Here is a 141,566-nt window from a genome sequence, read left to right on the forward strand (position 1 = left end):
TTTACCAAATTTTACAAAAAGGGTGGAGTGAATAAATGATTAACTTTAGCTGAAATGAATTAATGACGTAGATGATAACCTTCACATTTGACCTACTGACCTTAAAAACAAAAGACGTCGTCTATTTCACCATGGCTCTTACTTTTAAGAGTTGAATGAGCACACATAAAGTATATGAACTTAATAAATGAAAGGGAAAACTGTTTAAGGCCCAGGAAAATGAAATGTCAAAGGTCACAAATCAGCAATGGATGGGTCCGGACTTCTACCCTACCGGTGCACCTGGTCATTGCTCTCAGTTTTTAGTGGAGTCCGAGTTGCTCATTTACTTTTGTTACTTTGTATGTATGATTTTAGTTACTTTATGTTCTTTGTTGTGTATGTCTGTTTTCCATGTCTGGTCTTTGTCCCTGGATTACATTCTTTTGATTACCGCTATAACCTTGGTTCCCTTGATTACTCTTTCACACCACTATATGAACCAATAATTTCTTAAGTTCCGTCATAAGTCACCACTTTTTTTCCGCTTTTTCTTTTTTTCATATACATTGTATCATATTATATTAAAAGCATATTTTTTCAACAAAAAAGCTTGTGAGCGTGCCAAATTACTACTTAAATTTAATGCTAGTACGTCCTTGCTTTAAGGAGACGGACTTTGTATATACATGTAATTGTTGTAATTGTATTATTACTGAATAAAATATGTTTGTACTATCTCACCACATCAAACTATATTAAATGTGAATTATATCGCCAATATTTCTTCTCCAAAAGAAGGGGGCAAAATAAGGACTAGTTTGCCAATACCTGTCATCCATGTGTAATTCCATAAACCGAGCCACGTGCTACCCTTTTCGTAGCACACGATTTCCGGTGCTTCGCTACCTAGCTTGTCGAAATGGTACAGCGCTGATACTCCACACGGACCTGCTCCTATAATACAAACCCTTTTCGTCATCTTCGATTATTTATTTCAATCTACAAAGAGAAATATAATAATGATAACAATAAAAAAAAAACATTTTGCAGTATTACTATGGAAGAATCTGCAAAGTTTACAGATAAGGTAATAATTTGGAAGTTTGTTACAAATGCCACGGGTGTTATATCGTAGTTTTCCTAATACATTGCTACATGCAGATACATACAATTTACATTATAAATTTGATTAACAATATTTAGATAAAGTATCGGCAAAAATACGGAAGCATCAACACAAAAGGACAAACCAGAGACATCGTTTGAGAATCGGAAGTCATTGTCGGCCATAACGTGAAATCAAAAAACAAAGAAAATCATCATACACAATATAGACACCAGAATAATATACAATTTTATATAAAAACTGAAGATCAGAAAAAAAATCAGCACACAAAAAACTAAAGCACTTGCAATATGAACTCCCACAAGAAACCGGAAGTCACACCTTACGCCTGATTTTACAAATGGATCATAGACTGAGTCTGTTATCATAATATAATCGTAAAGTGAGTTACCACATATTCTGACTGAGGTATACAATCCTTACATATGTTTATGCATAAGAATCAAATTACTGAGGGATGTAACTCTAACCTCTGATTTTGCTATAGGAACAAATTGTGAGGGCCGTAATTCTTACTAGGTACGCAATTCTACCCTGTAATTTTGCAATAGGAACATTGTAATGTACGCAATTCTAACTTGGTTTTGCAATAGGAACACATTATGAGGTATGCAATTTTAACCTTAGATTTTGCAACAGTTACAAATTATTAGGTACGTAATTCTAACATCTGAATTTGCAATAGGACCATATATTGATAGACGTAATTCTTACCTCTGATTTTGCAATAGGAACCCATTGTGATGTACACAATTTTAACCTCTGATTTGAAGTAGAGCAAATTATGAGGTACGTAAAATAGTTAGAATTACTACTTCTAATCTTTAATTTTGCAGTAGTAACTCTTTATAATGTACGCAATTCTAACCTTTGATTTTGCAAAAGGAACACATTGTGAGGTACGCAATTTTAACTTCTGATTTTGCAAAAGAGCAAATTATGAGGTACGTAAAATAGAAAACGTCTGGACACAGACTGTTATTGCCCGAGGGGCAAGTATGGACGCAGACTGGCATTGCCGGAAGAGCAAATTTTATTGAACATACTTACGTTTTGTCTTGAATGTGTTTACACTGTCTGGAAAACTCCTCCATTTATTGATATCAATAATCAAATTATGCGTATGTTGATAAATATCCATTAACATATGTTACTAAACATCTAAATGGGGAACAAATTCCACAATGGCTTGCAATAACCATAAGACAAGTCATATACATATGACTGCTTCTTCCTTGAAGGTGTACTTGCATAGATGTGTTGAACTTGACATGTCATGTTAAGGATTGACCATTTCACTTTATGTACGTTAGCTTGGTAAAATTCTGGACTCTCATTTTTTTTAGATTAACAGGAACCAACAGTGTGGTATTTGCCAGTTACATGGATGGACCTAATTTGAAAACGGTAGGGGTAATAAACTCAAAATTAAATAGGAGCATTCCTTTAGTAGTTAGTAAAATCATATCAAAATTTCATAACAATTGATCAACCATAACTAAAGTCATCGAACGAAAACCAAGTGAATATGGACGACGACGACACCGACGCCGCCGACGATGACGCCGCTGTCAGCACCATACCAATCTTCGTTTTTACATTAGTCCATTAAACAGTTCTCTATCAAAAGAGTATAAAACTGCAAAACTGTAAAGTTTTCCCACCAACAGTCATGTACTCAACAGAAAACATTCAAAATTCTTATAAATCAAAATTACAATACCGGTATATGAAGGCCTTTAGTGCTAAATTCATTGATACTGGCTCACAGTTAATACTTCAAAATCAATATTTCAACTAAATCTGGTATCAATCAATTTCATCAACTTCTAAATAGCCTGAAAAATGTTTCCTATACTGTAGTACTGGTTTCAGAACCAACATAACGTGTAAGTACATTTAGTACTTCACAACACTGTCATTAACTTTAGAATCGCTATTTCATTTAATCCTGTAAATCTTCTTCACAATTTAATAAAACTTAGTTATTTTTTTTTCGTGTGTAGTATTAATGTCTTGTTACTTAATAAAATCCCCACCCTTTTAACAAATATTTTAGTCAAATATTACGAAAGTATGAATGTGACTAAAATTGTATTTTATGTACATGTACAAACTTTACTTTATTGGCATGAAGTCAAACAAAAAATTGTTTAATTAAATATCATATTAAGAGTTGTCAGTACATGCAGTCTGACATATTCATATATAGCAAAACTAAAAATAGTTGGAGCTCCCCGGGAATGTACTTATATGCATACTGTACTTTTACGTGTACATAATGTCTATATGTATAATGTAGAGTCCACGAAACTTCATGTTACAGTAATGGGCAGCTAATTGGACTATCCCAACTCAAAAGATTCCTCAATGCCATGTGTTTTGCAACAAAACAACCCCTGGCACAGATGGAGTAATAAACAGACCATCCTATTAGGCCTAAAAATATGTTATGTTTCCGGTCACCCTACCGACCCTTCTTTAGACCCCCTATCCAAAAGTTTTTATTTGTTTTTTTGAGAAAAAAAAATAATTATAAAGTCAGCCAATTGTCCTTCAGAAAAAAAGTAAAAAATAAAGCCATAGATGTTTTTCTTTCTATCCTAGATGGAAAAACAAAGAGAAAAGTTGGTTGTTTATATTTAGATTCGGTGGTAAATACACATGACGTGAGTGTGCTCTTGGTCGTGGATAGTCCCTTTCGGAATTCGGCACTTGAAAACAAATATTTGTTGTTTTGATCACCATCGTCAACACAAAAAATATCTCAAGCGGCGAATCCCAAAATGGACTAGGCTGCGGACTAAGTCTATTTTTTTTCTTACTTGGTTCATTGTGTTATAAGTTTGGTGTCACTATAACTTTTTCATTTTAAATTTTGAATAAAAATAAATTCCTACCTACCGACCCGACAAAATTTTAGAATGGTGATCGGAAACATAAAATTATTTTTTCGGCCATGGTGATTTCTCATCAATTGACTGGCGTGCACCATTAAGTTGACATATCTTTCTGTCTCACATGCACTTGGAAGTGTTGATTTTATCCCAAAAAGTATTTTGCTGGGTCAAAGATTCAGCAAATGATGTAGGCTGTACAATATATAGTGTACAGATTACAAATTGGATCACTAGGTCACGGATCGACATTAAATCACGTGATAATGCATTTAATCCATGAACGTGGTCACATAATTTCCCCAATAGTACACCATGACCCACATTCACAGGTATGACTGCCTGGGAACTGTGTAAACGCTTCAATGCTTTACACCGTGTGTGAGAGACTCCAAATGACAGCCAAGGGCGTTAAGAAACCCCTCTAAGAAAGTCCGTCATGTATTACAAATACCACATAAGAGTGAAAACCGGGTCTAACAGTACTAAGTATATATGTCAGCACGAAAACGAAAATTAATCCAAGTATACATGTAGGAAATGATTGGCTAAAACTGTGTTACGAAAGAATTACTTTTGGAACGGAAGGGTAGCGGGCACGTAATTTTTCAGCGGAATTTTGAAATATTCTGTTAGATTCCGGTTTTAAAAATCGTTTCTGCTCCGTTCCGTTCCAAAGGTAACAAGCTCCGCCCACTCTCTGTTACGGTTCAAAATATCAACAAAACAGGATCTCTCGTGGAAAATTATCGAAACTTCAATAATAAATGTAATTTTTGTAGCAAATTTGGTTTCAGCATACAGGAAAATGATTCCAGAATCGAACTAGGTAGGTTTGTTTGTTTGTTGGGGTTAAACGTCCGAGCAGCAATATTTCATCTATATTCAGACGATGAACATGAAATTGATGACAAAATGAACATGAAATGATGAAATGAAAAAGGGATGGGACACAAGGACAATTGGGTCGACAAATTTTGATTGCTACTGAAAATAGGGAGAGGTGGGTAGGGTCGGGCAATTTAGCCTCCTGTGGCGGAGCCCTATGGTTCTTACTCCGGGAGAATACCACAGTAGGGTTCGTTAACGTGCGAGGAACGTGGCGTCTTTCCCAACACGGTGCACCACTATGGTTTGCGGTCAGGTTTTCCGTATTATAGCCTGACAACACCAGCATGTAACACGCCAGGGGTACCCCATTCCACCACCTGGGGCACACATCTCAGTTGCTCTGTGGGCAGAGCGCCCTAGCCCCTGGCTTGGGTTCTGAGCACTATTTAGTCGCCTTTTACGACAAGCTTAGCGCTGCTGCAGGCCTATTCTTTAAACACCCGGACCTGCACAGACTAGTTAGTGTGACGTGCACAATTTCAACTTGAAAGTCGTTACAAGCGCTTGAAGGGCGATACTCCGCGGTACCGCTAAATCTCCAACTTTTTGTATAGCACATCGTTCTGACCCCAACCGGACATATCAATATCCAAATAAAAAGAGGAGGGTTGCAGGGTCAGAGGAAATTCGGACTAGAAATATGTATGCTGTCTATAGAAAAAAAATGCTAGATTTGCTTGAAATACTTTCATATATCTAAATTGCTTACCCGTGTTTTACACACGTCTGTCCACTGTTGTGTTTCACGGAGATGTACAGCAACTCCTTTTTATGCTTAACTTAAATGGGCTTTGAACGACGTGTGCAAAATCACATTTTAAGGTTAAAAACCAAAAAACGCAAGTTAATTAGAGCATGCTAGTCAATAAAATATCATATGAAAATCAAACCAAATAACAATCCATGGTGTGTGACTTCTATAACGAATAATATCTTAAGGTTACATACGGTTGCCTACCCTAGTTCTTGCTGCCTACCGTAGCATTTGTATTGACATTATGGCAGAAGCATCGTTAAACATTTGATTATTTCCCCATTAACTGACTGAGGTAAAAACAGTGGCGGATCCAGGGTTGCAAGGGTGCACCCCTCCTTTGTATTGGAAAATTTGTCATTTTTATGTGTAAAATTGCCAAAAAAAATGGTAAATAATGCCCTAGCAACCCATTTTCCTGAGGAACACCGGCTAGCACTCCTACTTTTCAAAATGACTCGACCCAACCCCGTAAAAATATTGTGAAAAATACCTACCAGCACTTATTTTTAAGGTATGAAACTTTAAACATCTTTTTCCTTTTGTCCTAATTGATAGAACCATGCATCCTGAAAATTTGTAGGCAATATACATCCCACATTAGATTCATTCGAAGAGTGCAAAACTTGACATGGTTAATAGTTTTCATGTTTGTACGTGTACCAAACCTTTAAGACCTGTTCACACGATCTAAGTTTGTTAAACAGTTAAAGTTCGATGGAGTTTTATTCAAAGTTTGTCAAAGTCCATCAAAGATTACGAGTAAAAAAAATAATGGAAATATAATTTCGCAGAAATTCTAATATGATTTTTACGTGATTTTCTGTTCACCGAGTGAAAGTTCGATATGTACTGGGGGCTGGGACCGGTACATTTCACATTTCTAGACATCTAAAAACAAACCATTGTCCTGCCTTCTAAAATTACAAATAGAGTCCATGTCCTATGACAGCTTGCATGTCCTATCTAGTATATTGAAAATTAGTGTGTTAGTCCTAAACAATATGCTTTTCAGGTATTTTCACAACATATGAAAAACGTATATTGCAATCTCTCTTCATAAAGGTAATCTAAACAATTTAACCTTTGAACCACCGACAGGAAGTGATCTGCTTGGTTGCATTAAATATTATCGAGCGAGTATATGAATATAGAGGGAATCAAAATGGTGCATTTTCTTTTTCCTCTTTACAAACTAGTGTTTAAGCAATATTAACTGTGACTTATAAGAACGAGCAAACAACTCAACATGACACGAAAAACTTTTGTAAGAAAATTTAACATTATAACATAAAATGTTCTTCTGAAATGGTAGGTTTGGTGAGTGCAAAATGTAAGTGTAGGTGGAAAAATGTTTTTATTTAAACTCTTGAAAATCCTAAAAATCATATGTGGTGTTCTAGAGAAAGCCAATCCAATACAATCAGTTCTGCTTCACGAAAAAAAAAACCTTGAATGCAGAAAGGAGAATTTCTCTTGAAAAATGCCGGATTTGTAGTGATTCGCAAACCAAAGTAGATTCACACACCACGTGACACTAAAATGTTCAAAGGAGATGAGGAAAGAAATACGAAGACTTTAAGTAATGGAAAAATTCAATCAGTTCAGTTATTAAAAATAATATAATCGGATCGGAAAATTTCCGGACAGATTCTTCTGTCTAGTACATACCACGTTTTATAAAAAAAATTCTTCTGTGTCGAGAAAGGCTGAGTAGTTCCGTTCGCAATCCACCACTGAAACGTACTAATCGGCACTCACTAGATTCTAAGTATACCTGTTGGCGAAAATAACAGAGTATAGTGTACATGTTGCGCAAATGAATATAATAATTGCCACAAAACGATAGAGTATAGTAGTTATTGATAAGGTCTAAGTCTGACTGTCATTCTACTGGTTACATGAAATATAACGAGAATTCTACTGGTTACATAAAATATAACGAGAATCATACTGTTTACATAAAATATGACGAGAATCATACTGTTTACATAAAATATGACGAGAATCATACTGGTCACATAAAATATAACAAGAATATCTCAAAGAAGCAACAATTCCACCGGGTTACATGTTACTAAAATTAAAAAAAAATATCAGGTCAAGGCCACCCATGGGTCTTCACTGAATAACAAGGAAGCCCTCCTACAATAAGGCAAAGTGCAGCTAGCCCCAAAATAACATTAGAAATAGTCACCCCTACCCGGTGTATAAACAGATCAGTTCTTTCTGAAATTTTACTACATCGTTCCTAGGGACATGACGGAAGGCCGTGTAGTATTTAGAAGACTTTAAGTAAAAAGATTTTTGCCCCACCCCGCTTGAAAATGAGGAACTTCAAGGGGAAATTGTGTTGTCATTAAAATTGGCAGAAAAAAATTATTATTTATTCGATTTTTATGAATCAGAGATCAAATAGAACCGTTCAAAGAGTAAATGGTAAGAAACTGGACCAAACCAAAAAATCTACTTCTTTTATTTTTTATTGGATTGATAAGATTTCTGACTGCAATATTCAGTTAGATTTCAGATACCTCCAACGGTTTTAGAGTTATATGGGGTCAAATGGGCCACATCCTAAAAATCAGTGTCTATATTTTGGTACGATTTTGATTTTTTTTACTGGATTCCTCATGAAAATTACTGCCCACTTTTTTCTATCAGATTAACAGCTCAAGAATTTTTTATTTACTAAATTAAATGCAAATGTGTTTGATTAGTACACATAAAGCAGAAACTAAAGGGTGCAAATCAAATTCATCTTGAATTGAATTTCGAATTTTGTGCTATATTGTGTCCAACCCAGTTGTTTGTCAATAATGAACCTTATTGACTAAAGTTCGAATATTACCCTAAATATGAACAAAACTGCTAATACATTTACAAAATATAAAAGTGCGCCAGTACGGGATTTATCCGTCCAATACGTCATATTTGCCTTGTTAAATTTCATATTCTAATTTGAAGTATCGTACTAGTTAGTCAATAAAGGTATTCCCAATGCTTAAGTGTGTCAAAAAGTAATATTAGAAGAATATCGGGCTATCGATTTTTTTTAGAATTTAATGCACCGGAATATATGGCTATATCATATATCGATGGAAAGCATATTTCAAGCTCTATCGAAATAGTGATGTCTTACATATCTATTGTGGTCACGTCTCTAACAAAATGGGGTCAAAGATCAATCATGATTTTTAAGAAAAAAATTTTGCATCATTTTTGTAAGTCTTACTTCCCTTTGCTGGTGAGAAAAATTCCAAACTTTTTACATCAGATCAGCTCAAATTTCATCCCATACACGAATCAATAGCTATATTTAGGAAAAACAATCAAACGTAGCAGTAGTTTAAACGTGCCAAAAACTTTCAAATTTTAGCAGTCCGAAATGAAAGGCCGACCTTGACCCTTGATGTATCGAAATGTAAAAACTAGAAAGTAAATATTTAAAAAACACATTCTGAAATTATTTTTAATGTCAAACATTTGCAGTAAAATATCGATATTTTTTTTATTCCAAAAGCAGTTTTGAAAGAGCCATTTCTCCATTAGTTCAAAAACAAGTTCTCATGTAGTCTAGTGTGTGAGTTTTTCGTATATTTGCAAAGATAATTATATAATATTGAAGAAAACTGTTTAGTAGGCTTAAGTTTTATGTAACCATCTCAGTTCTTGGCAAAATTTGAGATAAACTTGGAATTTTTCATTAACTCGAAAGAACAATACTTAACATGTCTAAAATTTCTTGTTGTCCTGGCTACAACGAACACCAGTTTGTTTAGAAACGGTAATCATGTATTAATTTAAAAAAAAAAAGATAATACCAATAATGCAATAAATGCAGTTCAAAGATAATAGCAGAAACAAAACTTCGTTAGTGGCCAGAGTTGATTTTATCGCACATAACGAAACAGTGCATTATTATATCCGAATTGATTTGGTCTTAGTTTGTTTTTGACTCCATATCGCCGATATTCATCATAAACATGTCAGTGCAAGCCAAGAAAGAAACAAAAAGACTTTCATTGCATTGCATTGTATAGCAGTACCAGGTTGTTGGAAGATCATGAAATGCGACAAAAACTGCACCTCCAAGACACTTTTTCTGACCAGTTTGATTATTTGTGTCAGCAACAAGTTTTTTTCGGCTTGAAAAGCTTATCAGCAATTGACTTTAAAACCTTTCTTTAATAGTGCCCATATATCGAAAGTACAAGTTCTTAACAGCGTTACATGTAAGCTGTCGTGAATTAAAAGCAGATCAATATCTTGCATCTATGAAGGCAATCAAAATTTTATTTCAAAAGTTTTCAATCTCAGTTCAATAAAGCAGTTTGAAATGCATCAGAATTACGTGCATTAACACAATTGTGTCAAAAATTTTGATACGAAATTATCCAATGATACATAAATAATATGAATTAAAATGAGTAAGTCCGTTGTGGGTTTGTTATGTTCTATGGTTTTTAGATGTTGAAGTTTTCCTACGCTTTCTTCTTGTTCGCTAGCTTGAGCTCGTTAATTTTAAGCATGTTGTACTAAGCCATATTTTTTCACTTTATGTTGTTGTCGGTACCCAGTTTGTGTAACCTGTAACCCAAGAAAAATATTCAATTTGTGAAACTGCAGAGTGATCATAAAACCTGTGGAGAAAATTAGGCATTTTTTCATTTTATTTTGATTTGGTAAATGTTTGTTTTGATTTGTTCGTGTGTTTTCTGTTCGTTTTGTTTTCTTTTGATTTTTTTTGGGGGGAGAAGTATAATAATCTAGTAAAATTGTACCATAAGCAACGACTGTGGATGCAAAATACCAGTAACAAGAGGATGTTAGATTAATTGCTTGGTTACCCTACCAGTGCACCTGGTCCATACTCCCAGTTTTTAGTGGAGTCCGATTTGCTCATTTGCTTTTGTTACTTTGTATGTATGATTTTAGTTACTTTATGTTCTTTGTTGTGTATGTCTGTTTTCCATGTCTGGTCTTTGTCCCAGGATTACATTCTTTTGATTACTGCTATAACCTTGGTTCTCTTGATTACGGTACTGTTGCATATGGAATGGAATCAAGGATAGAAATGAAACACAAATTCAGATGGTATGGTTTTAGTGAACATAAGTAAATTCAGATTTACCACTAATAAAATCAAATAATTGTGTAATGGTTATTTTTTTGATGAAACAAATGGCACAGCACTGATTGTTGACACATTGAAATGTGTAAACACAAAAGAAAATTGACACACTGGCACAACCAAACAAAACCATAACTTTGTTTACACAGGTAAAAACTACAAAAATATAATTTAAACAAAATTGCAAGACATTTTGTTTCACCTGAAAAAAAAATCCAAAGATTAGCATTGTAAAGACATATTGGTAGCTTTTTGGGTAAATGACAGTAAAAATACCTAATATAGATTAAACTTAGGAAACTTACATGACATCTCGTTTTTTAGCAAATTGAATGCAAGCATAATGTAGTGGTTTCAGTATCCTTTCAATTTTCAGAATGATAGTAAAGATACATTCTTTCTGCATTTTTAAGTATAAAAAATTCCAATCTTTGGTGAATTATAAAGTATGTATCTGACTGTTATTAGAAAAAAAGAACTATTGAAAAGAAGTAGATATTTAGTTTACTTTTCAAATTAATACGGACAGTAGGAAAATTCCTTGCTGTACAATTTCTATCTATTTACATCAAAAATAAAATCAAGAACAAATGCAATATTAACTATACCCTCACTCGTAGAGGAAGTTGATGTTGGACAGCAACCAAAATCACTTACAACGTATTGCCATCTAAAAAGCCTCATACCAAATTTGAAATTAATCCAATCAGTAGGAGTCACATTTCTCTATCATTGTACACAGTGAAAATGGCAAAGTCCTATGAAAAAGGAAGGTGATATCAAACAGTACCCAAAATCACATACAATGTATGCCCCATCTATATAAAGCCACACACCTAATTTGAAATCAATCTATCAACAGGGAGCCGAAATAATTGTGACAAAATTGGAAAGAACCAACAGACAGACAAGGTGATTCCAATATACCACCCACTAATTGAGAGAGGGTATAAAAATCATGTCAAGAGCACCAGTTAAAAGAATATTTCTAAATATCTTACATAACTCTAAAAAATAACTCTACAAAAATTACAAAAAAATAACTACGAGTATTCTAAGATGAAAAAGTACATTTATACGGAAATTTTATACAACTATTTTAAAAAAAAAAAATTCCCAGGATCAAAAATAGATACTATCGTTTGCAAAAACTATTTGAAAATTTTATCAAGAATTTCTTTTTCAAGGATATTGTCAGAAGCATTTAAATGTTGAGAGACACCAAATTCATAAAATTTCATAAAAATATTTCATATATGATCTTTTCTTACAAGTAAATTGGTTTTGTTGTTGTATTTCATGTATAGAAATTATATTTTAATACATATTATAACATGGTTTGGAAGACCAAAAAAACCTGGCAAGAAAAAAAGCTCATTTATCACACTATCAACAAATGACGAAATAAATATAGTGCACATTTTACATTGAATAATTATTTTCTTTAAATTATTACTTGTTCAATAAAGTGCACACCAGGTAGAACTTTTAAAGCAACATTAGAACAGTAACAAATGCTTTAGTACAAATTATCTCTTTTCCTCTTCATTTTTGATGATTCTCAAGAACGTCTGCTAAATAGATAGCAGACGGAAAATTACCACAAAATGACAGTGAGTGGTTTAAACCATTCATTAGTAAAATAACCAAATTTTGTATCAGACAAATGTAAATAAAAAACATAATGCATGATAAATAACAATCCTGAAAAGAATATTTTTCTTTTAAATTGTAAAAAGGATTGCAACATAGCACATATATGTCATGAGATGCACACCAGTTTTTCGTGACTTCTTGTAAAGCAATGATATTGTTGTAGGACTGGCATACAAGTTATAGGATAAGCAATTATGCCAGTCCTACAATGATTTATAATAACAATTTCAATGCCTTACCAATGGTCATGTCCAGCAGATGAGCATCTTATAACTTATTGTGTTTACAGAACTACCTTATAGAAATCATTTTATGAAAGTTCTGCATCAGGGCCTCAGTTATTCAAAAGATTTATCCACTGGGCAAAAGTTATCTACTGGATAAGTCTAGTATAACTCATACAAATTTTCCAGTGGACAACTGTTACCCAAGGGATACAGTTTGAACAACTAGGCCCTGAAGACCAGTATCAGTTCACATGGCATTAAGGTGCTTATACCACAGAAATATTTTCCTTATACTTATGCATTATGCTCTTATACTCTACAACATATCCATTTTTTTTTGTCATATGGATTCTCACAAACTAAATCTACTACATATATGTTAATTAATCTTCTAACTAAGATATACTGAAAAGAAAAAAAATAATATAACTGTCAACAACTACTATACTACAAAGGGTATCTGCATTTGTCTCATTTTCAAAAGAGATAAACCAATGATTGCATATCATATAATGATAATCTGTAAAATATTAAAACAGAAAAAAAAACTCAAATGAAACTTCAAAATATTGCATGTATTACTATTGCAAAATGGCGATAATATTTTTGTGACATCAGTAAAAATTATGTTCCAGTAATGTTAAAAAAAAGCCATGATGGATGTTTTAGCTCATATGACCTCAGCCAAGTCACATTTGTTACAATCACAAAAAATAACAAACAAAAACACCAAAACATTGCAATACTTCACAACTTTTCAGTATCATCCTTCCACATGTTAACAAAAAAACAAAAAAAAACAAAAATAATAATAACCCACTGAATTTACATTTTAAGCTATAGGTAATGGGGTAGGCTATGTCTTGACACATGTGTATCAATATACTGCACATTCAATCAAAGCCATAGCTATGCCTTGACACATGTGTATCAATAAACTGCACATTCAGTCAAAGCCATAGCTATGCCTTGACACATGTGTATCAATATACTGCACATTCAGTCAAAGCCATAGCTATGCCTCAACACATGTGCATCAATATAATGCACATTCAATCGGTCATAGCTATGCCTTGACAAATGTACATCAATATAAAGCATGTTGAATTGAACCCATAGCTAAGCCTTGATACATGTGCATCAATAAAATGCACATTCAATTGACCCAAAGCTAAACCAAATCCACCAACATTTTTACATAGGCCGAAAAAAAAAAAAATAATGTTGAGTTTTCAATCACCCCTATAAAATTCAGTAGGGTCGGTAGGTAAGGATTGTTTTAATTTTTACTTTAATTATTATTAAATTTTGAAATGAAATAAGTGTGACACCAAACTCAGTATACAATAAAAAAAAAAAACAAATCTGCAAAGATTAAATATGTAATAGACATAGTCCATGGCCAAGAGCAAACTCACATTCCATTTGAATTCACATTATACCAGTATCATCATGTGGGTATCATACAATTGTGAATGTTGCTTCATCTAAATAAAAATATATATTGGGTAGATTAAGTCCTTAGTTTCTTGTGACTGTGAATTGGACTTCTTTTATTTTGCAACACTAATTTTTTACTTATATTTGAATACTCATTCAATACAGGCTGTTAATCCTAGAGATGTCACGAAAGCACATCCATCTCATGCACATAGGATAATGGGAATTGAATGTGCATTACATATGTGAACAAGGCACTAAACTGAACTCCCAAAACCAGTCACAATCATATTTTATAAGTTCACTTAAACTGTGACTTAAGTTGTCCTAATGGTACATAAAGAAAAACAAAACAATAAATGAAATAAAGTCTGATGTTGAACTTCTCTTTGGTAACATGAAATGGGACTCAAAAATAACAAAAAAATGGATAAATACAATGTTTAAGGGTATACAACTATATGAGGGTGTAAAGGGAAACAACCTTTGATTAGAAATATTGCACTAAATAAAGAGCCTCATTATTCATTGTAGAATTCTCTATAAGAAAAAAGTAATATAACACAGTAGATTAATATGAACTTGATTATACACAAGTAGATAATAGGAAAATGGGCAATTTTCATATGCAAAAAAAATATATACTAGTGGATAATAAAAATTAGTTATGGATCATTAAAGTTCTAGAGCAAAACAGTCTGTACTGTTCAACTGTAAACATTATACCAACTTAAAATTCTTCAAAGGAGCCAACAAATATCAGCCATATATCAAGTAACATACTAACCTTAATCTACTACTAAGTCTCATACAAAATTATAATTACAATACCAAAGATGAATAAAATGGCCAAATATGGCATTTTATTGAAAAAATTGTGATTTTCCTATGACACATTCAATCGGTTGCCATGGAAACGCAGAATTGATATTCAGACATTTAAATATTTTTATGTATTTATTCCATCAATACCTATCCATCTGTAAAGCTTTTGTCAAAAATTGAGCTTGGGCCAAATTTGGTACTTAGTGAACCAATCCCTTTAGATACAGAAACTGGCATTATGGCTTTATGGATTGTACAAATATTCTTTAAACTTGACTGTTTACACAAATTCAAAGTTTGATAATCAGGCTTTAAGTAGCACTCCAGGTAAGAATCGTGCAAAATGTGACACATGTTTGGAAAGCCTACATATTTTTATTATTGATATTTTGTTTAAAATATTATGTTAAACAAAAAGAAACGTGTGGTTTCTTCCTTAGGAGATGAAAACTTATATAGAATGCACTGTAGAATTCAAAATGAAGGGAGTTTATTCTTAAAAAATACAATAGAAACTTGGATTTTCAATGTGAATTATCTCCTTAGAGCAGACAGATTGTAGTGAATAATTATACATTTCATCATTTATTCCCAAAATGCAACTAAGTTCTAAAAATAAAATTAAGTACCCTTTTTTGGGGTGTATCACATATTACAGAATTTGCATGATTCTTAGAAGGACTGCTACTTAAAAAAAAAGTTTTATACACACACACACATATATATATATATTCTGTGTTTACAATGCAACATGGTGCATTATTTTAATTCTTTGTCCTACAAAAGTTTCAAGAACACTGCTGTGGTAAAAGACATGATAAACCATGACAAACATTATTGCCAATAGGCAGTCAAAATAACAACATTATAGATTGGTTTTTTACAAGGATTTTTATAAAACATCACAGAGAAGTTTTGCTTTGTATTTATGGCTGTGACAAGGAGTAAATAGCTTGTAATTTTTTTAAAAGAATTAAAGCTTAACATGTATATGGAAAAATGCACACATGGACTATTTAAGTAGTACTCCAGCTAAGAATCGTGCAAAATGTGATATATGGCTGGAAAGTCTACATCTTCATCATGTAAACCCATAAAACAACTTAATAACAAAAATAAAAATGTGTAGCCTTTTTTGGGTGTTTCACACAATAGAAAATTTACCTGATTTTTACAAAGACTGCTACTTAATATTACAGAAGCGATTATTATGTCTTAACCAACAAAGAAAAATAACCTTTTCAAAAAGACAATTCTACAATGATGAGAGCTACCAAATCAATAAGGTATGTAAGTTTTGTCATGTGACCCCATGATTTCACGAGAATGGGTCCTAGTCTACCATTCAAAAGCATGGAGACTTGTCATTTAGAGAGCGTTGAGTTCAGTGTTGAGGGCAAAACATCTCTTTGTGTAAAAAATACCGATAAAAAATAACAAATATCTATTTCTACATAAAATAGAAGATTTTGCATTGTTAAACTGGGTTTCAAGTACCCGGAAGTAAACAATAAAATGCAGATCAATCTTCAGTCTTCAATACATTCTACGTTGTAAATTCCGGTACAGAAAATGAAACTAGAACGAGACTTACATACCCTATTATAATCACATATAAATGTAGATATGAATATGAGGTTAGAGTAATGAGTAAGAGAGGTATAAGTATATTATAACTTAAAAATGTTTATAAATATATATATATATATCAACATGCATAGCTACAGAAGCAGGCATTGACTAAAAGAGATGGGAAGTTTTTATCAATGCAATGTCAGTTTAGAAAATAAATCTATAAATGAGAGGTCATATTTTTGAATAATTCAAAACAATAAATGTACCCACATTTTCATTTATACACAAGTAAAATAATATTTTGAAGAAAAAAAATGATTTCAATTATGCTGAAAATCACTGTCCTTTGGGCACAAGTTTTTTTTTTATTAATAGACTAAAATTTTGTGTCAAAATATTACATGTACCATCCTTAAATAGATTTTTAACAGATCAATAAATGGGAATATTTTCAAAGATTTTTTTTTTTGCATTTTTCAAATAGAATTCAGTATAATTCAAAGGCACATGTATAAGGATATTTGTCAAGAAGATTTAAGTACCAGTCCACATAAAATTCAGACACTGACAATTGTAAAATGATTCATGGTATAGAAAAAACAACTAAACAAACAATACTCTTTCAGTCTACATATGCTATATTTTTACACAAAGATAATTATTTTTGTATTCAGATCTGCACTTTTGAGAAAATCATACATTTATCTCCCACTAAAATCAACCAAATCAAACATAAATCAAGAATGATAACTCTTGCAAAGTGCTAATTTCAGGTACAATCTATATAATTTTTATCTCAAAAGAGTAACAACCAAATGCAAAACTAAGACTGGTTATGTGATCAGTAACTGTTTCTGAACCAGAAATATCATTGAATTCAATGGGTTTTTGATATGCATGAATCACCTCCTGTCTGATTTTTATTTTATTCAAAATTATAAAGACTGATACTTAACAGAAATGAAAGTAAATAGCACCTACCCACCACTCAAATATAAATGGAAGAATGTCAAATAAGATTTCTTCGAATAATTTGATAGAAACAAATTTTAGCCGAGTTTTGTTCAATGCTATATGTGACCAACACTCATAAAATGGAAATTTTGAAATAAGTCTTAAAAACAACCTTAATAATTTCTTTTTGAGAAATTCAATTTAACACAAGTATTAAGTATGGACAACCTAAAATAATTCCATATGTTTATTTACTTGACAATTCAGTCAAATTTAAGGTTCTATCTACATGCAACATCAAGCTGATTAGAGAAACACTTTTTACCGAAAAAAAAACTTAAAACAGCAAAACAAACCAAAAACTGCATCTATCCTACCACAACCAAAAACAAAACTTTTAACAAAAAAACTTAAAAAATAAAGTATTCTAATGCCAAACAAAAAATAACTGGAATGTATTTTGTGTATTGGATATACTTAGTAAGCTTTCTAGCATAAAAAGGATACATTTTTTTACATTTTTTGGAATAAATACTTTTAATATGAAAATAAATGAGAACCAGTAATATACCAATATGCATGCTTAACAAATAAAAAAAAATCAATTAACAGAATACAAGGAAATACACACAAAAAAAGAAACAGCCAAGATATTTATATAAATGCTAAAATTTGTAAATTTACACAATTTTTTAATCCTGCAAACAGTAATGTTGCAAGATATTATTTGTGTACAGATGTAGAATCCGTCACATGGTTTAATTTCCTTATTTGTTCAATATAATATATCTCAAATTACAATGGGAGATAACTCTATTATCACATATACCTAAGGCTATTAAAAATTTATTTCTTGGTTCTTTGGCATTTGTCTTGAATATCAATGAATTAAGAAAACTTTTTCTATATTTTTTGCCCCATTCCCCATATCAGTGAAAAGGGTACTCAACTTCATTCGTACAAGAAATATATGGCATTAATGGATAATTAAGTGATATCCTGCCATGTAATGGTAAAAAATTGGATGGCAAAATGTTGGAAATTGCCTAACACCAAAACTACATTTGAACTTTAGGATGATCCATGTTTTATGGTACAAATGTACTTAACAATTGTGCAAAGTTCAAAAAAAAAAATCACTGATCTGTTCTCAAGTTATCTTCTGAAAACTGTCTGCAGGAGGACAGATGGACATGCAACATTTTGAAGGGTATCACAAAATACCTCTCAACTTTATGTGACAAGGTATGAAAAATGATGAAATCAGTTTTTTTTATGGAAATCACAATGGGTAATGAGGCACAATTAAAACACATAAGAGAAGGCCAAAGAACCAAAAAATAAAATAACCTGGCCAACTAAGCACCTATTTCTACAGTAAAATAACAGAACAAAAAAATACCAGTAAACTGTTATCACTTACATTTTCAACAATAACGATATCAATATTCAGAAATATTTTTTAACAAATCTTAACAAAAGCAAATTGTGATATACTTCGAGCATTTAATTAACTTTGAGTATTTAACTTTGTAATGTTGTAATTAATGTATTCATCTATTTTCTATATATTTTTCCATCAGAAATGAGTCTTTTTGAAAAATGTGGTGTTTAAAGAAATATTTCCAAGAATCGGAAAGGTTTACATATATTCAAAGCATTTACTATAATATACATGCAGCTTATGATTTTTTTTTTTTCGTTCTCTTAACTGTATATTCTAATTTTAAGAAAATGACAAATTATTTTGGCAAAATTAACATCTTATAGATTCCTAAAATCATGTAAATTGAATGATCATAAATATGTTCAAATTTTGGATTTAGGAAAAAATCACATGACTGATTTTTTGGTTATAATAATTGTCTAATTTTTAACCACTGTTCAATATCAGAAAAAAAAACATAAATAGCACCCCAGCAAAAAATGCACATTAATTAAATCATGACTCCACTATTAATGCAGATGAATTTGCAATGAACAACTCATCTGAATCACACCTTTTCTCTCTATCTACAATGATCATACACTTTTAGGAGTATTAAATCCACTCCTGTTGGGCACATTCATGTAAACGCTGCTTTCATCACAAGAATTGTAGTCTCGGACTGGTTTACTGTTGTCTTTTTGACTAGACTCACTATTAGAATTACTGGCAATAGGGTTCCTGCACACTATTAGTTCCAGAATATTCCCAGCTTCTGTTATTAGAGGAATGGCTAAGCAACAGTCAAAGTCTCTTGTCCTCACACCATTTACCTGTTAAAAAAATACAAGCTGATTACAAATCAACTTAGCCAAGTTACATGTACATGTATTACAGCTTAAGTCACCTGTATTCATCTACAAACTTTCTGAACTAAATTTCAAATTTTTTTTTTTTTTTCGATTTTGAACAATAAATAAAGAAATCTAATCACTTCAGGGGACAATAAACAGTAAAAAGAAATGTCTCCTTCCCTCACTAGTTTTTTCATGCCATAAGAAACATAAAATTATCTTTGAATTGCCTTACATGTTTCAACCACAGTAATCCTTAATTGTAAGGTAAACATTAACATGAAATTTACAACAATTGCACATTTTATTTTTCATTTTAATTCTTCCCTTTAAATTGAGATGGTTTAAATTTTCATATATTTTAAATGTATAAAATTTTGTGGCATACTAATTTTTTCAAAATTATCGCTGTGGACAGAAAACCAAAAAAAAAAAAATAGTACCTGTGAAATTAAATTTTAAAGCTACCTGGGACATGAAAATAATACTAATCATATTTTGAAACCACATGAATTGATACACATAAATATGTTCATTTACATTACATTGTTCATACCATAGCCATTCACTGTAAATGTGTGTGTGCAAATAAAATTGTCTATTGTCTACTGTCTTATCAGTATCAGCAGAAATAAGCAACAGAGAAAATTGATATGTTCATGATGTTTACAGTATAGTACTAATACTATAATTGCACTTATTTATTTATTCAAATTCTGTGATAAGTAATTATTCACAATATTAAGTACTTCTCTGTCTAAGAATCAGGCAAATGTGTATATGATGAGGCACATGAAGAAAAAAAAGAAATTTCATTGCATTATTCAACTATTTATACCTCATAACCTCCAGAAATTACTATCAAAGTGTTTGTAAAGTTTGCCTTTTTCAGATATTGATAGGTCAAATTTAGTTGAAATGCACGATGGAAAATGGCGGGAAAATTTTCCCACACATTTTCCTTATATAAATGTTTAAACAGTAAGTCGCAGATGCTAAATTTAAATAGCTTTCAGATGTTTTCTAGATGTATTAAATAAGTTTGCGACAAAAAAGACCAAATTGAGAAAAATGATGTGCCACTCATTGCCTGATTCTTTCACAGAATGGTACTTAAGTATTATGGAATATGCATATAAAGCCTAAATTATATGATATCTTTTAACATAATGCAAATTTAATTATCAAACTTCTGAAAATGTTTGAAAACCATCAATTGCGTAAACAAATACACATGATAAGAATTACAATTAAAGAAATATGAAATTTCTATTATAATACAATCAGAAACTTTTTTCAGTACTTTAAACATTACCTGTAGGATCCTATCAAACTGTACAAGACCAGCTCTGTCAGCAAGAGAATCCTTCCTCACGCCACTTATATAAACACCTTTCTCATACATCCCATCAGAGAGACCAAACCCAAAATCATCAGACCCTGGATCCTTCACCATCTTAATTTTATGTAACTGTACAGGTGTTGGGGCAAAAATTGTCTTCACATGCTCCTTATAAGCATTTGGTCCCAGTTTATGACCTGGTTTTGTTGAAATTTTCTTCTGTGTACCAGTGCTACTAAGTTCATCGGCACTGTGAAAGTCTTTGGCAGTACTATGGGAGAAATTTTTCGTCAGTAAAGGTTTTCCAGTGGTAGATTTTGGCCGATCAAGACTTGCTGAAGACCGTTGTTTAAGACTAGCACTAATTTGTTTCAGCATATCTGATCCATTTTCATACTCTGCAAATGATCCCGTCCAATCATCGCCATTAGCATGTTCACTATGGCTACTGTTGCTATGATTTTCCCACTCTAAATCTGAATGATTGAAGTCTGCCAGTCTATCTCTGCTCATTTCGGTCCCAGCTACTGAAGCATTTGAAGTGTTTGGCTTCAATCCTGTAATGGTTTATGTAATTTTTTATCAATGATACAAAACTTTTAATGTTGACCAAAAAACAGTTCATTTTTTATACAGTAATATCAAAAGGGTCATAAACAATCTTAACATTCTCAATGAGATAACTTCAGATTCACTTAAATAAAACAGCAAAAACCAGAATGACCCTTATATCCTTTCCCTACCAGTACACCTAGTCCATGCTCCAAGTTTTTAGTAGTGCCAGGATTGCTCATTTACTTTCATTTGGATGTACATATTAATTTGGTTATTTCATTTACGTGTTGTGTGTGTGTACTTTCTTTGCTAATCATTATCCCTAGATTATGTTCTTTTTTTATTACCATTCAAATCCTGGTTTCCTTGATTTCCTTTTAGCATAATAATATAAACTTTGTGATGGAAAGTGTCAATTGTAGTAATTTTTTTTCTCGTCAGTGACAAACCATATCCCATCTTAAGGTTTGAAGCAAAACAGCATGAAAAGACATAAAAATTTGATAGTTTGGTCTGGGTTTCATGACTTAAGTTTTTCATGAGATCTTAAATTTTAAGCAACATGATGGTGTCAAAATTTAAGTTGAAGAGGCTTATTAGGAGAAGGTTTAGAAACTGGGAAATTTGAAGTGTTTGTGTCCAATATTGTATTACATGTATTTCTCAACCAGACATGTTGATCCTAAGCTAAAAAGGACATGTATGTTAATAGGATTCTAGAGTCCATACAAGAAACAATAATGAAACTGCCAATTCTTCATATTGATATAGCAGTCATACTCACCATTAACAGATCTGTTGGCAGGTTTAGGCAATACTTGTGGTTTGCCATTGGGCAATAATGACATGACATTGTGGTAAATGTGTCCGGTTTCTGGGGCAGAACTATCCCATGATTCCATAGCACTATCTACACTTGCTACTGGTGTTGTTGATCTGTCATTCTGTGAAAAACAGATACTAAACTTGTTTTTAAGTTCTTAAAGCAAATCTCTATTATCATTGAGTCATTAATTAATTTGTATAATGATCTGAATTCAAATTTAGAGAAAAAAAAATAGGAAGATGAGTTCTCTCTTTCCTAAAGTTTTTTTTAAGTAAAATGATGTTATCAGTTTTCATAAATCTAATTCTTTACAAAGATGGGGGGCATTTTTTAATAAATGAATTTCAAACAGTTTTGAATGGTTCTGTCAAATGTAAACATTGTAACACTGTTTCTAAATGGATAAACAACTACACTAGCATCAAAAGAAAAAGAAGTAGATCAGAAACCTATAAGAACAGCTCCAGAATACTTGAACAATTACTTAAGTCTGCGAATATTCTTAACTGTTTGTGACTTTATCAATTTCAAAGACTTTGGTTAAAGTAACCACAGAAGTAAAAAATATTAAAGTTTTTTCTAACTTTTGTGGTGCCAGGCCCAGATTTCTGGATGTAAATCCATTATCACTAATTTGAAATTATAAGCAAGACGCTGATTGAAATTTCTCAACAGCTTTCAAAATGAGTCTTACATCTGTATGTTCCAGGTTCAGTGAACAAAACTCGTTTTAGCAGATACTTTTTTATTTGACTATATTTAGCAATATAAGAATTATTAATCACTTTCATGAGTGAGATAAACATGTGATGTTTATGATGTCAAAAAAATCAATTATGAGGCCTTATAATTATTAAAAATTTAGTATCTAATAGAACATTAAATGATACCCTGCCATGTTGACAAAATACTTTTGTCCAAAAACTTTTTTGTAAATAATCTGATTAACTGAATTCAAACTAGTTCTGTATTTAATGATGCTCAGTAAATATGCAAAGTTTGGAAAAAAAATCCTTCAATATCTTCAAAGGTTTTCATATGGAAATAATCGGGGTTTGGATAGATAGCTTTTCAAAGGGTATCACATAATAATGCACAACTTGTGAGGCTGCGTATGAAATACAAGAGGCCAGGTGAGCTAATAAGTGTCAAGCAGGACCTTATGAATTAAGTCACTTATCACAATAACACATTTATAATAGTGAGAAAAAAGTTTCGAATACTGCCAGAAAATGCAAGACTAGGAAAGTACAGACAAGTAAAAGACTTGAAATATAACCCTGTACTCTAAGTTGGAATATTAAACAAGTATGTGATGCCATATGGTGATTATAAGGTAAATATATGAATTAACAGTAGGAACATTGATATTACCCTAAATAAACTATTCTTGCAAACACTTTTTCAGTTCTCAAGTAAATGATTGATAGTGTTTAAAGGTTTAATTTTGAATACAAAATGAACAATACATATTGATAGTTTCTCTAAACTTAGCTTTCCATTTCTTTCTGATTTGTTCAATGTGTCATAGTTTTCCTTTACTCTTTCTTCTACCCCATACTTGACTTTTTTTTAAGAGCAACTCAGCAGATGTTTCTATAAAAGCAGATTACCCTTACCCTACCAGTGCACCTGGTCCATGCTCCCAGTTTTTAGTGGAGTCCGAGTTGCTTATTTACTTATATTACTTAGTATGTATCATTTTAGTAATTTTATATTCTTTGTTGTGTTTGTCTGTTTTCCATGTCTGATCTTGTCCTTAGATTACATTCTTTTAATTTCCACTAGAATCTTGGTTCCCTCAATTACTCTTTCATTGATATTGTACAAACTAGAGTCAATCCATCATACCTGCTAGAAAAATATATCAAACCGTACCAAGAAAATTCTTATATTATCATCATTCTTATCATCAATATAGTCAAAATATGCAACATTTTTTACATAATTTTCTAACATACCATTCGCTTCCCTTTTGTTTCTGAAAAAGAAAAGAAAACTTTTACAAACAAAAGCATATGCTAGTGCCTTTTTTATAAAAGTGCTAAAGCATTTGTACTATCATTATAACCATACTGTCTGCAGCTGAGGGAGGTATCCTAGATTACCACAGGAAGGAAGAATATCGCCTGAGACAAAGTCGAGGGTGATGTTTTTTTCTGAGTGTGGTGATTTAGTATACCACCCTCAACTACAGGCAGTTTGTGTTATTTTATACCAAATATCATTCAGCTCATGTTAAAATAAATTCTTGAAACGATCTGATGCATCATTTATTAATAGAAACTGATGGAACAATCCCACTCCTCTTTGTATAAGTCGTTGTATCTCCTATATGAATTACTGATATTTTCTTCATTTCCATTTGCAAAATTTATTTTTTAATAAATAAGTGTCTGTTGTTGTGTTTTTGAGGAAGTATAAAAAGTAGAAAATTGAATGACAGGATAAGAACAATTTCCAGTTGGAGGAGATGGTATTCTTGATGGAAGGGTGGTATTTAATGAAGAAAGGGTGGTATAACAGAATACTTAATCTTTGTTAAAAAAAATGAAAAATATAGAATTTTATGTTAAGAATAATATATTATTATACATCTGTTAAATGACTAATATATTCAATACCTTCATACAACTTTATTTTCTGTAACAGTGTTTATCAAAATTATTGAAAAATAGACTATTTTTATCCATGATAATATTCAATACAAATTTGAGTGACAGTAAGTTTCATAATATGACAGGCTAACTCACTGGATGTTTCAGCAGGTCTTGCTATCTTTAAAGTCACCAAGTCACCAGCATGTGTCAACATATTTGTTGCCTCTGTAAGAGTTTTTCCCCTTGTCGTGCTACCATTGATTCCTAAGAGTCTGTCACCCACATGTATTGCACCAGTTCTGGGTATACAAAAGACACAGTAAATAAGAACTGATGGTAACTGTACACTCTTATTGCCTCACCTTGCGTAAAATTTTCTTACCTAAAACCAGGGACTCACAAAAGGATGAATCATACTTCAACTAACTTTGAAAGTAAGGTCTCACTTTCCACTTTTAACCTTTCATAACCTTCATAACATTACATGTTAAAACATAATTTTCAAAATTCCACTGTTTACTAAAGGTGTTTTATATTGCAAAGCTTTAAAAATAAGGCTTTCAAAATCATTATATGCGATGTAAGTAAAAATTTCTCAAATAATTGACTTGAATAGATAATTCTGACAATACACATTTTTGCCTATCTGCTAACTGACAACATGGAGGCAAATTACTGTCATGTGTAAACAATATTCATACACTTTTGTACTAAATCACAAAATGATTTTAAAGTACACATTCTCAGCTTCATTTTGACTACTGTTTACCAACATACACACATATTATGCACTTACAATGCATATAATAAGGTTCAGTGTGTTTTTTTGGTACTACATCAAAAAGTGGCCATTAGACCCAGAAGTGATAAGTGAGACCTAAACCTTTCAGTTGGATTATTTCCCCTTTTCAAGCAACTGAGTCATTCTTATATACATCTACATGTGATAATGAATCGTCCATTGTACAGTTTAGGAGGGGTTGTACTTACTTGATAAACGAACAGACAGAGCCCTCCCCTAGGTAAACGATCTTGAAAACCTACTTTTTAGCTAATCCTCCTTCCACCTCATCCCAAATAATGATAGGTTCCCTACGGGTACCTGTCCCTGAAATTGTTATCCCTACTAGACCTCTTCTAACTATCTCTGGTATAGTAATATTACCACTAATATTCCCCAAACAATATTCAATACCTACTTAATAGCTAACCCTCCTTCCACCAGATCTGAGATGATGATAGGTTCCCCAGGGGTATCTGTCCCCGATATCGTTATTCCTAACGGCCCTCCTCTTCTCTGCATTTCAACAGTGTACATAACACACTCCTCTCCACTATCATCTGTAAAATATGGAATTTTTATTGTGAATCCAATATGCAAGTACATGTAATGCCAGTGAACTGAAAAAGATTGGATGATTGATTGTTATTGAATGTCATATGAAAGGTGTTCATGCATTTCAGGAAGAGAATGTCTGACCAATCAAACAGGCCCCTTCTATTTACTAGTCAAGACACACTAAGCTGATCTTAATTGTGCAAGTTAACAGAAGCAACAGCCCATAGGTACACATGTCAGCCCAGTCAGACTCATTATTCTGACTCTAAGCCAACCCAGATGTCACTGTATCCCCAAAATACTGCATGCTTGGCAGGGATGCAGTGACTACCAATTCAAGTCTATGGTGTAACATGCCCAGGAATCAAACCCATGACCTCCGACCTCGTGCCAAATATATGTCTAAGATGGTTGTCAATAGCATTGCTTGAAATGGACTTTTTATTAAATGTCTGAAAATGTCCTAAATTTTAAACATATTTTGTATAAAATGGGTCAAAGACAGAAGTGGCAGTGCTGTTGTAGAGTACTTTTTTGTACTGAAATTGTCCCGAAAAATGGGACCCCATATTGAAGTTACGTACCATCGTTGCTGTGATTAGTAGTTGCTGAGGAAAGTGTTATGAAAAATTTTGCATTTGATCAGAAATTTTGAAAAATACACTAAATCAGTAAACAGGAAGTAGAAGAACCTGAAATCGCATCCCACACTATGGTACCCCATGCTGAAGTTGAGTACCAAATATCTAGTGGTTGTAATTTAAAGTTGCTGAGAAAAATGTTAAATAAATATTTTCCCCTCCCACCTGCCCACATCACAATCACATTCTATAAGTCCATTTGAATGAGTGCAACCTGGATCAAAAAGGAAGTGTATACAAATATGTTTTAAAAAAAAAAAAGATTTTTTTATTTTAAGTCACTAAACACAGCCTCTTTTGCTTAGTATCTTTTGAAATTTGTTGTTTAAATTCAAACAAAGTTAAAAAAAAATAAATAAATCCACAAAATCAAGGCAAATTAAAAGAAATTTTAAAAAGATACCTTACTTTTCTACATTTTCAGTGAACTGATTTCATTGAAATATTTACCATACAATAATGCCCTTAGTTAAATTATAATAGACTGCACCACAGTCTGGCTATGTACTTGGATTTTAATGTCCCTTATAATCATTTGTTTATGATGCCTAAATATATTTTTGCTGATGTTTGCAATTCATGTACTTGAGTATAAAAGAAAGTTTGGATCATCATTTATTGCCTTATATCATATAACTGTTAGCACAGTTTAGCTCAATCAGTGTAAGTATTTGTAAGAATCAGGCAAAATGGGAAAAATCAGGAAACGTGCATGTCAAAATCCCACTGATTTGACAATAAAATATCACACAAGGATACCTTCTCTATTTGAAAAGACCATTATTTGATCTCTAAATCACTGGTTTTGTGCATACATTTTTCAATAGAATCTTAGAAAAATGAGGTTTTTGACAGAGTTATCTGCCTTTGAAATGTTCATTTTCAGTACATATCAATGAAATCTTATCTCAATGGTCCAGCATGATATGGACACTCTTGTCAATTTTCTTGATTCTGATGGTGCAAATAGTTAAATTACACTATCAAACAGGTGGTTTTTTCCATACCATGTTCCACCGACTGCATGATTCTTACAGGGACTGACACTTAAATATGACACTACTCATTTCATATAAGAAAGTCAATTGAACTGACTAATAAACAACCTGAGAAAGGATCATCTCTCTTTAACTTCAATTTGATGATTTCATCATTTGACTGCAAGAGATGAAGAGCATCTTCAACCATCATATTCTCAGTTCGGACTTCATTAATGGCTAACAACTTGTCTCCTGGCTGTATTGAACCACATCTACAATAAAACAATGATAATATTTGTGTAATTCTGTTTGGAGAACTACTACATGTATTCTAAAATTTTATACATGCAAGATGATTAAAAACTATGATGTCAATGTTATTTTGATTGTCTGCTCCGACTTCTAGTTATCTGTATGAACCATAAAATGTCATTACCTTACAATGTATTTTAAATTTTATTCTAGATCTATTTGCATTGGTGGACTCATTTTTTTTTTTTTTTAAATGCTTAAATGTAAACTGAGGTGAAATTTTCATGATACCCAAATACTAAACAAGACTGAAAAGTAGACTGAGAGTCTATATACATGTACCCCTAATGTTCAATGGCTGGACATAAAAATACAGTAGTAATACCAAACTCAACTTAGGTGATGATGGTATAATGTGTTTTTTTTTTGGACTTACTTGTATGTAAAAATCAAAGAATTCTGCTTGGTGATTGATAGCCAATTTTAAGAGTAAAGTACAATGGGGCCAAGAAAGAAAAGGAAAAGGACAAAATCAGAGAACATTAAACAAAAAATTATTTAGTAATTTTGTTTTGAAGCGGAAGAAAATCATGCCTGTTAAATTAAATCAAAATTTATAAGAATCTGGCAAATGGGAACAAATCTTGAATATGCTAGTCAAAAAACCCATTGATCTGACAATATAATTTCACTCAAAGAATCTTTTCTATTTAAAATGATTACTAGTGATCTCTATATCACTAGATATGTTTGGAAATTGTTCATTAGAATGTTTTAAAAATTTAGACAGAGTACTCTGCCCTTGAAGTTTTAATTTGCAATGCATTTCAATTAAATCATAACTCATATTACCAAAATGATATGGAAATTCTAGTCTCTATTCCTTAATTTTGGTGCTACAATTAGCCAAATTACACAGACAATATGGAAGGTTATGTCATGATATGTTTTCTCTACTGCCTGATTCTTACATAGAATGACACTTTAAAAATTACTTAGACATACCTGTGAGCAGCACTGCCCTTCTTCACATCTGTTATTATCAAATGGTCATTGGATTTACCACTACTTCCTGTAAAATATCAGGATTTTGGTTAAAAACTTGAAGGCTTGCTATTCATTGTCCATTAAATGCAGAGGGAAATGATTTCAAAAAAATCATTCAACATTAAATACATGAAATAAGTATTTTAATTCCTCAAACTAAAGGATATGACACTGTAGACATTAAATATGTCATAAATATTTCATAATTGTTTCATTTCTACAATTGTATTAAATGAATGTTACCAGCAAATATTCTCAGAAATAAGACTAAAAAAATTAAAATAAAAATTCAAGTTACTTTAACAAATAAATACTCCTTGAATTTTGTTATATTATAGCCCTCACCATACAAAGCTTTCTGTTTGTGGTATGGTACTTTGTGGTACAATTTCATAAAGATCTATACATTTATACTCTAATGTCTATGGACAACAATTCATACCTGACAAACAGATGCCTAATCCACCTTTGACCATAGGAAGCTTGACAACAAAAGTTCCAGAGGTTAAAATCACAGATTCTGTAATAAAATAATGATAATTTTCATATAAAGTTGTATCTTTTGTAGATATAAGCCTTATTTTTTATCATTTGGAACACAAAACATTCATTTAATTTTTTTTTATGTACATTGGGGGGAAATAGAATATTACAGAAAATCAACCTTTAAATAATAGAAATCAAGAAAACAAAATAAAAACCATTATGATATTTCATCACTCATGGAAACAAAGTTTCTAAAATTTGTCAAATTGGGACAAGGAGTATAGAGAAATTCATCCAAACAAGAACTTTTTGTGCCATCTGTTTTTTGTAGTCTCCACATTTTATCTACTTATGCATATGTTTATGTTCACAATCCTTCCTTAAATTGTATTGTAATGATCTTTGAAGAATATATTCACAACAGTTTTATTTTCATGTGTAGGTCTTACTGCAAAACTTGCAAATACCAAATGCTGCAAAAAATAAGGATTGTAATAAAGAAAATCAATTATAAGAAGAATTGAATGTTTCAGTGTAAAAGCATCAACTGGTCATATATTTTGGACAAAAAGCTAAAGAGAATGTACTACAGTCAATGCTTTACATGCCGATGAAATATAAATTATGAAACAAACAATTCTAAAGTGTCAGCTTCTATAAGAATCAGGCAAAAAGGGAAAAATCAGAAATGCATGTCAAAACCCCAACGATCTGACAACACAATTTCACTCTATTTGAAAAGACAATTGTTAAATCTTAGATCACAGTATTTGCTCAAAAAATTTTCAATAGGATGTAATAAAATTGAGGTTTTTGACAGAGTTATCTGCCCATGAAATGTTCATTTGTAGTGCATTTCAATGAAATAATAACTCAACTTACCAAAATGATATGGAAAAGCTCAAATCTTGTTTCCTTGATTCTGATGGTGCAAAAAAGTCTAACTGAAACTTTCATAATGAAGGGTTTTCACCCACTGCCTGATTCTTACAGAGACTGACATCTAAATAACACATGAAACATACCAGTGACATCAAACTCAACTTCCAGATCACATCTATGTCTACACTCCCTCAGTAAAAGATTGACTTCATCTATAGTCTTATCAGTCAGGTTCTGTCCGTTGACAGAGAGTATTCTGTCCCCTTCTTGAATCAATGCACACCTTTAAAGTATGTAAAGATTTAAAACTCGGTTAAAAATCAAATAATCTTGACAACACTATGATTATCTCATAACTGACAAACGCTATCTGAAATGCTTATGAAGAAACTATATGGTTTTTATTACATGCATGTATAATGCCAAATTCATGAATGGTTAAACTTGTTCTGGTATGATCAGCCTTTGGTATCACTTGTCACATACATGTACATGTCTATTTCTATCAAGGACATCATCTTTTATACAACTTAACCTTTTGCAAATGCAAAATTAAGAAAAAATCTTTAGTACAAAAACATACAATTAATTAGACATATGAAAATAAGAATTGAATGATGTAAAACTTCATGCTTAACCTTAAGAATTGGGGAAAATTTTTTTTCATTCAATTTCCACACTTTACACCTACTTATCAGCGGTACTGCCAGTCTGTACATAGGACACCACAGGGGCCTCTCCTAGGACTGAAGAATCATTCAAACATCCCTCAACTGTCAATCCCAGACCTCGGTAGTCAGCATACAGTCTTAACTCCATGGTCTCTGCTCTGCCTATCTGGTTACCTAACATAACAGAGGTTCCCATGGAGGAAATTGACACTGTAAAAAATTGAATCACACCTGTACAGTTGTACATAGAAATAGTATGTACAATTTTGGATGCTTGTTATGACCACAAATGTATATGCTATATCATGTCCTCCAGTCTGATATGGACTTTTTGAGTGCCTGATATGGATTTACTTTTGAAAAAAAAACCCAGGACATTAGCATCATGCCCTAGCAAGCAATTTCCCTCCCCACATCGGACCTCAGTTATAAAAGCACTTATGGTCATCTCCAACCAAAAATATGGCTGAAGCAGTGGATGTCTGGCGCTTCAGAGAAATCAATATATGACACTTATCTATTTGTTGAAGACATGAAAAACCCTAAAACCACAAGTGACTGCAAGATCATCCATGATTGATGCAAAAAAAAAGATCTTCTAGAATAAGAACAATTTCAACATTGTTGTCAATGGAACAAAAACTCAATTCATTATGTCATTTATCTAAATATGTGATAAATAGATCATTACGTGGCATATTCATATTGGCCCTGGTATCATCCCTCAACTATATCAGACCTCAGGCATGAAGTCTTCAGTCTGATACAGGAGTTTTGGGATGATATCATGGCCGATGAGGATAATGCATGTAATAATCTTAAATTATTTTCACTAATTTTGTGAGCAAGAAAATTAAATGCAACAGTAAATCCCCTTGAATAAACCTCTTTAAAGCACACTAAATAGTACATCTTTGAGAGAGTATTAGAGGCAAAAAAGAAATCAGTGAGCAATGACTCACTAGTGATAGCCCCGCTTTCAATCATGATATAACAAAAGTAAACTGTCCTCGGTAAACAGAAAGCTGAGATGTAATTTTTCTAAAAATAAATCCCACCATATCATTCCTACAGGAAGAATGTATTAAAATTTCAAGCCGATGTGATAAGTATCTGCTGAGAAAACTGTGACGGAAAAATTTTTTTCAGATGGAAACATGGATGCTTCAACAAGGATAAAAAAGTATACCTACCTCCAACGAGGCATAGGTATAATAATGCAACAATAAAATAAGTCACCTTATAATATACCAAATATTACATCTCTGAGAGAGAGTGTAAGAGGCAAAATCAACACTATCACTCACTTCAATAATCTGATGATAAATAGACCTTTAACTTGATTTCCTACATAAATATTGCTTTTAGTATAAAAGTTATTCTGCATAATTACAAAAAGTAATCGTAGATAAAATGAGGGTAAGTTTTATAGAAATCATTCATTTCTGTTTACATGGGATGTGCATTCAAAGGAAAAATTCATGCAACAGTTAGGAAGACTGAATCTGTAAAACGCTATTGTTAAGGACAGTAATTCTTTTCAAAGTTCAGAAAAAGTGCAGAGGGATGACTTACTAAGGTGTAAAAAATGCTTTATTTTTGGTAATTATAACAAAGCATGAAAAAACAGTATTTTATACTTTTATATTTATCTCATTTTGAAATAAACGTAAATGGTAACAAAACATATCTCATACCTACACAAGACATAAAAAAAAATAATATTTTCAAATGCATGTAACATCTTTTTTTTTAAATCACAAATTTTACAACTGCCAAAATAATATACAAAATGAAAATTAAAATATAAAAATTTGCAAATTTTCAATATTATGGCTGTCTGTTTAGGAAAATAATTCAAAACTAGAAAAACTGTGAGTAAGGCTCACTTGGTGATACTCCCCCCTCTCCCTCCACAGAAACCATATAGGAAACCCCATAATTGAATTACGCATTCAGATGGGGGGGGGAAAACAACAAAAAAGGAGGTGCACAATGGCATTAAGTTACAAAGAATCTGTGAAAGTTTCATCAAATTCCATTCAGGGGTATCAGAGGAGTTGTGGAGAAGAAGAAGGTCCCCTTGGTCAACAAATGCTGAAGTCAATATTTTGCAGCAGGAAACCCAAAAAAAATCATTCAGATGAAAAAAAAACAAATTAGGAGATGCACAATGGCATCGTGTAATAAAAAATCTGTGAAAGTTTCATCAAATTCAATTCAGCTGTTTCAGAGGAGTTGCAGAATAGAAGTGGGTTCCCGCTAGGTCCACAAATGATAAAGCCCATATTTCGCAGCAGGCACTCTAAAAATTATTCAGACAGAAAAGCAAAAACAAAGGTGCATGATGGCCTCATGTAATAAAGATTCCGTGAAAGAATCACCAAATTATATTTGCCAGTTTCAGTGGAGTAGCAGATTGAACAGGTGACTAACTGATAAATGGACAGACACCATAATCACTATATACCTCCTGCTTTTCAATTTGGGAATATAACTAAACTCCGGTCTGACAGCCTCTAAAAAAATTCTTTGATGGTTTTATTGTTAATTTACATGTACCTGAAGCAATAAACCATAATGGAAGCAGGAGGTTTAGTGCCCTTTGATACCCACCATTTGTATCAGAAATGCATGTACCAAGTCAACACTATTTCGGTGGTTTCTAACTTTCCAGTATTTGCCTTGACACTATTATTTGTTAACTGGACTTTCCTTTTCTTGACTATTACCTAAAGTTTGCCACTCAGTTGGGCAATTTTGTTATTACCCTTTATTGCCTTACCATTAGATGCTTTCGATCTCATAAGTTTCTTCCTTCCTGACAGTCGTAGCGTACTGGAGCCTGACATCATTATGTTGTTGGCGGAACCTGTAGAGTTATATATACTGAAGCTACTTGGAGTAGATAAGGAGGCAGGAATGGCAGGTACAGAAGCAGCTGTAGACATGCAACCAGTATTGGAACGTACTAAAGTGAAAGTAGATATAAATAGCTTTAAAAGGGAAAGTAGAGGATTTAATGATACATGGGAAAATATGAAAAAGTATTATATAAAGGATTATAAAACATGCATAATGTAAATTGAAAAAACACTTTGTAAAAATGTAAAAATAAGTCCTAAAATATATATTATAAATTCAGAAATTATATTTTTAATTATTGCAAAAAATGCTATCGTTAATATAAACTTGCATCATTGACTTTTCAACTTTACACATTTAGGCTTGTTTTAAAAATTGCAAAAATTAAATTCACATTTTCAACTACCATAAAATGACAAAATTGTGGTAATTAACTCATCCAATAATCTCTGAATCTACAGTACCAGCTAGCCTAGTATTTTATAAATTGTAAATATATTGGAATGATCAATAGAGTTTGTAAGTCTTGTTCTAGTTTCAGTTTTCCTTCCAGAATTTTAGATGTAGAACGTATTGAAATCCGAAGGCCGGTCTGCATTTTATAGTTCACTTCCGGGAAATGAAAATGCTGTATCACTATGCAAAATTTTCTATTTCTATGCTTTTCTTAACATTTTTATTCAGTAGAACTAGATATTTGTCATTTTTTATCAGTATTTTTTCACAAAAATATATTTTGCTTTTAACATTGAACTCAATGCTATGTTAATGATGAATCTCTATGCATTGGAATGGGTTTGTTTTTTTGTTTGTTGGGGTTTAACGTCTGAGCAGCAATATTTCAGCTATATTCAGACAAGCATTGGAATGGGAGATGAGGACTCATTCTCATGAAATCACAGAGTCATGTGACGAGACTTACATACTCTATTATGTATTAAATAAAATGTCATTGTGACAATATGCATTTGAAATTCCAGTGCACTGACATTGTTATATCAAAATTTTACATAATTGGTTTGGTATTTTAAGTACCCTACAATTAAGTAAATGCCTAAGAAACGCAACAAAAATCAGAACCAGAAATAAAAAATTGTTAGAAAAGCTCACTGAGGAGTACCCCATTCCACACCCCAGAAATTGTATGTTTGAAATATGGACAAAAAGTCATCAAACAGGCAGTTAATGTCACTCAAGTTTCTAATAAAATCCTTCTATATGGCATATCTATATAAGTTTCTGTAACAAGTAGTTGTGATAAATAGTTGTAAGAAAATTGTAAAAAAAAATATAGACAAGACAAACAAAACAGACAGACATCATGACCACTATATACCTCCTGCTTTCAAAGTCAAGAGTTGAAAAACTTAAATACACTTGCAGCAACCATAATATTACATGTACCACTAAAGCACATGTACTTTAATTTTGAAATGTTTCTGAATTGTTACTCTATTTTTGAGGCAATTGTGCTTATGGTGATTTTTATTTAAGGAATGACAGTTATTTTTTTATCTATGAGGAAATAACCTCAATCATGTGGTGCTTACTTAATAACCTGTATAGAAGCTTATTTTCAAGTGTGCACCACAGGCACTGAAATTATTTCAAATAAGACAGGAAAAATATAGCAGTCATTCCTTCTAATTTAATTTTAGTATCAAAATTTACGGAATAAATCAGCAAAAAAGGTTGATGATGTCATAGTCACATTATCAAACTTGGTTTATGAGATGATGTACATTTTTTTACTCCATCAGAAAAGTTATTACATCTGCAACTAAATTATTAGAATACAAACCAATGCTGTTTTTAATTCCTTTCCTAGAAATCATGTCTCTAGATGTTTGTTGTTCTACAATCCTAGCTGGTAATATCTCTAACTTGACCATCTCATCCAGACTACATTTAAGTAACTGTGTGGCCTCAGCTATAGACATGTGTTCTACACTTGTCCCCTCTATAGATCTAATTAAATCACCAACATGTAAAGCTCCACATCTGAAATATGCATTTTTTACATAATTTTAATCATAAATTACAAGGATAATTGATAGTAAGTGTACATCTAATAGAATACATGAATTCACACTTGTCATTTTGCTCCGAATCAGCTTTTGATGTCAATGAAACAATGTGATTTTAAATTGTGACATCATTAATCTTTAAGTTGAAGGAGAATTCAGTACAAAAACAATGGGAAATATATCATTTTCACCCATGGCATCCACAAGTGTAAATATGTCTATCACTACACATTTGAAAAAAACATTTTTTTTAAATCTTTTCCAAATTATCAATTTTAGGAATTACCTAGTACTAAAAATACATTTGTAGACTTAAAGGGCTTACTTAGACAACCTTACTTCATGTGTAATAAATTACTTGAATAAAAAAGGCAAATTTATTATACGCTAAAATAATTTCAACACGGTTTTTTTTTACTATTGTGGGTGAAAAAAATTTAAAATATAAGATTCATCAGGAGTTTCTCCGTAAAGTTCATGAACTGCTTAAAATCAGGAAAATAAAAAGTTGCTTTATACTTCGCTGTACACTTCGCAAAATTAAAACCCCCATATAATTGTCAAAAAGTGATTTTGACAGAAAAATATAAGTTTCTCAAAGAACCTCCATATATAATAGCCCTAATGATTCTGCAAAATTTGACTGCTTATAGTTTAATTCTACCATTTAACACTTGAGACCATTTAACAAAAATGTTTGAAAATTGTTTTCTAAGTTTTTGACTGGTTTGTGTTGTAGACACATTCAGACTTTAATAGCACTTGTCAAAAATGGCAAAACAAACTTCTGGGTAGGCACCAAAAAAAAATAGGGTTGATGGAGTTAGCAGAACATAGGTGTTTTTTTTTCAAACCTCATGGAGACTCCATTTTATTATCATTTCATCAAGTGACAGCACAGGGTAAAATAATAACATAAACGGTCAGCGAGGTGGTGAAACAAAATGATAAAATGGAAACTCCATGAATTATTTTGATTCTATTAGGACCTGTTTCCTCATGTTTTTGAAACAACACAGCCATTATATTGCAAGAAATCACGACCATTGTGGAGAAATGTCTACTGTGATGTTGATAACATTGGGTTTAACTTATCAATGAAGTTAGAAAAACTTCAATCATATGTCTATGATTTTAGTGATATTTTTATCATCACTTTACTAAGGCTGTAGTCTAAAGATCTTTGAGGCATGTCATATTAAAAAGCAAAACTGACAGCAGTATTGAAACCTTGCAAATCATAATCCTGTAAAATCCATTACCTATCAGCCAGACTCATTGGGTCCATGCTGTCTATTGATAGACACCATTTTCCCTGATGAGAAGTCTGTGACAGTCCAAGTCCTAAAGATGTCCCTGGAACTCTACCTATCTCTACCAGTAAAGGACCTGTAGCATTCTTTACAGTGTCTGAAAATCATACATTTTCAAATACACGCAGTACACAAAAATACCAATCAGACAAATAAAAACCACGATATTCCTCTCATGTCCCATGACAGTAAATACATGATTTTTAAAACATTTTCACCCTTTTCATCAAAATACATTGGCAAGGCAAAATATAAGACAGAAATTTAAGATGATGACTTCTCTTGAACACTGTTTATTCATGTGGTGTCAGCTTATGTGTTCTAAAAAATGTTTTTGCCTGTGGATTTTCCATCTTTGATTCCCCCTTCTATTGGAACTTTGGTGTTTTCGCTATTTGCACTTAACATGCATAGTTTTTTTTTTTATTTTCTTCTGTATTTACTAAAAAACTCTTGATATTTTGTATCATGTTTTTTTCCAGCTTGCTTTCCACAAACAATTGTTTACAATCTATTATTTTTTTGCAGTGGCTTTGGTGTTCTCTTTTTTGTCAACGTTAAATTGTCTAAATTTACAAGAAATAAGCTTAATTACACTTTTCTTCAAAGAAACTTTACTTACCCATAACAGAAACATCATATTCTACAGTAAAGTTTGCTTCATGTCCACACTGTTGAAGAAACATTGAGGCCTCAGACAGGGTAAAATGTGCCACATTATATTCATTGACTGCTATTATTCTGTCTCCAACTTGAATACACCCATCCCTACAATAAATGATATCTACAATCACGATATTAAATCTATTTATCATTTTTCCAGAGGGGAAGGCTGGACTTGCCAGACAAGAACGACCAGGGATACGAGGATAATAGGGTCAACAAATTTTTATTGCCACTGGAAATAGGGGAAGAGGGTAAGGTCGGGCAATTTAGCTTCCTGGACTGAGAATAGGAAGATAAAGTATTTCTTGGGGAGGGAATAAAACATTCTCAAACAGCCACAAGTCATTTCTTGCAATCACAGCCTACTAAAAGTTATTAGGACTATTTTTTTGGGGGGAAATTGAGATACATAAATACAAGTACACTGTTTCATGATTGAACACTGCTTTGAGGGTCTATATTGTTATATATAAAATACAGAAATTCTGGAATTTTTGCATACATTTTTCATTGTGATTTTTGTCTTTTTGTACAAATGAGCAATTTTCATTTAATAGACCCTGCATTTAAAATGTTTTAAAAAAAAATCAACAATGCAAACAAAATAGCTTCAATTACAGCAATCAATTTTCTTTCTAATTAAGAAATCCTTGTATTATTTTTCTCTCTTTCAGCAACAGGAATTTTGTTCTGTGTTCATAAAGTTTTCTTAATTCAAAATTTCTACATCTTGAAAAGTTTTCAGATGTTTTATTTTACCTATCAGCTGCACCACCAGGCCTTATCTGAGTCACTGTAAGGGGTCTGGATTTCTGTGGCTTGTTGTCATACCCCCCTCGTAATGTGAATCCAAACCCGCCACTGTCTCTCTCTAATGAAATGATATGCTGCTTACAGCACACAGAAAATGAATTGAATGCTGAAAAGATATTATAGAAAACCAAGTTAATGATCATGCAATCTGAGAATAAATACTCTTAATCAACTAATGTGTCTTACATGTATTTATGAAAACAGCAGTCTTACTTTATCACCCTGATGTGGGGGTTTAAAAATGCTTTGTTGCTTAACATGTCAGTTCCTATAAATATCTGTAATAAAACCACCAACGGAATAAGATCAGTTTCCCAGCTGACTCAATAACAAATATCCATGACTTATTTTTCTACATAATTTTTTTTCTAACTGTTTAAGAAGCAGCTTTTATAAACATCAGACAAGAGGTGATACATACATTTCAAAATCTAAAAAAAAATAACTTTTATTTCTGATTCAGTAACAATTACCAACCATATAACAGGAATTCGGCTATTGTATTTTTGAAATAAAAATCCTATAAATTGTACATGAAATTTGCCAGAGTTATGGTTCTTTAGTTGATTTATGAGGGAGATGGATGTATGGTGTTTTCTCTTAAATACAGATCTGTATAGAGAAAAGAATATGGATTATGTAAAAATATTGCATATGTAGTCCATAAAGTATCATTTGTTTTGGGGGTTTTCTGTACCATGTATAGCCTCCAGCATTGGCAGTGCCTGCATTTTATATGGAGTGGTACATAAAAGAACCCTACTTACAATTATCAGGCAGCTGATATTCCACTTCCAGTATAACCTGCTCTCCTGTATTCTTCAGTAAGTTTATGATTTCATCGTGTTTCATACCAGCTGTCTTGATACCATTTACTGATAGTATTACATCATCAACTTCTAATGCATCAGACCTGTTGGTTAAAATACATACATGTATAGCAAAAATAATATACATGTAAAAGTACAATTTGTGTAAGTAAAGCAAGGACATTTTAATATGTCAGTATGACTATCAAGTGTCAATTTAATTCTGTTATTCATGTTTAATTTTTGCAACAACACTGTATTTACATGTAATTCAATTTGTATTTAAAAATGGTGTATGGAACCAAGAAAAAAAAAAGCCTTAAAATATAACTTCATAGTTACTTTTAACCCAAAATCAATGTAGTGTCTACATTAAAATGTAGATCATGATGTTAAAGGTGTCCCTTCAGCAGGTAAAGAAAAGACAAACAGACACAACTCTTACAAATCATTGGAACGTTTGAATTCAACATTTAACATCAATCTCATGTAAGCATTAAAGTAACTTAGATTATTTTCATTCTGTTTCAAATGATAGGCTTTTGTGAAATTGAATATGACACAAACGTATCACTGATTTCAAGAGCTATTTCCTTTAACCTAGGTCTACCTCCTTAAAATGAAGGATGTGTATGGGCAAAGTAGGTGTTTAGTTTACCCTTGGTTCAAAAACATTTAAACAAACATGGAGGGTTATTAGAAGTTGTTAAGATATTTTTTCTTTTGATTCAGAGTTCAGTAGAGACAGGTTTCACAATACTGACATGTGTTATTCAAGCTACTTCTACAAACCTATGGGCAGTTCCTCCAGGTCTAATACTGGATACTGTTGGCCTGAACCCTTTGTCCTCACCGCCTACAATACAAAAACATATCTTAAAATAACACAAATATCACTCATGGTCAATACATACAAATACTGTTATCTTTTTAAACAACATCTTCCACTACAATTTGCTCACCTTTTAAATTTTTATCAACCGTGTTATTATTAAAAATTTACAATACCATAATATTTTTACACTTAACTAATATATAGTGATCAAGTGGGCCATGTCTCCACAACTAACTTTCCAGTTCATGGGCCAAAATACATTTTTCAGAAATTTTCATAGTTATTGTTGGCCTGTAGCAGTAAATTTTACAGACCCACCTCCATTTTGACAAGCCTTTGACCTCAGACTGCTGCTTAATCATGAAGACTGCAGTGGCCACCCTTAAACATTTAGATTCATGTACATGAAGTAGTTTTTAGATAAAACACAGTAACGAATATATAGCTACATGTACATAGTTCTTGTTAGCTTGATTAATTTATCTTTTATCCACAACAAACACTAAAAATGAATGCGTTTTTGTTCTCCTTTCACCCTCCATAATACAGGGCAAAGACATACCTATCTTATAAATACTTATCTGTGTTGTAGCATTTCTGAAAAAGGTGGAACACCCCATTTTATTTCTTAAAGAAGAATTCTATTGTGTAAAACCCTCTATAATATTTTTACACACATATACATGCTCATATACAAAAGATAAAAATTCTGGTACTCCAATGCATTTCAGTAAATTCTGCATGGTTCAAACCATACTTACCAGAAACAATGAACCCAAGTCCACTGCCATCCTGTTTGTACAGTTCTATTACTGCAACTGCCTTCTTGTCATCTGGAAAAGTAACATATATTACATCTAGTTACATTTGGTTAATATGAACTTTGCTTTTTTTATAAATTGGAGGGAATACAGGAATTATTCTAAGTAAATTTTTGGGACTGAAGTTTCCATTCAGTTATATTCATATCCAAAAATATATTAAGTAGACTGCAGACATGAATCTTAAGGAGATTGTTACAGATATACATAAGCACAGCCATGTAAAAATCTGGCAGATCCTATGATTTAGGGGGCACAGGGTAAATTTTATTCCACTAATTATTTTGTTCCAATGTCATGAATGTATGTCAAATATTATAAACATGGTTTTAAATTGACAAAACACTGCTTGGGAAAATGGTTTTTAAGTTCCCTAACAAAGCAACAAAATTTGCTCAAATTAAGAGTTATCTCTCTTTTTTAAATGAATTTCAATGCTTTCTATGTAATTTATTTCTCTTTAACCGTTGCAGTTAATCAAAAACTTGCATTCAACTTAGAGAAAGGATGCATTTGTGATATGAAAAAGGTGAAAAAAATTCTTGAAAACAAAATTTGTCATGTGCCACCCACTGCCTGGTTTTTGCTTGGACAACCTCTTAAAAACGAGTTTCTAAATTAAGAAGTAGCAATAACTAAGGTACATTCATGGATAAAACAAAGTGGGGAACATCAAAAGGACAATAGATTAAGACCAAATTGTACAACATAATTTAACTACTCAGCACACACAGAAAAATGAACAGCATAAACCCAAAAAACAATGGGAGTGAACTCAGGGCTTTAGAAGGGTTATCATTCCCACTTCTTGCAAAAAAAAAACCCTTACTACTTGTTGAACAAAAGACTGGTTAAAATTAAATATAATTAAACATATGCTAAAAAGCTGTATTGTTCATATTCATTTTTATAACTATTCAAGAGGACCAACTAATACATTTACATGTAACTATACTTCATTATTTTTATAGGACGTATATGTAATAGAGTATTCTAAATTGCATACATGCACTATCACTGCCAACTCACAATGTTGTTTCGGAATATACATCAATGCCTTCAATACAATATATGCCCTTGCATTATTAATTATTAATTGAAAATACAACTGTTGCTGTTCGTTACATATATCAATATTTCTTTGAAGCCCTCTTGTACATGTACATGTATGTGTCTGATCCTCTGAGGATGATGAATTATCTTGTCTGGTTTTGTCTAAAATATGGTTGTTTTAAAAAGTCAGAATGAATAAAGTGCAATTATTCATACCTTCAGAAACATCATCTACTGATGATAATCTGTCATGTCTTCTCTCTTTTAACTTCAAAGGGTCTAAAAAAGGAAAGAAAAATAAAAGTGTTAAACACAGTAAAGAGAAAAACAGCATTCCAGGGAAAAAAAAACATTTGTATACTTGGGCATATAATGGGCTGAAAAGCCTGAAAGTTCTATACCCCTAAGAATATTGCACACGTTACTTAAATTGTTTAAACTAAAAAGAGTTAGAATGCTGATCAAACAGGTTGAGAAATGCACATACAATTTTGAACTATTCTGATATAAGAAAGTAAAACTGGGGCACTTACAGAAATTTCAATAAATGGGGGAGCTAAAATGCCTTAGAGGGGGTCGCTTGAGTGATTTCCATTAGTTTTCTTTATTATCAATCAAACTTTTCTGATAAAAAAAATTATGAAATACTGATGCAATTTTCTGTTTCATTAGTCCATATAATTAGGGCATTTGCTGGGGTATATTTTTTACCTGATTTTTTTGCCTTCACAGGCCATTGAGGGAGGCAACATCAGCCTGACCACTAGTTTTTACATTTGGGGATTCATACATCCCCTGACCTTTCTATTTGGGGTACAAGGGGTTTATCAAGGGTACTTACATGGTATTACCAGACATACTCAGAATAATATTTTACTTATGATATACATGTACCTGGTAATCAAGTATTATTCTCAAATGTCAACATATTTTGATAATGAAAATTCCGTTCCAGAAGACGGAACTAATGGAAGACCAGAAATTCAAAGATTGAATTATAGATAAAATATAGTAAACGTACATAAACCAACATTTTGACTTGTGAATGTATGTACACTTACATGTACATGATTGCTTTTTTTTTGGTACATGAAAAACATACTGCAGTATGTGAATGGGCATGCTGCCACATATTCCAAGATTGCTCTGACGTCCAACGGCTGATTTGTCAGAAAAGCTGGGGTTGTGGGAGGTCACAGCTTGTTCCATATAAAAAACAAGAAAATTTAAATTCGGTAAATTCAAGGAAAGCCAGTCACAATGTACATTGTATGTGTTGTTGCATGTAAATCAGACAAAACTTTCGACATGTTTTTCACTCTGTATGAAATTTCCACACTGCTTAGTTTTACAAAATTTCACAATATTTAACTCTGTGATCTGGAATTTTGTAAAGTTCAAGATCATGATATTTTTCTATTTTTATTTTTGATTTCCATTCTCAAAACACCTACATGTATAACTGCACAAAAGTATGTATAATGTACATAATATTGTCAATAGTATAAACTTTTATTTCATACCTATTTTTAACTTTTCATGAGCCAAGAAGTAGTAAATTTTAGTCTTAAAGAGCTAAATCCCATGTTTTTTATATGGGACCAGCTCTGACGTCCCAGGGCCCCAGCTTGACTGACTAACCAACAGCTGGCAATCTCGGACTAGCTGCTATGTATAATAAATATAAGCTGCCCAAGATGCATAATTATTTGGACTACCATTTATCCAAACAGTGAGGGAATATACAACAGTAGAATAACAAAAACCAAAATAAATAATTGATGTACAAATGTACATGTATATACACAATTTTGATATTTAACTAAGCAATAAGCATTATACAAACAGCTCAGTCAATGCAAAAGGTACATTTTTTCAAATATTTAAACTGGGTGAAATGAACGATGAGTAAATTGCATGACCCTCAGAAGTAAGATGGACTGAGAAATACAACATAACACCCGATTTTTTCGATCATTAAATATGATATGGGATGAAAAAGGAAGTACCTGGCTCATAAACTGAACCCCTCAAACAATCGGGCTTCCAACCGGGCATTTTGTGGTCAGCATTAGATTTAAGTAACAAAAATATCAATCATTTTCAATGTTTTGAAAATTTTCCATTTCTTTTCAGTTCATTCGGACGCCTCGTAGTATTTTAAAAAGAAGAAAGGACCCCAGAATGATCAAAGAAATTTTAAACGGAAACCGTATCCGGTGAAGAAATAAACTTATTTCCGAAAAAGGTGTATTCTCAAATCTCATTGCGAATCAAATACATTGTGTTGGTTGATTTCTCATTTTGGTCCGATTAGGAAAAATAATTAATAGTTATTTTTTTATATAAAAAAAAAAAACATACACACGCACAAACACATGCTGCTCAGCGGCTAGATATATCTAGTTTCACAAGTCTGTTCACCTTTGTAACGAAAAGGTTAAGAACTATATTTTATTAGCAGAAATACTAGAGACTGAAAATGGAGAGAGATAATTTAATATTGTCAGGTGTTTATCTCTTAATTCGGAAATTAGAAAAAAAAATAAACTGATGTGTAATTATTTTAAAATTTCCGCAAGTGTTGAATTTAAGTCATTTAATAATTAAACAAAAAACACATTTGAGTTACAATTTTTTTCAAAACATAAACCGAAGCCTATTCGTTGAGTTCTCTTATGTTGACCAAGACGCCATACGTTTTTTTCAGATGATATGGAACCCATTAAATTTTCAGTATTTGGCATCTTTTCATCCAGAAATTTATTGATTTATTGGAATCATGCGCAATCTTCAGAGTCATTCCCCGATTGTTAGCAATGGAATCAAGTAGAACGACAACTATATCCGATTCTACGAGTATCGATCCATGAAGAACGCACGAACCTCTTATGGCGTTTATAAAACAGCTGTGGTAAGCGAATTATTAAGGTTTTTTTATAAGCATTGAAGGTGATAATGCCTAATATCTTTCAGACTCGTTTTTTTCTGCGCCATATTTCGTAGTTTATTTACAATCTTTGTTTCCTATGCTTGTTTACATCGGTTTGACATGGTTTATTGGTAATTTGTGTTTTGAATTGGTGTGTATCGGAATCACAAGTGATTCCATGGCTTATATGCTTGTCATTGTATATCAATTTTCGAACACAATTATATGGCATTTGACTAATTGTGCCATATATATGTGATTGTAGGCACTGTAAACCATTAAAATATATCGTATAAAATGTTTAAATGAGAATACCGATCCGAATACGGGGGTAAAGAACTTATAATACATTGTGTATGATGATTTTATTTTCTTATAAAAAATTCTTCTGATGCTAGCTCTTATATCAAAATGAGAGGATGATATCTTATGTTGACAGCATATGCTTCTTTTTATACTCGTTATCATCACGTATATTTACTCAATCAAAACACAGACCAATGTTCTAATTTCCAATATACTAGTAGATGGGAGATCTTCTAGCTGTCACTAACCATATCATATGGTGCTTGACAGATGATCGTTTTTTGTTTGTTTTTGTTTTTTTTTACATTGATTGACAATTCAAATTGCACATGCCATCTATATAAGAATAAAATCACATACTAGAATCTTTTTTATTGATTCACTGGAAGATTGACTAGTGTTTTAATGCCATTTGACTATCAGTGCCATATCACGACATGGACTTCTTAAGAACACACCTATTTTTGAAGTCATAGCGTAACAGTAATCTGATCGTGATACCAGTTAAAACATATTTTATTTGCTACGTAGCAATGATAGGACAGCCGTTATGACACCTTACTATACGTGCATGCTAAATTCTTAGATACCAAAATATGGTCAGAAAGATGGCTTTGCGGCATGCGAATAAATTGTTTCACAATTATAAGTTAAAAACAAACGCTTGTCAATTGATCAAATATAATACTACAATTTACACTTAATCTAAAAATATATATAAAAAAGGAGGTCCATGACGAAATTAATATATATATATATATAAATGGGTTCAGCAAGGCTGTTGTTTGCCCAATTTTGTCAATATTGAGTGCAATTTAACAAAATGTGGCCATGGGTTCAAACATCCGAAACTCCCCGGAATCAACATACGGCAAACGTAATCAAAAATCGTATTCAATCAGATTGATTTTTACTTATATCAACAAATCAAATATACCATTGTATAAAACCGATTAAATATTTGTTAATATAAATCAAACAAGACCATTAATGTAAATAAATATTATGTCTAAAACATTTTAATTTTCTCAGAAATGTTAATATAAATATGGATTTTAACAGACATATCAACTCCAGTTATATTCATACAAATTGATTTCTTATAGTTTAGAACAATCTATAAGTTCACGTCTGTTTTGCACTGAAAGATTGTCTTAAGAAAAGAAAAGGTCCAGCGAGATGTTTTTTCTAAAGATAATAACTTTTCAAAACAACATTCTTATGCGAATTACAGAGTTATTTTTCTTTCTCTCTGTGCTAAGAATAAAAATCAAGACGTATTGCTCCGATGCGAAACTTTTACACAGCTCTTGTTTTTTAATCTTTATTTTGAATAAAGGAATACTTCAAATGCCTTCACCGAAAAGCACCACCTATATGTAACTTATTGTTAAGGTTTTTTTTTTGTGGAACTTATTCATGCCATTGAAGATTCATATGTACTGTTCCGTCTAAGAATCATGCAGACGGAGTGATTCATTTGGAGCGCAGAAGCAACGTTTCCATCTTCAAGATGAAACATGTATTGCATAATTCTATTTGTAACATGTTGACGTATTTTCCGTTTTCAATTATTATCTTTCATTTTTACGTTTTAAAATAATTAAGATTTCATAATTTAAGAGAAGGTGGTCATCCTGTAAAAGACACTACCACTATAGTTTTACTTTCCTTTTCTTACTCGATTTTCAAAAGTGGGTATATGGGGAATGAACAGTTAAAATTTATAACAGAGCTATTTTCTCAAAGTTTACTTTAACATTGCAGCTTATTATTTACATAGAAATGGAGCATGGAATTTGTTTTCAAAACAGTAAGATAGGTCTTTTGATTGTATCCATTTTGTTTTTAGTCTGTACTTAAGTACCAGTCCACATAAAATTCACACACTGCCATTGGTTAAGTGATTCATGGTCAAGAAAAAACCAACCAAACAAACAATGCCCCTTTAGTCTACAAATGCTATATTTTCACATAACAACAATCTTTTCTGCATTTCAATCTGCACTCTTTAGAAAATCATACTTTTATCTCCCACTAAAATCAACCAAATGAAGCCAAACCAAGAACGATAACTCTTGGAAAGAGCAAATTTCATGTACAATCTATATGATTTTTATCTCAAAAGCGCAACAACAAAATATAAAACAAAGACTTGTTATGTGATCAGTTACTGTCTCTGAACAAGAAATAAAACTGAATTTGGTGGGTTTATGACATGCATGAATCACCTTCTGTCTGATTTTTAGAAAGACTGCTACTTAAAATATAACGAGAATGGATATGATAAATGATGAAAAAAAGTCAGCTCAAGGCCACCCATAGGTCTTCAATGAACGACGAGGAAGTCCTCACACCACAGGGCAGGTCGCAACTGGCCCACAAAACAGTATTATACACAGGTACCGCGAAATAGTTGCCTTTGTATACTACAGCAACATAAAAAGTAAACTGAAAGTGAAAACAGAACAAAACGTACAGAGGCGAGAAATTCCTGACTTGGGACAGGCGAAAAAAAATGCGGCGGGGTTAAAGAATAGATTCAAAATTACACACATAGAGGTGCCATTTAACTAATCTTAAAGTCTTAACTATCAAATATCTATTTGTTAATTGCAAGTGGGAAAAGGATAAATGGTATTTTTTTTTCAAGTAAGAATAGCTGGAAATCCCTTTTTTAGTCTGAATTATCAGATACAATTTAGGGTGGCTGAAGCGAGTGGTTATATGACCAAACACAAAATTATCTCATTTTTTAGAAAACCAGTTCATTTATAAACATTTGCATATCACTAAAATTAGGTCTTTACAACTATATATATGTTTTATTATATTTAGTTCTTCAATTCAATAAATCTCTTTTCTTGATACAATATCATAACATCAATGAGGCACCGCAGTCATTCATTCCAACCAGTGGTCCTTTTCACAAAAAAAATCGTAAGTGTAAAATTAGTCGTAAGTTATGGCGTCATAGTAAATAAAGGTATTGTGACGTCATAACTTACGACTAATTTTACACTTACGATTTTTTGTGAAAAGGGCCACAGAAATGTAATATAAGCCACGTAAATGCTCCCCAACGACGTAATACCTAATGTTAACCAATATTAAGCCCGGAATAATGACAACAATAATGTTGATGTCTCTTATAGAAAGTACATCGATTTTCTACATAAAATTAGAAAAAAGTGTTTACGAGTCATGACCATATACGCGGAACTTATTTTTGTAGAGATATCTTGATATTATTAAATAATACGAATCTAAACCGGGGGCCCTAAATTTATCCTAAATTTTAAGCAATTTCATATGAACGATATGCATTATATTAACTTGTAATAATAAAACAATGCTGATAAACAAACTCCCGTGAAAATTTATTGAACCATATTGCTTTCTGAGTATGTTTAACCATAAATTTATTACATTTGTTTTATTTTCACTACGGGACTGGTTCTGTCCTTTTAAAATAGAAGAAAATCCTTTAAACACTTTATAAACACTCACATATTTTTCACATATATCTTGATTGATTGACTGATTTAACGTCCGAGCAGCAATATTTCACTATATTCAGACGATGAACATGAAATGGATGATAAAATGAACATGAAATAAAAAATGGGATGGGACATCAGGATAATAGGATCGACAAATTTTGATTGCCAAAAGATGAAAGGGAGGGATGGTTAGGGTCGGGCAATTTAGCCTCCTGTGGCGGAGTGCAAAGGTTCCTACTCCTATCGAATACCACAGCAGGGATCTTTAACGTGCGAAGAACGTAGCATCTTTCCCAACACGGTGCACCACTATGGTTTGCGGTCAGGTTTTCCGTATTATAGCCTGACAACCCCAGCATATAACACGCCAGGGGAACCCCATTTCACCACCTGGGGCACACATCCCAGTTGCTCTGTGGGCAGAGCGCCTAGCCCCCGGCAAGTTTCCTGAGCACTATTTAGTCGCCTTTTACGACAAGCTTAGCGCTGCTGCAGGTCTATTCTTTTGACACCCGGACCTGCATGGGGCACATATATCTTGGGGTTTTTTTTTGGTGGGGTGGGTACGGGCCCCTTTTGTACGATTCACTGTTTTTTTTTTTTTTTTTTTTTGTTAAACGCTTGTTGTCAACTGAATATTGTATGTGAACATACCCTTTATATAAGAGTAATCAAAGGAACTAAGATTCTAGCGGAAATCAAAAGAATGTAATCCAGGGACAAAGACCAGACATGGAAAACAGACAAACAGACAAAGAACATAAAGTAAGTAAAATAATACATACAATTAAAGTAACAAAAGAAGTGAGCAACATGGACTCCACTAAAAACTGGGAGCATGGACTAGGTGCATATGAGAGATAAATTCAATCGTGTTTGCTTGAAAGTATGCTCAGCTAGTGTTTTCACTAAATTTTGAGTCTTTGACTTACAGATATTCATTCATTCAAATGTAATTATTTGTTCCGATCGAAGGGATATATCGCTCCGTGAAGGCATGCATTACTGATTCACTGCCCCTTTTATAACAAATATGCATGTATAAGGACGGGATAATTTTTCGTGTTTTCTACAACACCATGCCAAAAGTAAGTCCCTTTTCTAAAATTCCACTCTATATAAAATTACATATAAAAAAAAACTTTTGTTAATCTGTTTTTTTTTCTCCAATCTTGACGAACATTTCATCGATAGAGAGATAAAGAACATAAGTTTATGTCTATTTGGTCTGAAGATTTTTAATAAATCATAGTTGGAAAAAAATAGATGAGCTCGACAGAAATAAAATGACGTCTGAAATTTACTTATTTAATAGGTTAATTGTGACTCAATCAGTGGTTTTGGAACTTGGCAATAAAATCTTAAAACCTCGATCATGATTCATTCTCCAGATAGATGAAAAACTCTTGGAATTGCTTGTAAAATGGCACCACAATTGTTTTTTTTAATTTGGAGCACTATAGGGGAAACTCACGTCTGGTACGATGTTGTAGTGTATATCGTTCTCAAAAAAGGTACTGTGATCCCTCCTACACATGTAGAACTTTCTATGCTAGATTTGGCTTCCTATTTTGATATTTTTGGTAGTGAGTATTTACTGTACAAACAATTTTTTCGGGTCTCTTTTTTTTTCTAATGCGGCAGATGAGAGGTAACTTCTTGAAACACGTGTACAGCTTATCGAAATTTGCAATTTTAATACAAGATTGGTATTTTTGTAGTAAAGACATTATATTGACTCACAATGATATATTGGCTAATGATGACGTAAAATGATTCCATCAATAAAATACAGTTTCTGCAAGAAATTAGTTCTACCATTAAAGATATTGTATTGATCTTAGGAATAATATTGTCTCCGAATGAACAGAAAATAACACTAGGTACCGAGTTAAGTTTGAAATTGAGGGTAATTGCGATGTGCTGAAATTTACAAGTATGTATAAGTTTTTGTCATTAAGTAGCACTTCACATAAGAATCATGCAAAATGTGATTCATGGTTGGAAAGCCTACATATTTTTATTTTTTTTTAAATTTTGTTTAAAATGTCATAGTAAACAGAAAGTAACATGTGGCATTTCATATAACCCTTGTTCATAGGAGATAAAAATTACATAGAATGTAATGTAGAATTCAAAATTCAGGGAAGTAACTCTGTAAACGACACTAAAATACAAAAAAAAAATATTGAATTTTCCATGGGGATTATCTCCTAAGAGCAGATAGAATGAAATGAATAAATATACATTTCATCATATCGATCTATAAAGCAACTTAACAACAGCAAAAAAATAAAAATGTTTAGCCTTTTTTAGATGTAATACGTTTAACAGAATGTACATGATTCTTACAAAGACTGATACTTAAGTATTGAATGAAATTTACACGTTAAAATTCCGAAGTGTTGACTTTTATTTGTAGTAAAAAATGTATAATTGCTTTTATAGATGCGGGGAGGGTGGGGGAGGGGGACAACCCCTGATGCTCGAAAAGTTTGGTAGATTATATGTAAAAAACATGGAAATCATGTCCACCTCCTTTATACCAGTCAGCGCACAACCCTTTAAATTTCAGAATTTCTAGATCCGCCACTGAATTGATGGATTCATTGTTATTTAACACCCATTAGGAGATATCTCAATGCAATTCAGGTACATGGAACTTAATAAAAACTCGCTGGATCTATAGACAGCAGACAAGGAAGCAGTAACTCTGCCTTATAATGAGAGAGGCCAACGTAGGTATTTGAAATACTACATTTTCTGAACCTACCCATGCAATTTTGATCTTGTATCATGGCATTATCTGTTGTCTTTTGTTTCAATCCATAATTTTATGAAGAATTCCACTAACGCCAAGGCGACTGTCTATTAGAAGATTCATAATGACATGTCAGACGATGAAGCCGCAGCTGTGTGAAATGAAAATTTTTTGTTGGTATCAAATTGTGTACTTACGTCGACAGTTTTTCATTATAAATAGCATACATTTACATAGAGCAACTATTTTCTTTTTAGAAGTAAATAGACTTTTTTTTCAATATATGACATGCGCATCCCTCGTGTATAGTACATTGTTCCCATTTTTAACCAAACTATCTTAGCAATAAATTTTGATATTCAAAGTTACTTTATTGGAAAAGGATTGTAATTTATAAATACTGTAAATTTGCAGGCTACTTACCTACCTAATCCTTTTTGCGTACTGGATATAAGGCCTTCACTGAGAATCACCAGTCTGTTTAATACCGTATTAAAATGTTCTTTCCAACCGGTAAGTTCTTTACGTGACGTTTATCTTAGCTGTTGTTTTGGAGATACGGTATAATGTGTTCATATCTTGCTTGGCGCTGCTTCTTCTGCCTCTGTTGCTAACCTATCGATGCAATTCAGGCGCAGACCCAAGGACTGGTGTACCGGGCGTACGCCCCCCCCCCACTAAATCGGTAAGAAAAAAAAATTCACTTTAATTCAATTAACGCCCCCCACCCTCTTAAACTCAAATCCTGGATCCGCCCCTGTAATTCTTGTCCTTTCTTGCACACTTCTTAACTTCTTTTTTTGTTTAACATAGGTATCCTTTAGCCTCTCCTGTAATGAAGGTGATTTCGTGGCTTCGTTTACTTTAAGTTGTTTTCCTCAATCCGATCTTGTCCAATGTTCCATTCATCTCTCTTTCTTCTTCTCAATTCCAATGTTTTTTCCCTGCTTCCGCCAACATCGTGCTGAAGTCATCGAGGCTTAAGTTATTCTGTTGGACTTGAAATCTGTTTCTAACCTCCAGTTGTAATGCCTTTCTCACCCCCAGAGTCTTTCAGTTTCTTTGTATCTAGAAGTAGTGTTTTCTGTTCATGATTCCTTATTTTCTCAGCTTTAATTTTACTTTTCCCAGAACAAGTTAATGATCACTGCCAACATTTGCACATCTCAAGGCTCTTACAATTTGTAACGATCCTCTCCATTTTTTACTGATAATGATGTGATCGATTTGGTTTTTAGTGTGTCAATAAGGGGATATTCATGTTCATTTATATATGTTTTTTTCATGTTGGAAGATGATACCTCCTATTGTAAGCTGATTTTCCCGGCAAAAGTTTACTAATCTAGTACCGTTGTTGTTGATGGTTCCACATCCTTGTCCTCTATCATTCTTTTATCCGACTTAAGTGTTTAGATATCCTAGTATGACGAATACATCGTGGGCTGGTGTCTAATCTTTAACTTTCTGCAAAAGTAAAAAATTCTTTGTCCTCATTCTCAGCATATTCAGTCGGGGTGAATCAAAACACTATAAAGATCTTGACATGCTTTGAGAGAAATCTTGCCGATAGAATTCTACCACTTATTGGTTTCCATTCAATCAAACATCTGTTTGTTTTGATGTTTGTTATCATATATGCAGACTACTTGGACAGTTAATGAGTTTGAAAGCTTGAGAGTTCTACACCCCTATAAAATCTCATGTATTCAAGAAAATTGTGTATTTCTAACAACTGATAAGAGTTAGTGTACTCATGGAACGGGCTGAGAGATGTACATACAGTTTGGAACTCTTCTGATACTAGTAAACAGTGGCACATCCAGAAATTTCTAAAGAAGTGTATTGAAAATAATTCGTCCGTGTGAATTGACATGCCAATCTATAGTATTTTGCTTCTGTGAGCTACATTTGTATATCACATTAGACAAATAATAGTCTATTGATAAAATGTTCTCGTCCTGAAACATACAAAATATGTGTTATAGGACATATAATTCATTGACTCAGTACTTCATTGCTTTGATTTAGAAACATATTAATTACTGACTCCTTTGAAGTTATTTTTGAATGAGAAGTATAATTATTTTTTATTCCGATATTCGCCCAAGTTACAAAATATAGTCGTTAATTGATATCATATCAAATACATATATTTTTTTTCAACTGGATTTTGATAGAAGAAATCTTTGCTAATTACTGATAGTAATAAATCAAAACATTAAAAAAAAGTTGTTTTCATCGTTTGCCATTTCGTCAATTATTTATAGCGTATAATCCCTTTATGACTATGTTGCTCATTGCAAATACGAGTAGCTTTAAATGGTGACATTTAAAGCATGTTGAAACATCTGCACAAATTATTTTTTATTCCGATATTCGCCCAAGTTACAAAAATGTAGTCGTTAATTGAGATCATATCAAATACATATATATTTTTTTTTTAACTGGATTCTGATTGAAGAAATCTTTGCTGCTTACTGATAGTAATAAATCAAAACATTTAAAAAAATATTGTTTTCATCGTTCGCCATTTCGTCAATTATTGATAGCGTATAATCCCTTTATGACTATGTTGCTCATTGCAAATACGAGTAGCTTTAAATGGTGACATTTAAAGCATGTTGAAACATCTGCACAAATATAGACATTTCATGGTGAAGAAGGTATATTTTGTTACGAAAGTTGGTAACCTCATCCGTTTAGATCAAACACATTTATAAATTGTTTTAAGTTTAATTATGTTACTTTGCCTCATGCGAAGCCTTTACACAGGCAAATGTGCCACACATAAGAATCATATGGTTTGCATCAAATGACGATCATATAAATCGAGCACCATATGATATCATATGTTTCGGTATACATATAATTATCGCATGATTATCATATGACAATCATATGTTTTTCACAAACATATGATTGTCATATATTTTAAGCCAAAATTACCATATGAGAATCATATGATAATCATATGACTATCATATGTTCAATATCATATGATTGTCATATTATTACCATATGATTATCATATGTGGCACATCTGGCTGTGTAGTGAAATCAAAGATTCAAAGATATGATTTTTTTTCTCAAAACGCAACCACTGACCGACTAACTGAGACTAGTTATATGTGGTCTGTAACTGTTTTTGAATAAGACATAAACTGAATTTTGTAGGTATTTGCAATGCATGAATCTCCTCTTGTCTGCTACTGAGAACGTATATTAAAACCAGAAGCTTATAAAGGGTGATTCATGCATTTCCTAACACCAAATATGTTTTATTGCATATCCTTCTGTAGGCTCCCTAGAAACTGTATTAGAAAATTTAAGTGTTAATAAAAGTTGTCCTACTACAGAAAAAGTATGGGAATATAAAGTCCATATCGCATGCACCGAGTTACCACAATTGTATAACATTACCCGTGGCAAATTCTGTATCACATGCCGTATAACCCTCGATTAATATCTGAAGATATGATGCCTGGTTTTAGGCAGAACCATACTTAACAAACATGGGCTCAACGTTTTTTGTATATATTTGTATGAGACAATTATTATGATGTATCACCGATATATCAATATAAAAAAATAAACAAACAATGCCCAAAATACGGGCAGCACTACTGATACTCCATCATATGATAGTTAAATTATTTAAATGTAAACTATATAGAAGATTACATAATAGAACAATATTTAGAACTATTGATAGAGCTTTATACCAAGCATCGAATAAGAGGCTAAACAATTGACTTTCTTCCGAAAGGATTTTTTACATGGTTAATTATAAAATAGATTTTTTTACAAAAAATATTTCGCAATTAGATAGAAGCAACAGCTGTATATCACACATTTTAAATAAAATGCAGAGAATGTCTTCTTGAAAAAATTGAAAACTTTCAAAAACCCATACAGATATTGAATTACAAACAATATTCGTAGTAATTAGATGTAATCATGATTACTTTACTTTTGTAGTCATTAATATAACCACTTAATTACTTTCAAATTGCTGTAATCATTAGTTCCATTTAATAGTACATTTGGTAATTAAAAGTAACTTTAATATAATCTATTACATTGAAGTAATTGGACCCATATATGCTTTTAGTGTTCGATAAAACATGATATCGCAAGCACTGAGTTACCATAATTGTATAACATTACACTTGGTACAATCTGTATCACATGCCGTATAACCCTGGATTAATATCAGCACTCTGACCAGAGATCCTCGTCCTGGTATATACCTTGGGGTGATACAGCCTACAATACAGATGTTGCCATGTATTAGTCTCAACTGAGTTTATGGAAACTATTGCGCAAAAAAAAAAATTACCTTACGTAATCGATGGTGACTGAGATAATACTAAGTATGTACTTTTACATATAGACTGATTTCAGTGCAATGGGTTAAAGCTAAATAATGTTCCTTTCCTAGAAAATAGGAAAGTCGGGGATATTTTTGCACTTTGACTGACATATACAGACTTTCGTGTCTGTATAGGCACATAAAACCATACTTGTTCTGATTTTTATGAAGTCACAGCGTAACATTAGAGCTTTTAATTAAATATTAGTACAATGAAATGTGTTTAAAGCGAACTATTTCTGGGATGAACACATTGCATGTTTTTTAAAAGACGTGATCATAAAATGACGCGTAGCTTCCAACAAGGAGAATTTTGTTAGCAGATGCTCATTATTAAGCAAGTGTATATTGCAGTGGTGAGAAAGGTTTGAACTTTCTGCATGCTAATTTAAATGCTTGTTTCGTTCAGGAAATGACAGTGATTAACATTTAAATATATATACGGAATTCACAGCAGGCCGTAATCCAAATTCTGACATGGGGTAAAATTGTTCAACATGATGAGATGTATATGTGGTCAAATTTTTGTGCAAATATGCATATGTTAGGCCATGTTTGTTATTGCCCTTTTTGGACTTTTTTTGGCTATTTTTAATGTTATTACTTTCAAAACTTTTCTTCTCTGACACTACTATACCAATTAGAACGAAACTTGGTATGAATATTCCTTAGGATATTTTGCCTAGAACTAATGTGGGAATGTTTATCTGTCGACAAACATGGACGACGTAACTAGATATAGAACATAAGGTTTAGATAGTAGTTTTTCGCATTTATCTTCAAAACCGTTAGGTTTAGCCAAATTCGGACATGGGGATCAGCTTCATGATATTATATGTGGTTAAATTTTAATGAAAATCTGTTTACCCATGTCGGAATTATAAAAGCCTTTTTGGAGTTTTTTTTTTATTTTGTTACTTTTTATCCAAGAAAAAGACTGCTTAAAAAAAAGGGAAAAATGGAAAAAATAAGTTGGCTAATGAAGCAAGGTGAGCGATTCAGAGTCTTAAGAGACGTTAGTTTGTCTTATTTAGGCACAATTTAGCATAAATAAATTAAACATGTAACAATCTATAAATGAAAAAAAAACACAGCACATGAAATTTATTTTTAACTTATTTTAGCACAATTTAGCATAAATAAAATATGCATGTAACAACATTTGAGGTTTATTATTTTATAAATTTTACACATAGCACATATAATTCATTTTCATCTCATTTTAACAAAAAACAAAACATACGAAGCAGTATACATCATATGGATATAGTTTTACAAAGTAAACACAATTTAATTAAGGAATGCTTCTATTTTTAACAGGTTATACGAAATAACATGCTTTGTAGAAGGTTACACTTCGCGGTTTATAAAATGTAACCTGGCCCAAATAGGGTTATTGAGTTTAACCTGTTTAAAAATAGAAACATTTCTTATAATTCATTTTCTAATGGATAACAGTCCAAGTATCAATAATTGGTTATTTTGTTCGGGAATAGTTGAATCGCGGAGTGCGGATCAATCGACGTTAATACATTATAGTACCAAGCCAGGTTATACAAAATAACCTGATTTGCTCAAAGGGAACCAACCAATCAGAAAACTTGTTACAAATAAAATTGAATTATTGTAAAATATCACAACAACAATCAAATGATAAAAACGGTTTAATCCTGGTTTGCCCACATTCAATTATACCAATTACCAATTAGTTAAATAAACAAAAAAGACAAAGGGTTTACTGACCATAAAATTTGATAGTCTGTTCTAAACAGAAAGGTGTTATATATGTATGTTTCTTTGTACATGTATATAGAGGATTTTTTGTTTAACTGTATAGTTTATTTTTAATGTATAAATATAAAAAAAAGATGAATAACATATCTTTATATACTTTAATATTTAATTCATTTCAAGTCAATTACAATTAATTTTAACAATTGATTTTGACTGCAACAACATTGAAAGTAATCTTAACTAATATATTGCATATCAGACATATAATAGCACATATAATGCATATTTATATTATGGAAACAAAATTAAAGATACATATGTTAAAAACAAAATATATGAAGCACTACAATATATATAGATCATAATAAAACAAGAATTTACAAACTATGCTCATTATATTTCAGAATTTATTAAAAGCACTGTTAATATATACAAATTACAAGACACACAATATTTACAATGTCAATTATAAATCACAGTCTTTTAATCCAAGTGGAGGAGATGGGATGCTGCGTCGGCGTAGTCCACCACGTTGATGAGTCCTTGTTGGTACCGCTCTTTGAGTTGCTGAAGTATGGTGTCGATGACTCTGTATCTGCATCTCTTTGGTGGGCAAACTCCTCCTGCTGCATACTGGATGATGGTGCATTCTGTAACTGCCTGTGTCTTCTGTAGTAACTCTATAATCTGGTAGATATTTGGGTGGGCATGCTGGACTTTCTTCTTGATCTTGTTGTGCCATCCTTCAAAGTGGTTGGTGGTACGGGGTCCTTCGGTCTGCTAGTGGTTCCATAAGAAGCGTTGTCCTTCAACCCAAAACTCGGTCACACAGTCGGTGAATGATGTTGTGTCGGGTACGTTGTCAGCTTCTCCAATGTCTTCGAGTGCGTTGAGCTATACATCTTCAACTAGGTGCTGTGGAACCAGTGGTAGAACTGCTGCTCGTCGTACAAGTCGGGTGATGTCGTTGGTCTCCTTGTAGTAAGTCTGAAGTCCGCATTTCTGTGTCTTTCGCCAAATGCCCTGAGTAAAGTGAAAGAAGCATCCTCTGACGGTGACCTCGGGGAAGACGGTGCGTGCTGCGTTGTTGGTTGCTGTCTCATAGTCGATGAACACTGTGTCTGGTTGGAGCTGTAGCTGGTGTTGTTGAGCAATGTGTCGGATCTGGCTGAAGAAGCGTTTGTAGATGACCTCGTCTTTTCCTGGAAGTAAGGCGAATACAAGTTGGAACATCGAATCATCTACCATGGCGTGGACTGTGTAGAGCTGGTGGAATAGAGATGGACATACATAGAAGGTACCATCACAGAAGATTGTGTCGGCTGCAGCTAGGTGTCTCAGGTTGTTGGTAGTAGAGAAGATCAGCATGGGTGGGTAGACGTCATCAGGAGAAAGAAGGAACTAGTCTCCAGCAGTAGTAAGGCACCATTTATCTCGTAGGTTGGTGTCGGTAGTTGTCTTGGGCCTGGTATGTTGAGTGATCTTTGGTGGTAGAGTGATGTCTTGCAGGAGTAGTATGTTGGTAGTTGCTCAATGAACTGCCTGGTGTCGTCGTTCCATTTTGGCGTGCCGAGTTTGACGAGTTCTTCCTCGTATAATTAAATACAGTTAACAGCTTTGATAAGCTGACAAGGCCAGCTTCATAACCATAGCTTTGGTGGTTCAGACATGAAACTCCTAGCTTGGATGCAGAATAGTTTCACATTATGTCAACTATTAAGGTTGGATACTGAACAGTTTCAATTTTCAAATTGATTAATGAATTGAATTTATTATATTATTTAATTTTAAAATGAAATGAAATAATATAATTACACAGTTAAACAATAAAGAAAGTGCAAATATCAAAATAATTTCTAAATGGTATCATTAATTTTATTTTTTTTAACAAGTATCATGCATTTAACTGTATTATTTGTCATAATCAGTTTTAAAAATGCATATTTTGTTGAACATATTCAAAAATATTTCATCAAAATCATACTTACTTTAGGATTTTTAAGGTATTTAATCAAAATTGTATAAATTTTACAAATTAAAATTGAGCATATTTCTAAAGAGTCTGCAAAAGATTTATTATTAAAATGTTTATATTTCACTTCATTCAATAGTAAATTATAGGATTTTTTACAAGATTTTACAGGTAAAATACAGGTTAATATATAATACAATTCAGAAACAGACTTTAATTGTTAAAACACCATATCCCGTTATTTTTATTTATACAAGTAATTAAAAGTGGGCAAACCAGGATGACACCGATAAAAACAAGAATAGGCATTAACAATGTCGTCCTGGTTTGCCAACTTTTAATTGAAGGTATGTATAAATAAACATTGGGTAATGATTTAACAATTAAAGTTTGTTTCTGAAATGTGGGCACATTTTTACATATAATTTACCAGTAAATTTTGTGAAGAATAGTATGATTTACTATAGTAATTAAGCTAAGGATAAAATGCATTTTTTTACAAAAAAAATTTCCAAAACTCAAAATGCTTATTATCAAAAACAAAAATAACAAAGTTTATTCCAATGTTTTCATTTGAAATACATGTTTAGAACTGATTCGTCAAAGTAAGTTATATGCAACAAATTTGCGAACGTATAATAAAACTGTTAAAACAATAAGCTTAATGTACAAAACTTCAAAGATAAAATGAAGTTTTGTATAATTTAGAAATTAATGTTTGTTTGTTTGTTGGGGTAACAATTAACAATGCCAATTAGAAATCATTTAGTGCATTTGAAGGAGATGGGATGCTGTGTATATATAAAATGTCAATTTCTAAAGCCCCGTGCAGGTCCGGGTGAAAGAATAGACCTGCAACAGCGCTAAGCTTGTCGTAAAAGGCAACCAAATAGTGTTCAGAACCGTAGCCGTGGGCTAGGGCGCTCTGCCCACAGAGCAACTGGGTTGTTTGCCCCAGATGGTGGAATGGGGTACCCGTGGCGTGTTACATGCTGGGGTTGTCAGGCTATAATACAGAAAACCTGACCGCAAACCATAGTGGTGCACCGTGTTGGAAAAGATGCCACGTACTTCGCGCGTTAAAAAACCATGCTGTGGTATTCGATTGGAGTAGGAATCTTTGCGCTCCGCCACAGGAGGCTAAATTGCCCGACCCTATCCATACCTCCCTTTTTCTAGTGGCAATTACAATTTATCGACCCTATTATCCTTGTGTCCCATCCCATTTTTCATTGCATCCTCATCATTCCATGTGCGTTTTATGGGCGTTAAGCCCCAACAATCAATCATATGTTGTTGATAAAACGTTTTAATGTTTTTGTCAATTTAAATGCCTAAGGAAGTTCATCAGGTAACGGTCATTCAATCAGGGGAAGACCAAATATGTTTCCATGAAGGTAACCGAATTACTCGCTGCAACACGCGAGACCATCTTACTTCAGCTTTATTGACAAATGGATACGATCGATGATAGTATATTAATAAAAATCTTTTTAAAATAATTCATTACATTTTGTAAATGACTCGGATAATGTTTAGATTGCTTCTCTGTTATCATATAAAAGCACTTATATTAAGAAATAAAGACTCAGACGGACCGGTTTAAGGAGAAACATCTGTTTTAAAACATAGTGCTTGCTGTTCGATACCAATAGATATACTTCCGTGTAGATTTATTCATAACCATCGAAAGGAAAGACAAATATTAATCTGAGTGATGCAGTTGAAAAGAAAGTTATATTAGTATGAAGGTATGAACGTTTGTTTCTTACAAAAAATCATAGCTCTTAATTGTGCATTTATAATGCATTCAATGCTTTTTTAAAACATAATCGAAAATTATGTATAAGAAAAAAAATGTTTATACTAAGCTAATTTAATTATGATGTCCTTTATTAGGAAATCTATGACATCGATGCTGTTTATTATTTTTTTTTCAAAGTGACTACATAACGCTTGGCATTCATTGCAAGTCTTTTCTTCTACCTGAATCTGATTTAATTTACAGAGCAGTAGCGGACCGAATCCCAAAACTTGAAAAAGGATGTGGGGATGGCTCTTATTTGTGCAATATACCAACAATTTTCAACGAAATTACAAAAAAAAATAGTATAGAAAATGAGAAGTGTTTCACTCACCCCACCCCAAATCCCCTGTATCGGCCACTACAAAGTGATACGTTGTGAATGAAGAAGTAGTTTTGGGTGTGGATATGATTTTATTTGTGTTTGCTGTGACCGATCTTATACACACTTTTGACATTCAATATTGTTCAGTAGTAAATAATATTACTATACAGGCGAAATTATTTCACATGACATTCGCACGTATTTCACATGACTTTCACCTGAATTGAGCTAATAAACTTCATGACTGAATTCGCGTGAAATTCGGGTGAGTAGAGCCTTCACGTGAGATTTGCGTGAATTGCTTGCATGCAATTCGTGTTAAGTGAATTTCATACGAAAATCAAGTTAATTTCATGTGAAGTTCACGTGAATTTCATTTGAAGCTCGATTAATAAACCTGGGGTGGTGTACTAGAGGCTGTCTTACGATGTAATCTGGTTCCCTGGTAAAATATAGACTCAGGTCACCACCGATGGATATATACAATATATGAGTAAATTGCCGCTTAAGAAATGATAAAAAAACAAAGATGGAATTATATAAATTAACTTAATTATTGTGCATTTGTATCGGAAGACAGGGGCGTAGCTAGGCCTGTTTTAGTTGTACGCAAAATTACGGCGAGGGGTCTTGGGGGGGTCGCTTAAGGCCCCCAGTGAGTCCGTAAGGCAAAACTCCTGAATTTTAACGATTTTGGATCCAGTTTGTCAGAGCCTATACTACGTTCATGGTATGCATATGTGATGAATAACCTTTATTTCATCTTTAAAATGTGTGTTTTTATTTTTGTTACTTTTTCCGAAAGTACGCAAGTGCGTATTTGCGTATAGGCAGCTACGCCCCTGGAAGATGATATAAGTAATTAGATAAAAATATTTAAACGTATTTCTTCTAAAGTTGAATATTAGAATGTATAGAGTAAATAAAATAACGTCATATGATAGTACTCAGCCAATCAAAAGACAGAACAGGTCACTGGTAACCAGGGGTTATATTTGAGAGAAACTTGTGGAATGGAAATATTACCCGGGCTTCCAGGTTATCTTACGGTGAACACGTGCCTTAAGATTCTCTGATGACCCGCCTTTGTCATCAGTTGTATCCTGGAAGCTCTTTCAACTTAAGATATATTGAATTTTTTACCTAACTTCAGGACACCTTATTACGAACATCCTAATAGTATCCTCATCCCAAATTATGACTCATTGTCGATATTATTCGTGTTATTACATTTGAAGTTATACAGTTAAATAATTACATGTTTGTAGATAAAATTTCATCTTTCATGTTAAACATTTAAAAAAACGGGAGGGCGCGCTCTTGGCGTGGATGCGCATTTGGTAATAATCTGTAAGTATTACCATTCATGACAGACAAAAATAAGGTCCATTTTATTATCAGTGTCAACTAAGTTTGATGTACATTTCGAGGTTTCTAATGCAGCATTCGGAACTTCGTGGTCTTACAATTAGAACTTTTATGGAGTGTTCATATCACAACTCAAACGTTATGCCAGAACTTGCCGTAATTACGCAGACTTTTTGTATCGCCCTAGACATCTTACAATAAGGCTGAAGGAACAGAGTTATGTTGCTACAAGAAGATTGGATTCATCACTAAAGAAGTTTTATGGTCGTCATCATGAACATGAAGATGGGTGTATCTATCTGCGCCATGAAAACTGATTTGTCAACGTGTCTTTATTTCCTCTCCTCTATCATCTACTCCGGACTTGATTTTTTATGTGCAACTCGGCGAGTTTTTCTAGAAAAGCAGAGGACGCTTACTCTACCGGTGCACCAGGTCCATGCTCCCAGTTTTTAGTGGAGTCCGATTTGCTCATTTACTTTCGTTATCTTGTATGTATGATTTTGTTCATTTTATATTCTTTGTTGTATTTGTCTGTTTTCCATGTCTGGTCTTTGTCCCTGTATTACTTTTTTGATTTCCGCTAGGATCTTGGTTTCCTTGATTATTCCTACACTAATAAAGAAAGAAAATGCATCGCATTTGTTCTTCTCAAGTATCGAATTTAGAATAAAAATAGCATACTAGTATATGCAAGAGTTATGAGTCTTGGGTTGTAGATATGCCTAGAAATTTACCATTACTTATCAGAACAGTAACAATACTGTCAAATTAACTAGATTTTGGATAATTGTCCAAATTTTATGTAATAAAACTGCATAATTTTGATAGCCAATCGCAAATATAAGTGAAGGGTAAGGTCAAACTTCAGTTATTTTTAGACAAAACTTTTGAAAGTAAGATATCTAACGAGGAAAATTTATCTCGGTAAAAATCGACACTTTTACGTTAGGTATTTGATATTAGAAATTACATGGTATACAAATCTCATTTACGCTAAATATTTAATACAATTGAACGTGATCATAGATCGCTGTATTAAGCAACTAAGAAAAAAATTCATAAGACAACGAATGTTTATTTTTAATTTTTTTTCCTCTCATGGCTAATTTTTGCAAATTTTCAGGGATTTACATTATATCATGACTAGTTCCGAACAAAGCCTGGCGTTAGAAATTTACTCTAGGCGCTGCAGTGTAGACAACCCTCGCAGGAAACGCAGGAAACTTGCAAAGTCGGGTTGGGTGGGTTATCCGTTTGATTTGAATAAATAAATGTCCAAGAACTTCGGCAGGCATGTCAGCAGCAGTTAGTAGGAGAGGAATCAAACGTATTCTTCTGTGTTGAGCTTGTCTACATTTCTTATGATTATTATATGAATACATAAAGAGCTGCGAGACAATATGAATCTTGTTTCAACAATGAATAATGATAGACTGAGATCAAATGTAACTGCGTCGGAACAACTGTTCCACCCAAATACGTATTTGGAATATAAAACCATAGAGACATTTTGTTTATGTATACAAAACAATCAATTGAAGAGTAATACTCCACAGGAAAAAAGTTCATCAGAGCATCACAATTTTTTTTAAAATAAAATTTGTATAAAATGTATATTCAAAATAGATAAAATTATATTAAATTCTAGAGAAGATGTTAGGTATCTCTTAATACGAAAGCCCATTGAGCTCATTCTCGTTATTTCGCGAAACGTCTCGCGTTATCACGCGAAACATACTTTTTTAGCCTTCGAAAATGAACTCAATGGGCTTTCGTGGATTTAAAACTGTTTCGTTCTTTACATAATGTTTTGTTTGGTCAAACGAAGTCATCAATGAAACTTGAATATCAAGAATGAAAATGGGACGAAAAGAAACCATAAACAAAAAACAAAACAAAACAAAAACAGAATATAAGGGCAATCATCTGCGGTGTGAAAAGCCATAGTCCTTTAAATGCTAACAAACACAGACAAGTATTTTTTATAAATGCCGATAAGTGCTAGCTACCAAATAATTTTTAAGCAGTGGCGTACAAATTACCTAATTGTCTCCCTGATTATATAGTGATCATTGCTACGTATATTCAACTAAATGGTAGACATTTGGGGAAAAAAATAAAATCTCGGGCTCCATAATGCGTGTTTTCATAATATTTATAAAATATTTCGTGTTATTACGCGAATGTTTCGCCTTATAACGCGATTTTTTTGTAGTCTATGCTACGAATAATGAGCTCAATGGGCTTTCGTATAAATCTCCCCGTTTTGACCACCAACACAAAAAAGTGAAAATAAAAATTCTAAAAAGAATTAGGAAATCTAAGTGCAAAAATACAGGCGGTCAAATCACAGGTTTTCTTCTTCTTTTATATATACAAACAAAACAAATGTTCCGAGTTAATTCGCGTAAGTTGTGTGTTAGTTCGTATAAGTTTCGCATTATTACGCGAAAGGATCGCGTTATTTCGCGAAAGTTTCGCGTTAAAACGCAAAACAAATTGTGTCTTCGAAAATGAGCTCAGTGTACTTTCGTAAAGTCATATGTCCAGACACTAATAAAGACGTCAATGGAAGGGTTAAAACATGCTTTAAGTAATGACGTGAATCAATTAAGTGCCATATTGATGCCTTTGTAATCTTAACAAATGTTGCGACATTGGTAACAAATACAAACTTGAGCTGAGGTATTACATAAAACAATCGATTTAATTGTTGTTTTCAGCTATTAAAATGAACTTATGTCAATATATTTATGCTTTACAAATTAGTGATACAATCGGCAGGAAACATACCTCCCATATTGCGTAGGTTTTAAAGTTATCTACGCAAAACAGCTATGACTGAAAAATACGACCTTTATAAGCATGCTTCATGTTGACATTGTTTTTTAATTTGTCTTTCTCTTAAATTTGCTGCATCGATTGATTATGTTAAAATGCAACATGCCTTCTGTATTTGATGGTGTTATTCATACTACACGTGTTAAATTGTTTTCAAAGAAATCTATAATAAATTTTGGATTCATTGAAATCAATGGCCGTTTTGCACGTATCATATATTTTGTCGCACTCCTTAAGATTTGTCATTAATTAGGATCTTTAATCAATTTACATCTGATAGTCATTTACAAAAAGTCTATGTTTAAGATGATGTAATATCTCAAGCCAGTTAATGTATATATAGTTTATGAAGTTTCAGGGCGGATAAAGACACTTTGGAAAGGATGGATGCAAACCGGGGATCCTCAGATAACCGGGGGGGGGGGGGGGGTGCTAGAAAATTAAATTATTTAGCATTTTTGTCAATTTTACACATGAAAATGATACATTTCCAAATAAAAAGAAGGGGTGGCAACCCTCTCCCCAACCCCATCCCCACCCCCGGGATTCGCCACGTCTTCCTGATTGACAACCCATCGAATTTGACGCACAAATAAGATAGTATACTAAATTTCAATGTGACGTGTGTTGCATTCAGAGCAGGACATGCTTAATTTCCGTTACATCTTGTTTCTCCCCTCGTTTTTATTGAAGTTTATATTGTTTGTACTGCGTGCTGCCTTGTTATACCCCTAACAAAGTTTGTTTGTTTTATATTCAGTTTTTATATGTTTTTTTTATTCTGTCGACTGCGTTGCAACTGATCAGATATATCTGTATGTGAATCGTCTCCGTTTTCACGTTTTGGCCATGTTTGGATTCTGTTGTTTCTGAATTGTCCTTCTGTTTGTATGATTTTGTAAATCCTGATGAAAGTTATTTTTTTATTTTATTTAACCTATGACCGTTGAATATCTGGATCAGATTTTTTAAATTGGAAAAATCTTCTGCGCATATGCGGAAATGACTTGACTAGAGTCATTTCGTTGAACGATTATCACCTAGTATCATTGAAAAGGGAACAAGAGTTTCATAACCAAAACATGTTCAAAGTCAGGATCAATGTTTAAGATTTTTTCGCGTTTCGGATACTGAGAAAACAAAAAACAAAAAAACGTTTCTGGACATTTCAAAAGTAAAGTACAGTAGGTTACAATATGGCATCTCCGTCTTATCACTTCGTGTTCTTGTATGTATTGTGTCGCGTTCATCTAACCCAGTTCGTAAATGCTTTGTATATGTTATTTTCTGCCTTTTGTGCAGGATGTGCTGTGTGCGTGTAAATAAAAATCTTAAAAATCTTGTAAGTTACACCTTCTCATATATGCATATGAAATTTACTTAAAAGATCGATTCAAAAAAACTTTTTGTGAACTTTGTTACATTTTTTAAATTGTGCAAATTAGGTGAAAATCGTGTGAAAAAATTTTCCCGTGGAACTTATCTTTAAAGGCAATATCTGCCTGTTGATAAAAAAATTGTACATTCCTAATGTAACATTATAATCTTAACAAGTAAGGCTGTTTGTCTATTTATATTTTCAACTCTTATTAGGCAGCAGCCATTTTTATACTGATTTATTTGGGAGGGAGAGGGGTTGGGATTATATTGAATAAAATATTCCAAATTTGAGCAAAATAAAATGTTACTCAGTCTTGGACACAAAAAAACCAACATTATTCAATACCCCCTCCCCCTTCCCCCCCCCACGTCCCCGAGAAAATAGGTCTGTGCCTTATTCGATAAGCAATGTTTGAACAATATTTCAAAGTTTGATTTCAAGTCATATTTACATACCTTTTATCATTTCGAATCTACTGAACTTTAGTTGACGGAAACCTTGATCCTTAACCGACAAAAGAAAGAATATATCATTTTGTCTCGTAAGGTATCTGTACATTTTCGCAGGATGTCTCACTAGAATTTATATTATTTTCTTTTTTTGTCACTGTGGAATATTTTCTTCTGTCTGCATCACTTTAGACTTTGAAGTCATTGGTTGATTCGTAAATTATTCTGCTCCATTGGGCTTTGTTGTATTATACAGACGCTGATTGCTCTCTCATTCGACCTTTCTAGAAAATTGGAGACGATTTGAATATTTTGTACAACATCTTCATCAACAATAGTATTTAAGTAACTGTCTTTGTAAGAATCATGCAAAATCTGAAAAATGTGATATACCCCCAAAAAGGCTACATATTAATTATGTTGTTTTATGGGTCTATACTATGAAATATGTACTTATTCATTCAAATCTGTCTGCTCTTAGGAGATAATCAACATTGAAAATCCAATAGATTATATTGTATTTGAGTGTCATTTACAGAGTTATCTCCCTTATTTTGAAATATACAGTGCATTCTATATAATTTTTATCTCCTAAAAACACAGGTTACATGAAAAATTGAATGTTTATTTCTGTTTACTATGTCAATTCAAACAAAATATCAAAAATAAAAATATGTAGGCTTATAACCCATGAATCACATTTTGCATGATTCTTAGCTGGAGTGCTACTTAAAGAAATCAGTTTAAAATAGTGCACATCTTCCTCAGCTCGCTTGAAATCGTGGATACGCCATAGTATTTGAAGGACTCATTGATATCCTACATGATAGATATTTTTTTTTCGATCATTTTCTGATATTTTCTTATCATTTGATTACTCAGTTTTTTTTCCTTGAAATGTTTGTGCTAAGTATTTATTTTACTTAAGGAACACATTTATCTTGATTTTGTCTTCGAAAATTCGGAAGTGACGAATTCTACTATAATCCAGACTATTTACATTTACTAGTCCACGTTGCTGCTTAGTTATTAGTTTTTTGTGCCTTCAGTTATTTCTATGCCAAATATTGCAAATCTCCCTCACCTTGCCTGAAATCATGGATACACCATAATATTTGAGAGACTTTTTGATATCTTTTTTTTTTTATTTTCACTTGATTATTCAGTTTTTTCCTTGAAATTGTTGTGTTAAGTAGCCTTATTTTACAAAAGGAACAAATTTATCTGGCTTTTTTTCTGCAGGAGTTTGAATGTGACGAAATTTTATTATTATCACAGATTGACTATTTAGTCAACGTTGCTGGTTAATTTGTAGTTTTTTGGTGCTTTCAGATATTTCTAGTCCTGTTTTTTTCTGCTTCGTTCTTGCCTTTGTCTTTTGATGTTTCTGGGGTTTGTTTCGTCCATGGATGGCCTCCTTTTTTACTTACTCTTCTTTTGTACTTGTTGAGGTTTGAAACTTCTTCCCTTTACTTTCCGGTTACTTAAGTATGGTTCTGTTTAAAAATCAGGCAGAAGGTGATTCCTCATATCTCTAGATAATCGGTAAAACTATTCAAACAAATTTGTTACGCCATAAAAACAACTCTTCCTTGGGTCTGCTATATGTCGGGAAATACTTTTTGACTGGTTGTAGTGTACAAATTCTGACGTGAATTTTTCACGTACTTTTTTAAAAAAGAAGAAACATCTCTTGTAACCACATTTCATTTGTGCTCTTATTGGCGAATACACTTTCTATGAGGCCCACGGAAGGATTTCCAGATTTTTGGGATTAAGATATGCATGAATCACTAATCATAAGCTTCTGCCTGGTTTTAAGGTAGAGCTAGCGCTGTACTTAAAGATCATCTAAAAAATGGTAATTAAATACTTGATTCATCCTGTCGCGTCATGCAGAATGAGTGATGAAGACATTATTTGTAATTTTCATTGCCAAAAGACTTGTTCATTTAAAATACATTTATTTATGAATTCATTGAGAAATAGTATCATCTCTGGGGATGCGATTTATATGCTAATTTGAAATAAAAGGGGATAGTGATGATATATGTTTTATGTTACGTTGTCTATTATGTCTGCCATATTAATCTGATATCTGCAATACACATTAAATTGTATGTGGAACATGTTCTCGCATTTCATTACAGCCTATTGTAACACTGAATATCAGTTTTCTCTTCTTGAAATGCTTACATGATATTTCAATTCGTTTATTTGTTTTCTTTATCAATTTTCATTTTATTAATACTTTTGGATATCACTGGCTTTAAAGGAGCGCACTCCAGTGATTTTGTATTTAATCATCCAACCCTTTCGAATTTCAGACCCCTTTCCTTTCTTACGGCCTCCTGGGGGGGGGGGGGTCACTTGGATCAGTCTGAGTTTTTTCCAAAAACTTTCGCCTTGTGAGTGTCTAATGCATTGGCATTTACCATAAATACGAGTATATGTAAGAGACGTATTATTCTTAATGAGATAGACCAAAGGTCAGGGACACAACTCTTACACATTATTTAAATGTTTGCATTCAGCATTTGACATCAATCTCAAGTAAGCATCAAAGTAACTTGGATTGATTTAATTCTGCTTCAAATGAAAGCATGACAGACTTTGGTTAAATTGAATATGATACAAACATATCAGATTTCAAGAGTTATTTACCGTATCTTATATCTACCTCCTTAAATATCGAATTCAACAGACCCTTTCATGTAAGCTGAGCACGCAGGACATACACTTTCGCAAGGTAGGGCTCGTGGAAGAACAAAGAATCAGGCTTGACGACTATGCAGCAGTTAACATGAAAAGGTCTATTTAGAAATTTTATCCCTTGTTGTTTTTGTTTGTCATGCAGATACTAGGTTTACGTGCAAGACATGATCAGTTTTCATGTTTCAATACATGATGCAATATGTTTACAATTATTCCGTTATGAATTTTCATTCAAGTATAAAACACTAAATTTCTGCGACCAAACCTCGTTGATCAATAATGCTAAAAAGGCAAACAGCGAAAATAACAACGCTAAGAGTATTATATTTCAATTAAGTACCATGTTTTGTCAACATGTTACTTTAATAGTTAAATGTCGAAATTTGACAGGGATGGCTAAAACCCGGAGACGAACATGTGCAGCCTTTGATTCTAGATGTTTTTTTTTCTGTGTAATATGTGTAAATTGGAAAAATTTAGCGCATTAGGATGAAGTTCGATGGCCAGCAATGGCCAGTTTATACTTGTGTTATGACTCGATATGTTTTGATTTTTTATATGGACTGGCTAAGTCTTTCAATTGGCTTTTGATACTTTTGTGTCTTTCACAAAATGTAAGTAGGTCTATATATATATGAGCTTTACTCGATAATTTATACATGTAGTTTTACTTTGTATTTTTGCTTAAAAAATATGGTGTTAATTTTAAGTGGAAATGTTACGATTTAATTTTGTTTTAAGGTAATGGACATAATCTATAAGCTTTTTGGTAGGAGCAAGTATATCAATGTCAATACCCTAACCGACCTTTCCCAATCAATAATTTCCATGTAGAGCAGAAAATATCTCTATGCATCCTGCCATAAATCCATGATATTTGTATGCAATCCAATTATCCATAATCATTAAGAAGTCTTAAATCTAACTTTTTGCAAGATGTGATACGCGAATACTTATATATGAATCCATTTCTTGACCAAATAACTGTTTTTATTGTTGTTGTTGTTGTTTTCTTTTCGTTTAGTTTGTTTTGTTTATTTGTATGCTTTGTTTCTTTTGTTTTGTTTTTTTGGTGTTTTGTTTTGTTTTGTTTTTTGTTTGTTTGTTTTTTTGTTTGTTTGTTTTTTTTTTTTGGGGGGGGTCATGTTTTGATGACCTCCAATGCGATTGGATCCAGAAAATTATAAAAAGGAGGGGCAGTTCCAGGATAGAATTTGTTCATTTCGCCAAAATTTTGTGTAATATTAAATGTTAACAACTCTACTATATAAAGTGAGCTCCAACACTCCAAACCCTGTCCTAGATCTGCAACTGAATGTTATCCACTATATTAAACTTCCGTAAGATAACATCTTTTCAAACATCTTTTTGTGTCTTCTCACGTAACACTGTAAACACTGGAGAGCAAGATGCTATGTTTATACGGAACACAAGGGCTTTCTCCCACCACAGGAGCTCGTTACAACGTGTTGTTATCATATCGGGGCCCTGATAATGTTTACGACTTATATAATCAATTGTAATGAGCCCTGTGCTCCCACTATCAAATATGCAGCCCCACTAGTATATAACACCCCTAATAATGGGAACAAGCACCTGTATATGGAGTAAACAAATTCTAATTTAACATTTAATTTCTAATTGGACAGAAACATCTCCTTATTTCCCCTTCTTTTCCCCTCACACCCGCTGTTGTCTTGCAAGAGGTGAATTTTAATATTTTATCCATGTCCTCATTATCAGCGTTGTTTACATTATGTTAATTCAAAAAAAGTAAGATGATTCTTTATGACATTTATAAAGAATTGCTAAAATTGAAAAAAGTCAGATATTTTGTGGGGATGATTCATTCAATAACATCTTTTGGTTTGTCTTGGCCTGGGTCGAACTTCCTGCATTCGAAACAGACACACTACCACTATAGACCTCTTTGCGTCCGGCAATTATTATTCAACAAATCAAAAGTCTCGCTTGATGGGAATCAAGCAATGGTCAAGTTTCCCTTGATCAGGATGAGGAAGTACATTTGCAACTGGTTAGATTTTACGTTACTCATACATTAAGAACGACCACAATGATGGCCAACTTTCGAACTATCGCCATAAATGGTCTCAAATAGCGATCTGTGTCAGACGATTCATTCATGTTCCAAGTGAAATACGTTGAACAATTATAGCTAATAACTAGAAAGTATCATATGCAAATGTAAAATTGGCTGAACCAAGTTGAAATGCCACCAAATTCAGCCTACAATGGTATATCTAGCTGCAGTTTAAAAATCATTCAGGAAGAACGACGGCGAGGTACTCAACCGCTTCAAGTATTAACTGATAAATGCAAGGGCAGCTGGAATATTTCTGACAAGTTTCTCGACTAGAAAAAATTAATCGGGCGCTCTCCGCCCAGTTGTGAACCTAAGACCGCGAGCAAATGATGTAGCCAAATTTCTTCATTACTTTAATTTGGAAACAAAATAAGACGTAAATTAAAATCTATCGAACATTAAATCACATCGACGATTCAGAATTACCTTAACCGAGTAACACACCCTCGACGGTGACTCATCGTTATTCGAATGATTACACGGATCTTAAACTAGAAGAACCCATAAAATTTAAAATAAAACAGGTAGATATAGTTTTTGTACTGGTATAGGTCATTAGAGAAATACTATTTTCAGAATGTTTATATCGGAGAGGCCTTTAGCCAGGGTAACAAGATTTTGTTTGTAAAATCTTTGTTTACTAGTATTACGTAATTGTTTATTTAAACGGCGATCAATATTTTATGAATGATAAAAAAAAACTTTGACCTCGTTTTGCTTGAAGGCAAATAAAATTTATCGGACTTTAAATATATATAAATATTAGAATTGAAGTATTTAAAATGGCGTTGAACAACGTGTTCATGTGGATACAGTTGTGTTCAGGTATAGTTAGTTCATATTTCATTGTAATCTGACACGCCTCTTTGTTTATGTCTGACTTTGTCCTGATAAAGTAATGTTGTCAATTATTTTTCTACATATTTATCAAGTATACAAAATATTTTTGTATTAACAAAGATTTCATTGAATTAAGATAAATTATTGAATATTGTTGAAACTCTAATACATGTGCATTTTATGTACCTCAAAAAACTTTGAACAGATGAAGACTGATGCAATATTCAAGGTGAGATAGTGCTCGAGCTTACTTTACAGTGAAGGATACTGGGTCATGTGGGTTGGAACCCCTTTTGTTCAAAACTTCGTTACTTTTATTGTGAAGTTCGGGCAGAGGTGACTAAATGATAGCCTGAAACCCCCTCCTTTTAAGAGGATTTCCATGATGTTGTTGCAAATTGATTTCAGATCCCTTGTATGTACGTACTTTGAGCAAATAAATACGTATAAACTGAAACTGGGTAGGACCCACCCCCTTATTTATAGAGTGAATGTGGTTTCCTTATTACTAACATGGAATTACGTTCATCACACTCCCCAAAAGATAAAATCCGACCTGGGTCATTGAAATGTGTGTGTGTTAGTCGCAGTTTCCGTGGTGTAAGCATGTACATGCATTATAATGCATTAAATTCCATTGATAGATAAAAAAAAGTAAAGAAAGAACAGCAGAAAAATAATAATTCGCATTGCATGACATAATTACTAATTATAATGGTTAGTGTTGGTATCAAGATAATTTCAAATAATTCTAGTACATTAAGGATTTTTTAAGTGTTACTCGTTTTCTTAAGTTACCACACATTTTTCAAAAGCACTTAAGAAAGTTATGGTAGCTTTAAAGGGGGAAATAACTTATTAAACCTGAATATGAAATTAAGCCTGTCTTTATTTGCATTAAAATGTGTTATCATATCACCTCCTAGGCCGGAAAGATTAACCAGGTTTGTTCCTACTACGCAAGATTACCCATATGCTATTTGTAATGCAATCTGGACAAAATATAAAATCTGTAACCATCATTGTATACCAATTGTTTACAATAGTGTACATTTCAATAATGCGGACATAAACTTGAACGTTAAACTTCCTTTGTTGTCACTATTCGACATGTGTATGTGGGGACTTCAACAGTTATATTTTAACGTACCGGAAACACTCGTCCTTCTCCATTGAGAAGGAAGACTTTTATTCTAATTTCTTGGTAAGTCAGATTATTTTTTTGAATGTTTTTTTGTTGTGGACAAACAATGGTTAAAACCATTTAGTCTATTATATTGTAACAATTGGTTAACAATGGACTATTTAACGGAGAAGTTGATCCATTATGAATATTTTAAACGATGTATCTGATAATACATACTGACAAGCGGATTATGAGAAACTATTATCATACAATACTATAATACTACACAATCATGATTGTTCATTAATGTACATTTTGTACAATGTATATTGAAATGTTAATGACATGCTCAGACATTGGCGATAGGCGCGTTTTTTGTATCTTATTCTTAATATTCTTTTTTTAAATGCAAATTTAAGTATGGGCTCACAGTGTGGTCTCAACATTTTTTTTATATTTACATGATGGTCTAGACATTTTTTTCATATTTTTTTCTTCTTTTTATTTCAATGCTTTTATTATTATTTTTAGTAATCAATTGATGACGGAGGAACTTAACAACAATGTTTGTTGACAATCAGTATAAAAATGTGTAAACAAAGTAGACAGATAATCTCTCAAGGACAATTCTGTTTTTCAGTCAAGTATGCTTTCTTTATGCGCCTTGCATATGTTAAATTTATTATAAAATGTCTTCAAACACACAATTAACAGAACAAGACTGCAAGTGTACACTTGTCAGGATGTTGATACAGTCTTAAATACCTTACCATGCTTCACATGGTCATACATCATATATTGTGGGTCAGAAAATTCAGTGACGCAGAGATCAAATAATGAACTTTTGAAATAGAGAAAGCATCCTTGAGTGAATTTGTATTGTCAGATATATGGGTTTTTGACATGCATGTTTTTGATTTTTCCTATCTTGTCTAATTCTTAAATAAACCTACACTTCAATAGACACCTTTTTTTCAGTTATTATAAAATTAGGTTTAATTTTTCCCAGACGATGATACTTTTTTCAAACCTGTAATCAATTACCTTCCTGCCTATCATCTAGTTTATACATGGCATTTTTAAGTTCTTTTGATCCAATGGTTGTCTAACATTAGATAAACACAGGACATTATTTTTTTTTACCATGCTGTGACGATTTACCAGTATTTATCTAGTAGTATTTAAGTTCACACGATCTATACAAGATCAATCAGTTATGGGAAATATTGCTTTATTATAACGAGACGGTTGTAAAATAAAGGTACTTACAGCAAGGTGTTCGGACTTGATGTTTAATGGGATAGTTTAATGTTACAGAGAACTATGTGAATATTGGGTCAAGTGTAAGTTTTTGTTTAATAAGGCTGTTGTAACAAATAGAGGCAGTTAAGGTGCAAGTGTAGTAACACATTTACAGCGTATTAAATAGTAAACTTTAGGTGACTCTTCGATAGTGACAAAGTAATTCAAACTTTCTATCATTCTGTCATTTCTATCAATTTTTACTTGAAGTTCATTATTTTAATTGCTATGAATAAAACCTTAAAATGATATTCATATCGATATGTCTGGTAAAACGATGACGCTTTGTGGAAAAGCGTATCCAGTGTCTAGCAGCAGATGTAAAATTTTTACACGCAAAAAAAAATTACACGCTGAAAAATTCAAATACTTTTTCTGGTATACCCTAAATCATCGTTTGTAGGGCCCTCTTCAACTTTCTTATCTCTGACATCCGCTTCTGAATCTGTAAATTTGCTTTTAAGTCTTTCTGGTACCTAGCATTTGTATTTGTACGTGGTTCGAAAAGAGGTTCGATATGTGATTAATCAAACATAAACACTACCATTTTAATGAAACTTAAGTCATTAACAATACATGGTTACTCAGGACCTAAATAGTCCAAATCAAATTGAACCCATTGTGCTATTAGGGATTTACTGTTTCATGTGTGCGAATGACGTAAGAAAGTAAAGTTGCAAACGTTGTAAATTTCTGATGGCATGAGTGAAGAGAACTACAAAATTTGAAAAGTAAATCAGTTAGTTTAGCAAACTTTTTATTGACTAAATTGCACAAGATCGGATGATCGAACTGTGTTGTAATTTTCAGCAGGCTATTCTTTTTTTATTGTTACACTAGTAGGTTTTCCTTCAGAACGAATAGCTCTATATATCCGGAAGATCATTCATTGCCAATGTTTGCAAATCGATTATTTTAAAACAATATTTATTTATCTGAATCCGCAATAAATAAATGTAAACTCGAATATATCTTTTCTACTTTGATACATGAGAGTTCGCGGGAGTTCCTACAAAATAACTAGTATTTTTCAGCTGAGTATAAAGTTTGTATATAGCAATGTTAGTTTCAATATCTTTTGTTGATCCAGTTATGTTATCAGTTGTTTTGTTTGAAAATTGTCATAAAAAATTGCTCTATTTTCAGATTTACCGATGTTTCGAAAACAGATATGACGCCATCTTGAAATCGGAATGTTCCATATAGAGGCTACAGCAAATCTAAATTCTGCAATATCTTAACGTGCAATGCTTCCTCGAATTCCTGCTGTATATAGAGGATTTCTAACAATTATTCTCGTTTTCGTCATTATTTTTATGCTTTTAATGCAAGGAGATCGACCCGATATCGTTCGCCTAAGACGCCTTCAACTTCAGAGAGAGGTTCAAGGTCGCGTTCAATTAACAGACAACACAGGACAAGAAAAATCTTCATTTACACCACTACGAACTACGCACATAACAACAACAGCACATAATGTACAAAAAAGTAAACAAATGAATTTCGTCAATCCGCATAATTTCAAGTACTTAAAAAATCCGGTGAACATGTGCGTCGGAAAGGACATTTACATGATTATCTACGTCCATTCGTCGCCAGGTTATTTTCAAAAGAGAGAAGCCATAAGAAATACGTGGGGCAACAAACATTTGTTGGAACAGTATAAAGCTAAGATAGTTTTTGTGATGGGTATAGTTGAAAATGAGAAGGTGATGCAGAAATTGGAACTGGAAAATGCTCACTATGGTGATATCGTTCAAGAAGATTTTTTAGACTCGTACCGAAATTTGACGTTCAAAGGAATAGCGGCTCTACGATGGATTTCATCCTATTGCAATAATAGTGTTTATACGTTGAAGACTGATGACGACATTCTAGTCAACATTTTCAAGCTTCACAAACATTTAAATGAAGTTGTTCAACAACAGATAGGACACAAGGATCTACTTTTGTGCAATCAGTGGCTACGCATGGCGGTGCTACGAGATAAAAATAGCAAGTGGTACATTCCAAAGGAAGAATTTGCGCCCGATTACTTTCCGCCATATTGTTCTGGGTCGGCATTCGTTTTAAGCACAGACATGACAGGGCGTATGTTCAATGCCTCTCTGTACGAGAAATTTTTCTGGGTAGACGACTACTATATTACTGGAATTCTGCCTAGTCACATCAAAATCAAACAGAAACGATTGAACGAAGCTTACATACTCAATACCAATTTAGTTTATGACAGATTAGTGAACGATACCCAAAACAAATTGATATTTTTTCACGTTAATAAGCTCAACAAAATATTTTCCATGTGGAGATTAATCAAACAGAGACTAAAAGTAAAGTTACCAGTCCAGGTAGATTTTACATGGTCGCCAAATGTTACTTCGGTTTAGTAATCTAAATCATATTTAAAAAATACCTTGGTTGTACAGCTTGGTTGCTTATTGGAAAATATTGTCGGGTTTATGATAATTAGCAGGAATTCTAAACTTATTGCGTAATCATTTGTTTTTAGCCACAACATAGTGAATTGTTTACATATTGAAACTTTTTTTATAGTTTGTAAGCCCAAAAAGGGGGAAAAATATTGTTATGATGTTGCAATGAATCCTGATACGAAAAACTTTACATATTTAAGAGCTCGGTACAAGTACATGTCAACTGGAACTAGAGCGTGTAACCTCAAAGGCCGGAAAAAATACGGGTATTTTTTTTCTTTGGCTAAGGTTTACTTTGTTTTAAATTTTGAATAAATTATACTCTATTTGTTAGAATTGCACTTGAAGTGTAAGTTCTTGTAAGAATCGGGCAAACTGGGAAGAATCAGAAACATTTATGTCAAAACCCCACCGGTCTGACAATATGATTTTACTTGAGGGTGCTATCTCTATTTGAAATACCATTGTTTTGATCTCTGGCAGTAGCATTGAATTTGCTATGAAGTTTTTCAATGGGATATTAGAAAAATGAGGGTTTTTTTTTTACAATTATCTGCCTTTGAAATGTTTCATTTTCCAGTGCATTTCAATGAAATTATTGCTCAGTTTACCAACATGATATGGAAAATCTTGTCTTTTTTACCTGAATCTGATTTTCAAAATCAGAATCTGTTTTTTTTTCATACCATGTTTCATCTACTGCCTGATTCTTACAGACACTGACACTTAAAACCTATAGTATCTTGTTATTTTTAATACCACAAAATATCTCAAGGAAAGGTATATCGTCCTTAAGTTACTAAGGTGCTAACAGAATTAGGGGTTGAAGATAGTACATTCATACTTAGTGCAATACAGTGTATATTGACACTCGTTAGGGGATGATTTATACGCACTATCTCCTATATTTCAATGATACAAATCGTAGATAAGTTTATTTTTCTTCTTGGGGTACCAATTTTCATGGTTATCTAACTAAATATTTTTTAACGTTTTTTTTTCTTTAATTATTTAAAATGATAAAAAATGATGACTTCTTGTTTCGAGTATTAGAATGTAGGGTTTTAACTTCAAATTAAAATAAATTGATAGGAACGATTTTTTTCTCATCCATTTGATACCGATATTTTTTTTATTAGTTTATCCGGCGTGTCTTTTTTTCTAATCTTGAAATTATACGCAATACATCATTTGATCAACACCATTACTTATACAAGCAAATTTCCTTTTTTATCTTTGGTCTACGGGTTAACCATGCATGCAGGCAAGCGAACAACATTGTATTTCTTTTTCATATCATCGTCCATCTTATTTTTTCTCGCTTTTGTGCCAAGTTCAAGGTGTACAATGAATTATTTTGGTATTTGAAATGGTTTTTTTTTCAGAATTTCCGTTGCAGGTGTATGTCTTTGACCTTTTTTATTTTGTTGTGTACAAGGTTATCAATTTGTCATGTCGTTCACACTGTACCTTGCTCTGTATTTCCTACTTCGCCCTCATGGTCTGTAGAAACTTTGGAATTTCGTATCACAATGGTGAAACTGCGAATAGACAATTTGCTTATCCTACAATAACTCGCGCAGATAGTATGTACAGTTTTATCATTTTTAGTCAACAGAAACATTTCTTTTTCATTAGAGCAACCTATATGCCACATTTTAATACCGCTATTAAATGTTGGTGCTTCGGTTCGAATCGGGTATCCTTACATGCAGCTTTTATGATACTGAGAATTGTATAAGCGACTTCATTAGACTAATACACGGACGTTTTGTCTAGTCACCCGTAAACAATATTTGCTTTGATTAATTAAATCTGAATATCAATTGAAATGTGTTCTATGACTAAGATAGTATTTTATATACTTTTTGAAAGTGAAAGGGTCAGTACAGGCCTTTTTGATTGCCTGATTATCTAGAACAAAAATGTTAATATCTAGAATATTTTGGGAATGTATAAAGTGCAGTGTGCATGTACCAAGAAATCGATTCTTTAATCACTTCATCTTTTGAAAGTGCATTTTCCCGAACAATTGTATTAACCGATTTAATACTTAAATTAACGAATTGTGATTGCATGATTTGTCATCAAAGCGCAGTATCAATTACTTCCATCGAGTCCGTCATTAGGGAGGGGACGATTTCATCATAGCATTTTAAACTACCGCCCTGAATTATTTAAGTTCCCAGCCAATATCATTTACATTCAATAAAGAATTGCTCATAAAACACGCCCAATTGCATTTACGGCTATAAAACTATAATAAACTTTTAAAGCAATAATTGTTGTCAAATATCCAATAAATATTTTGTTGATGGCCATTTTTTGAGCATTGTTCGACGTAACCCGGACCAATAATCATAAGAAAAATTGTTTTTCAGGGCCATAGCATGACGGTCCGGGGGTCGACGAATCAAACGGTCGTTAAAACGAGCTTAGATTTGGTTAAGGACTATTTCAGAAGAAAAAGAAATATCGAAATAATCTTCTTTTGGTTATTGCATTAAATTTGGATTTGAGAATTAACTGCAAGTCTCTGACAGTATCAGGCATATTCTTCAATTTGGCATGGACAAGGTACCATGAACCGTCAAAACTAGATTTTTTTGTTATTTGAGTTATGGATTTAATTAATACACTTTGAAGTGATAGTTGGATCAGTCTAAATACATAGTTTTTGTACATTCTATATTGAATTTTCCAAACTTGTATCTTTAATAATTGCGGTCATTTTACTAAGGCAAAAGCGATGTGTGATGATCTATCGTCAGATCGACCGGTTTATCATTTTGTTCCCAAATTTCCCTGATTCTCACGAAGTTTTGAAAAATCTGCCATATCAGCTACAACTTATGAAGTTATGAAATACTATTAGAAAAGAAAGAGAAGCGGGCTTTGACCGCCCCCTCCCCCTTGATGTGAAAAATATTGTTATTTTCGTGCGGAAGTTTTGTAAGAACAAGCTAATGGTAGCCCATCCACCTTTATATAAATTTTGGATCCGCCCATACATGAGTACTCTGTAGGCCTGCTGGTAGTAAGGGTAAAGAGAAATCGCCCTCGGTCATAATTTGATATTGAAAATCATATTAATCCATTTCTGATAAGAACATACTCGGTTTTTTTTTTTTTTTTTTTAGTTTTGATTTTGTTTGTTTGTTTTTGTTATTATTATTATCATCAAAACACATGTGTGCGATATGAGGTTTTAATTTGTGAGGAACAATGTATGGTTTGTGTGCTTTATTTCTGGGATTGATTTACAAATTTGATGCATTTATCTATTTAGGTATGTCGATTTGTTGAATCTTGTTTGAAGTTAACTTTATCGACTAAATCCGCGAAAAAAAAAATCAACATATCATGCACAGATGACTATATGGCGTGTTTACAACAGACACCTAGTTATGTTAAGTTCAAATAGAGCTGATATGTATTAGTTTCTACATGCATTACAGCAACCAGATTTTTTAGTTTGAATGTATGTGTGTAGTTAACTTGGTGCATGTTTGAATTTTCAACGAAACTCGTCCAGTATTATTGCATTTTATGTACCGCATACGAAAGTAGTCAAGACAGACATAGTCTTGGTTTGTGTGTCTTTTCGATTGTTCACACTTATATCAGGTTTAGCTCAGTCAACACTTTAAAGATGTCATTAAGTCAAATTATTTTCTTCTCAAACGTTTTATCGATGCTCTGCAGTCCAAAAGGTAATGCAGAAAAAAGTATATTGTTACGGGAGCAACCATTTGATATTAAGAGACATGGACTAAAGTGTTTAAGTTCGTAGTAAAGTAAAAGCACGACGAGTGTTTGGTCTTATAACAAAACAAAAAAAAACAAACTTAAAGGCAAATTACAAGAAAATGAAACAACAACAAAAAAGAATATAGACATGATTATAGCTCCACATATAAGAAAAAACAAAACAAATGGTTTCTCCTTATTTTTGGTTTCCGAATCTTAGTCTGTCGTATTTTACGAGTAAATTGTTGCATTACTGAATTGGTCCATTGAAATTGACACCCCTCCTTTACAACAATTGGTGAACGAAAATTTTGTGAATTTTACCACCGAATTTTTTTTATATGATACATAGTGTAAAATGTGGTGGTTTTTCGCCTGCTCGTGTAAATGAATACACAAAGATGTGGTATATTTCCAATATGCCGTGTTATATTATCAATAATTTATCACCAGTTTGAAATAAAGCACAATTTCATTCATCTAAATGGTGTTTTAACAGAATTAAAATATATAATGAATAAATTATTCATAAAGAGCTTGTAGATGCTGTAGAGTACTAAATGGAAAATAGACAGATTTACTACATACTTTTTATTCTGTGATCTCTTATTCTCTAATGAATTCCATGGATATTGATATCGTTTTAAATTGTTGTTTATTAGAAATAAAGAAAAAAACAGTTGTTAGTTATGCCTTTGAATTTTATTTGTTACTCTGCATGAACAAAAGTAGATAATTAATACACTTTCTTGAAAATAGTAGTTAGTTTGGAATTAAAAGTGTCAGCCGAGAAAATGAATATTAACAGAGATAATGAAAAATCCCACTACTCAGTCAAGCGAGACCGATTGAAAATACAAGTTAAGTACTACATCTTGGTCGTGAATGGAGAACGTCAAGGATCGTGAACCACTAATTAGGAGCTTTTTCAGTTCATTTGATTATCTTTCAATCATAACTGAAAAACTCGGATTTTTTACAAACAAAGGGTGTCTGCCAAAACGATCACCATTTACAAATGGATATGATGTAATGTTTCATTGGATTTTAAAAACAGTTTGTTATAAAATACAAAATGCAACGCTTCGCCCTTTATCATGAAAATGAATATATTAATTATTTTATTAAGATTTCTACAATTTTGCTCAATTTAGCAGGCAGTTAAAGATTAACGAACTATTTCTTACTGAGAAATAACCTTTAAGATGTTATATCTAATTTAATTTTTATTTTGATAAACTGTATAAAAATGGACGAATATTCCTACAATGATCGTGAACAAGGCGGTTAAGGATTTCTTTCCTCGTGAACCATTTACTTGATTTAGTGTGCAACTACAAAAAGTACTTTGGCTTTTGTTTAATTTAGTTCAAACACATTTTATTGTCAGTAGAACTGCAGCAATATATATGATCAATCACATGTAGAAGGACTTAAAGCTCCTTCTTTACTATATATATAACACAAATTACATTACAACATATATTATTATTCATATTTACATATATATACTTAACAGTTCACATGTTTTTCCCCTAATGTAGTAGGGAACATATTACTATCATTATTATTATTATTATTATTATTATTATTATTATTATTATTATTATTAATGATGTTATTTAGTCTAAAGTGGGTGTTAGTCAATAAAAGGTAGAAGAGAACAGAATTATCAGCTGAAACATCAAATATTTTTATAACCGATCTTTTCACGTTCATTTCTCTCGCTTGACAGTGAGACAGGAGACCAAGATTTCTGATAAGTAGGTTCTCCATGAGTTTCATATAACCTTGTTTGGTACATGTGAGTTTGTTGAAATTGAATTGCTTGCACTATCCCATAGATTATGAATCAATTCTTAAATTTTGGACAGGAATCCATTAAAATTTACATAATAAGTAATGTTTATAAGTTTTGAACAGCTTTTTTTAAATAACATGATATGGCCCAGTTTACACCTTCTCTAAACGTCTTCCGAGGCTAAATATTCCTTAAATGAATATGAAATGTTCACGAGAAACGTCACCAATAATGAACACCAAAAAAAAAAAAAAAGATAGATGAGCTCCCATCAACCCACAAATTAAGCTCCTTCTTGTTTTATGCGTCGATAATTTTTTTTGCAAATACAGTGAAACCTGCTAAAATCAAAACCCTATTTGGACTTAAAAACTGGTTCGGTTAAGACTGGTGTCCGGTTTACCAAGGTTTAAAATATATTTAAACTGATAAAAAAGGACTTAAAAATTGTCTGGTTTAGACATGTCTTCGGATTGTTCATAGTTACATTTAGACAGGTTTTCCTGTATATATATTTAGATTCTTACAGAAAAAAACAACACATATCTGAATCTACATCACCGTCCTATCAAAATTTGAGTCAGCATATACATACACAATACATGTATGTTGCCAGAAAGTATCAAATTTATTAGGCAGTGAGAGCGCAAGGGTTCCCAACTTAATCTGACTGTTTCGGGGCGAGTAAAAATAAATACGTTTTCGGCATTTTTATCCTGCAACCACATTTTCTGAATAAAACCAAAATATTTGATTATTTTGTCGGCAATCTTTTAAGCGCAGCAGTCGTGCACCAGTAAACTTGTTTCCTGTTTCTTGTTTTTAACGTTGCTCATAACTGAAAAGGTTACCAGTAGACGTTATTATGCAGTGACGGAATAAAGCTTTGCGTTATTCGACACTCTTTATTTGTATTCGAAGGACAAATTTAAAAAATTAGCATATATTGAAAGAATAATCAAGGCAAACAAAATTCGAGTGGTAATCAAAAGATACATTCCATAGGATAACGAATATACCGGGAAAACTGACACATTCAACAAAGAACATTAAAAAAAAAAACAAAATAATACGCAAACAGATTAGCAACACGTATTCCACTACAAAAATAGGAGTAGGGGTCAGGAACAATAATAGTGTAAGCGTCCACTGCTTTTCTAGAATATTATTCAAAAAAGTTTCATGTCCGATGTGGACTAAAAAGAAAGGAAATCTATGGGTGCAGATGGATGCATCATAACGATTCACAAGTTCATAATGACGACCATAAAACTTTAATCTGGTAGCACCATAACCCTATCTGAAGCCTACTTATAAGAAGCCTAGCACGATACAAAAAGTCCTCGTTTCGGCGAGCTCTGGCATAATGTATAACTTGTGACATGAATATTCCATACGAAGGTGCTGAAGGAATGTAGCCACAGATGACAGGAAAGTTGACAATATAGAATGAAAAGTCATCGCGTTTGTCGTGTAGTTTGATCTCGAATTTTACAAATAGTACTTATGATAACATCTGTCGCAAGTCAAAACAAAAATGAAATTTGTACCAGAGTGCACTTTCAAAATACAGCATGGAAGCGTAATTATCTCATGGAATGGAAAAGGTAGTAACTCTTATTAGCTGTGCATCCATCTGCCTTCACTTTTCTTTTCAATCCAAGTTCCTGAATTACTTCTGATTTTTAGTGTGTTTTCTTTCGGTTCTTGCAATGCTGCTTGTTGTTATCTCGTCATCGTCTTAGTCAAATGACTAAATAAATATTTTTGAAAAATAAACACCGAAAATTAACCGAAAAGTATGAGTTTTTTTCGATCACGCGACTCTTCGGACAGTTTAAGTTTTTAAAAGTTTATTTCAGCTGAATGTCAGACTTTTCGTCAGTGTGATTCTCTATAGATGTATAATGTACATATGGAGCAAAATAGCTAAATTTCACAAAAATCGTACTACCACGACTGAAGTGAAACTAAACAAGAAAAAAGAATTAAAAAAAACAAGATTGTTAATCTAAAAAAAAAATAAATAAATAACAAATTCGTTTTTGCCACCAGGAAGATTGTCATGCTGTCACTCAAATGCTTCGTGTAACGGGAGATATTTTGTCTTCCTCTTATTAAGCTTTCGAAATTTTGGAAAGTATTCAAGTAATAAAATGACGAGTCTTCGGATTTCAATACGTTCTATATTGGAAATTCCGGTATGGAAAACGAAACTAGAACGACTTTCAAACCCTATTGACGAAGAAGATACAAGGACCCCAGTTTCTGATTTGGATTGCACGTAGCATCTAGAAAGAGTTTCGGATCGAACCCCTGACGCCGTTCAACACTTGTGTTATCAAATGAAATAGACACAAACGGATACAAACCAATTTGAATGGGCGGATATATAGTTACAAAAATAATAGAAAAAGGAAATATAGATAGGGCATACTTCCTAGTTTACATAATTTAACGTTTATTTTTCTACGGGAAATTCAACATAGTATCATCTGCTTTATAGTCTTGTTCTATTTTACAATGTCAGTGGTATATACTCTTGAATCTTGACCGTTTTTCCGGGTGCGTAAGCTGAAAAATTGAATAGTTTTTTTATACAATATATTTTTCAAAGCAAATTTGGTGTATATGTCACGTTTAACGCCATGGCTAACGGCTTTTTGCATTGGGTATGGATAAATACACACCCCCCCAAAAAAAATAGAATAAATAGAATAAAAATCCATCAGTGTGGTAAAGAATGAAAAGTAGCCGCTGCCATCAATTTTCGTTTTCGAGTTCAAGAGTCAACGTACATTGGATTCGATCAGAAGCCCAGTCAAACCGAAGATTTCCTTATATTACAAGTACTTCGTGGTGATAAGACATTTTCCCTGTCATCACAAAATAAAACGTTCAAAGGGTTGAAAGGCTAAACGTTGGCGAACACTCAATGAAATCTGATAAAGTACTATACGACAGGTTAATAATTTCTTCGCATAAATTCAAACGTTTGCCTTCCTAGATATCTACAATTCGAAATGATACCTAATTTAAAGCATGTCATCCTTTGGATTTCTCTGTTTAATGTAATACATGGGATATCTCCAGAAGAATCAAGCTTATTTGAAACTGTGTTGAGTGACATAAAAATTCTTAACGAAAAGGTCAAATCTTTAGAAAACATCGTTGATGGCCAAAACGGAATGATCGCGGAACTCCGATTGACTGTGTCAAAACAAAACGCTTGGATAGCAGATCTTGAACGCACTAACACGCGACAAAATGCCCAAATAGCCGACCTTGAAACTGCATACAGTGGACAAAACACCAACAACAGGAACGCAAAGCTGGAACCAAAGTTCAACGGGTTGGTGTCCATGGGAACGGCAAAAGCTCATGTTGTTGACAGAAGTGTAACTGAAACTGATACTGAGCGGATAGAAGCACATGACCTTGATCTCGAAGATCATCAAAGAACTCAGGCAGTGCATTCATCAATTAGAAAAGGTCAGTATAAGTGGCGGATCCGGTGGTTTGCACCTCCCTTTTTGTTGATTTTGTTCACAATTTTAGCAAAACTGAGCTAATTACAGCCTGGAGCCCCTTTTCGTTAAGTTTCTGAATAGGACCCTCCTTTTTAATAAATTTCTGGATTTATCCCCTTGGTAATCTATCTGTTCCGAAAAACAAAGTTACATACATCAATTGATCACTTTGTTACCTTCATGGCCAAATAGTTCCTTGCTTTCCAAGACCAAAAAGTGATAATTTTAGAACGGACGAACAAAACTTTAATCATCCTCTCTTATTTTAATAGTTTTGTGCCTGCTACACTTTTGAATGGTTTAGATAAGACATCAAGGATTCTACATATCTGAACCAGTTAAAAAGAAACTTGGCGAAAACTTTTATACCACCAAAGCCTCATGATATTTTAATTATGGTAAAAGGAAAAGTAACATGGATTATCATTGTCAATTGAGAAATGAAACCAGCAACTTCAATTCACAATCATTTCATAATTTTATTATTGATGACTTTTCCTATCTAAGATGTTCGGCCAAATGTGAAGACAATCATCATTTTTTTCTGACACAGTCGGTACTTGGTTAGCTTTGACATCCGTGACATCCATGGTGCTTAACCATGGCAACCTAACAGTTGTAGAGCCCCGTGTAGGTCCGGGTGTCAATGAATAGGCCTGCAGCAGCACTAAGCTTGTCGTAAAAGGCGACTACATAGTGCTCAGAACACTAGCCGAGGGCTAGGGCTCTCTGCCACAGAGCAACTGAGTTGTGTGCCCCAGGTGGTGGAATGGGGTACCCCTGACGTGTGACATGCTGGGGTTGTCAGGCTGCAATACGGAAAACCTGACCGCAAACCATAGTGGTGCACCGTGTTGGGAAAGATGCCACGTTCCTCGCACGTTAAAGAACATTGCTGTTGTATTCGATAGGAGAAGGAACCTTTGCGCTCCATCACAGGAGGCTAAATTGTCCGACCCTACCCATTCCTCCAATTTTCTAGTGGCAATCAAAATTTGTCGATCCTATTGTTCTTGTGTTCCATCCCTTTTTCATTTCATCATCATCATCATTACCATCATTTCATGTTCATTTTATCATCCATTTCATGTTCATCGCCTGAATATAGCTGAAATATTGCTCCTCGGGCGTTAAACCCCAATAATCAATCAATGAATCGAACAGTTGTAGCGTGATAGTAAAAGTAAACTGTGAAGCTCCATTGGGGGCATTGATGTGTGAATATTTTAAATCACTTTAATATAATGAAAATTCTTTATATATTGAATATTTAGAAATAGTTAACTTGTTGAACAAATAAAATAAGTGAAATACGAAACATAGCACAGTGATCACACAGCTCACCAAATAAGATCTTAATCAGTTTTGAGTATTAACAAAGCGATAATTTGCGTCGGCTATCATATTCAAAGAAAGTACTTGTTTTTAATTGTCATACTTATGATGATATCAGATTGGTATTATTTGAAAGAGTAATTAAGGGAACCAAGATTCTAGCGGAAATCAAAAGAATGTAATCCAGGCACAAAGACCAGACATGGAAAACAGACACACACAACAAAGAACATAGAATAACTAAAGTCACACATACAAGGTAACAAAAGCAAATGATCAACTCGGACTCCACTAAAAACTGGAAGCATGGACCAAATGCACCGGTAGGGTAAGTGTCCTCTTCTTTTCTAGAAACACCCGCCGAGTTGCTCATAAAAAGTCAAGTCCGAGGTAGACAGACAATCATAACAAAGAAAATAAAGTAACTAATGTAACTAATGTAGGAGTAATCAAGGGAACCAAGGTTATAGCGGTAATCAAAAGGATGTATTACAGGGACAAAGACCAGACATGGAAAACATACATACATAACAAAGAACATTAAGTAACTAAAATCATACATACAAAGTAACAAAAGTGAACGAGCAACTCAATCTTATTATGATATCTTAGTTTCTTCTTTTCTACTTGTTCTTATATTTCCAGTTTTATGTGTAAAATTGAGTTGTATAAGGCTTCTCTTCATTTTTTTCAATTTTTTTTTTTTGGGGGGATGACTTCAATGCAAAATGTAGACAACCTTAAGTTTTCTTTCTTCCCTTATTTAGTCTTATATTCCCCCAAACCCTCCCTCCCTTTTTGTTATAAAAATTGAACTACACATATGTTATTTGCATAGTCGTCAGTTTTACTCCATTTTAATACGTTAAGATATGCATTTCAGTGAAAACATTGTGCTGTTTTTAGTCAAGCTTTGTGTGCTCGAATTAAAATAATGTTTTTTTTTTTTATAACCGGAGTTCTTCCTTTTCTTTTCACTTTTCAATTATGATTGTGCTTAACTTCAACTCAATTTCTTTGATAGCACACATTTTTCAAAGTCATTTTTTTTCTTCTTCTTAAGATAACACTTGTATTATAATTCTGGTACTTAAAATTATTGACTTTCACCCTGTCATCTATTGCACAAGTAATTTACTATACATTATATATGCATAATAATAAATGCATTGTATGTCTTTGTCACCGGAAGAGGCCTCACATAGGATTTGCCTGCTGCCTAATCCTTTTCACTTTGTGTTGATTAAAATATGGTTAAAACTAACAATACTTGTATTGTATTGACGGAGACTGACACACATGTATCGCTTATACATTGTATTAGCATTGAAAAGTTGCAAAATAACCGTATGTCGATTGTTCTTTCAAAATCGTGCTATAATTGTTCTTATTCTTTTAAGTGACAAAATCATATACATGTACACAGTTTGCATCTAGTTACGCTAATCGTCGAAATGATTTTAATTACTATTTTTGTTCATTTTCAGAGCGACTGCTCAATGACATCCAGAATTTTCCTACGAGCAACCCAGATGGGATTATAGCATTCTATGCAATTATGTCCGCTTCGGAAAAATCGCCTAGCACCCATCACACTCTCGTATTCGACGTGGCAAAAACCAACGTAGGAAACGGATATAACCATTTTACCGGAGTTTTCACGGCACCCCGGGACGGCATTTATGTCTTCGTTTGGGTGATTCGCATGCATGTTGCTGAACATTCGACGGAACTTATGATTGATAGTGATGTGTACGGCGCTACGTTTCTTCGTGCTAAAAGCAATGATGATGGTTCAGTTAGCGGAACTGTCGTTGCGGAAGTTTCCAGTGGCCAATCTGTTTATGTGCGCATTCATTCCACTTATGCCGGAGATGGCGATGTTCTTAGCAATGTACATGGTCAGCCTTCATTTTCTGGTTGGCTTCTTCGTTGAAACGTGTAGATATCAACATTGAATAAATAAAATGCATTACTACAATGAATTTCTATGATAAACGCCATACTAATTAACATAAAATATTCGTGGTCCACATTATAGAACATTAAAAGAAACAGCATTAAATATCAACAGAGTGGCATCACTGGCGTTCCATAAGTCGAATAAACGTGTGAATTTAGCCAATTCAGTTACCCCTATATATACTTTGTTGAGGCGTTAATGCCATAGATGTCATGGCGGTTCGAATTCGAGACCCATTGAGGGAAGGACATAAATTCACTTTTCAGCAAGTAGTAGTCATTATAAAATTCAGACACTCCTTAAAGTAGAGGTGATTCATGGTGCAGAAAAAAAAACACCGAACAACTGATTTTTTTAAATATCTTTTTTAATTAATTTAAAGAAAAAAATTAACAAATTAGTTTTTTTACAAGGAAGATTGTCACATTGTACCTCAAATGATTAATACAGCGGCTGATGTTTGTTTCCTCGTTTATTAAGTAGCACTCCAGCTAAGGATCATGCAAAATGTGATTTATGGGTAAAAAGCCTACATATTTTTATTTTTGATATTTTGTCTGAAATGTCATAGAAACAGAAATTAACATGTGGTTTTTCATATAACCTGTGCTCTTAGGAGATAAAAAATATACAGAATGCACTGTAGATTTCAAAATTAAGGGAGATAATTCTATAAATGACAATCAAATGCAATAGAATCTACTGGATTTTCAATGTGGATTATCTCCTAAGAGCAGGCAGATTTGAATGAATTACACATTTCATAGTATAGCCCATAAAATAACCTAATTACAAAAATAAAAATATGTAGCCTTTTTTGGTGTGTATCACATTTTTCAGATTTTGCATGATTTTTACAAAGACAGCTACTTAACATTTCAAAATTATTGGACAGTATTCAAAGCAGTCAGATAAAAGTTTTGGAACGTGATCTGTTCACTTGACTCCCCGGTTTCACGAGAATGAATATTCAAATGTTTGGAAATTTGTTATTAATACAGCGTTTATTTCAGTATTAAAAGCAAAACAAATGCCGATAAAAATGACAAAAGCAATAAATGGAAGATTTGGCAAATACAAAAAATACATGGGCTTCTGTTAAATTTCGTTTAAACATATTTTATTGTTAGTACAGCTGCGGCAATATGATCAAGCACAAGTAGTAGGGCTCCTTGACGCCTTGTTTACTTTATACAAGTACACTGTATATAACACAAATCACATTACACCACATTATTATACATATGTATACTAAACAGTTCACGTGATTATTTTTCCCCAAATGTAGTGGATAACATATTCTACTTCTTCTTAGTATTATTATTAATGATGTTACTTATATATATAAGAGTCTGAAAAATTCCCAACGATGTTAGAACTGTCAAATTGGCGATGCAAATTTTTAGTCGTTCCCTTCGCGGGACTCGTACTCGTATCACTGAGACATCTATGACACTACCGCCTGCACAAAGTCCAGCGCCCTATACCACTCGGCCAGCTAGTCTATAATAAAAATATGGCTTTCGCTGGCCGGGTGATTCCTCCTCGTAGGATTAATCTAGGGCTGTAACTTAGTACACGATGTATGGTAGTACGGGACAGTTCATTTAGACGTTATTATGTAGGATAGAGGATCAAATTAATTAAGCATGTCACAACAAATAAATATTATACAAACGTTTTAGAATGAGACGACTTTATTCGATAGTTCTAACACCGTTGGGAATTTTTCAGACCCTTCTATAAGTTTACGTTATCTTCCTGTGTCAATTTGATCCGATCAATGTGTTAGAAAAGCAATAAACACAAGATTTTGTATTGTAATGCTGCTTTTCGATATCCCAAAAGTAAGCAATAAAATGCAAATCTGTCTTCGGATTTCAATACGTTCTACATTGGAAATTATGCTTACAAAACCTAATGACGAAGAAATACAAGAATATTTGTTTCCGATATTGGGACCCGTATGCATCGAGTGAGTTTCTGTTCGGACCCCAAACGCCGGTCAGAACTTGTGTCAAAAATGGAATACAGGCAAGCGGATACAAACCAATTTGAATCGGGGGATATATAGTTACAAAAAATACGAATAGCAAATAAAGATAATGCATACTTCCTGGTTTACATAATTTCACGTTTTATTTTTATATGGGGAATTCAAAATTGTTTCATCTGCTTTATAGTCTTGTTCTATTTTTTAGTGTCAGTGATCTCAAATTTAAATGTGAACCATTTTTCGGGCACTTAAGCTGAAAAAAAAACAATAGCATGTTTTGTTTACAGTTTTTTTTTAAAGAAAATTTGATGTATGTGTCACTTTCAACTCCATAACGAACGTCGTTTTGCATTGGATATGGATAAATACACACCCCCCCCTCCCCCCCCCCAAAAAAAAAAATTGAATAAACAGAATAAAAAACAAGCAGTGTTGTAAAGCATGGATAGTCGCCGGTGTCATCAATTTTCGTTCAAGATTTTAAAGTGACAAAGTACTCTGGATTCGATCAGAAGTCCAGTCAAACTGAAGAATTCCTTACAAGTACTCAGAGATAAGACCCTTTCTCCGTTATCACAATGTTCAAAGGGTTGAAATGCTAAACGTTAGTGCACTTGACACTCAATGAAATATGATAAAGTATTATATAACAGGTTAATTTCTTTGCATAAATTCAATCTACAGTTCGAAATGATACCAAATTCAGAGCATGCCATCTTTTGGATTTCTCTATTTAATGTAATACATGGGATATCTCCAGACGAATCAAGCCTATTTAAAACTGTGTTGAGGTCTAAAAAGGCGAAAAGGTCAAATCTTTAGAAAACATCCTTGATGGCCAAAACGGATTGATCGCGGAACTCCAACTGACTGTGTCAAAACAAAACGCTTGGTTAGCAGATTTGAACACACTAACATACGACAAAATAGCCAAACAGCCGACCTTGAAAATACATGCACTGGACAAAACACCAACAGAAGGAACGCAAAGCTGGAACCCAAATTCAATAAGTCAGTGTCCATGGAAAGGGAAAAGCTCATATCGTTGACAGAAGTGTAACTGAAACTGATACTGAGTGGATAGAAGCACATGACCTTGATCTCGAAGATCATCAAAGAACTCAGGCAGTGCATTCATCAATTAGAAAAGGTCGGTATAAGTGGCGGATCCAGTCGTTTGAACCCTTATTTTTTTATGGAATTTTTGTTAATTTTGTCCACAATTTTAGCAAAACTGAGCAAATTACAGTTTGGAGCCCCTTTTTCAAATTTCTGAAACAGGTGCTCCTTTTTAAAAATTATCAATGTCAATTGAGAAATGAAGCCAGCAACTTTAACTCACATTTATTTCATAATTTCATTATTAATGAACTTTCTTGTCCAAGATGTTCGGCTAAATATGAAGACAATCAGCATTTTTTCCCGATGCAGTCGGTATTTGGTTCGCTACGACATCCGTGACATCCAAGATGCTTTACCAAGGCAACCTATCCGTGGATAGCGTGAAAGTAAACATGAATTTTAAAGCTCAACTGGGGACATTGATGTCCGGAATATTGTCAATCACTTTTATATAATGCATTATCATTTATATATTGAATAATTGGAAATAGTTTACTTGTTGAACCAATAAAATAACTGAAAAACGAAACATAGCACAGTGATCATACAGATCACCAAATAAAATCTTAATCAATTTGTGGTATTAACAAAGTGTAAATATGCGTCGGCTATCTTATTTAAAGAAAGTACTTGTTTTCGATTGTCTTGTTTATGATGATATTAGATTGGTGTTATGTGAAAAACTCTCTTGGTTGTAATTATCATTGCCATTATAATTATCACTTGATTGCGATTACATGCTTAATTATGATGAAAATGTAAATGTCATCACTAGTTCATGAGTGGACGATTTAGCTAGTTTTATTCCGTGTGTTTATGATATTTGGCTTCTTATAAGTGTGATCTATGATCCATCATACAAACCTCTACCTTATAATATCTTCTTTTCTACTCATTTATATTTCCAGTTTTACCTGTAAAATTGAGTTTTAAAAGGCTTTTCTTCAGAAATTTTTTTCAAATAATTTTTTGTTATTTCAGAATGATTTCAATGCAAAATGTAGACAACCTTAAGTTTTCTACCTTCCATTATTTACTTTCAAATTCTCTATTGAACTATTATGATTGTGTTTATTGCCCTTTTTAGCACACATTTTTCAAAGTCAAAATTTTATTTTTCTTTCTTTTAAAGCTAATACTGTTGTATAATAATACTTCTACTCATAGTTGTTGACTTATCCCATCCGGTCTTTTATCTATTACACAAATAATTTTTTATACATTATATATGCATAAGAATAAATGCATTGTATGTCTTTGTCACCAGAAGAGGCCTTACATAGGATTTGTCTGCTGCCTAATCCTTTTCACAATGTGTTGAATAAAATATGGTTTAAACTAACTAAACATGTGTTGTATTGACGGAAACTATTTTGTTCATTTTTAGAGCGACTTCTTATCCAAAATTCACCATCAAGCAATGCAGATGGAATTATAGCATTCTATGCAACTATGTCCTCTTCGGGAAATTCGCCTTGCGCCAATCACACTCTCGTATTCGATGTGGCAAAAACCAACATAGGAATCGGATACAACCATTTTACCGGCGTTTTCACCACTCTTCGGGACGGCGTTTATGTTTTCATATGGGTATTTCGAATGCACACTGCCGAACATTTGACAGAACGTTTGATTGATGATGTTGTTTACGGCGCTAGATTTCTTCGCACTAAAATTAATGATGATGGGGCTGTTAGCGGAACTGTTGTGGCGGAAATTACCTAAGGACAGTCTGTGGTGACTGTGGTGAAGAGACATTTCAGATTTAGTTTGAAAAGTTCAACCAATTACAAATTTATGCTCCCAACAAGCATTGTCGTGGCTATAATTCGAATAAAATTTGTCTTCAAGGTGATAGTGTTAAATGTATTTCAAGAATAAAAATTCCCGCAAAAGATTTCAGGTGTATCAAAGTCGGTCATGGCCTTACATTAGAACACATGTGCACCCAACTAAGGCCTCAATCATTCAAAGGCCCTCGGTCAAATTAGTATTGTATTGATAACAGTCTTCAGGACTTCGCCCCCGATTGCGTTCTTCAGATAGGATGGTCTTAATCATTTACGCTAGTATATTCTCAAAGATATACTAGTTAACCCATAGTAGGAAAAGCAAACACACTATTATGATAAAATTAATTATTGCTTTAATTAAATGCATAAATCGTGTTGTCAAAAGTTTTTGCCGTTGGTAATGCTGTTGTCAAAATATCTGGTAAGTTTCCACATAAACTGAAATAACTCTGGACGTTCTTCTTCACACTCCTTCCTAATTCTCTCTCGTAGATTGTTGGTTTCCATTTCATTCTCATACTTTTTCTTTATTTCAATCAATTGTTTATTGATAATATTGTCGCCGTTGCTTGTTACTGAACAGTCTGCTGAATTCGAAGTATCGCTGCCGATAAAATCCTCCTCGCGCAATAGCAAAGTGGGAACTTCGATGTCTTCCTCGATTCTCCTTTTCAATGCATCGATATCGCAATCGCCAAAATCATCGTCTTCTTCGATAAGAGAAAAGTTGCTCTTAAAAGACGAAGAGAGAGATGAGTTATCGCAAGTTTTGTTTCCTATTCGTTTATCTTTCTTCTTTTTTATTTGCGAATCGTTCATTATGCTGGGTAATCGATTTATTTTACCGTTTGAGCAATCATTGCCACTACTAGGTTTTATATGCTTTTTTCCCGGTGTTTTCTTGTGTTTTGAAGACTTATTTCGTGGTGATAGCATTTCATCTAATTTACATGATGACCTCAATGAACGCGGAGTTTCGGGCATACGTTGTTTGTTTTCAAGTTCTTCTTGTTTTTGTCGCAATTCGTCTTTTAAGTTTCTTTTAATATCGTCCATTCTTCTTTTTATTATGAGTTCGGAAGCACCAAAAACATCGGACGAAAACGGTTTTCCTTTGTTCTGCTTACAAATGTTTTCAATCATATCAAGCAGACGGTGCACTTGAACATCTTTTTCCCGTCCTGTAGCAAAATTGTTAAATGCAATATAACGTCGTTTGCATTGCTCCATGACTTCCTGAATGCCTTTAGGAACGTCACATACATAGCCGTAGATTGTTGTACCATCGTTATCCAAAATGTCTCGTCTCGTAAATAATACAATAGTACGAGACTTGACATCATTTCCAAAATGGCGGACGAATTCCCGAAACAAATGATGCTCTTTTTTGCTAATGTTTTCAATAGCAACCACTAAAACAAGAACATGAAATCCAGGCGATGTCATTCCAACAAGCTTTAATAATTCCTTTTGATTAATACTGTCGTCGTTCCGACGGTCAAAAACATCATATGTATCGACGACAGTTATTTTCCTTCCAAACCTATTAACGCTTCCATATCGACATTTTTCACTTCTTTTTCCGAAGTATTTTTCGTTTAAGATACAATTCCCAGTTGAACTTTTTCCCGATCCAGCTTTTCCTATTAGAACTATTCTGCATTCATTATCTTCCTCTCTTTCTTGACAGTCCTCCCATGCATTCTTAGGGTAGCAGCCTTGAAACAAAAAGGGTAAAATTAGCTTTAAAATATTATAGCACATATTCTGTCATGTTTTAGTTTTTTTTTTAGAAAGTTTTCATTTCCATGAGTTCTCTGATGTTTTGTGTATGTTTTAGAGTATATCATACCAATTACGCTTGACTCGATTAAAGTCTCAACTTATAACGTCAGAACTAAATTTCCTGCGTAGAGGCGAATATATTCGATGTTTCAAATACAATGTTTTTCACACTTTTGCTACCTCACCCCAGCTTTTGCAATCTATTACAGTAACAGTATATACTGTAAACTCCTTCGCGGATTCGTAATGCCTTAATATTATTTTCATATCCTGTATAGCAGAGTCTATATCAGTCTCCTGCACAGAGAGTATATTCGCCATTTCAAAGCTTTACATCACTACCATACTCAGTACCAAGCCCCACCTATTTACAAGTACAGTACACCGAAAACAGCTTCGACGGATTTGTAATGAGAAGTTCTCATTCCCTTTGAACTTTGTTCACATCCTTTTTAGCAGAGCCTATAAGCTAGCGGATTTATTCGTTACTAAATCAGGAAGCGGTTATAGGTCTGCGGAGGAATTTTAGTCATTTTTCTTGCTGGTGTAGTCCCGATTTCCGCAAAACAGGTAAAGATAACATTGGTTTCATATTTTAACCATACCGCTATCGGATCCTTTTCTTTCAGTCGACTTTTCATCGTGAAATGAGGAATCACGCACCAGTTGTGTCCACGACTTCGCTGGAAACGGTGCTAAAAAAAGAAATTTCAAACTTTGTGTGCGTGGACTTCGGAAGTAATGAATAGAAATTTCCACAGTTGACATGCACATATACCATTGAAATTGGAAATCTAGTTTTCCAGAAAAGTATAATAGCAAGATTTCTGTTTTGAAAAAAAACATTGAGAGGAGTTCAAATAACAGAACTTAAAATACCATGGTGAACATTATTGTTTTTTTTTATTTCTTCCTCCCCATCCTCCAAAAAATGTTTTTGTTTACATACATAAAATAGCACTCTTTATAAATGTTAGACATGGTGTGAATAAATCAATGTTATTTCTATAAATTCAGAACCAGTAACAACCCGTATAATAGTCTTTGTTTATATGGTTGTTGCCCTTTTGAAAAATAATACAAATTGTTAACAAAGAGTTATCGTTCTTGATTTGTGTGGTATATGAGAGAAATTATGTATGATTTTCCCAAAATACAGATCTGCATATAGGAATGAATGTAGTTACATAAAAATATGGTGTGATTAGAATGAAAAAAATTTTTGTTTGTTTGGTGGGTTTTTCTGCAGGTTCGAATTTTGTATGTATTTGTACTTATAAACTAACCTGTTCGAGGTCTTACATCCGACTGTGCGACTGGAGGGCTAGAAACAGGCTTCTTCCTTACACCTTGAAGATGAATACTCATATAACTTTTTGTGCATGCAACCCAACTATGAAATTACTTATTGACTTTAAATAATTTAAAGTAGTATATGCTTTAGAACTATTTCATACCCTTATTAGTAGAACATTGATCTTACTTCAGATTATAATTACAAATAGTACTCGATTGATTTTATTAAATCTCGTATTAAAATGTGCAATGCAATCTTATATAGTTCCAGAACGTAGGCAAACTCTGGTTGTATGTGTACGTTCGGGTCAAAAGGCTATTCGAATAAAGCTCCAAACAGCTAGCATAAGACATTCGATCTCACTTGGTAGACAATGCAGACAGCTCTTTCAGGAAATGCAAGAATCTTGTGGAGTCGGAAAAAATGAATACTTTTCCTCATCCAGACTGTCACGGTCTGTGCAAACATTTTTAATTACGCAAGTTCATATCGGTATTCATTTCATTTCAAGATAATTTTTAAAACAATGCATTAGAAGAGCATGCTGATATAAGTTCTATTTTAGTTATAATTGCATATAATTACTGCAATGAACATTAACAGCAAAGTGCGAATGATATTTGTTGAAGCATCCCGTTCTTGTCTGAAACCTAACGTTGATTTTTAGCTTTAAGTTTTAAACCATACTTGTTGTTGGTCTACAGACAGGAAACTCTATAATTTCCTCCCTGACAACCGTCTTCGGCTTCTTGCTGAGGTAGTTCAAACTTGTCAAGGCTAAAATAATCATGATTAATAACGTAATTAAGGGGAAGTAAATCTAGACGAATTAATGAAGCATTTCATTGACTTGAAAAATTGTTCGTAAAAAGCATTTCTTTTAGAGACGTATTGTCTCAAATTTAATGGCGTTTTGGTAAAGATCTTTAAATATGAATATCAATTCAAGGCATATTCCTTTAAAGCAAAATTTTTGACTTTCGTAATTAAAATTTGATTTCACTTTATTCTTTTTGTTTGTTTTTTTTTCCTTTTCATGTGTTTTTATATGTTGATTGACTTATGAATTAAGCAATATTTTGACAATGTGCTAGCTACCTGTTTTCGGTCGAACCAGATTAGTTAAATCGCCGGTAAGAGACAGTCCGTCTATAGACGATCTAGGAGTCCTGGAACTTGAAGCTCTATTCGAGCGGCCTGTGGCAAAAACAATTAACCGTGAAAATATGATTTACTTCAATTAGGAATATCTATGGTGGTACCGCCCCCACCCCCGTGTGATTAAATAAAGATATTTTTTAAATTAAATGAAAACATTGAAATATACGAAAGCCCATTGAGGTCATTTTCGTAGACTTGAAAAAAAAATTTCGCGTTATAACGCAAAACTAAAGCTTGATAACTCAAAACCTTCGTAAAATAACGCGAAACTTACGTGTATAACGCGAAAATTTCGCAAAATAATGCAAAATATCTTATATATATATATATATATATATACAACGTCTCAGAATGTGAAGACTCTATTCGCTACACTGCTCCATCGGATCAAATTGATACAGGGAAGATAACGTAAACTTATAGAAGGGTCTGAAAAATTCCCAACGATGTTAGAACTGTCAAATTTGCGAAGCAAATTTTTGGTCGTTCCCTCCGCGGGACTCGAACTCGTACCTCTGTGATATTTATGGCAACACCGCCTGCACTAAGTCCAGCGCCCTAGACCACTCGGCCAGCTAGGCTAAATAAATATAGCTTTCGCTGGCCGGTCATTCCTCCTCGTAGAATTAATCTAGGGCTGTAACTTCGTACACGATGTACGAAGTTACAGCCCTAGATTAATTTTTTATTAGTATTTAATTATTTTGATGCGTTTTTCACACGTTTGATTTATCAGATTTTCCATGATGAAAAATTGGTAACCAGGGTTTTACGGTCCACCCATCCCACCTTTGAAAATCTATGGATCAGTACATAGGACAACTCCACTTTAAAAATTCATAGACATAAATGCTGATGAAGCGTTCATAACACCAAGTAAGATCATAGTTAATTTAAAAAAAACAAACTTACTACTCCCCTGAGTCTGCGGGCGGTCCATTTGTCCTATGAAAATAAAAAAAAGATAAAACCACTTTATTAAAAATACGCATACTTAGTTTCAACGGTAAAAGGGTCGTAATTTGTATACCATCTTCGATAGTTTCAATAATTAAAACCTCTTTGAGTTGTCTCAATCTTGCTCGTGTAAAAAAAGACATTCCCATTTGTCTTTGAATCAACAGGCGTGTATGATACAGTTAATTTACAAATTTTCTCTTTCATGCACAATTTTATTTATGGACACACTTTTAAGATATCAAGATATTCATATGGATCGAACTTTTATTAAACTTCGACATGTCGGTGCGTTCGTGAATCCGCCCGCTTAAATTCGGTTTGTGCTTATTATTTTACTCTCCTGCAACCTGGTTATTCGGTTTCATTTACACACGATCGATTGGTGCTGACCAGGAAGCACAGAGCATATTTTCTTCTTTTTTTCGCGCAGAGACAATTCCATTGCTGTTACCAATAACAAGCAGAAGAAAACTGAAATTGCTGAAAGCTTTTCTCAATCGGTGTCCTGATGAGATAGTTATTCACAGTAAATGCAATTTAAAATAGTTTTTAAGCTTTCTTGTTATTATCAAAATTAAAATGGCGGACTACAAGTTGAGAGAAAAAAGCTCCCTAAAACTAATGGCTTTGTTTACCTACCGATTGTCTCTGAAAAAAGTCACTGTCGTTTTTCTAATTTTATCATCCAGAAAATAGCATCAATCATTTTCTCATAATCCATTTTCATGTTACTCGTAGAATATTCTTGAAACGTAAAATTTCTATCTCCTTAACGATACGTGAATAATGAAGCATGAACACTGTGTTTATTATCACAGTGTAATTATCTACAATATGAAAGTCTTTTGTTTTTTTTAAATCATCGGTTTAATCATTTGTCAATTTCTATCGAAGCGATTAATTGAAAACAAAAGAATCGTATTATACCCATTTTGTCAAGGTTACCATTAAAATCGGTCAGAATGCTCTACATTTTCTTTTTATTTTGTCTGTTAATTCGATCTTGCAATGACGTCTGTCCTATAAATTGTTACATTAGTATCTTGCAATTTAATTTCAATATTTCGATTCGTCGAAGCGGGTTGATCCCTCAAATTATTCTAGTAATAATTTATAATACTGAAACAGATATTATACTTGATTGAGTGTTTTATGTTGGGTGATACGGGTATGACAGCGTACACTTGTCAGGATTTGTTTTTCATGTTTGTCTAAACTGCCTTTTTTGTATTTACCCCACAATCACTATCTCTTTAATTTAAATTTAACATAGACCTGGAACTTGTTCGTATTGAGAAAGCTTTAAATTGTCAAGCAACCTACTCTAGATTTGACGGACTTATCTATGACACGTTGCATCTAAAGTGTAAAACCGGAAGCAATGCAGCATAACTGCATTAGAAATAACATATCGTTTTTGTTGGGTTTTTTTTTGTGTTTGTGTTTGTTTTTTGTTTTGCCTTAGTTGTCTCTTTTCTAAATAATATTATGTGATAGACCGGGTGCAACTTCGGAATACAAAATGATACGGAACCAACCTAGTTGTCCTGGTAGTAATTAGAGTTCCCAGTTGTATAGTTTAAATTATGTGCAAACTACAATGCCAATCCTAATGTGACAAATTTTGTTTTCTATATGATCCTGGATACTTAAGGTAACATTTCCGAGGACTTTTAACATGACAAATAAAAAAAGGTAACTCTCTAACACTTTTATTAAACCGTTATGTAAAATAAAGACTATATGATCGTCTGCTGACTGCTTGCAATGATTTTTCGGGGTTTGTAGATGACGCTGTCTTCGGGCAAGTCAAAAGCCTTTCTTTCAGGAGATGTGTGGTCCTCGTAGACGAAAACGATTAAAATCCTAAAACATATCGAACAATTTTTTACATTGAGTCCGTTTTTCATTTGACCCGGGTTTTTTTGTTTTTTGTTTTTTGTTTTGTTTTTGTTTTTGTTTTATTTTGTTTTGTTTTGTGTTGTTTTGTTTTTTGCTTTTTTGTTTTTGTTTCCTGTTTGTGTTGTGTTGTTATTTTGATTATTATTCTTGTTTTTAATGTGTGTTGTTCTTATCGTCCAATTTCAAACTTATTCAACATTACTGCTTATTAATAAAATGTACTAAAGCTTTGCATGGGTAAGATTATAAGGATAAAGTATGTAAATACCATATGATTTACATTCTGAGCAAGATAACGGGAAAAGTTCCGAACGATTAATCTGTTCGAAATCCTAGCAAAATTGAACAGCATTCTTACCACCCGGGAAGAAAATAAATGGTTTTGATTTGCACATGATCACCAAAAGTACACATTTACAAATATTCGTCTAGTTAATTTATTAATCATGTGGTGATTTTCACCTGGATCTATGAAAATGGGTGTGACTTTGACATCAGTGGATTCCTATCAAACCATAAATTAAAAAAAAAAATTCAGTAATGACGTATTGAAGTTTGTAGCGGTATAACAGAGGTATTTGTAACCTTCTCCTGAACTGTTATTCAGAATTTTAAGCATATAGTGGATGGGAGATAACTCCGGTAATCCCTTGAAAACACACTAGAAGCTACCATTTTTATTGAAACTTTTAAGGTCTCACTCATTTATTTCTCACCGCAGTAAATTGATTTTAGTATCTTCTATCTAAAGGTGATTATTTTTGCTAAAGCGCTGACCATTTTTGTCATTGAGGTGGGGCGAAGGGGAGGATTAATTTTATTTTTGGCGGAAGCACAAATTTTTTATTCAAATGCAGCAGCAACCGAGTCACATTTTTATTTGAAAATCTGCTTTGTTAAGTAATGGAAAATATAGAATTATTATATTTATTTTTTTTAATGGGTAAAAAAAATGTTTTTTTCTAGATTTCGAAGACTTTTTTTTCAAAAAGATCCCAGCCTCCCCCTCCCTAGTAAAATGGGTAATTCATAGATTTTCTTCTTAATTTATCGATATTTTCAACACGAGTTTTAAATTATGTGATTGGCAGGTTGATATCAAAGTTGCGACGTTGTGACAGGAGAAAGTCCGAGAGTGAATTACCGAATTTATTATTTCACAGTGTGAATATTCAAATGACGAAAATTTACGTAACATATAATGATTATTCACTGAAATACCTCAGGGTTATCTCTCTTTTAACATTTTTTTTTAAGTATTGAGGTTTTAATTTCAGTTAGCAAGAATCAAATTTAAACATTTTGTGCCCCTTTAGTAAAGACCTGGGTCCGATTTCATAAAAAATCTCAAAGGCAGGAAATTTCCTCGATAGTTTTAAACAGAAACTGTATTACAATCAGATGTATGCGAAAGTCACAAAAAATATACTGGAAACGCATTAATATTCTGGGTTGCTGGTTTTTGCGGATGTTCTGACGCGGAGATCCATGGTCAATTATTTTGAGACTAGAAAGGCATATATTGGGCAAAGACCAAAAGGAATGACGAAAACTATACTATAAGCGCGATTGAAAAAGAATTGGTGGTATTCTGTATTTATTTCCATGATTTAAAAAAGGTCTTCTTCCAACCTATCAATAAAATTTTACTGTTTTATGTCTGTTTAGAAATTTTCAAAAAATGACTTATTTCTCAGTTTTTATACAACTGCATTTTTCTTTCGGTCGTATAATGGTGCGTCGTCGTTGGCGTCCATTAACGTTAGTTAATTTCCGTTAACTTAAGTAAAACTTATGCGATCTTTTTTGAAATTTTAACACATTGCTCCTAGATACATGTCAGAGGGTCCTATAGTTTTTTTTTAGAAAAAAATTAAGGGGGAAATGAATGTTATAATCAGAATTGACAGAAAAGTTAATTGTTGATTCGCATTTTATTGAATTTTTCATGAAAATCCCTGGCTGCATTTTTCAGTCAGATTTCAGATATCCTAATGAATTATAATGGGCTATATAAAAATGACTTTTTTTTGTCCGATTTCGAAATATCATTTATTGGATTCCTTATTAAAAGCCCTGCCTGTATCGGATTTCAAACATCTCTAACGCTTATCGACTTGTAAGAGACCAAAGCGACCATATCCAAAAAAATCGAATTTTTTGTCAGATTTCGAAAATTTGTGATTGAATTTCAAATTTTGTGTTTTCTTGTGTCCACACTTGTTGTTGCGCCCATAATAAACTGTAAATCTCTATGCTAAAATGTAACAAAAACTTATATTGTGTCCACACTTACCCGCAAGTGAGCAGAGATCGACATGCTGCGATCGTATCATGATGCGCTACGAAGCTCGATATTAGGATTACTCTAGTTCAATATTGTAACGCTATGGTTCCCTTTTAAAAGTTTTCAACTTTAAAACTGAAATTTGTGAGATGAAAAGTTATATTTAAAGATTAATTGAAATAAATTAGTTTAGATCTTAATGGCCGAGTATATTTTATATTATATATGTGTGGGATATTTGACCCCCCCCCCCCACAAAAAAAAAAATTAAAAAGTCTACTCCTCTAAGTCACATTATTCTGATTCTCATATGCTCAGCTCATATACATTTTTAGCAAGCTTGTGAATACTCGGGTCAATATTTTCCAGTATTCATAAAACAACTCTATAATATAACACAAAAAGCAGTGAATGTTTTAATCAAATGCCTCTAACATATACAGAATTTAACTACAACAAAATAATTAAATCATAAATATTCAACATGTTGAATACAACGTCTACAGGTGAATGTTGTATGAAGAGTATCGTCATTCATTGTCGTCGCGTCAGCAGAAAGAAACATGTTGACAACATCAACATCGTGTACGAAACTGTTGAAAACAAACAAAACATTAACGAATCATATAAAACACAATGTGTCACATAAGTCACAAATGAGTAATTTACGAGATTCGTCAGTAAGATAATTTGCTTGCAAAACAAACCATTTTCAGTTTTTCTAAATGCGGGCACCAAGTCGAAGATAGTGTTTTTTTTTCTTTGTTTTTTGTTGTTGTTTTGTTGTTGTGTATTTGGGGGGGGGGTTCTTTTGTTTGAATGCAGAGATTTGTGATCAGAACGATTATTACGTGATTCAGGTTATTTGTTTTTTATCGTTGCATTCTAGAATTGATTTATTAGCCAGGCTGACTTCAATGTGGATTTTTTTTATCTTAAACTGTTAAATAGTTATTTCCAATATTATAATTAATTTTCCATTCCTGAACTATTTCACTGAATCAAACAATAAAACAACACTTTAGAATCTTGTATTGTCCTAGTTTGTTTATGCACATGAACCCTGTGCATCAGAAGTTCTTTATTGTATTTATGTGAATGATTTGTATGTTGAAATATGGTGAATTATTTTTATATATTGTATATGCATTTCTAAATCTAAAATCAATATCAACAAAATGGTATTAATAATTTTAAAGGAGTTCTAATGAATGAAATGGCTGAACAAAACATTTTTTTAGGATCAAATTTGAAATAAAAAACAGGATTTATATTTAAAAAAACAATTTCGGGATTTGCTCAAGAAAAAAGAAGAAAGGCAGGACCTAAATTTTATCAATATAAAAAAGAAAAGTTTTATCATAGTCCCCCATAAAAATGAAATGATTGCCCATGAATACTAACCTGTATGAGAATGGGAAGCAGAATAGTCACACCCATCCCCTGAATTTGCGAACGTCATGGTGTCCATACATGCAAAATCTATTAGAAAGATGTGAAAATATTATTTCATTATAGCAAACAATAAATCGATAAGTTCAAGTCATTCGTTTACTTCTAGCTGACGCCATTAGTGATTTTGAATATTCATGCGCCAAAAAAAATATCACATATTTTGATAGATATGAAACTACCTTCATCCCGCCTTTCACATTTAATTGGCTTCATTCAATGCAAAAGTGCTTACACGTTCCAAATAAGCAGGTCTTCGAGTATAATATGTTGTGCGGTCGAGGCAATAAATCGATTGTTCAGCACATTTTTAGTGAAAATTGCCCCCAAAAATCACAGAAGACATGTCAGGCAATCGTATGCCTAATGTATTCATCATGACAAACACAACATTCAGTCTTATTAAGAATCAGCCCATATAAAATTCAGACATTGCCTATGGTACATGTAGAGGTGATTCAATGTGTAGAAAAACCCACCGAACAAATGACGCATAATCGGACTACATATGCTTTATTTTTACATAACGATAGTCCTTTCTATATTCAGTTTTGTATTTTTGTTTAAAAAACATTACTTTCATATCTCATAAAAAATCAACCAAAGCAAACAAAATCAAGAACGATAACTCTTGCAAGTGCCAATTTCATACATGCATGTTTTCTCAAAAGTGCAACAACAAAATGAAAAAAACTTGTTTATGTGGTCTGTTACTGTTTCTGGATAGAAATAAAAGTGATTTTAGTGGGTTTTTGAAATGCATGAATCACCTCCTGTCTGATTTTTATAAAGTAATGCCTCTATATCGGGTACATTGAACTCTCAAGCTGTTTTTATTAGCATAACTTAGTCATTGAGGTACTCTTCCAAGACTTTCCTTCGTAAGACTAATGTATTTATTTCTGATACATTTGATGCATCTCTTTTTATTACTTTTCATATTAATTTCCACATGATCTGTCATGGAACATTAACAAACAGTAATTATTATATTGCAATTTAAATACCGATCTCTAATTGTTGCTCATCCCTTCAAATCAACATTCCTATACTGAATTTTGTACAAGAACTAATTATGTTTTTATGTTAATTTTGTCATATAGTAAACAAATAGAAAACACAAAAAAAAACCAAAATAAGCATCAAAATATAGCAAAATAAATTAATTTGAGATAAATACTGTAATCTGATTGGTTAAAATAATTTTGTTAAAATATTGACACACCTTTATTCAGTTAAATTCAGAGCTACTTTTCTCATGTTTAAAGATAAAAATATGTTTTAAAATTAATTTATAAGAATTCGCACTTCGCACAATAAACAATATGCACATGGAAAATTTATGTTATTTTTCAATAGACAAAATTTTTATCGTAGCCAGTTTGTAAATATTATGTTCTCTCGTGTGAAAAGTTAAATAACTGTTCAAACGAATTCAAATGTTTAATATAACGAGAATAGGTATGGCGAATATGTCAAGGTGACAACAACCCCACCGGGATGAAAATATCAGCCCAAGGCCACCCATTAGTTACGAACAACGAGGAAATCCTCATACCATAGGGCAGGCTGCATCTGGCCCAAAAACATCAATATACAAAGGTACAACGAAAGAGTTGCCCATATATACTCAAGTAACATAAAAAATAAACTAAAAGTGAAAACGAAACAAGACCTAAAGATGCTAGAAAATGCGGCGGGTGAAAGTACTTTGGCGGGATCACAACCCTGGCCACTATAGGAACAATATTACACAATTAAAAAGCACATAAAAATCAGTTCAAAAAGGTCTGAGTCCTTTCTTATAACGGAAATAAAGAAACTGAATATAAATTACACAAATGTTCAAACTGAGGATACCCGCAGTTAACTAACATGCCAGATCCAGACCAGTTTAAACCTACAAAATGTTATGTCCCCATCGTATGTAAAATCAATCTCAATTCTTCCCATGCGAGGTTGAGAATAACTGTACATCAAAAGTCATACAATAAGTATACAACCCAATCATCACAAAATCTGCTTGAAATATAGTGTTATAATTTCTTTGTAAAGACCCTATGAGCGAATCAATGTTAATACCAAAAATTGCAATCTTTAACGATTTGACAACAATATCATAACTATATCCCTTACGAATGAGCCTCTTCAAAGGTTAAGTAAATTAATTGGATGAGTATCGAGCTTTCCGTGTTTTGCGTAGAATATTACCATAAAACTAAGGATGAGAGATACCCGCACGTATTAAATCTTTACATGTACATCTGTATTTGAGAGTGAGTTCCTTTATCGGTTGAAAAAAATGTGAATGTTTTTACGAGCTTTCTGCCTTTTACACATCATCAATAAAGCATAAGCTTAATGCAAATGAAAGATAGATTACAGAAAGGTACTTCCCATTTAAAAATATTTTTTGTAGTCAATGACTAACTTTTAAAAAGTCTGTGACGTGCTCGGGTAGTCAAAGACAACTTTGCTGGCCCAACCGTATAATTGCCCACTAAAAATGGCAGTTTTTTTCTGAATAATCTGAATAAATGACAACCAACATTGAAACGCTATGTTCACATTTTTGCAATGTTTTTTTATTCATGACAATAATAATTTTTTATCATTTTTCGCAGTCTTCGATGGTATCTTCATCAAAAAGCCATTGGCACCGAGGTCAGGGGACTGTTACGATGTTACGATTTCATTCTTTAGTTTTTGCTTGCACTCCTTTAGTAAACTTGAAACAGTAGGGAGCAATAATTTAATTCATATTGGGGGAGGGGGCTAGGATCAAATACGAAAATAAAAAAACAGGACGATGATGCGTTGTTTAAAAAAAGATCCACAATGAATAATTATGGGTAATTCCAGGACACGCAAGAGTAAAAAATAAAATCCTCTTTAGAAATCAAATGGTTGCACCAAGGGGGTAGACCTAGGGTAAGGGAAACAATTCATAAAAATCAGTGGAACGTTTGTATTCACTATTTTACATCGATCCTATGTAAGTAGCAAAGTAACTTGGATGATTCCATTAAGTTTCAAAGGGAATCTTGAAGGGCTTTGGTGAAATTGAATAAAATACAAACATATCACTGATCTCAATAGTTATTTCCCGTACCCTAGGTTTACTTCCTTCATCTATAATAGTTTTACCGTTGTAACCTTCCGTTTCACGTTTATATATTTGTGATAAACAAAAACTCTCAGAAATTTGGACATACCCTTATTTAGATCAAAATAAATATATCCAAGATGAAACTGATCATTCTCAATTTGGTCTTTTTTGCCTCAAATATTTGCAATACATTTAGAAAACAACTGAAAAGCTATTTGAATTTATCCTGAGCATCTGTGACGTAGATATTTTTTGACTACTTATATTAAGAAAAAGTTGTGAGAAAGTTTTCCCGCCATTTTGCCAAATGCATTTCAACTAAATTTGACCAATTAATATCTTAAAAAGGCAAATTTTACAAATACTTTGATGGACGTTATCAGGTATAAATACTTGGTTAATGAAAAACTTCTGTTTTTTATTCATGTGCCACACCTGATACACATTTTGCCCGATTCTTAGATAAAGAAGTACTTAAAAATAATCGCATATTCAAATTGTCAAATATGGGCTCCCTACGATCAACCCTTCAATTATAATATATATTTTCCCCATTTTCCGTTTAAAGAGTCTTCAGATCCAAATTTTATTTGCCACTTTATCCTTTTAAGGTTCTCCCATACCCAATTTAAATAATAATTCCGTTTCATACCCAATTTAAATAATAATTCCGTTTGACATCATCTTTGTAGAGAACATTAACAATTCCATATAAAACCATAATTATTTATTGCACAATTTATTATCATGCTGATTTAATATACTTATAGAATATACAAATAAAATATCAATTTATAGAATATAAACCCTCTAAATATACAAGTTTTGTGTATTCGTCCTTATTACATGCATCCTTTTTTTTGTTATTCTTTCTAACAATCCTTCGTTGACTTTTTATATTTCTTCTTAATCATTTATCGCTTCTTACTTCCTATCCCTTCATCTATTCCTTCTTATATACAGTTGTTTCTATTCCTTCTTATATTTTTCCTTCCCATTCCCACTTACTACAGACCCGTATTTGGTTAGCCCGTCCTTTATTTCCCAAAGCATTTAAGTGTAAGTATTTGTAAGAATCAGGCAAAATGTGAAAAATCAGAAACATGCATGTCAAAAACCCACCGATCTGACAATGTGATATCACTCAAGGATACTTTTGCTATTTGAAAAGACCATTATTTGATCTCTGTATCACTGGCTTTGCTCAGAAATTTTTCAGTAGAATGTTAGAAAAAAAAAGGTTTTTGACAGAGTTATCTGCCCTTGAAATGTTCATTTTCCGTGCATTTCAATGAAATTGTTACTCAATGGGCCAACAAGATATGGAAAATCTTGTCTGTTTTCCTTGATTCTGATGGTGCAAATAGTCAAATTACACTATCAAAATGATGGGGTTTTTCATACCATGTTTCACCTACTGCCTGATTCTTACAGGGACTGACACACTTAAAAATCTATTTTGCAAAGTTTGAAAAGTAAACTTTTCATAATTTTCCATAATATCATAACGCACTTACCTTGTGACAAAATCATGCAGAGACAAACAAGTATGATTTTGCTAAGTGTATGGGAAGGCATTTTTCAACGTCAAATCCACTTCGAAATGTAAAGCCAGAATGTATAAATTCTTTTAAATATCTCTTTTACGATTACGAATTAACTGGGTGTCTGCAACGTTAAACGTCAGAATTTTCGCCTGATTAAATATCTATCCAAATGATATGATTTCAATTCTTTAAATTTATTTTTGGAGGTTATGGCGAAATTTTAAAAACGATAGGTAACTCAGTACTTTTTTTTCATTATTATCATTCGAGTTGAATGTCATAGCAAAATGAAATATGATCTATGTTTGTTATGATCAGATTCTAAATATAAAAGCTTCAATCTTTTGAACAATTTAAATGAACATTACCTAATCCAATTGTCAACTCTGTTGCTAATTGCTGCGTACAACTGAACAACTCAGATAAAAAACAAAAACGTTAAAGTACAATTTCTGGCTAAATAAAATCAAATGTAAATTAGGTGAAAGCAACATCAAAACTCGAAAATTTTTAGAAATAGGAGAAAGGTATTCAACAAATAACAAATAAAAAACGAAAGGAAACCAAATCCATTGTATTGTTAAGAAGATTCGTTATAGTATTGTAGTTCTATAATCGTTTTTCATATTTACGGAATGCAAGCCATTTTAGCAAGATTTTTTCAAGTTAGCTAGATCCTTTAATCTCAGTTTCCGCAATACAGATGACGTGTTATCGTTAAACAATCCTAGTTTCTGGGATTTAATTCATCGTATGTACCCCCAAAGAACTTGAGATAAAGTATACTACAGACACTGTGAAGTCAGCCTCATATCTTGACCTACACTTAGAGCTCGATGGTAAAGGAAAACTATTGACCAAACTTTACGACAAACGTGATGACTTTTTTTTTTCAGAATTGTCAACTTTCCTTTCATCTGTGGCGACATCCCTTCAGCACCTGCGTATGGAGTTTTCATATCACAACTCATACTTTATGCCATAGCTTGCCATAATTACGCAGACTTTTTGTATGGCGCTTAGGCTTCTGGAACAGGGTTATGTTGCTATAAGATTGAAGTCATCATTACAGAAGCTTCATGGTCGTCATCAATAAATTCATGGATCCTTATGGTGTATCCACCTTCACAATGAAAACTGATTTATTCAGCGTGTCATAGTTTTCCTTTCCTCTTTCATCTACCCCGGACTTGACATTTTATGAGCAACTCGGCGGGGGTTTCTAGAAAAGCAGAGGACGCTTACCCTACCTGTGCACCTGGTCCATGCTCTCAGTTTTCAGAGAGGTCCGAGTTACTCATTTACTTTTGTTTCTTTGTATGTATTATTTTAGTTACTTTATGTTCTTTGTTGTGTTTGTCGGTTTTCCATGTCTGGTATTTGTCTTTGGATTATATTCTTTTGATTTCCGCTAGAGTCTTGGTCCCCTTGAATCAAAACCAACGCCCGACAACCTGATCTGTAGTCTCATTGGGGAAAGTTAAAACAGTAAATATTTTTCTTGGAAACATTTGTAACTACAATTTTGATTACAAATGTGGGGATGTATATATAACATAGTGATAGGGATTCTCGTCCGCACTCTCTTCATTCCTTCCTTCGGTTACGCAGAGGGGTATCCATTACTCCAGCAGTGCTAGAGGTTGTGTGGCGAGCTATTTTCTGGTGGCATCCTAACCTCTAGCATCTGACATGCTGAAAGCCATCGCAAATGTGAATAAGCTAAACATGTGTTTTAAACTATTTTAAGTCTTTTATTTACATAAAAGAAGTTTAACCCACCGGAGATCAAGCGATAAAAATCCTAAATTTTTGTTAAATACCTAGAAAGCATTTGTAATGAAGACATTTATCAAAGTGACCAACCATTTTAAATTAGGGGACTAATTTTACGGAGTACAATATATTTTTGACAAAACGAACTTAAAGTTGGTAACGACAATTCGTTAATTAATTTAATATTTTCGTTCCCAAATTAAAATCCATAATTTTATTAACCGGATGTACCCATTCAAAATGCTGAAAACAAAATGAGAAATTCATTTGAACTGCTTTTACGAAGGATTCCCAGGATTGCTGGATTTTCTCATCAGGTAGGTCATTTATTTTTCCTCAGTTCAGTCACCTTCTCCCATGTTAGAGAAAAGAAACTCTATAAAATGTTTTAAATGATAAATAATTTACTATAATTCTGTCGATTTTTGCAAACCGTTCGAACGAACGGTTTGCAATATGGCGCTGTGAAGTAAGAGGTTGGGATATGGAGGAACGGAATTCCAACCGCTTACATTGTAGGAGTAAGATATCCATATCTTATCCTTTCTCCTTCTACACCACGGAATGGAATTGGTGAAACTTCCACAGAATCTTGATTACAGACTCCCATAATAAATTTTGATCTTAATCAGTTTGGAGGTCAAATGTGCACTTTGTCAAATGGGGGAGTAGGGGTATCAAGTTATTGAGCACTGCTCACAGTTTATCTAAATTCTGACTTATATAAAGTGACTGAAGAAGCTGTCAAGATTTCCTACCAGACTTTTACAAAATCACAAAAATAATAGAGTAATTACCTCGACCGGGAGAGCTACTATATATTAACTAAATATTTCGTCGAGACAAAGTAAATTTTGTTATATTTATGTTATTTGTGTGCTTCTGCATACTTTACACTATAATAAAGAAAATGATTATTTCATTTTTAATATTTATTTAACTGACCACGCCAGGACAATAATATTAGTTGATAAAATAATCGCATCGCAATAGGGTATGTAAGTCTCGTCACGTCAATCCATGGTTTCATGAGAATGGGTCCTCGTCTACTATTCAAATGCATTGAGATTCGTCATTAATATATCATTGGGTTCCATGTTATAAGCAAAATATCTTCTTGTGTAAAAATACTAATAAAAATAACAAATATCTAGTTCTACAGGCTAAAAATATTAAGAAAAGCACAGAATAGAAGATTTTGCATTGTGATGCAGAGTTTCGATTTCCCGGAAGTAAACATTGAAATACAGATCGGTCTTCGGATTTCAAAATGTTCTATACATCGGAAATTCCAGAATGGAAACTGAAACTAGAACGAGACTTACAAATCCTACTGGCAACATGTACCTTACCCGAATTAGAACGATAAGATGAGTAATTATAATAGATGCACGAATTTGAACATTGGCCTAATAAAATAATCTAGAAGCAATTATTTGAAAATTATATCATAATTAATTCAATAATGGTATTTCATTCAGAATGACAATGATAAATATAAAGGCAAATTAGATGTATTACCTCTCCGGAGAAATATTCAAAGAACTTAAAAAAGATTCATATTGCGTATAATTATGTTTTAATATTAAACCCCTGCTTATGTGTTTATTTAATATAAATGCATGTAACCTCGTCAGAGTCTCCCTTCAAGTTCACACCTATTTCTAAAATTGCACGATATGATTAAAGAAAATAATGTATAAGGAATGAAAGGTATTTAAATGAAATTATAGATTTTGACAGGTTTAATTGTAGGGCTTACCGTATATAAACATCGGAATCAAATTTTGCTCTTGTTCGCGTGTCAAATTTTTTGACGAGCAATTAGGAACAATTAGTTCATCCCACAACACTGGTAACAAGTAAGTAAATGGGACAACGCTTAAGAATACATACGAAACTTGCTTAAAATGTTGATTTTGATTTTTGAAGTGGAAAGTCACCGAGTTCATCACGACACGACTGTTCTTTAAATAAATGTTCAATCATAATTCGAATGCTCATGTGTAAAACACACGTCTATAGTTCAAACACACGTTGCTTTCCTTCAATTGTGAAACATCAAATATTCCTCAGTTCTCGATGGCTTGATTTCTCTCACAGTGTAAAATTCTTCGATATTCTTGTCTAGAGTACTTTTTTTTATTATTGTAGACCATTTATTACTATTTTGGTTTGGTTCCATATCTTTTGCTTTTTTTTCAAGCATCACTCAATAACGAGTATGTTATATACTCGTCTGGATGCCAGTACAACACGTTGTCTAGTTAGATATAAACATGATAGAGATGAAAAGGGGAGGATTAACATGTCGTATTTTAAAGCAAAGAATTGCCTTCCAAAACATGTTTTAAGTATGCCAAAAGATTTATGAAGTGTTTTAGTTTTCACATGTCTGGGTTTGATTTCTGTATGTTGTTCACTGTTCTTGCCTAAGCGATTGTGGTGTGGTCCGTCCGTCCGTTTGCACTTTTTTCGTACGAATTTTGTCTGCAGCTAAAAATCATAATTACTTATTTTTTTTAGTTTAACTTTTTTGGTAAGCCAAATCGTAGGATTTTTTACCATATAATTGATGGGTTTGGGAGTGGGCAGTATCCTTTAGTAATTTTTGCTCACAGTTTTTTCTTGGATTGTCCTTCTAGGTATACTTCCAAATTCTTTATATTAATGTATTTGTAGTCGTCATTGTAATACTTGAATTAGAGAATATCAAAATGAAAGAGTATTCAAGGGAACCTAGATTCTAGCGGGAATCAAAAGAACGTAATCCTGAGACAAAGACCAGACATGGAAAACAGACATACAACAAAGAACACAAAATAACCCCAAAATTACGTACAAAGCAACAAAAGTAAAAGAGCGACTCAGACTCCACTAAAAGCTGGGGGAATGGACTAGGTGCACCGGTAGGGTAAGTGCCGAGTTGCTCATAAAAAGTCAAGCCCGGGGTAGACGAAAGAGGAAAGAGAATATGGCATGTAGAAAAAATCGGTTCTCATTGTGAAGATGTATACGCAGTGACGATCAACGATTTCATAAAACTAAATTTATACAAATTGGAAGAATACGTACTATTTGATATAAGGTTATATGTCAAACCAGAATATTCAAATTGTAAGTGTCAAAGATGGAGCACTTGTATTTACCTTTTTTTTTCTGAAATTTAATACTTTGATGAAGTATATCAAAGATATTAAATGACACCCAATATTAAAACAATACTATAAACACACCACTAAAATACACATTAAAACTATAATATCTACCAAGTAAGAATGAACTTCGTAAGTCTTATATTTACTTATTTACTTACATTGCAAGTAAGTATGTAAATCGTATCTTGAATAAATTTAAAACTTAAAGACTCGTATTACCCTATTCACTGATTCAATTTGACAGATTTGAACTTAGTTTATACAAACATGTATATTTTTAAAAATGCAAGACATTTTAAGAGATATCATATTAATGAAAGATTTAGAAATGACACACCACTGTCTTTATTTGAAGTGTGAAAATGATATACAGTTTTAAAGTATGAACCTTTTTTTTATAGAAATGGTATGGATCATATTTATAGCAATAACTTCAGTGAAATTGACTTTGCAAGTGATGTTATCCAACTGGCAAAGTGACATAGTTGTCAATATTATCATTCAAAGTAAATAAGGGAACTGATAAATATATTTCCTTTATCATAAATATTCTAAATACATATATGAATGGGTACACAGCTTGAATCGGTTCTATTTTGTTGCCAAATTGATGGGGTAGCTATGTTTGATAACTACTATTACGTCTACCCCGGACTTGACTTTTTATGAGCAACTCGGCGGGTGTTTCTGGAAAAGCAGAGGACGCTTACCCTACCGGTGCACCTGGTCCATACTCCCAGTTCTTAGTGGAGTACGAGTTGATCATTTGCTTTTGTTACTTTGTATGTGTTCTTTTGGTTATTTAATGTTCTTTGTTGAGTTTGTCTGTTTTCCATGTCTGGTCTTTGTCCCTGGACTACTTTCTTTTGATTTCCGCTAGAACTTTGGTTATCTTGCTTACTCTTTCAACATGTGCGTGAAATGTACACAGATGAAAAAAAATGTCATTAAAGCGGCTGTGGTAAGTGAACAACCTATCATAACTCACGAGAAACCAACTATATATGCTGCATACAATATCTCAAATGCAAAGTGTTTTTACGAGTTAACCACATACACACAACACAACAATCTACAAAAAGACATCATAAGAAATGCAGGGCAATTTTTTTCAAAGAAGTATAAAATGCCAAAACATCTACCCGAAATAACCTCCTTACCGAACAATGTATCTGAAGAAGGTCAAACTGAGCAAACTTCCCTACCATAGCTCACCAAAAGAAAGCAAATATTTCAAACATTTAAGCAGAGCAAACTTTTCGAAGCAACCTTTAAATCGAAGTAAATTGTCCAACACAAACTCAAAAAAAAAAGCATCACAATGAAGACACTAATATTCTCTTTATTCAAAATATTTTTACCGCACATCTTCCTTACATAAGCTGTCAGAAATTTCTAAATCACAAATGCTTCAGAATAAATTTAAATAGCTTTTCAGATTTGTCATGATGTATTAAATATGTTTGAGACAAAAAGACCAAATTGAGAAAAATTATGTGTCTTTTATTGCCTGATTCTTACACAGAATGGTCCTTAAGAGGGTACAAGACAGCTAAGGTATATAACTCTGTGAAATCAGCAAACCGTTTTATTCTGTGATATTTTGATATCAAACTCAAATCATCCTAGTGATAAGAAAAATGTTGATGAAGTTACTGTATGCTCATTAAAACAATTCCCATGAAACAAGCGGTTAAAATTTCTTTAATTTATATATTTTGCTCTTTTTATCAAAATAAAACATTGAATAAAATTTCAAGAAATTTAAACGAGTCAAATAATATAGGATTATTGCATGAATACTGGTGAATATTATCCCGTGCAGAATATTATATTGTACAAGCTTGCGAGTGCAATATAATATTCTGCGAGGGACAATATTCACTAGTATTCATGCAATAACCCTATTATTATATAGTAATAAATATTTCAGCTAACATTATACTAGTTTGTTGGATATAATGTGTTTTATTGCACTAGTTAAAATATGATGCATGAAAAATATATGAATCAGTGCAATATGAATTTATGAATGGTTGATAAATTGTAGTAAAATTTAAAGTCATCGACTCCTTGTCTTTCAACATTTAATACAGCATTATTTGTCTCCTCTTGTGGTATTTCTTCAAATTCCGCATTTGGTAACAACCTTTCAATATCCCGTCCGTTCAGCCATCTTTTTAGCAAACAACAACAGTGCAATAAATTTAAAAACGTATTCGGAACGTCTCCGAATTTTTTTCCGGATACGAATGAAAGTTTGCGTGCAAATACCGGGATATATTGCATGCTTTTTTTCTATTATTAAGTGCAATAAACAAAAATGTACACATGGAAAATTAATATTATTTTTCAGTAGACAAAATTTTTATCACAGCCAATTCTTATAAATTAATTTTAAAACATATTTTTATCTTTAAACATGAGAAAAGGAGCTCTGAATTCAACTGAATATGGGCGTGTCAATATTTTTTTGTCCATTGAAATATAACAGAATTATTTTAACCAAACAGATTACAGTATTTATCTCAAATTAATTTATTATATAATAATACATTTTAGAGTAGATGTTAGGTACTGTTGACCTACTGTACAACTTTAAAAATTTATTCATGAAGAAAGCGTGCAAATGAGAAATCTCGGTTAAATGGTCAATTTTTATCAAATTAGGTCATATTTTTTACGATGTCCTATGAAGCATTAAATGAATGTACGAAAAAGATAATGACACAAAAGAAAAAAATCGTTTTTTAAATCAAATAGTATTGTCACATACAAAAAAAATGTTCGTAGGGCATTATTTATTTAAGTTTATAAGCTTTTGTTTTAACTCTTTTTTTTTAAGAAATGGATGTTCGTTCACAGAGCTCTTTCTCGTGCTTATTTAGTTTGAGATACTTTTGATTATTCTAAATGGTCACTGTGTAGGTTCATTTTTTCAGATTTGTACAGATTTCATAACTTCAACTGGCAATCAGGATGCGATACCAATTTAAATTGTTTTATGTTATTATATACGTAGAACCAAGTTAAGCCACGAATGAGGCTTAAAAGCCACATAAACCAGTTTTATCGTAGGGAAAATACCCGACTTTTGCCGAAAGTTGACTGCTTGTTGCGATAGTCGTGTCCGTCCGTCCGTTTGCACTTTTTTCGTGACAGTTTTTTCTACAATAATTTATCATCATTGATTTTTTTTTTTAAATATACATTATACTGGTATGCCATATCGCTGGTCATATGAATTCTGGGATGGGGAGCGGGAGTATCTTCCTTTTGTGAGGTCTGCTCACAAGTTTTTTTTATAAGTTTTGTTGTAACCTTAGTTGCCATAATTTTATATAAATGAGTGTATCAAAATAACATTGTAAAATAATACAAATGTTCTGTACGTATACCAACTGTATTTTAAAATTTAACACCAAGAAAAGGTATCCAAAATATTATGGTAAAACAAACTATTAACATTTCACAGCAATTCTATAAACATCAGTAAAATAAACATTTAAACAAGAAAATCAATCAAATCAGAATGAATTAGAAAATCATAAGTCTTATATTTAGTTATAAATCTTGTATTGCATGCAAGTATAAAAATCCAATCTTGAATAAATTTAAATCTTCAAGACTCGAATTAGTCTATTTAATTTTTTAATTTGACACATTTTAACTGAGTTTATTCAAATATGTATACCTTTAAAAATGGAAATTTTAACTGCAAGACATTTTAAGTGATATAAAAATACATGGAATGTGAGAATCGGCCAAGACAAAATGAAGCGTCAGCAGTGGGATAATTTAAATACGTCAAAATATTAAGAAAAACATGACTTGAACGTGAAAACAGGAAACAGACGATCTACATAAAATAGGTTACATGTACAAACTGAAGATGAGGGTAGCAAGACGTCACACACACACACACACACACACACACACACACACACACACACACACACACACACAAAACAAAGTACTAGCTTTATGAACTACAAAAAAACAAACAAACAAACAAAACAAAAAAACGGGAGTGCATCAGATGCTCATGACGCAAGTCATAAAGGGGTCCTGTCAAAAAAGAATCATGATGTAAATAAAGTAAATAAAAAATGACAATGACACACCACTGTCTCTATTTGAATTGAAAAATGAAATCTAGTATAAATTGTTAACCTGTCTATGGATATGAAATGGAGCAATTTTGCAATTTTATAGCAATGTTTCATTATAACAAGCTTTTACCCCTACTTCTTTGCCTTTTATTTTCGTGTAACAAAAAAGGAATAAATGAATGAAAACGACAAATATACCGATATTTCTATTTCTTAGACTTAATTTAAGAAGATTTACTTTTACATTTTTCTTAAGCAATGTATTATACTTTAACTGTACAAAAGTGTGAGGAGAAATTATTAAATGTTATATTCACAGTATAATTCGCAAGCTTCGGCGAAGTCTTTCTTCCAGAAATCTGTAATGATAATAATAGAAGTATTTACGTTAGAAAGTTTATCTACTAATACAGTCCTTACATTGCAGTCTGTTTACAAAATAAAACGTATACTTATTGTCCAAAATATCAATCATACAATAATAAAACATGTGACTTCAATTTTACTTATTATTAAGTGGATATAAACATACATCCATATACTAGTAATATATTAGAGAATATGCCTCGGAAATATTATTACACGGTTTATAGATAGTTGAAATAGAGTAATTCCAATTTCAATACAATTTAGGTAGGCAAGTGAGTAATTTAAATAGATCACTAGGTAGAAATATCCAATATATTATACCAATCTGTCCTACTTAACTACCACTGAACACCTGTGTAATCTTTTTTAGACTCTGTCTTCTTATTTTGAAGAGTTGTCAATTATGATCTCTTTACGCTTTAAATTTACCATCCACCATCATAATTGTTACAAGCCTGTTGTGTGTTTGATTAGACAACGGACTGTCTGGTTTGAGAGTGAATGGTCAGATTTTAAACATCGATATTTTTGGAAAACGGTATTCCATGTTTTAAATTCAACTAACAAAAATCTGAAATGTACTTTATGTGTTTCGTCTTGAAGACCCCGTCCAGTGAAATTGATTTGGCAAAAGATGGTATCCAACTTCATTATATTTGATCCAAACTATTTTATACCTCTTACTTTACTACACTCCCTTTAAAGAACTAGTCTTGACACTCGTGTTTCATAACCTACCTCATCATTATACATTGACTGTGGCCATCATTTTGGTTTCCACAGACTCTTTCAACCAGTTTGTGTTAAGAGTCAAGATGAAGAAAAACGATCATTTTTTCCACTACCATTTGTCAACAAAGGTATAGATGCAATTAATGTGGTTAATATCCTCTATCACAAAAAATTACCCGTATTTCACAGACAAATCAATACCGATTATTTCATATACCTATACTTCATACATTGCATCCAAAAATTCCAATTATAAAAGGCTGTTGCAGGACCTAAAATTAGAGGACTTCATTAAACCACCTGACTGTTCAAACAAAAACTCTCCTTTCAAAAATGGTCCATCCGGTCAAGTCATTACAGAAGATGTAAACATCATAGAAAACCAATCTCTCCGGAAGGTCCTTTCTAAAGGTCCCAAATACTTGGAACCATCCTCCATAAATTGGAGTTTTAACTTTGAAATTCTAAATGCAAGAAAACGAATAAAACGATAACAAAAAGACATTGACTGACTGTTAAAATGGATAAAGGCTGTGAGATCTTTAATTTTGAAAGGTATGAAAGTTTCAAGTAGGGTAATGAGCGTCAATGCTACATCAGTTTTCAAAGACCCCGATGTAGTAAAACCTTGTCTACTATACATGACACATATGTAGTCGTGCCAGCAGACAAAGCCCGAAACAACATTGTTTTTGTCTTCATAACGAATTACATCCAATATTTATAGAGGTAGACATAGAACATAATAGCTGTAATAAGACCTGTACTGCTACCACACTCTCCAAAGAAGAGATAGTGGATAACCATAAATCTGTACTATTCTCTTTTGGTGTCGCTACCAAAGTCGATGATTGTAATCTACCGTCAATGTACTGGATTCCTAAACTCCACAAGAACCCATACTACCAACCCTCCAGTTCTTCAAAATGTACCAACAGACCTCTTTCAACGCGTTTAAAATCTATACTCAAAGCTGGCAAAGAGGGTCTCCAGTCCTACCACAACCCTTCTTTCTCCCGAAGAAATATTAATTCATTTCTCCCGACTAAATATTAATTCAAAGTGGATCCTGAAAAATTCGAATCTTCTGGAAACCATCAATTCAAGACTATTATCAGAATACAATAACATTAAAACCTATAATTTTGTTTTACTTTTATTTCCCATACTCAGATAAAATCCGGACTAAAATCTTGTGCAACGTTATTACTCCAAAACGAGGATACACTCAAGTACAGATATGTAATACTTAGTCGAGATTTCTCATACGATTTTAAATCATCTTCCAAATATACCGAAGAAAGAAGTCCAAGAAAATGCTGGAATTTTTTATCCACAACATATTTGTTCAGTGTGGTGAATGCGTTCTTCAACAAAAGGTCGGCATTCCAATGGGAACATAATGTGTTCCGCTACTTGCTGACCTATTCCTTCGAACTATGAGGCTGACTTCATAGCTGATCTGATCTAAAGGAAGGAATGTCGTTTAGACAGATCATTTGATCCCGGTTTCCGCTATATAGATGAAGTACCATCTTTTTAAAAAAAAACGTCTAGTTTCGGGGATTTTATACATGGCCTCTTCCCAAAAGAAATTAAGATAAACGATACTATATACAATTTAAAGTCGGTCTCATATCTTGACCTACACTTAGAGATCGATGGTGATGTAATACTATTGGACAAACTATACGACAAACGTGATGACTTTTCATTCCGTATTGTCAACTGTCCTTTCATCTGTGGCAACATCCCTTCAACACCTGCGTATGTTAATATTCGTCTAACCGGACTTGACTTTTTATGAACAACTCGGTGGGTGTTTCTAGGAAAGCAGAGAACGCTTACACTACCAGTGCACCTGGTCTATGCTCCCAGTGTTAGTGGAGTGCGAGTTACTCATTTACTTTTGTTGCCTTGTACGTGTTATTCTGGTTATTTTGTATTCTTTGTCCTGTTTGTCTGCTTTTTATGTCTAGTCTTTGTCCACTGATAACATTCTTTTCCTATCCGCTAGAAACTTGATTCTCTTGATTACACTTTTAAATACTCTAAACGGTCACTGTGTGATTTTTTTGAAGGTTTGAACAGATTATTTAACTGCAACTAATAGCAAGTCTACGATACCGATTTACAAAAAAAAATAAAATAAAATAAAAAATTAAAAAAAAATTTAAAAAAGTACATAAAAGTAAATATAGCCACATCGTACGTTCGGAACCCACTTTTAATGCAGTAGACAGCCGTCTCCAAAATTTCAAGAATCTTGACATGTCAAAAAAAAAAATAGATTTTACATGATGCTATCTGAAATTCAAACAACGTCTAATTTGAATATTTCCCCCGAAACTTTTTAAAGGCTTGTCTGCAGCTGTTTGTAAGATTGAAAAAGAACGTCTGCCGCTATGGGAAACTTGAAATGATGTCTGATTTAAGAACGGCTTCTATTTAATTCCCAGTTTAGTTTAGACATATTTTCAGTTGACGCAAGGTGCGGTGTAGAAAAGATTCACATTTGTTTATATGTATCTTGAATACTCAAGGACTACTGTGCCAAAATGTAAATTGACTTTTTATTATTTATTTTTCCTCATTAGGTTTTAATCATAAATATAAGCATGTTAATACTACATTTTCAAAAAAGCTTATTCGTCTCGAACTTATAGAAAACTTCTACTCATACGCTTTTGCAGACTGCCTTCCGACAAGATCTCAGATACAAAAAATAATACTAAGTACCTCAACATATACACGGTCCTTATAATGTGGTTTATAATGTTTACAAAACTTGTATTTTTTTACCTAAATATCAATCATAAAACAACAAAACAATCCGACATAGTTATTATCAAGTGGGTATTAATTGACACATAAATCTATGTAGTACATTCAGGATGATGTCTCGGAAAGATTGAAGCTCGATTTAAGACCATGACACACATTTCAAGAGGCAGATGGTCAGAAAGATCAATAAGCAGGTCACAAAACGCTGATGTTTTCGTTGTACAATCCCAGTGACGCAGACAGGGGAAGTTTTTTTCGTCAAAATGGGGATTAGGTGTCACGAGAGTGATGGGAATAACATCAGGTGAGAAGGATTTTCTGATGACTGACAGTGATATTTATGGTTTTAGACAGTTCTATATAAACTTGCAAAATGTCTCTAAAACCAGATTTGGGACTTGGAAGAGTAACATATAACAATGAAGGTTTTTGCAGTAAGTGTTATCCTGTTGTTCGTGACAGTGATTAGTGTAGAGGCAAGGAAACCTTGGAGAGATAATAGTGAGTAATATTAAACTGTTGTAATATTGAATTCAAGTTTTAAAACTTTCAGCCAATAAAGGCCAAGCGTACAGCTTCACGCTCAAGATTTGGGCAATGTCCATTTGTATTTTAGTAAAAATATTAATGTTTAAATATGCCCTCTAAAATTACAAACGTTTATTTATTTTTTTTTTTGATAAGGTGAAAGACTTATTTTTTAAAAAGTAAAACGTGTTTTTTTTTGTTTTTGTGTTTTTTTTAGGGGGGGGGGCGAGAAAAGGTATTTTCTTTTAGCATTTCAGTATGCAATTTACTTTATAATCGTTTTTGTGCTTCAAATGAAAGAAAAGTTTAAATCACGCAAACTTATCATGGAATAAAGGCCTAAGAAAAGCATAACCAACACCTTTATGCAGAGAAAATTCCAAATGTGGTTTATCTAAACTTACGAAAATACAAACTGGCAAAAACTTGCAAGAATTTTGAAATAATTTCTGCATGTATTACAGGTTGTGACTATGCAAAAGGCAATTGGAGTGATTGTGATCCGGACACACAGACTGTCACAAGGGAACTTACTCTGACGAATGAAGAACCTGATTGTGAGGACTTTATAAACCAGACAATTTCTTGTCAAAGATATGAACGAATACTTGCTGGGAAAGAAAGGCGTCAGGAAAGGAAAGAGAGAAGGGATCAAAATAAAAGTAAGAATAATTTTAACAATGTAGTTCATTTTCGAAAAGCTTCAATTCATTAAGGTTTGTTTCATGATATCAGAATAATATGTTTTAATTTTTGAATACAAATTTGACCTATTCATGACTAAGAAACACAAGACGTCAGTAAGCATATTCTGCTGCAGCATCACAAAATAACGTTGAGATGGTTTTCGGTAAAAAAAATAATTTCATTGATACTAAACAAAATATCTACTATGATATTGAAACGTTTCATCTTATGTACAATACACTTATACTTATGACTGCTCTAAATGACGTTTATAAAACATTCATTTGTCTTGTTATTAAGGGTGTGAATATGAAAAGAGCGAATGGAGTAGATGTGATGATACCACCAATACTACAAGTAGGACTTTAACCCTGATTGATGGCGACCAGGATTGTGATAATACACGTAACATAACAATTACATGCGAAAAGCTAGAGAGAATAATGACACGGAAAGCAATGAAATTAGAAAGGAAACAAAAAAGGATTGAACAAAAACTCATCAAAGCAGAGAGAAAAGAACAGCGACAGAGGAGAAAGGAACTCAAATTAAGTAAGCAGAAATTATAAGTGTTGATGTATATTTGGTTTTCGGCTTTGTGTAAACGTTGAATGAATGATATACTAAAGATTATTTTCCCAAAGAAAGTTCGATATCATCTTTATACATAATTTGTAAAGCCCTTTTCCATACTATGAAATCCTATGATGATATTGTAATATCTCATGATTTCGTTTTTTTTTATATTTTGATTGTATCAGGGTTTTGTTGAATATACTTTTGAAATATGTTTATTTCCAGAATGTAAATACGACAAAGGAGAATGGAGTCCATGTGATGAAATCTCCCAGACAGTTTCGAGACTTCTTATCTTCAGAGAGGGTGACGCGGGTTGTGAGGTAACATTAAACTTCACCATATCATGTGCTAGATATCAAAGGATCCAAGAATGGAAAGCACGGAAGTTAGAAATGAAAAATACTAAAAAAGCACAGAAACAGCAAAGGAAGGAAGAAATCAGCCAGTTGAGAGAAAGTTGGTTACTCGTCAGGGCTCAGAAGAAACGTAAGTTTGTATTAAAATAGTAACATGTTCATCAAATCCTTAATGATTTTTGTCTTGCAAATAGCAAGAACACCCGAGTTCATTCCTATTTCAGCGAGGTCCGAGCTGTTCGCTTATCTAAGTGTTCTTTTTATTTTCTTGTATTTGTTGTTGTTGTTCACTCGTCTTTGTTCTTTTTGGAGTTCCTTTCATTTCTTTATCAAAAGAGTTCTTCATTAAATTAAGTTCAAATGTAAAATTAAATCATTAACGTATATCACACTTCATAGTATATGTTAAGTAAAACTGCTTTGGTCATCCAATTATTATGGTCGTGTTTATTATTGCACGATTCATATAGAGTAAATATTAAAAGGGGCAGCAATTTATACAGGGTAATTTTTTATGAAAATATGTATTATGTATTAAAACATTGTTGCTCCTATCTTTTGTTTATGTGTATGTCACAAATAGGAACAACACATTTGTAAATTTTAAAATGTTTCTTTCCCTGTTTGTCCACCCCGGACTTGACTTTTTATGAGCAACTCGGCGGGTGTTTCTAGAAAAGCAGAGGACGCTTACCTTACCTGTGCACCTGGTCCATGCTCCCAGTTTTTAGTGGAGTCCGAGTTGCTCATTTGCTTTTGTTACTTTGTATTTATGATTTTAGTTACTCCATGTTGTGTATGTCTGTTTTCCATGTCTGGTCTTTGTCCCTGGATTACATTCTTTTGATTAGCGCTATAACCTTGGTTCCCTTGATTACTCCTTAACATCAAGGATGTGACGCAGTATATATCGATTATCGATAATCTTATAATTGCATTTTTGATCATTTCAATTTACATTTCGCAAAATAATAATAAAACTTTATTTCATATTCATATGGATGAAAATTTTGCATTTTTTTTTTGCAGTTGGCTGTGATTTTGAAGTATCCTTTAGCAATTGTGATCCAAAGACAAACATGGTTGCAAAGATTTATACTCCGGAGATGGGAACAGACGACACTTGTGAAACTAGATCAATTTCATATTCATGTGATTTACATGAAAAATTGATGGAAAAAAAGAACAGACGACAGGAAAAGCGAAAGCTTCGAAAATTTGGCAATCGTCAAGATAGGAAGGCATTTTTTAAACAAAACGCTTTATTGTAGTATCATCTAAAGAACTCATGCTAAGAGTATATAAATGAAATCCTTTGTTCTTCCTTGTCAGTATTATTTTGCGTGTTTGTACATTTTGCAATCATATTGCAATAAAAAATTTTTGTTACACTTCTATGTTTTCAATTAGCTAAGACATGGCATATATTTGCACTGAAACATTTTTGCTAAAGATCTAACTAGTATGAAGATTAACTTTTACAATATTTATAAAACAAAAAGCAAGTATAATACCTATATACAATTAAATGCATGTTCAGAATTCCCTTATCTATAACGGACATTTTAAAATATTATTAACATAAAAAGTAAGGAATGGTAGTGGAAATTTATAAAGGATTCTTGGTTTCGATTTTGGGTTATAAGTATACACAGCAGTTTTAGTCTCAATTAAAAATAAAATACATCTAGTTTTGTTTTTAATTCTAATGTAGTAGTAAAGTATTATGCTCAAGTTTCTTTAAATTTTACGTTTTCGAATGGTACCCTCAACTGAATCTCAAGACAATGAATTTCGTATACGAGTTTTACAAAACAAACAAAAATCTGGAACATATGAAATAATATTAGTAACTCCGTTTTTTTTCAAATTTTTAATAATGCCGACACCAACTTGCAAAATTATATTGACAATTAGTTTTAAAAACATTTTACTGAGGTAACAACACACCCATTTTTTTTCCAAATTATAACTTATAACTTCTGAAGTGATGACTTCAATCTTGTAGCTAGATAACCCTGCTCCAGAACCTAATTGCAAGAAGTCTAGCGCGCCACAAAAAGTTTGCGTAGTTAAGGCAAGCTATAGCATAATTGTATAAGTTATATGAAAATTTCATACGAAGGTGCTGAAGGGATGGTGCAACAGATGAAAAAAAAATTGACTGTGCGGGTTGAAAAGTCATCACGTTTTTTCTTTAAGTTTGTCCAATAGTTTTTCTTTACCATTGCTCTCTAAATGTAGGTCAAGATTTGGGCCTGACTTCAAAGTGTATATAGTATTATTTATCATAACTTCTTCTCGGAATGTGGGATGTATAAACTCCTCGAAGATAGGATTTTTAAAAGATGGTACTTCATCTATTAAGCGGGAACTGAGATTAAAGGATCTGGCTAAACGATGTTCATTCATTTGGATCAGATAAACTATGAAGTCAGCCTCATAATAGTGAAGGAATAGGTCAGCAAATAGAGGAGAACAATTTGTTCCAATTGGAATTCCAGCCGTTGTTGAAAAACGCATCCACAGCACTGGACAAATATGTTGTCAATAAAAAATTCCAGCATTTTCTTGGACTTTCCTCTCCAGCATATTTGGAAGATGATTGAAAATCGTTTTTTACAAAGTATGAGAACTCTCAATTAACTACTTCATATCTGTACATGAGTGTATCTATTTTTGGAGTAAAACTATGTATAATAATTTAGTCAGGATTTTAACTGAGTGTGGGAAATAGAAGTATAAGAGTAAAAAATCACAGGTTTTAATGTTATTGTATTCTGATAATAATCTTGAATCGATGGTTTCCATATAATCTTTCGAATTTTTCACGATCCACCTTGAATTAATATTTAGTCGGGAGAAATGAATTAATATTTCTTCGGGAGAAAGAATGGTTGTGGTAGGACTGGAGACCCTCTTTGCCAGCTTTGAGTATAGATTTTAAACGCTTTGAAAGAGGTCTGTTGGTACATTTTGTCCGTCCGTTTGCACTTTTTAGAAACATTTTTCGCTACAACTATTTATCGCAATCACCTTATTTTTTTATAAATACACTTTATATTGGTATGCCATATCGCAAGACATATGATTTCTGGGGTGGGGAATATCTTCCTTTAGTGAGGTTTGCTCACAGTTTTTTTCTATGTTTTGTTGGAACCTTAGTTGCCATAGTTTTATCTAAATAAGAGAGTACCCAAATAATATTGTTAAATAATACAAATATGCTGTACGTATACCAAATGTATTTTAAAATTTAACACCAAGAAAAGGTATCCAAAATATTATGGTAAAACAAACTATTAACATTTCACAGCAATTCTATAAACATCAGTAAAATAAACATTGAAACAAGAAATCAATCAAATCAGAATGAATTAGAAAATCATAAGTCTTATATTTAGTTATAAATCTTGTATTGCATGCAAGTATAAAAATCGAATCTTGAATAAATTTAAATCTTCAAGAATTATCCTATTTACCTTTTGAATTTGACACATTTTAACCGAGTTTATTCAAACATGTTTGTCGTTAAAAATGGAAATTTTAATTGCAAGACATTTTAAGTGATATAAAAATAAATAGATAGCGTTTGTCGGCAAAGACATACTGGAGGATCAACAGTGGGATAATTCAAAACACGCCAAAAACACGTAAAAAAACATGGCCTGAACGTGAAGACATGAAACAAAGACGATCTAAAGAAAATAGATTACATATACAAACTGGAGATATAGGTAACAAAACGTTACACAAAGAAACTAAAGCACTAGATTTATGGCCTACAATAAAACAACAACAACAACAACAAAAACGGTGTAAAATCAGATGCAAATAACGCGAGTCATAAAGGGGTCCCTTCAAAAAAAATATTTGGCGATATCACTTAATTCAACAAAGAATCATGATGTAAATAAAGTAAATAAAAAATGACATTGACACACCACTGTCTTTTTTTTTAATTGAAAAATGAAATCTAGTATAAATTGTTAACCTGTTCATGGAAATGGAATGTAGCATTTTTATAGCAATGCTCCATTAAAACAAGCTTTTATCTCTACCGCTTTGCCTTTTTTCATGTAATAAAAAAGGAATAAATGAATGAAAACGACATATATACCGATATTTCTTATTACTAAGACTTAAATTAAGAAGATTTACCTTTACATTTTTCTTACTCAATGTGATTATTCTTTAACTGCACAAAAGTGTGAGGAGAAATTATTAAATGTTAGATTCACAGTATAATTCGCAAACGGTGTTTCTATGCTTTAAATTTAAATAACAACAATCTGTAATGTATTTGATGTGTTTTGTCTTGAAGGTCCCAGCCAGTGAAATTGATTTGGCAAATGATGGTATCCAACTCTATTACATTCGAACTAAACTCTATTCTATACCTCTCACTTTACTACTCACCCTTTACAGAACTAATCTTGACACTCCTGTTTCTTAACCTACCTCATCATTATATATTGACTTGTGGCTATTATATCTTCCACTACCGTTTGTTAACAAAGGTATAGATGTAATTAATGTGGTTAAAATTCACTATCACAAAATTTCCCTGCATTTAACAGACAAATCAATACCGATTATTTCATAAACATATACTTCACCTATTGCATCCAAAATTTCCTATTAGAAAAGGCTATTTGCAGGACATAGAATTGAGGACATCAAGGTTAAACCACCTGACTGTTGATGCAAAAACTCTCCTTTCAAATGTGGACTCTTCCGATCACGTAATTACGGGAGATATAAACATCATAAAAAACGAATCTCTCCGACAGGCCCTTTCTAAAGGTCCCAAGTACCTTGAACCACACTCCATAAATTGGAAACCATCATTTCAAGATTATTACCAGAACACAATAGCATTAAAACCTATGATTTTTTTACTCTTTAAACTTCCATCCCCCATACTCAGTTAAGATCATGACTAAAATATTGTACATCGTTGTTACTCCAAAACGAGGATACACTCGGATACAGATAGGTAGTACTTGCTCATACAATTTTAAATCATCTTCCAAATATACCGATGAAGGAAGTCCAAAAACGTCTGGAATTTTTTATCGACAACATATGTGTCCAGTGTGGTGAATGGGTTTTTCAACAAACGGTTGGCATTCCATTGGGAACAAATTGTGCTTCTCTACTCGCTGACCTATTCCTTCACTCTTATGAGACTGACTTCTTAGCTGATCTGATCTAAAGGAAGGAATGTCGTTTAGTCAGATCATTTGATCTCGATATGGTTATATAGATGAAGTACCATCTTTTAAAAAATCTTAATTTCGGGGATTTCTTACATTGCCTCTACCCAAAAAGAAGTTAAGACAAACAGTGCTATATACAATTTGATGCCAGCCTCATATATTGACCTAAACTTAGAGATCGATGGTTAAGGAAAACAATTGGACAAACTATACGACAAACGTGATGTTTTTTCATCCCGTATTGTCATCTTTCCTTTCACCTGTGGCAGCATCCCTTTAGCACCTGTGTATGAAGTTTACATATCATTGCTCATCCGGCAGAGCTCTCCGTAATTACGCAAACTTTTTGAACCGCATTATACTTCTTACAATAAGGTTCTGGAATAGGATTCTGGTGTTATAAGATTGAAGCCATCACTACAGAAGCTTTATGATCGTCATCATGAATTCGTGGATCGTTAGTGTGTATCCATCTGCACCATAAGAACCGATTTGTTCAACGTGTCATAGTTTTCTTTTCCTCTTTTGTCTACCCGGACTTGACTTTTTATGAGCATCTCGGCGGGTGTTTCTAGAAAAGTAGAGAACGCTTACCCAGTGCACCTGGTCCATGCTTCCAGTTTTAGTGGAATACGTGTTGCCACTTTTAAATACTCTAAACGGTCACTGTGTGATTTTTTTAAGGTTTGAATAGATTATTTAACTGCAACTAATAGCAAGTCTACGATACCAATTTACAAAAAAAAAAAATTTTAATTAAAAAAGTACATAAAAGTAAGTATAGCCACATCGTACGTTCGAAACCCACTTTTAATGCAGCCGTTTCCAAACTTTAAAGAATCTTTGAATGTTAAGACAATTAGACTTTACACGATGCTATCTGAATTTCAAACAACGTCTGATTTGAATATTACCCCCGAGATTTTTTAAAGGCTTGTCTGCAGCTGTAAATAAGATTGAAAATGAACGTCTGTCGCTATACGAATCTTGAAATGACGTCTGGTTTAAGAACGGTTTCAATTTAATTCCAAGTTAAGTTAAGACATATTTTCAGTTGACTCAAGGTGCGGTGTAGAAAAGATTCACTTTTGTTTATAGCTATCTTGAATACTCAAGGACTACTGTGCCAAAATACTTTGCACTATTATTATGTAAGTTTACTTGTTATTATTTATTTTTCCTCATTAGGTTTTAATCGAAATATAAGCATGTTAATACTACTTTTTTCAAAAAAAGCTTATTCGTCTAGAACTTATAGAAAACTTCTACTCATACGCTTTTGCAGACTGTCTCCCGACAAGATCTCAGATACAAAAAATAATACTAAGTATCTCAACATATACACGGTTCTTAAAATGTGGTTTATAATGTTTACAAAACTTGTACTTTTTACCTAAATATCAATCATAAAACAACAAAACAATCTGACATAGTTATTATCAAGTGGTTATTAATTGACACATAAATCTATGTAGTACATTCAGGATGATGTCTCGGAAAGATTGAAGCACGATTTAAGACCATGACACACATTTCAAGAGGGAGATGGTCAGAAAGGTCAATAAGCAGATCACAAAACGCTGATGTTTTCGTTGTACAATCCCAGTGACGCAGACAGAGGAAGTTTTTTTCGTCAAAATGGGGATTAGGTGTCACGAGAGTGATGGGAATAACATCAGGTGAGAAGGATTTTCTGATGACTGACAGTGATATTTATGGTTTTAGACAGTTCTATATAAACTTGCAAAATGTCTCTAAAACCAGATTTGGGACTTGGAAGAGTAACATATAACAATGAAGGTTTTTGCAGTAAGTGTTATCCTGTTGTTCGTGACAGTGATTAGTGTAGAGGCAAAGAAACCTTGGAGAGATAATAGTGAGTAGTATTAAACTGTTGTTATATTGAATTCAAGTTTTAAAACTTTCAGTCAATAAAGGCCCGGCGTACAGCATCACGCTCAAGATTTGGGCAATGACCAATTGTATTTTAGTAAAAATGTTAATGTTTAAATATGCCCTCTAAAATTACAAACGTTTATTTATTTATGTACTTTTATTTATTTTTTTTGTTTTTGTTTTTTGGATAAGGTGAAAGACTTATTTTTGAAAGAGTAAAACGTGGTTTTTTTTTCGGGGGGGACGAGAAAAAGTATTTGTTTTTAGCATTTCATTATGCAATTTACTTTATAATGATTTTTGTGCTTCAAATGATAGTTCAGTCCCGCAAACTTATTATGGAATAAAGGCCTAGGTAAAGCATAACCAATAATTTCATGCAGAGAGAATACCAACTGTGGTTTATCTAAACTTACGAAAATACAAACTGGCAAAAACTTGCAAGAATTTTGAAATAATTTCTGCATGTATTACAGGTTGTGACTATGCAAAAGGCAATTGGAGTGATTGTGATCCGGACACACAGACTGTCACAAGGGAGCTTACTCTGACGAATGAAGAACCTGATTGTGAGGACTTTATAAACCAGACAATTTCTTGTCAAAGATATGAACGAATACTTGCTGGGAAAGAAAGGCGTCAGGAAAGGAAAGAGAGAAGGGATCAAAATAAAAGTAAGCATAATTTTAACAATGTAGTTCATTTTCGAAAAGCTTCAATTTATTAACGTTTGTTTCATGATAACAGAATTTTTTTATACAAATTTGACCTATTCATGACTAAGAAAAACAAGATATCAGTAAGCATATCCTGCTACGGCATCACAAAATAACGTTGAGACGGTTTTCGGTGAAAAAATAATTTCATTGTTACTAAACAAAATATCTACTGTGATATTGAAACCTTGCATCTTATGTACAATACGCTTATACTGATAACTGCTCTAAATGACGTTTATAAAACATTCATTTGTCTATTTATTAAGGATGTAAATATGAAAAGAGCGAATGGAGTAGATGTGATGATACCACCAATACTACAAGTAGGACTTTAACCCTGATTGATGGCGACCAGGATTGTGATAATACACGTAACATAACAATTTCATGCGAAAAGCTGGAGAGAATAATGGCACGGAAAGCAATGAAATTAGAAAGGAAACAAAAAAGGATTGAACAAAAACTCATCAAAGCAGAGAGAAAAGAACAGCGACAGAGGAGAAAGGATCTGAAATTAAGTAAGTAGAAATTCAATGAGGACAATGCACTAACATAAAACTTATAAGTATTTGGTTTTCGGCTTTGTATAAAAAGTTGCATGAACGATATTCTTAAGATAAAATTCGAAAAGAAAGTTCGATATCATCTTTATTCATGATTTAAAGAAGCCCCTTTCCATACTATGAAATTCTATGATGAAATAATATTGAAATATCTCATGATTTCGTTTTTTATATTTGAATTGTATTAGGGTTTTTTTTAATATGCTTTTGAAATATGTTTACTTTCAGAATGTAAATACGACAAAGGAGAATGGAGTCCATGTGATGAAACTTCCCAGACAGTTGCGACAGTTCTTACTCTTAGAGAGGGTAATGAGGGTTGTGAGGTAACATTTAACTTCACCATATCATGTGATAGATATCAAAGGATCCAAGAATGGAATGCAAAGAAGTTAGAAATGAAAAATACTAAAAAAGCACAGAAACAGCAAAGGAAGGAAGAAATCAGCCAGTTGAGAGAAAGTTGGTTACTCGTCAGGGCTCAGAAGAAACGTAAGTTTGTATTAAAATAGTAACATGTTCATCAAATCGTTAATGATTTTTGTCTTGCAAATAGCAAGAACGCAACCTTTCGGAATACCCGAGGTCATCTCTATTTCAGTGAGGTTTGTGTTATTCGGTTATCTAAGTGTACATTTTCTGTTCTTTTTTGTTGTTGTTGTTTACTCGTCTTTTGTTATTTTGATGTTCCTGTCATTTCTTTCTCATTGGATTTCTTCATTGAATTAAGTTAAAAAAGTAAAATCAAATCATTAAAGTTAATCTCAGATCAAAGTATATGTTTAGTAACACTGCTTTTTGATCACCCAATTATTATGGTTTTGTTTATTATTGCATGCTTCATATAAATATTAAAGAGGCTGCCAGTTATGCGGGGTAATTTTTTTTCATGTAAATAAGTATTGTTATAAATTAAAGAGTAATCAAGGGAACATATGTTCTAGTGAAAAATCAAAAGAAAGTAATCCAGGGACAAAGACCAAACATGGAAAACAGATATACACAACAAAGAAAATTAAGTAACTAAAATTATACATACAAAGTAACAAAATCAAATAAGCAACTCGGACTCCACTAAAAGCTGGGAGCATGGACCCAAGTTAAGTCCGGGGTAGAATAAAGAGGAAAGCAAAACTATGACACGTAACGATCCACGAGTTAATGATTGCGACCATAAATCTTCTGAAGTGATGACTTCAATCTTGTAGCAACATAGCCCTGTTCCAGAAGCCTAACTGTAAGAACTGTAAGAAGTGCGATACAAAACGTCTACGTAGTTACGGCAAGTTCTGGCGTAATGTATGAGTTGTGATATGAAAACTCCATACGCAGTGCTGAAGGGATGAAAGGAAAGTTGACAATTCTGAATGAAAAGTCATCACGTTTGTCGTAAAGTTTGATCAATAGCTTTCCTTAATCAATAGCTTTCCCTTACCGTCGATCTCTAAGTGTAGGTCAAGATATGAGGCTAACTTCAGATTGTCTGTAGTATCCTTTATCTCAAGTTCTCTGGGGTAGATGCAGTGTATCAAGTAAAATTCGTTATTTTTTTAGTTACAATTTTCCACATTTCATACAGTAAATAACACATTGGACACAATTTCCGATGCAATTTTTCGAACGCCACTAAGTTATCAGTATTTAGCCAATTGGTAAATAGAATTGCGATCAGGTGACATGAGTTTCCATGGAGGAGCGTCTTTAGGGTCAAAGGGTAAAAAGCGAAACTATACCGACTTTGTCGGAAAAATTACAGATTACCAATAAAATTTTATTTCATATTCACATAGATGAAAGTTTTGCATTTCTTATATGTTGTTTTCCATTTATTGCAGTTGGCTGTGATTTTGAAGTTTCCTTTAGCGAGTGTGATCCAGTGACAAACATGGTTGCAAAGACTTATACTCCTGAGATAGGAACAGACAACATTTGTGAAACTAGATCAATCTCATATTCATGTGATTTACATGAAAAATTGATGGAAAAGAAGAAAAGACGACAAGAAAAGCGAAAGCTTCGAAAATTTGGCAATCGTCAAAATAGGAAGGCATTTTTAAAACAAAACGAACAAGTCTAAATGATTTATTGTAATATCATCTAAAGAACTCATACTACATAGAGTATAAGAGTATAAGAATGAAATCCTTTGTTCTTCCTAGTCAGTATTATTTTGCTTGTTTGTATATTTTGCAATCATCTTAGAATAAACTAGTTTTGTTACACTTCTATATGTTTTCAATTTGTTAGGACATGGCGCGTATTTGCTTTGAAACATTTTTGCAAAACATCTAAATAGTATGAAGACTAGATACTACTTTTTATATTTTTTAATGTCATTATTCAAACACAAGATCTATAAAAACAAGAAGCAAGTATAAGACTTATATATAATTGAATTCTCTTATCTTTTACGGACGTTTTGAAATATCAATTAATATATAAAGTAGAGACGGATAGTGGAAATTTATAAAGGCTTCTTGGTTTCGATTTTGGGTTATAAGTACGATACATGATTGTTTTAGTCATATTTGAAAACAAAATGTATCTAGTTTTTAATTTTTATGTAGTAGTAAACTACCATGGTCACGATTCTTAACATTTTACGTTTTCTGGTATCCTCAATTGAAACTCAAGATAATGATTTTCGTATACGAGTTTTACAAAACAAAACATGATTCATTGGAACATATGAAATAATGTTAGTTACTCTGTGTTTTTAATAATACCGACACCATCTTGCAAAATAATATTGACAATTGGTTACTATGTTTTAAAACATTTTATTAATGTTACAAAACACCCATTTTTACAAATTATTCAGCCTTAATCAAGTGTGAAGGAAATCCGTATAAAAGGAGAAAAAGTAATTAAAGGAACTAAGATTCAAAAATCAAAAGATTATATCCCAAGGATAAGGACACGACATGGAAAATAGACACACAACAAATAACATGAAATAACCAAAACTACACCTACAAAATAAAACAAGACTCCAATAAAAACTCATAAGACGAAAGAGACAAGGAAACCAATGACGCGGTTAACAACCAATCGGTTCTCATGTTGCAGATGGATATACCATAACGATCCATGAGTCCACGATGACGACAATAACACTTTTTTAGTGATGACTTTAATCTTGTTTCAACATAACCCTGTCCCAGAAGCCTTACTGTAAGAAGTCAAGCACGTTTCAAAAAGACCGTGTTAGGTACGACGAGCTTTGGCATTTCGTATGAGGTACGATATGAAATCTACATACTAAGATGCTGATTCCATCGATCTCAAAGTGTAGGTCAAGATATGAAGCTGACTTGATAGTGTCTGGAATGCCCTTTATCTCACTTCTTTGGGGTAGATGCTATGTATAAAACCCCGAAATCTAGGATTGTTTAAAGACAATACGTCATCTATATGAAAAATATGTCAGCCAGAAGCGGATTGGAATTGGATCCCTATTGTAATGCTGGCCGCGTCTGTTGAAAAACACGTCTACCACACTGGACAAATTTGTTGTCGATAGAAAATGTTCTCAAGTATATTAAGATGATTTGGAATCGTTGAACCCTTAATGGGGACTCTGTACCAATTACTACTTATTGGTATCTAGGGGTTTTGTCTTTTTTGGAGTATCAACGATGCGTAAATGCGTTTGAGTCAGGATTTATATAGGTACGGGGAATACTAGTTTCAAAGGTTGAAAAATCATATGTTTTTTTCTGGATCTACATTGCAGATCCAGCTATGTAACGTTGTTGTTTGTATTGATTCTTATGGAATTTTGGAATCTAATATATGGACGGAAGATCACAATTATCGTCTCTTGTAGAGAGACGACCAAAAGACAATAGATCATAATATGGTTTTCCACTACCTATTCTTTGAATAGTGTGGTAGCAATAAAAGTTTTATAACTTATAATTCTTTCTACGTCTTTCTTCGATAGTAAACATTGGATGCTGTTTTAGGTATTTTAACTAGGGTTTAGTATATAAGTAAAATCCACCGTGGATGCTTGTTTATAAAAGTTCATAAATCATATATTGTCAAATAATCAGTTCAAATATTTTTTTCAGTTTTACATCAATCACTTTTAGATTGTTACATGTTATACAGTTGTCTTTCAACATTAAAACACATGCACCGTGATGGGACAAAATTTTCTCAAAATTGTAGATAATTTAAACAAAATCAACTGATCTATTTTAGAATTTGATATTTGCAGTAAGGAGATTTTAGGGTTGATTTTCGATGACAATTTTGGCATATATGTATAGAGTATACACTCCATGAAAGTTCTAGCAGTTTTCCTAAAGGCTTTAACTGATAGAAAATGACCCGATCTGTGATCGTTCAAATGGCAACTGTAAAGAAATTTTAAATAACCACTACGTGTAACATCGACTTTTACGGTAAAAATATTTCGCACCGTGTTGTGTTTATCAACCGTATATATAGGCAAAATAAAGTGGAAAATAAAAGGAAATCAAATGGACTGTATCTGATTTGTCCATGAGGTACCAGTATCGTATTGCATATCCCTAAGCGGGTGTACGTCAAAATATGGATGCTATGAAAATATAGTGCATTTTCTTTTTGCCTCTCTACAAACTAATGTTTTGTCAAAAGATATGAACAATGACTTATAAAATGGAGCAAACATCACACTGTAAGATGAAGAACTTTTTTAAAAGAAAATCTAACATGATATCATAAAAATGTTCCACTGAAAAAGTTGGTTTGGTGAGTGCAAAACGAAAGTAAAAGTAAGGAAAATGGCTATTCATAGTTCAAGACTACTTTTCTGTCCGATCTTCGTGGACTCACCCTATTTTCTTTGCGGCAAATTATTTTTTCACATGTCCTTAGAAATGCTACATAAGTGGAAGTTTTATTGAATCAATTTACATATTTTTTTTTAAATCCTAAAAATATGCACTTCACTATAGAAGTCTATGGGAAAATTAATACGATACTGAAACCATAAGTTTCAGTGAAACGCAGTAGTGTAGTAAATTTTTATTTATTTTTATAACATTGCAAGAAACGCTAAGATCTATACAACAAGATGACAATTGTCTTTATTAAATGTATAGATTTATTTGCCATGTAGTACTGCTAATTCGTTAAATCATTCTTTGACACTTATGATATTTTGGTTATTCACTCTTTACAATTAATTATTCTATTATCATTTATGATAAAAGCAACAAAAAGGAGTTATATACTGTGGTGTTAATCAAAATCTCAATATTAATAAAAAAAAAACTGTATAGAAGAAATGGTTAGAACGACACGGCGGCAATTTTATTTCATGCACCAGTATAACGAGAATAGGTATGGTGAATATGTCAGAGCCAACAATCCCACCAAAATGAACATAATAGCCAAAGGCCACCCATTGGTCTTCAATGAACGACTAGGAAACTCTTACACCACATGGCAGGCTTCACCCGGGCACAAAAACATCATTATACACAGATTTTAAATTTGAAATTCACAAAGATAAATATTCATCATAAGATAAATGATTACAGGTCCTCACTGCAACTTTACCGTTCAAGTTGGAGCGATTATGTAAACATGTTTAAATGTTAATTTACTATTTTTACCTATTTTTGATAAAATCTGGCAAGAACTACTTAACTCGTTAGTACCTATCAGAAGAGGCTGAACTACATACGTCATAAATGACAGTTTTTGTCAAAGTCGCATTTGTGAGATAAGTATTCGAATTTTGTTTTCTTTTGTTTGTTCGTTTGTTGTTGTTCTTTTTTTTTAGTTCGGTCTGTATCAACTTAGTGTATGAACATGATGAATTCGATATTAAATATTTTGTACCTGTTCTTTTTTTTCTGTAAACCAGTGTATACCTATAGATATTTTATCTAACTAGGCATATCTTTACCGTTTTACAAAAACCCTTTCTGAACATTCATCCGGTACTGATTATATTTATAAAGAGCAACATGTTTGATCTTAAGGACTGAAGGAATAATTTAAAAACCATGAAAACCCAGGCAAATTTGGTGTTCGAACATTTTAACATAGTTTATAAGTTCTAAATTGTGTATCTGCCATTACTTTAATCTGCGTTTACAGCTGTCTGTTTTCTTTTGATTCGAAACTTACACTAGAAGTTATCACTGCTCCTGTTTATTTTGATACCAGAACAAATTGTTTTTCTTCATACCTATATCTAAGTCATCCGAAGATATGTATCAAGATATAACTCTGTGTGAACCAAACCAAAAACAAATGTTAAAAATAATTGTAATAAAAAAAAATACCAATCTTATACATATATTACATATTTTGATATGCTGTACAGGTGAAACTAATATTCAAGGACTTGGAATACGTCAAGCTCCGAACAATGTCTGACGTTCGAAACTCACTCTAAACACTATAGACATACCACCATGAAATTTCAAGAATCAAGAATTAATGTCGAGAAAAGA

The 141,566-nt window shown here is 32.7% G+C and overlaps 8 protein-coding genes and 1 long non-coding RNA gene across 19 annotated transcripts in view; 4 read left to right on the forward strand and 5 right to left on the reverse strand.

Moving 5' to 3' along the window:
* LOC148628237 (uncharacterized) overlaps positions 1 to 6,712 on the reverse strand; it is a 10,736-nt gene extending 4,024 nt beyond the window's left edge. Inside the window, exons 1-2 of one of the 3 annotated variants that reach the window (XM_088584947.1) lie at positions 6,554 to 6,712; positions 811 to 981 (exon numbers count right to left, since the gene is read on the reverse strand). In XM_088584947.1, the coding sequence (XP_088441073.1) occupies positions 811 to 961 (151 nt within the window). In that variant the 5' untranslated portion in view covers positions 962 to 981; positions 6,554 to 6,712. Of the gene's footprint in view, positions 1 to 810; positions 982 to 5,605; positions 5,748 to 6,147; positions 6,169 to 6,553 lie in introns of those variants that run through there. The other 2 variants (XM_088584957.1, XM_088584939.1) reach the window with 2 other exon arrangements.
* Positions 6,713 to 19,149: 12,437 nt separating this feature from the next.
* On the reverse strand, positions 19,150 to 44,728 carry LOC148628238 (glutamate receptor-interacting protein 1-like). 2 transcript variants are annotated; one of them, XM_088584970.1, is made up of 21 exons: positions 44,574 to 44,728; positions 42,781 to 42,843; positions 41,452 to 41,523; positions 40,648 to 40,711; positions 39,814 to 39,959; positions 38,993 to 39,152; positions 38,190 to 38,335; positions 37,517 to 37,664; positions 36,029 to 36,228; positions 34,148 to 34,333; positions 31,383 to 31,572; positions 30,835 to 30,974; positions 29,766 to 29,843; positions 29,282 to 29,348; positions 28,151 to 28,296; positions 26,264 to 26,405; positions 25,218 to 25,363; positions 24,426 to 24,445; positions 22,423 to 22,582; positions 21,057 to 21,640; positions 19,150 to 19,720 (listed from the first exon to the last, which is right to left on the reverse strand). In XM_088584970.1, the coding sequence occupies exons 1-21, from the start codon at positions 44,620 to 44,622 to the stop codon at positions 19,484 to 19,486; spliced, it is 3,144 nt and encodes a 1,047-aa protein (XP_088441096.1). In that variant the 5' UTR covers positions 44,623 to 44,728; the 3' UTR covers positions 19,150 to 19,483. The 2 variants fall into 2 exon arrangements, with proteins under 2 accessions (XP_088441096.1, XP_088441104.1); XM_088584978.1 differs by lacking the exon at positions 34,148 to 34,333 and having other exon boundaries at positions 19,350 to 19,720.
* Positions 44,729 to 45,454: 726 nt separating this feature from the next.
* Positions 45,455 to 83,270, forward strand: LOC148628239 (beta-1,3-galactosyltransferase 1-like). 8 transcript variants are annotated; one of them, XM_088585037.1, is made up of 2 exons: positions 45,455 to 45,478; positions 77,549 to 83,270. In XM_088585037.1, exon 2 carries the CDS (start codon positions 77,650 to 77,652, stop codon positions 78,787 to 78,789), a length of 1,140 nt encoding a protein of 379 aa, XP_088441163.1. In that variant the 5' UTR covers positions 45,455 to 45,478; positions 77,549 to 77,649; the 3' UTR covers positions 78,790 to 83,270. The 8 variants fall into 8 exon arrangements, with proteins under 8 accessions (XP_088441163.1, XP_088441140.1, XP_088441116.1 ...); XM_088585014.1 differs by lacking the exon at positions 45,455 to 45,478 and adding an exon at positions 61,654 to 61,895; XM_088584990.1 differs by lacking the exon at positions 45,455 to 45,478 and adding an exon at positions 71,294 to 71,644.
* On the reverse strand, positions 59,067 to 59,540 carry LOC148628240 (uncharacterized). Its single transcript, XM_088564747.1, has one exon. It carries the CDS (start codon positions 59,538 to 59,540, stop codon positions 59,067 to 59,069), a length of 474 nt encoding a protein of 157 aa, XP_088420873.1.
* Positions 83,271 to 87,284: 4,014 nt separating the features above from the next.
* On the forward strand, positions 87,285 to 91,231 carry LOC148628241 (uncharacterized). Its single transcript, XM_088585057.1, has 2 exons — positions 87,285 to 87,877; positions 90,738 to 91,231. Exons 1-2 carry the CDS (start codon positions 87,409 to 87,411, stop codon positions 91,184 to 91,186), a joined length of 918 nt encoding a protein of 305 aa, XP_088441183.1. The 5' UTR covers positions 87,285 to 87,408; the 3' UTR covers positions 91,187 to 91,231.
* A 5,229-nt stretch (positions 91,232 to 96,460) lies between these two features.
* Positions 96,461 to 102,164, reverse strand: LOC148628242 (uncharacterized). Its single transcript, XM_088585067.1, has 7 exons — positions 101,967 to 102,164; positions 101,280 to 101,312; positions 100,305 to 100,403; positions 99,894 to 99,983; positions 99,196 to 99,258; positions 98,515 to 98,604; positions 96,461 to 97,842 (listed from the first exon to the last, which is right to left on the reverse strand). Exons 2-7 carry the CDS (start codon positions 101,305 to 101,307, stop codon positions 96,503 to 96,505), a joined length of 1,710 nt encoding a protein of 569 aa, XP_088441193.1. The 5' UTR covers positions 101,308 to 101,312; positions 101,967 to 102,164; the 3' UTR covers positions 96,461 to 96,502.
* Positions 102,165 to 105,919: 3,755 nt separating this feature from the next.
* Positions 105,920 to 111,798, reverse strand: LOC148628243 (uncharacterized). Its single transcript, XR_015919334.1, has 3 exons — positions 111,595 to 111,798; positions 106,921 to 106,998; positions 105,920 to 106,109 (listed from the first exon to the last, which is right to left on the reverse strand). It is a non-coding gene; the product is annotated as an uncharacterized LOC148628243 (long non-coding RNA).
* A 13,071-nt stretch (positions 111,799 to 124,869) lies between these two features.
* Positions 124,870 to 128,096, forward strand: LOC148628244 (uncharacterized). The gene is made up of 5 exons (XM_088564712.1): positions 124,870 to 125,056; positions 125,548 to 125,745; positions 126,071 to 126,322; positions 126,572 to 126,835; positions 127,735 to 128,096. The coding sequence occupies exons 1-5, from the start codon at positions 124,975 to 124,977 to the stop codon at positions 127,974 to 127,976; spliced, it is 1,038 nt and encodes a 345-aa protein (XP_088420838.1). The 5' UTR covers positions 124,870 to 124,974; the 3' UTR covers positions 127,977 to 128,096.
* A 5,513-nt stretch (positions 128,097 to 133,609) lies between these two features.
* Positions 133,610 to 137,331, forward strand: LOC148628245 (uncharacterized). Its single transcript, XM_088585075.1, has 5 exons — positions 133,610 to 133,803; positions 134,300 to 134,497; positions 134,809 to 135,060; positions 135,334 to 135,597; positions 136,941 to 137,331. Exons 1-5 carry the CDS (start codon positions 133,722 to 133,724, stop codon positions 137,180 to 137,182), a joined length of 1,038 nt encoding a protein of 345 aa, XP_088441201.1. The 5' UTR covers positions 133,610 to 133,721; the 3' UTR covers positions 137,183 to 137,331.
* Positions 137,332 to 141,566: the final 4,235 nt, after the last annotated feature.

The sequence above is a fragment of the Perna viridis genome, chromosome 1, assembly GCF_037379345.1.
Source record: "Perna viridis isolate PV_CMFRI_1.1 ecotype Kerala chromosome 1, ASM3737934v1, whole genome shotgun sequence".
NCBI classification, from domain to species: Eukaryota; Metazoa; Mollusca; class Bivalvia; order Mytilida; family Mytilidae; genus Perna; species Perna viridis.

Coding starts and splice junctions, on each gene's coding strand:
- LOC148628240 (XM_088564747.1), bottom strand. CDS start 59,540: ATGCTGATCTTCTCTACTACCAACAACCTGAGACACCTAGCTGCAGCC.
- LOC148628242 (XM_088585067.1), bottom strand. CDS start 101,307: ATGGACCGCCCGCAGACTCAGGGGAGTA. Junction 100,404..101,279: donor CCCGCAGACTCAGGGGAGTA/GTAAGTTTGTTT, acceptor TTTTTGCCACAG/GCCGCTCGAATAGAGCTTCA. Junction 98,605..99,195: donor GGATGTAAGACCTCGAACAG/GTTAGTTTATAA, acceptor TTCTTTTTTTAG/CACCGTTTCCAGCGAAGTCG.
- LOC148628244 (XM_088564712.1), top strand. CDS start 124,975: ATGAAGGTTTTTGCAGTAAGTGTTATCCTGTTGTTCGTGACAGTGATT. Junction 125,746..126,070: donor GAGAAGGGATCAAAATAAAA/GTAAGAATAATT, acceptor CTTGTTATTAAG/GGTGTGAATATGAAAAGAGC. Junction 126,836..127,734: donor CGTCAGGGCTCAGAAGAAAC/GTAAGTTTGTAT, acceptor TTTTTTTTGCAG/TTGGCTGTGATTTTGAAGTA.
- LOC148628245 (XM_088585075.1), top strand. CDS start 133,722: ATGAAGGTTTTTGCAGTAAGTGTTATCCTGTTGTTCGTGACAGTGATT. Junction 133,804..134,299: donor GAAACCTTGGAGAGATAATA/GTGAGTAGTATT, acceptor CATGTATTACAG/GTTGTGACTATGCAAAAGGC. Junction 134,498..134,808: donor GAGAAGGGATCAAAATAAAA/GTAAGCATAATT, acceptor CTATTTATTAAG/GATGTAAATATGAAAAGAGC.
- LOC148628241 (XM_088585057.1), top strand. CDS start 87,409: ATGATACCTAATTTAAAGCATGTCATCCTTTGGATTTCTCTGTTTAAT. Junction 87,878..90,737: donor GCATTCATCAATTAGAAAAG/GTCAGTATAAGT, acceptor GTTCATTTTCAG/AGCGACTGCTCAATGACATC.
- LOC148628238 (XM_088584970.1), bottom strand. CDS start 44,622: ATGCCCGGTTGGAAGCCCGATTGTTTGAGGGGTTCAGTTTATGAGCCA. Junction 39,153..39,813: donor ATATCAGCTGCCTGATAATT/GTAAGTAGGGTT, acceptor ATATCTTTTCAG/CATTCAATTCATTTTCTGTG. Junction 24,446..25,217: donor AAGACCTGCTGAAACATCCA/GTGAGTTAGCCT, acceptor TTTCTTTTTCAG/AAACAAAAGGGAAGCGAATG.
- LOC148628239 (XM_088585037.1), top strand. CDS start 77,650: ATGCTTCCTCGAATTCCTGCTGTATATAGAGGATTTCTAACAATTATT.